Source organism: Ursus arctos, unplaced genomic scaffold (assembly GCF_023065955.2).
Source record: "Ursus arctos isolate Adak ecotype North America unplaced genomic scaffold, UrsArc2.0 scaffold_21, whole genome shotgun sequence".
In the NCBI taxonomy this organism is placed as follows: domain Eukaryota; kingdom Metazoa; phylum Chordata; class Mammalia; order Carnivora; family Ursidae; genus Ursus; species Ursus arctos.
The window spans coordinates 9558291-9666974 of record NW_026622886.1 but is presented as its reverse complement, the minus strand read 5'-3'; the positions used below and the strand labels follow the sequence as shown (position 1 = coordinate 9666974).

Below are 108684 nucleotides of genomic sequence, written 5' to 3'. Positions count from 1 at the left end.
CCAGCTTGTGTTTGTATTTATTTTTATTTTTTTAAAGATTATTTGTTTATTCATTCATTCATGAGAGACAGAGAGAGAGAGGATCAGGCAGAAGCAGGCTCCCCGAAGAGTAGGGAGCCAGATGCGGGACTGGATCCCAGGACGCTGGGAGCATGACCTGAGCTGAAGTCAGACGCTTAACTGACTGAGCCACCCGGGCGCCAGCAACTTGTGTTCTAAAGAATTCTATTCATGGTGAATTTAAAAAATCTGTTCAGAAAGAGTGCCTGCGTGGCTCAGTCGGTTAAGCGCATCTGCCTTTGGCTCAGGTCATGATTCCAGAGTCCTGGGATCAAGCCCCAGGGTTGGGCTCCCTGCTCAATGGGGAGTCTGCTTCTCCCTCTGCCTCTCCCCTCCACTTGTGCTTGCTCTCTCTCTCTCAAGAAAATAAATAAAATCTTTAAAAAAATCTATTCAGAAAACTTTGCATTTTCATGAAATCATAAAACTATCATTACCATTATATTACCAAATCTATGAGTATTTCCCGTTAGGATTTCTGTACTGCTGTCCTTGAAGACTTCACAATCTCAATCTCACATTTTCTTTTAAATCTTTAACATTTAAATACCTAAGCCATATAGGATTTACTTAAATTTTTTTCCTAAATGGCTAATCAGCTGTTCCAATACCATTTATTGGATAACCCATCTTTGCCTGATTTGAAGTATCATATTTTCATATTAAATTTCTCTACATCCCGGTATTTGTTCTTGGATCTTTTCTCCAGTCCTTTGAGAATATAACATTGTCTTAATAACTGTCCTACTCTACTCTCTAGTGAGTTAATCCCTTCTCACTTTAGGTCATTTTGTTGGTTGCATAATATTCCATCACACACAGGTACCATAATTTTTTTAACCAATCCCCTACTACTAAGCATTTAAGTTTCCTATTTTTCCACACCATACAGTGTGTAGTTTTGGATTGGATTAAATGAATCCTCTGCCTCGGTGACTCAAGTTGCGCAAATTATCTGTTTACCCTTTTCTTTGAATTATTAAAAAAATTACAACCAATAACGCTTTACTGGTCTCAGTTATGGGATAATTGGCACTAAACCTGTCCGCTGGTTAAGATTAGCCGGAGGAGGCCTCCAAGCAACAGCAGGGGGCGCAGTTCCCCAGCTTCGCCTCGGCCACATCCGGGTTCCACCACAGGTTCGGGCCGGGAGCAGGCGGAACGTTTCTGTCACACCACCACTTAACCTGCGCGGCGGGGACCATTTAGGCCTCCGCGCACCGCCCTTCACGGGTGCTGCAGTTTACTCGGGGGCAGCGAAAGCGGTCGTGGGGGTTCTCCTTGTGTCTACCATCGTCGTGAGCAGCGCAGCATGGACGTGCTTGCGGAAGAATTCGGGAACCTGACCCCGGAGCAACTGGCTGCGCCCATCCCCACTGTAGAGGTGAGGACGGCGGGCGGGGAGCGGAAGGGGCCGGGAGCGTCGGCAGGAGGCGTTGCCCCGAGAGCTCTCGTGGCGGAGCGGCGGGTGCGGCAGCTCTGCGCATGCTCCGGATGCCGGAGCGGGTCTCTTCCGGTGCGGGCCGCCGCGTGCACGTGGAGGGGTCCATCTCCGAGTAGCGCTCAGCCGGCGGTGTGCGGGCGGAGCAGCCCCGCGCGCTCGCCGCTCAGGGCTGGGGGCCCCTTCCGTGTTCGTGTGTGTCGGGGCGGGATTGGACCTCGCGCCTATCGGGGGGCGCGTAGTGCATCCGCGCGGGATTAGAGAGGACGCTTTCCTGAGGTCCACATTTGCTCGTGGCGGTGGAACCACGTCGTCTGAATCCCGGGCTAGTCATCCTTTTAACCCGGAACTCAAGTTTGGGCTGCAGGAGTATTTTAAAAGCTCTGAAAATTTATTCAATATCTTTTGCATAAAAAAAAGAATAAAATCTGTATTTTGGAGTAGCTCCATACCTTTTATCAGGGAAGTTAGCCCTCCCGTGAGCTCCCTAATGAAGTTCAGCTGTGGACATAATTTTACTTTCTGGAAAGGCACACATAACCCCTCTGGGCCTCAGCCTTGATTGGCATGGAATGGGGGAAGTGGAGAAACTGGCCAGGGAGAGCTTTCAGGTAGAGGAACAGGACACTTGAGCACCCCGGTAGGTAAGACTGTCAGACCGTCTGATGTTTCCCAGGAACTGCAGCCCCGTGGTACTAGAGGGATGAAAAGTAGAGGAAGAAAGAGGAGAAAGGGGTAGGTGAGGGTCCTGACTATGGATGGTTTGGATCTGTAGACCTCCGAAGGAGCGATGAGATGCTATTGAAGGGTTTAAGCAGGAGAGTGACATGATCGGTAAATCTGTTGGATTATAAGAATTTATTTATAATTATTGGCAGATTAGTGAGTTGCATTATGATTAGTCCATCGGATTTAATCCATGAGTGCCGCACACTGATGATTGTCGGGCAATACTGGATTTTTATGTATTTATTTTTTAACTCTTGAAGAGTTAAGAGCCAGCATTTACTGACCACTTGCTATCTGACAGGCTCTGTTTAAGCCTAACATGCGTTGTATTATTTTAATTAATTCTCTGAAATAAGTACTATTTTCATCCCATTTTGCCAACGAAGATTTTTGAGGTCCAGAGAGATTATGTAATTAATCCAGTGTCAGAAAGCTGGTAAGTGGCTGATCTGGATTTTGGACTCTGGCAGTTTTCATCCTTAACTATAGACCAACTGCTTCTTGAAAGACCTGAGGGGATAAGCCGGAAGGATTTATATATCTTGGTTGAGTTTGCATAGTTGTGAAGGAACCAGAACCATAGTCCCAGGCTTCTGAATCAGGAATAGCAATTCCTCTTCCTGGCCTTCTGTGTCCAATCCACCATCACATCTTAGGATCCTGCCTACTAAATACACTCAAATCTGAAATTTCCCACTATTCTCCAAGTTGGAACCGCTGTCCTCTCTTCTAGGCTGCCAACTTGTCTCACTCCCGCTGTTCTCTGCTCTGTAGCCTGCAGAGCCATCAGTAATATTTTACCATCAGTTTAAATACACAAATATGATCGTGTTGCTCTCTTGATTAAAATTCTTCAATCTCTGCCCTGTGCTCTTAGAGCAAAATTTAACATCTTACCCATGTTTATAAGGTTCTCTTCAGTCTGGCCACTATTTACTTTTTCAGCCTATTCGCACCGTTCCCACCTCCTTCCCTATTCTGCCCTCAGATCTTTCTTCTCTACTCACATAGTTCCTTCTGGATTTTTCTCTCATTCCTCTTTGTAGATTTACATATAATAAAATGCACCGATCTGAAGTGTTCAGTTGTATTTGTTTTGACAGTTACGTATACCCAAATAACTACCACCCAATACAAGATCTAGAACATTTCCATCATCCCAGAAATTTCCCTTATGAACCCTTTTGAATTTATTCGATTTCTATTGTCATAGATTACTTTTTCCTGACTGCCTTCTACTTTTTTTAGTAGACTTACTTTTTTTAGAGCAGTTTTAGGGCCACAGCAACATTGAGAGGAAGATACAGATACACCCCCTGCCCCCACCTTTCTTCTTTCTTAAAAAAGGTGTTTTACTTCCCTCCCTGGCCACTCCTTGTCACTCCTCATTGCTGGATCTGCCTTCTGCTGCTCCTCTCTACACGTTGGAGTGTTGGTGAGCTCATTGCATGGAACTCTTCTCCATCCACACTCCTGAGGTGATCTCATCCATTATGTGGCTTTAATTGTCCTCCATCCATGGATCTCTCCCTAATTTATATCTTTAGGCCACTCTCTTCTCAAGTTCCAGACCCCTATTTGTTGTCTCTTTGACATGTCCCCTACTGTCTAATGGATATACCAAGCTGAACATGCTCCCAGCCAAACTCCTGATGACCCCTCCACTCCTTACCTGCTGCTCGGCAGTGTCCCTGCCTCCTTGTCTCCACGAATGGCAACTCTGGGGTGTCGGTCCTGACTCCTCTTCTTCAGAGTCTCTATCTAATCTATGCTCAAGTCCCGTTGGCTTTGATTGTGTCTCCTAACTACAATGTCTCACTATCCGTACTGTTACCATTGGCCTGGAGTATTTCAGTAAACTTCTGAGTCATTTCTCTGCTTCTAACCTTGTCTGTTCTCAACCCAGCAGCTAGAGTGAGCCAGTTAAGATGAGTCATCATCACATCACTCTTTTGCTCAGAACCTTCTGCTGCTTCTTACGTCACTCAGGGTGAAAGTTGGAGTTTTTATAGCTGCTGCCAGGTCCTCTGCGGTCCTTAGGCCCTTACTCAGAAACTATGTATTCTTACTTTAGACTCGTTTCTAACCATTTGTCAGATTTCCCATTAGCAGAGTAGATGCCATACATGAAAAGAGACTGAGCATCTCAGCCGTGTACAACCTCAGGAAGGTATAAAAAGCAGGCCTAAGAACTCGAGCACTGCGTGTGTTTGCAGGTATTTAATAGGAGATAAATACCTCGTATGCCGTCCTCTCGCGGCCGTGAGACGAGCTTTGACCAGACACTAGTTGAGAAAATACGGGAGGGAAAAAACACTTTTTGGGCTAAGAGATCCAGCTTCCCAGGACTCTGACACTAACTTTCCCTGTCTCAGACTGGCAAACCTTGCTTGCTCGGGAGGCGTCATGGCAATAAAATAATGTATGAAAAATGCTTGGAACCTTGAATCATCAAAAGATTAAAGTATATTCTGTTTAAGAACTGGGTGGTATATGTGTGTATATATGTATATTTGTATGCACATACACACATCTATGATTTTCCATAAAAGTGGTTACAATTTTAAAATTGTTCTTTTCATTTTGGTTTATGTTCTTTTGTTTTCTGTGATAAAGTAAGTCATTTTTGGTATATTAAAATAACTTCTTATGAAAATATTGTGGTTGCTGCCACAGATGCTGACACTCCTCTTGTTTTGTTTCACAGGAAAAATGGAGGCTGCTTCCAGCATTTTTGAAGGTAATTGTTTAACATTTAATAATAATTGTTTATTTTTCAAATGAAAAAAGTTGAATTCATTTCTCTTAAAGATTGTTTATTACCACTAATAATTTTTGACTGTGCACAACTATGTAATTTGCTGTATTTTAGAAATACAAGGGATTTTAAGGGAGTTTCCCTGACTATATGTAAGGTGCTGGTTGGGAGAGTGGTCATCTAATTTTAGAGATAGGATGTCGTATACACAGTAGCGAAGTGGGGTTGGCAAGAGAGACACCACAGGTGGTCAGAGAAGGTCTCCCAAACGAGGTGAGACATAAACCCCATCTTAGGAGGACAGGATTTACGTCGGCTGAAAGGTCTAATGCAGGGAGCATGCCATGATAAAAGTCTCCACAGAGTCTGTGAGGAATGGTGGCCAGTCTGTTTGGCTGGAACGGATGAGTGGATAGTCACAGGAACTGCTGAATATTAGGTTAGTGGAGGGCTTCAGTTCACTTTTAAAGAGCTTATACTAAGGGGGCGCCTGGGTAGTGCAGTCGTTAAGCGTCTGCCTTTGGCTCAGGGCGTGATCCCAGCGTTCTAGGATCGAGCCTCACATCAGGTTTCTCTGCTAGGAGCCTGCTTCTTCCTCTCCCACTCCCCCTGCGTGTGTTCCCTCTCTCGCTGGCTGTCTCTAGCTCTGTCAAATAAATAAATAAAATCTTTAAAAAAAAAAAGAGCTTATACTAAGACATAGGGGGTACCACAATGATAGATCACTTGACACCCACTAGGATGTCAGTGATCAAAAAGAACGGTAATAACAAATGTTGATGAGGATGTGGGGAAATTGGAACCCTACTGGTGGGAATGTAAAATATTGCAACTACTATGGACAACGGCCTGGCCATTCCTCAAATGGTTAAACAGAGTTACCGTATGATCCAGCAATTCTACTCCTACTTAAGAGAAATGAAAACTCATGTCCGCACAAAGCTTGTACATACATGTTCATAATAGCCAAAAAGTAGAAACAACCCAAATGGCCATCAGCCGATGGATGGATAAATAAAATATGGTCAGGCCATACAGTGGTGCTGCAGTGGATTATTATTTGGCACAAAGAAGAAATTCAAGTGCTGATACGTAGTACAACGTGGTTGGATGTTGAAAGCAGGCTAAGTGAAAGCTTGGAGACTTGAAGAATAAGTAGAGTCTTATCTGACTTAGTTTTGTGTTATAGGCAGAAGGGAGAGTGCTGGGGAGTGGTTCTGGGGAGGCTGTCAGGGCCAGATTGCTGGCCGGATTTGAAAGCCACATTAAGGACATTGGCTTTTCTTCTAACAGCAATAGGAAGCTGTTAAAGAGCTTTTAAGAAGAGTGACCAAGAATGAAATAAAATGGTAATAAGGTCAAGGGAAGGAATGGGTTTTTTGTTTTTGTTTTTTTAATTATAACTTTTTTTTTTAAGGAAGTATATATAAGCAGAGGAGAAAGGTGATATTTATGATTAAAAGAAAAAGGAGACAACTGATGTCATACAGTCCAAGAAGAGAGTGAGAATTCTTAGAGACCTAAGACTTTGGTCATTATATTTATTCATTCATTCATTCACTCAAACTTGGGATTCTCCTTTACTCAGATCACCTTGAAATATAGTTGTCCAAAAATAAAGGTACAAAGATTTTAGTACATAATTGAAGACAGAAATGCAAAGCTTATAAGGCTGCCAACGCTGTTGGCCAACAGAATCAAGACTCAGTTCTTAGGCTGGGATGACAACAGTGAAGAGGGATGAATGTAAATCCCTGTACTTGGTTTTGTACAAATACCAAATTGGATGTGTTTGACTCAATAGCATTGTTTTGTGAAAATAAACATTACTTTTTGAGTTTTAGTTGATGAGTCAGTAACGTGGCGTTGAATTTTTTTTTTTTTAAGATTTTTATTTATTTATTCGACAGAGCTAGAGACAGCCAGCGAGAGAGGGAACACAAGCAGGGGGAGTGGGAGAGGAAGAAGCAGGCTCATAGCGGAGGAGCCTGATGTGGGGCTCGATCCCAGAACGCCGGGATCACGCCCTGAGCCGAAGGCAGACGCTTAACCGCTGTGCCACCCAGGCGCCCCTGAATTTTTTTTTTTTAATAGTGGTAGTATAATATCCAGAATGAGGGAGGCAGTAGCCCCACTGTGTGCTGGTCAGACTGTTGAGAACCTTGTCAGTGAGTTCAGGGTGCCCACATTAGGAGGAACATTGACCAACTGGAGCATGCCCAGGAGCAGGCCATCTGCTGCTGAAGGAAGGGTCTGGAAGGCATGCGTGTGAGACATAGTTGAATAGGTCATCCTGGACGCAACAACATGAAGGAGAGTTGTAAATTTTATGTTGTAAATAAACAGACTGTCTGAGAGCAGGCCTTTCTCTCTAGAAGGACAGTTAAGTCCAAGGGGTGGAAACTGGAGGAAGGCAGACCTCAGCTCACTATAAAAGGTTGAATTTTATCCCCAATAATTAGGACTGCTTCTAAATGGGATGGTTTTTTTGTAAGCCAGTGAGATCCCAACGAGGAAGTATAATTAAAGCGAAGGATCTGATTATGTGTTAGGAATGTTCTAGCAGTGCTGAACCCATTGTGCTTGAAGATTAATATTGAAAAAAAGAACACATACAGGCCTTTGAAATTCTCAGACTTTGGAGTCCGTGTTACTGTTTCATTGTTTTCTGTAGCACACCGCACTATCTGTGTGGTTGTTTCTGACTTCTGAGATGAAAGGGAAGTCTCTGCTGGCTCGTATCTGCTTTGGGGTCCTGTGAATTCACCTGCCTTTCAATTTCTAATGCAGTGATTTTCAATTTTCTTTTTTTTTTAATAATAATTTCTTATTATATTATGTTAGTCACCATACAGTACATCCCTAGATTTTGATGTAAAGTTCCATGATTCATTACTTGCGTATAACACCCAGTGCACCATGCAATACGTGCCCTCCTTAATACCCATCACCGGCCTATCCCAATCCCCCACCCCCCTCCCCTCTGAAGCCCTCAGTTTGTTTCCCAGAGTCCACAGTCTCTCATGGTTCATTCCCCCTTCTAATTACCCCCCTTTCTTTATCCCTTTCTTCTCCTACCGATCTTCCTACTTCTTATGTTCCATAGATGAAAGAAACCATATGATAATTGTCTTTCTCTGCTTGACTTATTTCGCTTAGCATTATCTCCTCCAGTCCTGTCCATGTTGCTACAAATGTTGTGTAATCGTTCTTTCTGATGGCTGAGTATATTCCATTGTATAAATGGACCACATCTTCTTAATCCAGTCATCTGTTGAAGGGCATCTCGGTTCCTTCCACGCTTTGGCTATTGTGGATTGCTGCTATGAACATTGGGGTGCATATGGCCCTTCTCTTGACTGCATTTGTATCTTTGGGGTAAATACCTAGTAGTGCAATTGCTGGATCATAGGGTAGCTCAATTTTTAGCTTTTTAAGGGACCTCCACACTGTTTTCCAAAGTGGCTGTACCAACTTGCATTCCCACCAACAATGTAGGAGGGATCCCCTTTTTCCACATCCTCTCCAACATTTGTTGTTTCCTGCCTTGTCAATTTTTGCCATTCTAACTGGCGTAGGGTGGTATCTCAGTGTGGTTTTGATTCAAATTTCCCTGATGGCTAATCATTTTGAACATTTTTTCATGTGTCTGTTAGCCATTTGTATGTCTTCATTGGAAAAGTGTCTGTTCATATCTTCTGCCCATTTTTTGATTTGATTATTTGTTTCTTGTGTATTGAGTTTGAGAAGTTCTTTGTAGATCTTGGATACTAATCTTTTATCTGTAGTGTCATTTGCAAATATCTTCTCCCATTCCGTGGGCTGCCTCTTAGTTTTTTTGATGGTTTCCTTGGCTGTGCAGAAGCTTTTTATCTCAATGAAGTGGGATTCCCCGGGGAATTCTACCAAACATTCAAAGAAGAAATAATACATATTCTCCTGAAGCTGTTTCAAAAAATAGAAACAGAAGGAAAACTACCAAACTCATTCTATGAGGCCAGTATTACCTTGATCCCCAAACCAGGCAAAGACCCCATCAAAAAGGAGAATTACAGACCAATATCCCTGGTGAATATGGACGCCAAAATTCTGAACAAGATCCTAGCTAATAGGATCCAACAGTACATTAAAAGCATTATCTATCATGACCGAGTGGGATTCATCCCTGGGATGCAAGGGTGGTTCAACATTCGCAAATCAATTTTCTTAATAAAAATCCTCATTTTTCGAAATTGCCCAGATAGGGAAAGACAGAAAAGAAAACAGGCGTTTTTGAGGGTTGAAGAAACGATGCTCAATTGCTGTATCTTGTTTCTTGGATTTTTTGTAAATTAAAAGTATGCAGAGAAAATCTTGCCTCATTTGTTAGCTTATGGGGAGTCATTAGGTATGTTCAGATACTCCTATCTTGAATTCCAAGGGCCAGATTGATTCTCAAGGAGGAAAATTTGAGGATGTATTAGGATGGAGGAGACGTGAAATGAGGACGCATAAATGTAAAGTTCTACCAAGTGACATTTGTGGATTTTTTTTTCTCACTTTAGTTTTGAGAAAAATCTGAAGATCACCTATGGTTAGAGTCTATGACAGTATGCTGTATTGTTGCTAACCTACTTTCTATTTTTTGTCTGTTTAGGTGAAAGGCCTTGTGAAACAGCATATAGATTCATTCAACTATTTCATTAATGTGGAGGTAAGCAGCAGGGCTTAGAAACAGAGAGAGGGTCGCCTGGTGGGCTCAGTAAGTAGAGCAGGGGACTCGATCTCAGGGTCGTGGGTTCGAGCCCCACCTTGGGTGTGGAGCCTACTTAAAAAAGAAAAAAAAGTGGAGACGAGAATTGGTGGAAGCCAGAGACGTTCCTAATGGTGCTCTTTCCACTGCAGATAAAGAAGATAATGAAAGCCAATGAGAAGGTCACGAGCGATGCCGACCCCATGTGGTACTTGAAGTAAGGAATCAGCTACTCTTGACTTGCTGCTTTGATCACGTCTAACGTTTTTTAAAGTGAATGTGGTTGTTACCAAAACTCTATCAAAATAACTGTCTTTATCTGGTTAATAAGATAAGTACTCAATTTTTAATTGGTAAACTAATTATAACAAGTAGAGTTACGCTTGAAAAGGACTGAACCAGGTTTAAACACTTTTTTAGAACACTTTTAAATTTAGAGAAAAATTACCAAAATAGTACAAAGAGTTCCATATTATCCTTCGCCCAGCCTGTGCTAATATTAACATCTTACGTAACCAAACCACAATTAGCAGACCCAGGCAGTTAGCACTGATACAATACTGGCAACTACTCTGCACGTCTCATTTCAAGCTTTCCCACTCATGTCTTTTTTTCTGGCCCAGGATTCAATCCAGAGCCCAACATGATGATTAGTTCTCATGTCTCTTCAGCCTCTGCCAGCCTGTGACAGTTCCTCAGACTTTCTTGGTCTTTTATCACCTTGACACTTTTGAAGAATTCTGATCTGTTGTTCTGTGGGAGGTCCTGCCATTTGGGTTTGTGTGATGTTTGCTCATGATTCAGTTGGCTTATACATTTTTGGCACAGAAGTAACGTTTGGTGCTATCTTCACTGCATCGTATCAGGGGTAGAGCTGTCAGTATATTCTACTATTGGTGGTTTTAACTTTGTTCTCCCGATTAAGGTGGTATATGCAGGTTTGTCCACTGTAGAATTACGATTTTTCCTTTCGTAATAAGTGTCTTAGGGGGACATCTTTTGATATTATGCAGATAGCTTACCCACTAATTTTAGCATCAAGGACGGTTCTTATAACAATTACTGCTGTGTGTTTACCTCTTGGTGAGGCTTTCTTGCCATTGTTCCTTGTTCATTAATACTGGAATTCTGTTGGAAGGAAGAGCTGCTGCTTCCCTTCATTTATCTCTTTAATTTTCTTTATATTAATATAAACTCACGTATAGCTTACTCTATGGATCATAATCCAGTAGTATCATTTTACTGCTCCAATCATCCCAGCTTTGACCATGGGAGGGTTGACTGCTGTGTCCTTGCAGCACACCCTAGTTAATGTTTAAGCACCACTTCACTTTCTGTCGCCATGAGACGTGGTTGATCTGGTATTTTCCCTGCGCCAGCCTGGAATCACCCATTTCCCTCAAGGAGTCCTAGTCTCCTTTTCTGGACTATTGTGTTTAAAAACCAAGATAGGGATCTAAAGCCTCGGTAGACGGAGCGAGGAAATATGTATGTGTATGTATACTACCAGGCACACATACCTCGATGTTTCCGTATCCTATCCATTTTGATATGAAAAACCAGTATACCGATAGCTCCTATTTCCGTTCAACTCCATGGGACTCATTCTGACTGACCTCTTTCCTTATTTGTAAGTTCTGTCCCTAAAATGAGAAACCTGGCTCTCATTACCCACACTATTTATACCTATTTATTCAGTCCCAGAATATACGTAGTTTCAGAATTGCTAATTGATAACCTCTGTGAGAATAAAATTTACTAATTAGAGTACAATATCTGTATATTGCTTTTTTGTCTTTATCTCTACAGCATCCAAGCAAAATACCGTTTCCAAAGCTACTCAGACTTGTTTGCTTTTCCACCTTCTCATTGCAGTCACATTACTCATTTGTAAGGCTGTGGCGTTTGTGTTCCATTTTGGGTCCCCTTCTGCGTCCTGCTCGATTTTAATTATGCATTTACTTGTTGAGTGTGTGAAACATAATTGTAAGAGTTAGACCTGTAGAAAAAAGTATTTTCAGGAAATTGTCACTCCCGTCCCCGTTCTTTCCATCCTGTTGCCAGACACTCCCGGTAGGTATTCGTTTCTGCGTTCTTCCTATGTTTCTTTTGCCATAATGAGCGCATTATATGCTCATTGTATGCACGGTGGTTCATATACAGTGATTCAGCTTAACAGTTTTTCAACTTTATGATGGCATGAAAACTAGACACATTTGGTAGAAACTGTACTTTGAATTTTGATCTTTTCCCAGGCTAGCGTGCAATGCTCTTGTGCTGGGCAGTGTGGCCACAGCTCCCGGCCAGCCCCACAGTCACGAGGGTCAACAACCGACACACAGTCATTCTGCTTTTCACTTTCTGTCCAGTATTCAATGAATTACATGAGGTACTTAACACTTTATCTTCAGATAGGCTCCGTGTTAAATGATTTTCCCCAAGTATAAGCTAATGTAATTATTCTGAGCACCTTTAAGGTAGGCCAGGCTAAGCTACGATGGTTGGTAGGTTAGGGATGGTAAATGAATTTTTGACTTCATAGTCTTTTCAACTTATGATGGCTTTATTAGGCTGTCACCCCACTGTGAGTCAAGGAAGAGCTATGTTTTTCACCCTTAAAACCTCTTCTTTTTTACATGAATAATAGCTCTTTTCATTAAATATTATCTTTAGAGAGCTGTCTTTCCAGTATTTTTAAAGAGAGATTTATAGTAATTTCTTAAAAAAGACTTAGTAAGTATTTTCCCTCCTTGGTAGAGCTGTTTGTACTATCACATCAAGAGGATCTCAAATTATAATTTTTAATTTGATGTCATTCTTAGCAGGGTAAGTATTTGTCAAAGTATAATCCTTGCATTTGGGAGGAAAATAGCTTGTTTGTTTATATGTTCTTTGAAAAGGTATAATTGGTCATGGAATAATTTGCTTTTCAGGTATCTTAATATCTATGTGGGGCTTCCTGATGTTGAAGAAAGCTTCAATGTAACTAGACCAGTGTCCCCTCATGAGGTAATAATCTACCTTACCAGAATTGGATTTGTTTGCCTTAACTCAAAGAGTTTGCCTTAATATATGCTCTTAAAATGATTTAAAAACAGGGAAAAAGTATCTCCTATGAGACAAAGATAACCAACATAAATTAGCATTTATATAATACCGTATCTGGAAACAATTCAGCACGATTTGTTTGTCATCGGATCCTGGTTAACGTGTGCTGTTGCGTAACTGTGTCCCGTCTGCGTCCCTGCTTCTGCGCTTTTGAGCAGCCCTCCCCTTGCCCCCGCCCCAGCCAGCCACCTGTGCCTACGACCCTGTGCTGTGCATTTGCAGAGGTTACTGACCACATTTTTTGAGGGTCAGCAGGCATTGTGTTAGGGAGAGGAGACCAAGGGCAGGGGCTCGGAGTCTGTTGTAAGAGATGGATGGGAAGAAAATTTGAATACCAGGATTTTAGCAGAGCTGCAGACAAAGGATTGTAGAACAGGCCTGTTTATTGGCTTTTAACACATTCTAGATTCCTCTGGAAATTCTTCCATTTAGTGTCCATAATTTGGAATTGATTTAGGAAAAAAAGTGATTTTTGTAGATTTATGTAGTTTGTGTTAATGTAAAGCTAAAGTGTTGAGCAATTAGGAGAAGTGGCAGAGGAACCTTTACTAAACAATAAGTAAGTTGTTAGAATGTTAGGGTTGTTGTCTGAGCAACGTCAGATGAAGTATAATCATGGAACCAGACACTTCACACAGCTAAATGTTGGTGTTACTTAATCACTGAGCGTCGAGTGTCAATTGAACATTTATTTTGTGCCTCAGCATTGAGAGATACAAAAGCAGTGAGACCCTCTCCTTCCTCAAGGAGTTCATACTCTGTGGAGAGAATAAAATAACAGAGCACGTGGAACCGACAGCAGGGGTTGCACACTGGAATGCCTAGAAGGCGCAGGAAGGGAAGTTGTGTTAAGTAGGAAGTGGTGAGGTTCGGAATGTTGGAAAGCATGTGCACCACTCTAACTTTCCCCACTTCGCATTCCGTTTTGCTGGAGTTTTCCAATTTTTAAGAACTAGGCAGCCAATTAGTAATTTCCAAGTCATTTTTGTGTGTGTGTGTGCTCTAAAGTACTTTTTTTTTAAATTTTAATGTTTTTTTATTATATTATGTTAGTCACCATACAGTACATCCCTGGTTTCTGATGTAAACTTCGATGATTCGTTAGTTGCGTATAACACCCAGTTCACCATGCAACACGTGCCCTCCTTACTGCCCATCACCAGCCTATCCCATTCCCCCACCCCCTCCCCTCTGAAGCCCTCAGTTTGTTAACTTTTGAACTGTATTACCAAGTGTAGAGAGAAGACAAAGTAGGTTGAAGTCGTTTGAGAAGCCTGAGGCCACAGTTGTCATAATTATTCTTCCTGATGTTGGAGAAAACACGTGTGGGTGTTATTGTAGTCAGGGAAAGAGGACATGAAGATTTCTTGGAGGGATTTTGAGCCTTGGAGAGGCGGGGAGAGTGGGAGAGCAGGTGAGTGGGCAGTCAGGGGACCCACGGCAGGAGTGGTGGGGTGCTGGCGTTGCAGACCCCCCCAGCCCAGCCCCACTCCTGTAATGACAGAGAGGCTGAGGGGGACAGAGAGAGCTCGTGGGGTAGTTTGGGGCCAATGGAAAGGGTCCCCGTTTTTACCACACCTGTCAAATTTCATTTCTGTTTGAAGGAGAAGAGTTTGTTGAAATACACAAATGTTTGCCCATCATGGGCATTATATTAGGTTTTTTTTTTTTTTTTTAATAAAAATGAGGTAGTATCTGTATAATACTCTGTACCAGGCACTATTCTAAAAATATATGTTTATACTCTTGAGAATTAAAATTATTCTCATTCCCACTTTACATACGATGAGACCAAGGCGCAGAAGGGTTATTCAGAACTGAAGTGGTAGAGCCAGGATTTGAGCACAGGCAGTAAGGTGCACACTCCGAACCTCCATGCCACGTCACCTTTGGTGTGGCCTAAAGAGGGAGGCTCAGTCTAATTAAATACAAAATAAGCAATTGTCATTCATCATTAATAGAGATACCTAATATTTTAAGATCCCAGGCACTGGGAAAGAAAGAAAAAGTTTAAATCTGCCTTCAGTTCAGTTGAAGGCATAGAGGATTCAGTGCCATGAATTGCCACGGTTGATGTTCAGAGAAACTCTCTTTTTGAGAGTACAAGCAACCTGATGACCATCTAAAAAACAGGGAAGCATCAAGAGTTTCGTGGCTTTGCCGGTCTGATCATGGCTCAGGTAAGGGCATCATTTAGCGAGTCATCACCTCGTCAAACTAAAGCACACACCAGTAGTTTCGTTTCTTTTCTTTTTTTAAAAATTTTATTTATTTGTCAGAAAGAGAGAGAGAGAGCGAGCACATGGCAGAGGGAGAAGCAGGCTCTCCACTGAGCAAGGAGCCCAATGCGGGGCTCGATCCCAGGATTATGGCCTGAGCCGAACGCAACCGCCTAACCCACTGAGCCACCCAGGCATCCCCATACAAGTAGTTTCTAAAGTTCCCCAAATGATGCAGAAATTGTTAATATGATGTGTCGAATGATTTGTGCTATAGGATACTGCTTGTTAAGGAATTTTGTGATAGAGTTAGTTTATTTGTAGAATAAAAGGAAGTATAGTTTAAATTTTTTAGTTTGTGTATGTGTATATTTTAGGTATCATGCTGGTTGTTAACTTTTTGAATAAGGTAACCACATTGAAAACTGGGTCCATGGAAAGTAATCAATGTGGTTACCTTATTCAGGGAATTTCAGGGAATAATCTAATTTGCTTCAAAGATGGGAACAGACTGGTGATGGCATCAGATAGCGAGAAGACTGTCAGTACCAGAGTTACTGTGTCGTTTCTGGGCTGGCGGGGGCAGAGAGGCCGTGGGGGTGTCTGGATCAGTGGCTGGCGTCATTCCCTTCGTGGAGAAGGCAGGCTCATCGCTCCTGATGCTGTTATGGCAGCCCCTGCAGCAGCTCAGTCCGGTGTGGACTATCCTTCTGCTGGAAATGGAGCTCTTGGAGGCTTCAGGACCTTTCTCTCCCAGGGAGGAGGAGCAGTGGCTGTCTGATTGTCTTTCAGTGCCGTCTGCGGGACATGACGTACTCTGCCCCCATCACAGTGGACATCGAATATACCCGAGGCAGCCAGAGGATCATCCGTAACGCCTTACCCATTGGCAGGTGAGGAACGATGTCCGAGTTGGAGCCTGCGTGCTAGTCCTGTGGGGTGACCTTGAGCAAGTGCTACAGTTCCTTTGCCCCATTTCCTCACCTGAAAAATGTGGGGAACAGTGCCTACTTCGTGGAGTCTTCGGGGACCCAGTGAGTCAGCCCAGCAGTGTGCTCGGAGCAGTGGCCCGCGCATGGCTGTGGTGGTGGTGCTTTTTCATTGTGAAACCTTTTCTGTAAAGCTAAGGAGAATGCTTCCGTTTCCTCCTGAAATCCCAGCTGTAGGGAAACATTAGGTAAGATAGCATTTCAGTGAACTCTCCTGGGCTAGTCTTCTTGGTGTATTCATGTGTATTTTAAGTTTGACTTTTCTTGGAAGTTGAACTTTTCCAATATCGCGGTATTAAAGGGAGAAGTTACTTATTTGCCTGGAACGGGTTTGGAAATGATGGATCGCGTCAGCTAGCATTGTCGCAATCTGCTTTTCCTTATTAGGAAAACACACTGGCTCACCTGTAGAAATGGACGAAACCCACAATATTGTGAATCTGATAATGATGTTGGACTTTAAACTTAGTGTGAACAATTCCCACCCAAGTGTTTTTTCCCCCCACTTCTAAAGTGCTAAGAGCTTAATAAATATCCGTTGGTTCAGGAAATATGCACCAGTTGCCTGTCACTTGTCCTGCACTGTGCTGGGTACTTGGCTCAACAGAAGATACTTAGACACAACTCCTGTTGGCTTGTTCATCCCCAGCTGCCGGGGAAGGCAGGCTTACGGATCTCTAGTACCACTTGGTAAGTGCTATGATGGAGAGGTCCAGAGTAACGTGGAAACCCACAGGATTAACAGATCCTTCCCCTATAGTCTCCCAAAGGAGGGGGCCGTGTGTATCGCTCCTGTCCTCACTCTTCAGTCAGGAAAACAAGTTGGGATTTCAGAATATTAATCTTCATTTTAGACCTTCTCTTATTCTCACGTATGGACTACAGTCATGTCCAGTTAAATCTTGGATCATTAATAAATTATTTCCCAGATTGAATATTTGTGAAGGGGGCAGACTGGAGAGGCAGGTGCAAAGCATCCCTAGTACAATTTAGGGTTTACATCCTGGTTAAGAGGAGGCAGGGAAGGGTGTGCATGTACCCAGTGTTTGGTGAATACCTGCTACGTGCCAGACGCTGGGAGAGGTGACTGCATTTACTGCACTCATGCGAGTGACCTTTGTGGGCCAGAGTGCTTATATGTACCAGGACCTGCCACATGATACGCGACCTCGTGTACGCGTTGTGGCGTTTGGGTTTTATTGGTTTGGTTTTGTTTTGTTTTTTCTTTGTTTTTTTGAGTAAAAAATGTTTCATTTTAATCCAAGTAATATTCCTACTTGGTAACAAATCAAAAGTACGTGAGAGCACTTAACACAAAGCAGTAGCCTCCCCCGTTCCTCACCCCGGTCCTGTTCCCATCTCGTGACCGTGTCTCTTATTCTGGTGGTTACTGCATCCGTAACTTTAAATGCTGTGTATATACCTCTGTTTCTTGGTACATCAACTTTAGACACTATTTGTTAAAAACTCAGGATTTCTGCTTTTGTCTGAAAATCTAATGGGAGATGGAGTAGGAGTGCATTCATACATTTTTTAATTAGTATTTTTCACGTGTAGAAGTTTTGCTTAGGTCTTAAAATTGCCGGTAAGTCTTGATAGTCTCTTGTTTCTCACACTGTGTTCATTGTGGTATTTCTGCGTAACGAATGGGAGTCCCTTTGCTGACCTTGGGTGAAGAGTTGCCGTTTCTGACTATTACCAAGTCTGTCCGCGAAGTTGAAGGAAACCAAACATTTGAGTTTTTCTTCTCTGAACCAGAAGAGCAGAATACCTAAGGAAGTGCTCCATTTCACTTGGCTCTTAATGTAACTGGCACTCCTATGCCTTTTCTAAAATGTCCGAGAGGAATGTGGACCCCTTGGTGATGTGTACAGGGCACGGTTCCTCCTCTTTTCACCTCTTTTGCCAGTGACCATCTTTATGTGATCTTTTCTTTTATTTTCAACAGAATGCCTATAATGCTGCGTAGTTCAAACTGTGTTCTTACGGGGAAGACTCCAGCAGAATTTGCCAAGCTGAACGAATGTCCTTTAGATCCAGGTATGTGTGATTCCTTAGATTTCTGCCCCCCACCTCTTCCCCTTTTAGGGCCTTTCTTTTGCTGTTGCTGTTGCTTTAATTCTCAAAAACAATACCAGCCTATCTGCTTTATAATGAACTTGGATTAAACTGTTCACAGAACATGGGGCACCTGGGTGGCGTAGTTCGTTAGGCCTCTGACTCTTGATTTCAGCTCAGGTCGGGATCTCCGGGTCCTGGGATCAAGTCCTGCATGGGGCTCCCTGCTCAGCGGGGAGTCTCCTTCTCCCTCTGCTGTTTCCCCTGCTTGTGCTCTCTCTCTGTCAAATAAAAAAATCTTTAAAAAAAAAGATTCTCTTTCTCTCCGTCCTTCTGCTACCCCCACTCCCACCCTGGCTCACACATGCATGCTCTTTCTCTTAAAAAAAAAAAAATAGGGGCACCTGGGTGGCTCAGTTGTTAAGCGTCTGCCTTCGGCTCAGGTCATGATCCCAGGGTCCTGGGATCGAGCCCTGCATTGGGCTCCCTGCTCCATGGGAAGCCTGCTTCTCCCTCTCCCACTCCCCCTGCTGGTGTTCCATCTCTCACTGCCCCTCTCTGTCAAATAAATAAATAAAATCTTTAAAAATAAATAAAGACATAAAAATAAATAATAAAAATAAATGTTCACAGAACATCCAGAAATTTGGCTCCAACTTTATTCTTTTAGTCTATATTTCTAAAAGATGTACTGTTTTCTCTTTTATTTTGGGTTTAAAACTTTAACATTCCAAGATGTGATTTATTATTATGGTTTGTCAGACTTTTGTCTCTTTGCTCAGTGGTTTCTTTGGTATGCCTGAAAATTCAAGAATAATCATACAGAGTTACTTGTTTAGCTGGTCAGAAAAAACTCAAGTAGCTCACTTCGGGCTGTTTTAAGTACAGTAAAGGGGAAAAACCCAAAAGTCTTTCATTTAAATTCTTAAAGATTATATGTTTGTACCTAGTTCTAGGCAGTTTATTTTGTAGTTTCACGCTTAGCACGTAACAGAAAATTTTCCTTAATTCCTTAATTCACACTTCACATTTAATTTGTAGTTGTTTTCATCTAGTCCTTTAAAGCTGCATTGACATAGAATCACAAGGTTTTGGAAAGAGGTTGACAAAGGGACATGACTTTGTTAGGCTATAACAAAATGTGACACAAGTGAAATGTATTGCTTGTTCTTGGTTATATTCTAAAAGTAGAATGAAGTCTCCCTTTATCTTATTCTGAGTTGTGTGCAAAAGAAGATTATATGGTAATGTTTTATGGGTTTTGTTCAGTATGGAATACTTAGGAAACCTAATCCTGGTCTACCGTTGTCACTGAATTGTTAGAAAACGTAGGGCAATTTTGAGTTTATATTGAAGATTGTTGGTTATTTTATGCTTAAGAAATTTGAAGACTAATTTATTTAACATATTTTTCATTTGCGTCTTGTATATGTCACGTGCTGGTGATAGGTATACTAGTAAGTTCTGTTCCCTGACCTCAAGAAGTTTATTTTCTTGTGGCTCATTTGTATAAAATCATGTGCTGACACTGTCATCAATTCATAAAAAAGTATCAGCAAACCCCTTCTAATTGAGCGTTGGTCGGCACCGTGGAGTAATGGAAGAGGGTTCTCTAAATCAGGAGGTCACTGTCATTACTAAGTCACACTGTCAGAATAGGCAGTGAAACTTTCCTTGCTTCCTTTGGGCAGGTGGCTACTTCATTGTCAAAGGAGTAGAAAAAGTTATTCTTATCCAAGAGCAGCTGTCTAAGAACAGGATCATCGTGGAGGCTGACCGGAAGGGGGCAGTTGGTGCTTCGGTCACCAGGTACGGAAAGCAGGGATGGTGTTAAGAAACATTGATAATTCCATCAATATCAGAGGACTGTCTTTCAATACAGAGATAGCCAGTTATTTCTGACTATCATAAATAGACTACTGATTTATAATTTTTAGCGATGCAAGTGTGAGACATTGGTTGAAAGGCCACTAGTTGTTTTATTCAAGTTGAATTTTGTTGCATTACAGGAAAGTTGAAAAAATTATGAAACCACTCCTTTTTCATGTTTGTTTTTAGGCTTTGACCATTTTGCATGATGTATTCCTACATCAATACGATCAGAGATGATTTTTTACTTAATTTTTAATGAAGTCTGTCATGGACTTAACATCTTATTGTTCGTTTTCTTGACCGGCCTCTTTCACAGTGTACTCATTTTTCTCCCAACAGCATCTCTTGTCTCCTGTAACTTCTTTTCTCTGACTTATTATCATATGTAATTTGGAATCTGTAAATTAATAAGTTCTGGGAATAAAAAAATTGTAGGATAACGAAGGTGTCAGTATGCAGTAGAGTTTGTCTTCTGAGGACCAGTAATACACTGTACAATTCAGACTTCTATTTTTCTTTCTGATGGGCGGGGGAGGCAGCTAACAGTAATGGCCATTCATTGAGCAGTTACCAGGAGCCAGGCAGTGTATCGGGTTCTCTGTGTTACTTGTCCCCCTGGCCCTCCAAGTTAAGTGGTGTTATCTCTGTTTCACTTGACCTTGGTCCTACTGATCGGAAGAGGTGGCCAGCATTTGGACCCAGAGCTAATAATTCTGCGACCCATGTCTTCCTACTGTATGCAACTTTTGGAGCCAGGCAATTGGGATTTGAATCCCAGAGTTGTTGTTCGGTAGTTACGAGGCACTCGGGTGGGCAGTTACACATCTTCTCTAAGCACTGGTTTCCTCATATGTGATTTGCAGACACTACTTCAAAGTAAGCGTAGCACGTAGGAGATCAGAGCTAACGTAAGTAGAGTGTGTAGCGTGGTGTGCCTGGTGCCTAGCGGGTGATCAGTGTGTGTCCCTGTTGTGGCTGATTACGCTTGGAAATGTTTGTCGCTGATGAGATTCCAATAAAAGGAGATTCCTTAGTTTCTTTTGGCCTCACTGTATAGGAAGCATGTAGATATGTTTTACTGAGTTATTAATTTAAACACTCAGAGTGTATAAATTCATTTCTTCATCATTTTTTTCATTATAGTATAGACTCATTTTGAGGTTTTTCTTTTGAAATGTGTAAAATTGATCATGAGTATACCTCACACTGAATCAAAGCAATTCAGGTGGAACCAAAGTGAACTAGGTCAAAATAAATTGGTGTGTGTCACTCATTCACCCACAAAACTTCCACTGTATTCTCAAAGCTAAAGAAACATTTGTAGTGTTTTTAAAGTTTCATGGAAGTGGCAGGGAAGCTAGGAAAGGAGTTGTGCATCTTTAAAAGGCGTCTGTTAGGAAGGACCTTACTGATCATTATTGATTGCCAAATCTTATTGAGTTGCATTTTACTAGCTTGAAACCAAGGGGGGACATAATTTAACCAACTTGCATTTCCTTGTAGCTCCACCCATGAGAAAAAAAGCAGAACCAATATGGCTGTGAAACAGGGACGATTTTATTTGAGGCATAATACTTTGTCAGAAGATATTCCCATTGTCATCATATTTAAGGTAAGGCTGCAGGTACCTACTGAAAATTATAAGAAGCCTTTCTCTGCTTTATTTTCATATGTCATTAGAAATTTGGAGGATAAGGATTTCTAGGAATAGAAAGATTTGTGGCATACATAAGTTGTCAGATATGTGATATATTTTAAATTGAAAGCTACTAAGATCAGGGTTCACGTGTTTTCAAAAATACTATTTCGTAACAGCTACACAATAAAAAATCCCAAGGTACAGAAGGATATATAGTGAGAAGTAAGCCTTCCACTCACTGGGACCTAACTGCGTAGTTATCCGACCCAGGGACACCGCTGCTCCTGGTTTCTCGTGCCTCTTTCTAAGGATAGTTTGTGCCTCTACAAGCACATGAGTCTTTAGCAGGTTTTTGTTCTGTTTTGTGTTTTGCTTACATCCATTGCACATCATTTTGTACTGGGCTTGTTTTCTTTTTTACAACTTCTGTCTTGGAGATCATGTTCTATTGTTAGTTCATACAGAGCTGCCACATTCTGTTTGACAAACTGTTCCATTAGCATAGTTTCCTCAGTCATCCCTCCGTCGGGGGATATACACGTCTCTCGCTGTTACAGAGCTGCTGTATCACGTCACACAGGGGCGAGGGCATTTGTAGGCAAATTAAATTCCTAGGAGGAGAATTTTCCAGGTCAAAGAATATGAACCAAGTTTGTTATTTTTTATGGGCTTCGGGAGTCTGGTGTGTTTCTACACAAACATGAATCTTTAAGACTGATTTTTTTTTGGCTTGCTTGTGAACTGGTGACGTAGAACCCAAAAGACATTTTCCCATAGAAATTATGTTTAAGTGGTTCCGTCATCTGAAGATAATTTCATAGTGGCTCACCTGCCCTGCTCTGAGACTTAAAGTTTACACGTGTTTTATGAACACGTGAATTGTAATATTAGTCATTAAGCAGAATTTTAAAATAGCATTATGTGATACAGTGGATCCTCAGTATTTGCGAATTCTGTGTTTGCCAGTTCTCCTAGTTGCTAAAATTTGTTGGTGACCCCGAGATCATCACCCATGGTGGTTTTGCGGTTATTCACGGACCCGCACAGGCTCAGGGCAGTCAAAAATTTGAGTCCCCAAACTGTGTTCCCAGCTGAGGTCAAAGAAGGCCACACTCTGCCTTCCTGTTTCCTCTCTCGTGCTGTAAGTGGGTGCCCTTTCTGTGATCTGTGTAGGGCCATGTTCTTTCACAGTTTTGTACTTTTTGGTGGGATTTTGCTGTGTAAAACGGCCCCCAAGCCGAGGCTGAAGTGCTGGCTAGTGTTTCTAAGCGCAGGAAGGCAGTGATGTGCCTTATGGGGAAATACGTGTGTCGGATAAGCTCGTTCAGGCAGGAGTTGGACTGCTGTTGGCCGTGCGCTCAGTGCTGATGAGGCAACAAAATACTTCATGCTAGACGTCTTTAGGCAGAAACACACGTAAAACAAGGTTCTGTATGGATGGGTTGAGGGAAAGGTAAGCAGAGGCCCACAGGACAGAACACTTTCCCATGAGCAGCGCTTCCGTGTTCTCCTGTGCAGGGTTTGTGGCAACTAGCTGTGGAGAACACAGCTGAGGATGCCCACACCCGACTGTGTATGGGCCAGAGGGGAATCCTGCCGACGAGACTCGAGAGCTCAGTTTATTTGAGTCAATACTGAAGAGAGTACTTGGGATCATGTTAGAGGTTAACGTTCTTTTCTCATTTAGTTTGACTTCAGACTTAAATATTCTTGCTTAGCCGTGGTTAGGATCATGAAGCATCTGGGGTGGAGGTAACTAAGGTGGTTAGAAAGGGAAGACATCTGGGTATACGCCTCAGAGGAGTAAGAGAGGAGGACTGGAACTTGTCCTGTCGCAGTTGTGACCTGGTGACAGCACAGGAGTCGGGCAGACAGGCCTCTTTGTGCCAGGCTACTGTTGGGGCCAGGAAGGGGGTCCCAGGCTGTTCATAGGTATTGAGTGGATGTTGACCACTCGGGTTCTTTAACTCGGGAAATAACTGCATTCTGAATGCAATTACACGAAGAAGGTTGTCGGAGATTTTTTTTCAAAGATTATTCATTTGAGAGAGCAATGTGGGGGACACGGGCTCGATACCAGGACCCTGAGATCATGACCTGAGCCAACAAAGTCAGATGCTTAGCCAACTGAGCCATGCAGGCATCCCTGTAGGAGATTTTTTCATGTTTAGTGCAACTTAATATACTTTCCAGTTCTCTAAATAAGACGGTGTCGTTTTCTTTTTAGGGTGATGATCATCATAATCGAAGTACCATCTATATCGGCGGGGAGGGGGAGCTGGAGAGAATTCCTAAGTGTACTTTTTATTACCTCTCTTCATGGTTTACATTTTTAAATCACTGAAGTAGTTTTGGCTTTCCTTGTCAGGATCCCACAGGCCCCAGTGTGGTGCCTTGTGTATGTAGTGTTTAGCAGATAAAAGAATTTCATCCGACTGTGTAGAACTACATCTCCAGTAGAGGGCAGTGTGTTCCCATGCGTCCAAAAGACTTTCCTGGCTGTTCTAGAGGCTTAAAGAAGCTTAGGACTGCTTTCATTAGACCAGAAATTATAAGTTAATTATAATGCATCTAGCCTTATATCACTCACGTGGAAAATACATCACTAGACATGTGGACACGCTAAAATCAGAAAACCTTTATTAAATACATTTTTGCCTAGGTAACAATTTTGATAAGACAGTTTCTTCTGTCAAATTTAATATTATGTTGCAAATGTATACATGTGTTTATAGCCAATTTAAATCCTTTATAGAATGGGGCTATAAATTAACAGTATGCACTTTTATGTAACCTATAGTTGAGATTTCAGATTTCTCCTTTTCTGATTATAAAACAGTCCTTGAATTGTACAAATTGGAAAAGCTACTAACAAGTAGAACTACATTTTTGGACCTATTTTTTCCAGACCCTTTTTCCTCTGCTTTGGTAATATACACTTGATTTTACTGTTTTTCCCCCACTGAACAGTGATTTGTGAATAGCTTTCCATATCTGTAAATACGGATCTTCATCATTATTTTTAGCAGGTGTCCTACAGGAATTACCCGTGGGCGGTACAATCTGTTTAACCAGTTTCCTGTAGGGGTCATTTAGGTGTCCTTTTTCCCCCAAGTTTTCACTCTGATACACAACCCTGGGTTGTCTTCTACGTACATATTTGTGCACATTGCTGAGTGTTTTGTGAGACTTAATTCCTGGGAGTGGAATTAAACATTTTTTTAAAAACCTGGGCATGTTGCCAGAATTTTCTTCTGAAACTTAACCATTACATGCTAATCAGCAGCATATAAGGATGAAAACAACTTTTTAAATTTTTTTAGTTTAAACGAAGTACATTGGTCACAGATAGTCCCATTTTATGTTCTCCCACTAGGGGGATGTTTTAATAGCCTGATGGAACCTTGTCTAATAATTTCTATGAAGACTTTTCCATCTGGGGAGCAGCACAGAATATGGGAGATCTTAGCATCAGACAGATCTAGGCCAAATTTCAGCTTCTCCCCTTGTTAGCTGAGTGACCTCAGGCAGATTCCCCAGTCTCCCTGGGTCTCGGATAACTCCCCAGAAAGTGAGAATTTCACCTGAGAGCGTTGTCCTGAAGAGCAAAGGAGGTGGTGTATTTTTTGAAAAGTGGAAGGCCTAGAAAGAAGATATTGTTTCTCTTGCCTTCACTCTGCCTCCACGTTTAATGTCAGGAGCTGGGGAAAATAAACTGGGAGACCAGGAAAGTCACATCATTTCTCTTTTTGTGTTGTGTGGCCCTAACACAGACCTTGACAGTCATTAGGACTTGATGGTTGTTGATTGTAACCAACAATTGGCTAAAAGTGACAGAAGCAGCAGGGTTTCCAGGTTCCATGCTGGGTCTGAATATGACGGCTAAAGCTTTTTAAGACCTAGATCAGCCTTATTTATGGACTTGAATCACTACAAAGGTTCTCCTGCCCATGAATCTTTCCCACTTTACATTTTGTATTCCCAAGTATTCAGCAGATGCTCTGTGATGGCCTCTGTAAGTCTGAAAGTTTTTACAGAAAAGAAGATCAGATTTCAAGGGAGGTGGGCATTGTTTCTTGGAAACGAACTTACATTGAAATTTTTGATCTTTTAAGAGAAAAAATTGCAGAGTTAAAGAGGGCCACGACAGTTCTTTTATCTGCTAAGATTACTTTTAGTAATAATAGATTGATTCCTGTCCAAAGAAAGATTAGAGATTTCTGAATATTAGATATTTTAAGAACTCATTCCCTTTCCGTCCTTCACATAGGATATTTCAGCTATCACCGTCAGTGGGCATGTCCTTCTCTTCTCTCATTAGTATTCTGTCTTTAAAAGTCACACTTGTAGTCACACTTAGTGGGTATCCAAAGAGAAGACTTCATGCTGCTTCTTAAAGAGCGAACGCCCTTATTTTTGTCCTGTCTTAATGCTGATGGCCAGACTGGGTGACCTTCTGCTGAATCGTATTATCTCTGCCGTTTCTTCATGAGGTTATTATGTAGCATTCATTTCTGACTTATTAGTTAGGTGAAATGATTTCAGAGACCTGGAGTACAAAGAGTTCCGTATAAAGCTAGTTTTCAGATGTCTACGTTATGTCTGTAAAGCAAAATGGTTGGGCATTTTGCTGTCATTTCCGTAGCAATATGTCATTTATTTGTAGCTACGACTTCCCAAGGCTAAATAGGCATAAAATCAGTTTGGTCTTTGGAGCTAGAGCGCTTTCGATGATAACCTGACTGAGTTATCACCCTGTAGTTCAGTGACCTGATATGGGAGGAGCTTAGCCCTTGTAGAGCAGAGCTTTGCCACTGATCATTCTTTCTGCGCATATGGTGTCATTTACCATGCACTTGGCATATCTTTGCTTCGTGGCTTAGAAATATTTGGAAGGCCTAAACAGTCTGTTTAGATCCGTGTTAGAACACTTGAAAATTTTATGCAGTTATAAAATTACTGCTCAGATCCAGCCTTGGGACAACTTGAAGCAGCAATCTGTATGTCAAATGAGGAAGGACTTTGTCACTATTATTAAACACCAAATATATGTGGTTTTTTCCACTTGGAGATTGCTGAACTAAAAATTAATTATTAAAATAATCCAGGTGGCTTCAGTTCAGGTTTAGAGGTTAACCTGCCTCAAGAAAGGGGGCTGATCCAGAAAGCTACCGCCCACTCAGCCCTAGGATTCTCCTGCTGTCCCACGAGACCTTCTCCTGCGGTATCTCTTGCATGCTCGGGTCGGCATCTGCCCCATGTAGATCTCTTCTAGTGTTTGCACTTTCCCCTGAGGAGGGAAGTGCATTGCTTACAAAGTTTTATTATCAATGATTTTAGAGAAGGGTGACTGGATTCTACTGCAAATTACTTGCCTTGGTGTTGTTTTTCGTATGTTTTGATTCCGTTGAAACCCATAAAACACTTTTGGGAGATTGACAGGTAAAAGTTAATTTATATTCTCATTAGCTTTTCACGGAGAAATATTCTCTTCTGGGATTTCTGGCTGGCTTCTTGCAGACCAAGGAGAAAATGTAGATGGGCCTACCTACAAGCCATCGCTGTCAGAGTAGGTGCACTCAGTGTGCTTGATTGAAGGGTGATGTAGGGTTTTTTCCCTCATTCGTTTAAAAATTAGAACTGATCATTCTTTAAGGATTGCTCTCTTTTAATCCGTGAAATGCTAAGTGTTTGAATGAACTTAAAATTTTTAATTAATATTTTTAAGTAGTGGAGTTTATGTCTAGTGTTCATTTGAACAAATGCATCCTGTCAAATTAGAGATAAGAAGATGAAAATTAAAGTATAGAAAAGAGATCTGTGTTGTGAGAGCATCTTTATTTGCTCACTAAACACAAACAAGTTTTGAACAAAACAAGTTCTACATTTACAAAGTTTTTTTAAGTTTAAATGGCAAATTTAATTCCAAAAGTTGGTGTGTTAGTTATCTGTGCTGTGTAACGAATTACAGCACAGCTTCTGTTGGTCAGAGATGTGGAGGTTGCTTGGCTGGGTGGTTCTGGCTCCGGGTCTTTGATGAGTCGAGATGTCAGCCAGCCCCGAAGTCACCCGAAGGCTGGACTGGAGCATAGCGAGGTCTGCTTCCATCGCGGCTCCCCCATGATGGCAGTTGGCTCCTCACTACCAGACGTTTCCATAGGCTGCGTGATTGTCTTCAGGACGTGGCCGCTAGCTTCCCGCAGAGGCGCGCTCTGAGAGGGGGAGCAAGCAGGAAGCTGCGGAGCTGTTCATAACCAGGGCTCCACAGTTGTACTCTGTGGCTTGCACCTTTTTTCTGTGGAAGCGAGTCATTAAGTTTCGCCTACACTCTAGAGGGGGAGACTTAGTCTTTACCCTTTGAAGAGAGTGTCGAAGAATTGGTGAATGTTTTTCAAGCCACCATAGTTGGCCTAAAGGGGACATAGCATATATTTAACTTTCTCCCCAAAAGTTTCAAAACTTTTCAGTCAGTTTACATCTGATCCTGAAGTATCCCAGTCAAATTTCTGGATCACAGATTACTCAAATTCAAATGTAGAGTTGTAGAATTTTGCATCCTCTTGTTCACAGAAATGAAGAAACAGAGGTGGACAAGGTGACTTGACAGTAGTGGTTGTGAGGCCTGTCGCTGACCTTGTTTTAGGACAGATACCTCAGATCTCTTGACTTGAAGAGGCGCCCTTTCCGTTGTACTCTGGCTTACGTTCTCGATGTTCCTCCCTGGAGCCGGTTTTCCCTCCCTCTCGCTCGTGTGTGGAGAAGTGGGCACCAGAGCATCGAAGCCTAGCTAGACAGTTATCCCCTGGTTCCGTTTTCTCTGCATAGCTGAAGGAAGAATTTTAACGCAAACATAACTTTTCCCATAACTTCTAAGAAGCAGATTCTTTCTCTGCCAAGAGAGGTTTAGTGAGATTATGCTCTATTTCTTGATATGGCAGAATTCCAGGCAAATGTGTGAAGGAGTGAGCCATAGTGCCATATGGAATCTACAAAGACCTGTGTTGCCGGCTACCACCTTGAAACACTTAAGATAAGTGGGTTTCTTAAACCTCTTAAGTGTGTTTTTAGTTTTTTTAAGAAATCTCTTCTTAAAACATGCATAACGTATAGCTTGGTATCCCTGGAATGGTAAGGTAAAACATCCCTTAGGAAAAATTCTTCTGGCCTAAATGCGAATGAGTTGATGGTTCTCAGAAAAATTAGTCTTGCGACAAAACTGATTGGGGTTCTGTTTATTTCCAGCAATGCATATTTTCTGATTTACCGCTCTTGGGCTGTTTTGTTTTAATTTTTCAGTTTGCTTTCGTAAATGTGACCAGTGTCTTCACTATACCTTCCTACCTCCTTTTTCACGATGACACTCACAGGATATTTAAACATTTTAGAAGATTGCACACATGCAAAAAAGTGCTTGAGAATGTTTGTTTTCCTCTTCCCAATCAAAATTTCTGTTTCAGGTTCTTCTGCAGCTTGGGCTGGGGCTGCCAATGCCAGATGGCACCGTTTCTGAGAAAAGAGCTAGCTTTTGCTTAGAAGTAATACCCACAAACAATGCCAAATTAGCATAAGCAAATGTCAGTGAGTTAACACAAAGCCAACACTCTTTCTATCTTTTCTTTCCTTCCTAGGCCATGGGTGTTGAGAGTGACCAGGAAATTGTACAGATGATTGGAACAGAGGAGCACGTGATGGCTGCATTTGGGCCCAGTTTGGAAGAGTGCCAGAAAGCTCAGATTTTCACACAGATGCAGGTGTGTCTTTTCATGTTGTCCTTTGCTATGAAAGGGAATTGGAGATTTAATGCTGCTCGTGCATAAAGGATCGGATGCAGTGACTTCTTGGGGTGTAGGTGTGGGAGGGTGTTGGGGAGTTGGGAGGGACAGCAGAGAAGCTTCTTTGGCTCATGTTTTAGGAATTGGAGTAAGGAGTTTGCCTTGATAAATTATCGGCCTATGGTGTCTAACTTAGAAGGGGGATATGTGTCCAGGGGGCTTTTGTTCTGATATAATAGCAAGTATTCCTTTTCACTTATTTGCCTGAGTGATATATGCTTTTGTTTTTTGGGGTTTTTAAAAAGATTTATTTATTGGAGTGTACGCTCGTTAGCACACAGTGGGAGGGGCAGAGGGAGAGAGAGAATCGCAAGCAGACTCTGCGCTGAGTGCGGAGCCTGATGTGGGGCTCCCATCTCACGACCCTGAGATCACGACCTCAGTGGAAACCAAAAGTCAGACGCTTAACCTACTGTGCCACCCAATTGCTCCAACATATGTTTTTGAACTACAGCAACTCTAGTGTAGAAGATTTTTTTCCCTGCATTTCTCCTCAATTTCCCTTTTTATTCCCTACTTCCAGTTGCTTTCAGTGTCTAGTTGTATGTAGTCTCAATCCCTTTTTCTGAATTCCCAGTGTCATCAGCAAGAAGAGCCAGGATCAGTAACCCTTTACCAGCACAGAGCCTTCATTGACCTGCTAAAGAACTCCTAGCTGGAACTTGGGGATTTTAGGACAAGATTAGTTCCCTGCCTTTGTATATGTATATATGCTAAACATAATAAAAATAAGAAGTAAGAAATAATAAAAATAACTGTACTTCCCTGCCCTTGTGACAGGAGGCCTTAACAGCCTCACTTCGGATGCTTAGTCCCACATTTGTGAAGTACTTTGCTAAGCACTCCTCGCAGCCATCCTGGGAGGTAGGGATTCTCTGCTGTAGAAGCACTGGACAGTTCTTACTGATCCATATATACATCGTCTTTTCTGTGGGTTCCTTAACGAAGAGATATAAATTCCAGGCTGCTTTTTTCTTGTTACCCAGGATGCTTGTAGAGATAGCATTTTCCCCCTTATATCTGTTAGTGTATGTTCTGAAAATCACACCACTATTGATATTTTCATAGACTGAGCCAGACAGACATTTAAGGTTAATCATCATATGTAAGTGCACATAATTCCAAAGCACAAATGAACAGGGATCATTCTTACCCTGCCTGCTTTTTATGCAGTTAGGTAAGAGTCAGCTCAAGTTCTTAGGCAGGAAGCATCAGGAAAAGTTGTTTGGATTTAGGAGGTTCTATTTCTGGTCTTTATTGAAAATGAAATATTTAGTGAGCTTAATCTTTGTTGCAAACTGGAATTATATTGTCCAAGGGTTCCAAGAACACAAAGAGGAAACGTAAAGAAGTATCCAGGAGTCGGCTCAATTTGGGGAGACACTCTCTCTCCTTTAAACCTGTGTAATGCTCAGGAAGAGCAGTTTACCTTAATGATCCCTCAGTGGATTCAGTGAGGTCCGTTCTTCCTTTTCTAACAAATAGCATCATTGTTGCTCAGATGGCCCTATAACCCTAGTATCATGAAGCTGGGTGAGCAAGGCTAAATAGTGGGTTGGGAAATTATTTATTTCTCCTAAATGGGTACTGACAGGAGATGTTAGCTAACTGAAGGAGAGAAGTTCAGTTCAGAGATGAGGGGAATACGCAAGTGGGAGGTGAGAACATTGACATGGCTCGCACTGTATGCTGGATTAGAGCATGGATTAATAATTTGCGACTAATAGACTGTCGAGGCATGTGCAATCCAGAGTAGTTTGTAAGTGGAACATATGAGTTAGGACAATGTGGATATTGTATGTTTTTCTTCCTTTTTTTTTTTTTTTAAGATTTTATTTATTTATCTATTTGACAGGGAGAGAGCAAATGTGCAAGGGTGGGGGCAGAGGGAGAGGGAGAAGCAGACTCCACAGTGAGTGGGGAGCCCGATGTGGGGCTTGATCCCAGGACCCTGAGATCATGACCTGAGCTGAAGGCAAATGCTTGACCGACTGAGCCACCCGGGCGTCCCTACTGTATGTTTTTCTAAGTGAGCGTGTAGCAAGTGCGCAGTGTCTTATGTAATAGAACTTTAGGCGACATGGCACTCAGTGGGTTGCTTAACACCTGCATTGTGTTTGTGTTTAATGCTTCCCGTTTTATCTCTCCTCCTTTCCTTCTGCCCTCAAAGCCTTTTGCTGGGTCTTGTTTACGGACATTTTCTATCATCCTCGTCAAGGGCTGTGGCATAGAGAGAAGAAATTATTTATTACCTTTTTGGAGGATAGGATGCACGAGGGGTGTCATGTTGACTTGTTCATGCCCAGACTGGGCTCTCACCACAACCCTCACGCTGTGAAACCCTGGTAATATTACTCCAGGGACAACCCGACTTCTTGCTAACTCAGAAGGGATGCTAGGCTCCCCTGTGTTCCTCCATTTTTTCCCTCAAAGTGAAGAATCTTTAGCCTCTTTTCCCAAGGGAACTGAAAGACCAGAATTTCGTGAGGACAGCTCAGTTGAAGGAAGACTGATCTGCCTGTCTCTTGGCTAATCCCACTGACTACAGGCTTGCTTTTATCCGGTACTGGGTCCTACTTACTGCTAGGTCGTGGCAGCAAGGGTTGGCACTGTCTGAGTTTTTCAGACGCCCTAACAGACACCAAACGGAGAGGATCCTAGGTCTGATGTCCCAATCTTACCACGGAGGAGTTCCGTTCCGTTCCTGGCCCAGAACTATTCATCAGGAATCAAAGAAAAAGATGACACAACATCTAGTAGGAGTGCCATACCTGTAAATGGTTGAAGTACGGCGTGGTCTGAAGCAGAGTGACAACACTTAGTTCTTTCTACATAAGGAATTCACATAGCAGAGAAAAAGGAGTGGGGTGAGGAAGTGATACCTGAGCTAGGCTTTAAAGCACAGAGAAGAAATTTCCCAGGCACAGGAATTCCAAGATAAAGAATCAAGAATCGGGGACAGGAATTCCAAGATAAAGAATCAAGAATCCCAAGCCCTTTCTTCTAACTGAAAGCCAGTTAAAAAAAAAAAAAGTGCATTCATTGTTGTTAGAAAATTATCCTCTCTAAAAACTTTTTGTCTTGGAAAAACTTCAACATACTATACAAAGTATAGAGAAGAGTATTATGAACCCTCCTGTGCCCATCACCCAGCTTCAGTAATTACCAACACTGCCATTCTTGTTTCATCTAAATCTCCGCCTACTCCTCACGCCCACTATTTGAGTAGTTTTTAATACTTAATTTTTTAGGTAGAATTTATGTGTGCTGAAGTGTACAAATCTTAATTGCATAGTTTTACATAATTTTGCATGAGATGTAGAATGTTGTTCCATTATCCTGGGAAGTTCCCTCATGTCCCTTGTTAGTCCCTTTTCACCTCCACCCTCTGATTTTCTTCCCTGCTCTTCTGATTTTTCACCACAGGTTAATTCTGCCTGTTTTAGAACTTTATATGGAATTGTGCAGAATATACTCTTTTGTGTCCAGTTTCTTCTGCTGAGCATACCGGCTGGTATTTTATATCATTTGGCCATTATTGCTGAGTAGTATTCCGTTGTACGACTGTCCCACAGTTTCTCTCTTCCTGTTGATGGACATTTGGTTTTTTCACTCTGGGTCTTATGAATAAAGTTGCTATAAACATTTCTGCACAAGTCTTTGCCTGAACAGGTCAGCATGTCTCTTGGATAAATACCTACAAATAGGATTGCTGGATCAAAGAGCAGTTGTGTATGTAACTTTTATAAAGTTGGAACTGCTAAACCTTTTCCCAAAGTAATTGTACCATTTTGCAGTCTGTGTCCGTCCCTGCCCCACCGCCGTGTGTGAGAGTTCTGATTGCTTCATGTCCTCACCAACATTTGCTCTTGTCTTTCTTTTTAATTTTAGTCATTCTACTAGGTGTTGGGTGGTGTCTATACCATTATGGTTTTAATATGCATTTCCCTGATGATTAATGATGTCATACACTTTTCATGGACTTACTACTGATTTTGTGAAGTATCCAAATCTTTTCTTGTTTTCCTCACTGAGTTGTCTTTTTAGTATTGAATTTTGGAGTCCCTTTTTTAAAAAAAGTATCCTGGATATAAATCCCTTGTCAGATTTATTATTGTAACTATTTTCTCTCTGTCCATTGCTTCCCTATTCATTATCGTAACTTTGTTTTTTGATGAGCAGTTTTCATTTTGGTGAAATCTAATTATCAGGAGGTTTTTTGTTTATCTTATGGTTACCTATTTCTGTGTCCTGTGTAAAGAAATGTTGCCTATCCCAAGGGCAAGAATATATTCTCCTATGTTTTTTTCTTTTTCCTTTTTCCTTTTTTAAGATTTTATTTATTTATTCGACAGAGATAGAGACAGCCAGTGAGAGAGGGAACACAAGCAGGGGGAGTGGGAGAGGAAGAAACAGGCTCATAGCGGAAGAGCCTGATGTGGGGCTCGATCCCACAATGCCAGGATCACGCCCTGAGCCAAAGGCAGACGCTTAACCGCTGTGCCACCCAGGCGCCCCTCCTATGTTTTTTTCTAGAAGCTTTTATAGTTTCAGTGTTTAGGTTTATTTCTAAAATCCACTTAAACTAACTTTTTTATTTGGTGTGAGGTAAGGGTCAAAGTTAATTTTTTACTTTGTAGATATTTATATGTAGATATTTCAACATTTGTTGAAAAGGTTTTCCTTTGCCTGTTGAATTGCTTTAGCACTTTTGTCAAAAATCATCTGACCATAAAAGCATGGGTTTATTTCTGGATGTATTTTGTTCCATTGATCTCTTTGTCTGCCCTTATTGCCAATCTCACACTGTCTTGATTACCATAGCTTTCTAATCGAAAGCAGGTAATATAAATCCTCCAACTTTTCTTTTTCAAGAGTGTTTCAGCTATTCCAGGTCTTTGCATTTGCATGTCAATTTTAGAATCAATCAATTTTTGGTTTTTAAAAAACCTGCCAGGGGTATTAATTGCCAGGAATAATTACGATGGGTCTATTGGTTAGTTTGGAAAGAATTTTAACAGTAAGCCATCTTAACACTATTAAAGCTTCCAGTCCATGAAAACAGCATAACCCTTGATTTACTTAGATTGTGTTTTCTCCCAGCGGTGCCCTGCAGCTTTTAGGAGAGAGGTCTTCACATGGTGTGATTCCTTTTTGAGGGGAAAAAAGTACAGCTCCAGAAGATTAACTGTGGACTGTGGTTCTCTCTGGGTGGAGGATTGGTGGCTGCTTCATATACAGAACGTGTGTGTGTATGTCTGTTTGTGTGTATATATGCGTATCTTTTCAGTTGTATATTCTAAATTTCCTACAGTGATCATGTATCAACTGTGTAGTAAGAAAACAAATTATAAAAAGGGAACTGGTTCATCGGACAGCATATAATGCTACTTTGTTATTGATTCAAGACAAATGTTGATTTTTTGACTAAGCCTCATGCAGTATTCTCTATAGCCAGGATCCTCGTCTTTGTGTTTATAAGTGTTTTGTGTGGGTAGGTGTTTAGTAAATTCCCTCTACCGGGTGTCATTCAAACATTATGATCTTCTGTTTTTATAGGCATTAAAATATATAGGGAACAAAGTCAGGAGGCAAAGGATGTGGGGAGGTGGACCAAAGAAGACGAAGATAGAAGAGGCAAGAGAGCTCCTGGCTTCTACCATCCTGACGCACGTGCCGGTGAGCAGTGCTTGTGCAGCTGAGGACTGAGGTCCTCTGGGCCCGTCTGCTAAAGAACTTTGAGTGCAGGTTTACATGACTGAGCATCGAGTTTCGTAAGAAAAAAGAGACTCTAAAAGGACTGGGCTGCCCCATGGAAAGAACCTCCCATTATCAGTAGTTTATCTGTACTTAGGGAATGTTAGCTGTATGCTGTCATTAGCGTCATATTTATAGTCCCGTGGGTCTTGTTTCAGCCTGTAATTACAGTGTCCCATATTCAGACATAAACTCATGCTGCTCCTCGAATTCACGGCTTTGAAGGACAGAGATGGTGTTAGATGTTTTTAAATGAAACAGGCTTACAGTGCCTTGCTCATATACTCTCTTTTAATGTAAAATACCTAACATAAAATTTACCACCTTTAAGTGTACGGTTCTGTGGCCTCGAGTACATTCTCACTGTTGTGCTACCATTACCACCATAGATACTTTTTAAAATACTGGATGGTTCACCCCTTAGACCTTGAATTTTAGCCTTCACATTGTCCAGCTTCCTTTACTTACAGTGAAGATGCTCAGGTCCAGAAAAGCTGGATGCTTTGTTCTTGTCCCCCAGCTGGTCACTGATCAGAGAGAGAGCTAGAATCCATCTTCTGACCCTAGAACATGCTTGATACAGTTGACCCTTGAATAACATGGGTTTGAACTACATGGGTCCACTTAGATGTGTTGTTTCTTTCTTTCAGTAAGTACAGAACAGCACTGTAAATGTATCTTACGATTTTCTTGATAAAATTTTCTTTTTTGTAGCTTACTTTATTATAAGCATAGAGTATATAGTATAGCAATCAAAATATGTGTTCACTGTTGATGTTATCAGTAAGGCTCCTGGTCAACAGTAGACTATTAGTAGTTAAGTAGTAGTTTTGGGGGAGTTAAAAGTTACACACGGATTTTTGAATGTGCAAGGGGTCAGTGGCCCTAACCCGTGTTGTTCAAAGGCCAATTGTATTTACTTTTTATTTATTTATCATTATACAGAGATTGGTCATGTTGGTATGTGGGGTGTGGGCAAGAGTAATCATTCCTCTCTAATATAATGTTATTCTTTCTAAGTGATAGAATTATTTGCTAGACGATCTTGCTAACCAAGCAATCTGGTTTATAATGAGTTACCACGTGTGTTGTTCATGAATAATCTCTAATTCAGGGGTTGCATACTCGACCTTCAGGAGCTGATCATACAGGAAAGTCAAGGGCTCTGTAGAAGGGGAGAGTGACCACCTAACCACAGGAATTTCTTATTTTAAAACACCTTGCTGGCTCAGAAACATACAGATCTCCGATTCTGCCCTTTGGCTGCCATTCATGTGTGTTTTGAGCTAATTCAAAGAATTAGAAAATTCTTAATATGAGAGCTGGGACTCAACAGAATTTTAAACTCCTCTGGATGACTGGAAAGACTGTTTAAAAGTCAAATAGCAACAGTTGAGCATCTCTGGCTCCCCAGTGCATTTCCAAGCAGCCTCTCTGTCCCCAGCAGAGTGTCCTGCCTTCTGCCATGGTGCCTCGGGACCCAGAGAAAGGAAGTGGCAAGTGCGAGTTCACAGACCAGCCCAAGGAGGGTTGGTGGGCACCACCTCTTTGAAGGAGTGGCATGAAATGTACAGGGAAGGAAGGAGTTGATAGTGCCTAATATGCATTGTCTCAGGAATTTTCTCTAACTTCTGAATTACAGGTTAAAGAATTCAATTTCCGAGCAAAGTGTATCTACACTGCAGTGATGGTGCGAAGAGTGATTCTGGCCCAAGGAGATAATAAAGTGGATGACCGGGACTATTACGGTAACAAGCGATTGGAGTTGGCAGGACAGGTGATTTAATTACTCTAAGTCAGCAGGCCTGAGCTGCAAGTGTGGAGTTCAAGGTTTTTCAAAGCATGCACGCTTACTCGGAATCCCAGTATTAAAACAAATAGAAAGGGAGCCTCCCTGCCTGACTGGGGATATAAGGGCTTATTTCTCTGCCTACTTTCTCTTCCCTGGCAGCTCCTCTGTGGCAGTCATGAAAGCTTGATGGCTCTACAGAACCACGTGTAGACTCTTGAGCAGGGCTTCCAGGGTCCCTGGTGACCTTGCACCTGCACCTTTCCAGCCCTGCCTGGTCACTTCCACCTTCCCAGGCACACCGCGATGCTCTTCCATCCTCCTGCCTTTGAGTTATGCCTTCTGCCTCGGTGGCCCCTGCCTCGTCTCCCTCTGCCCTCCCCCTAATGACGAGCTCCCGCCCATTCTTCATTTTTGGAGTCACCCTCTCTGAAACCTGTGAACCCCCAGAGAAGTTAGCTGCTCTGTCTTCCAAATGCCAGTGACACGTGATTCAGAGCTTTACATGCTGAAGTATATGTAATTCTTCCCCTGCAAGCTTCTTTCCCCCTGAGACAGTAAGCTCATCGAGGACAGGAATCACTGATACTCATCTCTCGAGTCCCCACGTAAAGCTATCGGTCACCCAAGGATGTGTCAGTGAGTGACACTCTGTGAGGCACCTGCTCTCAAAAGTGCATTTTGGTAGGAGAGAGAGGCGTTGAACAAGTGAACAGGAAAGAAATGAGGTAATACGAAGCTGTCTTAGGTGTTTAAATAAAACCCCAAACAGGCTAATGTTAGAGAGCTGGGGTGTTGGTGGAGGGAAGGGACGTTACTTTCGTCAGGATGATCAGGAAAGATTTCTTTGAAAAAAGTGATGTATTTTAAGCTGAGCCCTCAGACATTCCCGCTGAGACTTCGGTGAGGAGAAGCCAGACTCGTGCAACCTTGGGAACTGCATTCCAGCAAGAGACCCTTGCGAGTGCGTCATCTCTGTGCAGTTCCGGCCCTGGGGAGCTGGGAGAGGATCACTGGGCTTGACTGCATGAGGTGTGGGGGTGGGGAGGACATTGGAGAACTAGCCTGTGGGCCACGCAAGGGGGTTTGGATTGAGTTTTCCATACTGCGAAAAACTGTTGAAGAGTTTTAACCAGGGATGTGACATGATCTGATTTTCAGTTTAGAACGATCAGATTTGGAGATGAACAGGCCAGGAAATGCGCCAGTTAGGAGGCTGTGGCAGTATTCCAGATGACAGATGATGGTGGCTAGGATAACATACTACCACTAAAATTTAAAAGCTAGGATTTAAAAAACGATAGCAGTTTTAGGTTTTGGAAAAGGGCTAGTGCCTGGACTATTAGAGAAGTTCTGTGTGTTTAACGGTTGGTGCTAGCAGGTGGGTTTTCCGCCACCTTCAGATTGACCTCTGTGCAGGATAGTATGGGTATCCCCACCACCATCAGTCCTCATATTTACGGTTTCTTAATTGGAAAAAAATCGTGCTGTTAGACGAGGCCATTAAAAAAAATGTCGATTGTTTAGAGGAATAAGGAATGGAGTCAGGAGAGGAGAGACTATCCTGTTGCTTAAAAAATTAGAATTAAAAAGAGGGTTCCCATGTGTAAGAAAACATTGCTTTATAAACAATGTAAAGACATAAAAGGCATTGTGTTGGCAAAAATGTGTAAAAACAATAGCTGCTAATTTCACACCCCATGGGACGAGGGAGTATAAATGTGCTTCAGCTTTAGATAACAGAGCTGCATCCACTGGCCAAGTGGGTTCACAGAGCTTTTCCTCAGTCTTTCTGCCACCAGAGGGCTGGCAGGCCAGCCGCCAGTAGAGGTGTTAGCAAAACCTACCGATTTCAGGCTTAATCTTTTCACCTACCTTTTCTTTTTCGGTAATGTGTTCATTATTTGCTGAGCATTACTCTATTCTTTGTCTGCAAATTTTTTGTTTCTAATGCAGCTTGCTTTGTATGGGTGAGATATGGAACGGCACCAAAAATCCGGCACCCTGGAAAGCCAGGGATTTCCACCCTGTGACAAAAGAATGCCGTCTTGACTTCAGAGATTGCCTAATCCCAGCTGTTCTGATAATGTAATTAAGGCTGCCTAATGTCTTTAATTTTGCAACCAGTTTGTGTGAAAAGGAGAATTTGGCACTCTGAAGGCTTAACACTAAATAGCAATCTCAAGACGCCTAATTAGAATTCTCTGACATTAAGCTAATTGGTGAAACTGTATTTCAGCAGCTTAACTTCTTTATTAATTTTTTTCAGCATTTTCATTGCAAATCAATTGATGAGCTGTCCTCATTTTTTTTTCCTTAAATATAATTTGCTCTTTAGTGTTCCTGTCCTAAGCAGGCTGAAAAGGCCTCGTACTAGCAAGGAAAGGTGTTAAATATTATCACCAGCGCTTCATCTCTTTTCATCATTTTACTCTTGACCTAAATAATGTGGCGTATTGTGCAACATGGCCCTGCAGTTTCTCACTGCCCTGCGAACTGGAGAACGTAATTTCTCTTAAACCGAAAATCTGGAGGTGGAGAAATCTAATGAGGCAGTAGTTCTGTTGAGCGTGCCCTTATGTTTTACTTGTTTAGTATGAGAGGCGTTTCCTTGTGTTTGAATCAGGGGGCCACAACAAATTCAGCTGGAATCCAAAAATCTTTGTCATAATTTGAGACACAAAAGTCTAAGTGTAAGGGGCTAATTAAAATCGAGCTGAGCTTTTGTGGTTTAGGTTAAGGGCATTTGCTTCCGTTCAGGACGCTTATTCAAGGCCCTTTTGCCAGTTCGCACAGGAAGTCGCTGCCATGGGCTTCTCCATCCTGCTCACCCCTCTGCACCTGCTTCCATTCCCATGTTCTTTCTTCCCATGAGTGAAACTGCTGGGTCTGAGTGGGAGAAAGGATTAAGCTCTCAGAGGAGGAAGTTTTCTTTTTAGAACACTTCTGCCGTGGCACATTCAAGTCTAAGATCCTGGCTTTCCTGTCTGCAAAATTGATTTTAGTAGAAAAGTGGAGGGACATGTCTAACTTTAAATCACATTCCACTTTGGAAATTCTTACTAAAGTAGTAAGTAGCTCGAGGAAAAGACTCATTTGCTGTCAGTATCTTCTTCCTTATGAGTCCAAAAACGACCTGTGGGTTATAAACATTCAATAATATAGTCAGTATGGAACTTGGACAATCTTTAACTTAGATAGTTTCAATGAGTTTCAGAGTTCCCTTTTAAGTAAATAGTGTATATGTTAGACCCCCGTGATACTACTTTAATGTTTTGTTAGGTAACTTACGTTACAAATATGTCAAGCTTTTTTCTTCCTCTTTTAAAGGGAAAAAAATGCCTACAAAGGAAAAAAAAAAAACAATGCAATTAATTTTACTAAGAAACTTAGGTACTTGTAATACCCATTATATTTGATTATTGAAGAAGCAAGCATGCCTGCTATTTATTTGTAGCGACCCACCTATTTAGTTTCAAGAACTTCTTATAAATGGTGTTCTGATTATCTGTTGCTACGTTGCGTGCTGTCCCCAAACGGTGGCTTAAGACAACCACCATTTCATCATAACAGAGTTTTGTGGGTCAGGAATTCAGGCAGGATTTGGCTGTTTGGTTCTTCGGTTTCACATGGTGTTGCTGGAGGTCAGTTGGTAATGTTCTGCTAACGGGTGTGGGGAGGGCGAGAAGGCTCTTGGCTGGGCCCTGGCCTGTCAGTGCTGTGGCATTGGGGTGGCTCTGGGCTCCGAACGAGTGTCTCCCATGAACGAGACGGAGCCCTGTGGCCTTAATGACCTTGTCTTCCACTTTATTTGTACTGTATTGGAAGAAGCAGTTACAACCTCCACCCAGATTTGGGGCAGTGGGGGGACTTGGGCCACACCTCTCAATGTGTAGTTCGGGGTTCAGCCAGAGATTTGGGTTAAGTTTACACACCTGATTTGGGGGTTTTCTCCCGTAGCTCAAATCTTTTTCATCTGGGTCTTCAATCCAATAAGATTGCGGGTCACTCTCCGGGTTTTAGCTTCTCAACGTAGGTTGGACCCTTCTTACTCCCCGTAATTGGAAAGCCTTACAAACAGAAAATGCTCCCAGTGCCATTCACTTCTGAGAAGTGTCGGCTTTCCCCCAGTTTCTGCCTGCTTTTGGACAATCTTCGGTGACTTCAGATGGTTTTAATATTTTGTCCAGAGTTTATAACTGTTTATCAGCAGGTGAGTCCATCTCATAGGAGCTACTCCACCAATTCCGGAAACAGAACCATCCTTGTTTGTTTTTATGACTTCCTATTCCATCCCGTTGATTGGGCTTCTGTGGTTATACTGTTTCAGATAGTCACCATTTAATATTTATTATGTAATTTTTAACATGAAAATAAAAATTAAAATGGTACATATATATCAGTTATGAAGAGTACAAATAAAAATCAACACCCTCAGAGCCACTCTCAAGTAATTCTTTTTTTTTTTTTTTAAAGATTTTTTATTTATTTATTCGATAGAGATAGAGACAGCCAGCGAGAGAGGGAACACAGGCAGGGGGAGTGGGAGAGGAAGAAGCAGGCTCATAGCGGAGGAGCCTGATGTGGGGCTCGATCCCACAACGCCGGGATCATGCCCTGAGCCGAAGGCAGACGCTTAACCGCTGTGCCACCCAGGCGCCCCTACTCTCAAGTAATTCTTAATAACCAACCATTATTAATACCATTCCATTTACCTGTGTATTTCATCTTTCTTCTGTTCCTCTTTTTCCCCCCATCTTGAATTTTTTGCACTATTTTTATTACATCATTAAAATTTTTAATTTAAAAAATTTTAAATATTTTGTTACAATATGTTTTGCTTATTTTTGAGTTTTGTAAAAATAGATTCATACCATATACATTTTTCTGCAACATTTCTCTTCACTCAGCATTGTTTTTAATATTTCTCTATATCGTTGCATGTCACTGTACTTCCAGTTTTGTATTATATTCCATTGTATATATGTAATATGATATGATATATAAGATATATATTTATGATAAATAACACTTTATTCTACTGATCATTCCTTTGTATGATTTCCCTTTTTAAAAAAATATTAACATTCTTGGGGCGCCTGGGTGGCGCAGTCGTTAAGTGTCTGCCTTCGGCTCAGAGCGTGATCCCGGCATTATGGGATCGAGCCCCACATCAGGCTTCTCTGCTATGAGCCTGCTTCTTCCTCTCCCACTCCCCCTGCTTGTGTTCCCTCTCTCGCTGGCTGTCTCTGTCAACTAAATAAATAAAATCTTTAAAAAAAAAATATTAACATTCTTATTTATATTTTCTGGTGCCCATATAAAGAATTTCTACAAATAGGAATGCCTAGTGCTGGAGTCAAATTAAATCTTCAGTTTAACTGGAGAATGTCAAACTAGTTTCCCAAGTGTTTGCATGTTGTACTGGGTAGGCGTTCCCCATGATCTCTATCCTATGCCTTAATATCAAACTTTATAAACATTTTTGCCTAGTGAGTGTAGAGTGGCATCTCCTTGTGGTTTTGATTTGCATTTTCCTTTTTGATTTAAATAATTTTTTTTTTGTAATTCTGGTTTTTGCTGATGGTATCCTCATGGTGTGTATGTGTGTGTGTATTCCTCTCTCTCGTAAATTTCTTGTAAACCAGGAATTCAGAGGCTAGATCGTATTCAAGATCTTTTTTTTTTTTTTTTTTTTTTTTTGGCTAGAATGCTTCAGGGGTTGCATTGTATAGTTGGCTGTTGGATCCTGTCAGGAAGAATATGACTGCTTGTATCTACACTTCGTGTCATTGGAATTGATCACTGGGTTTAGGTGTTTGGGGCCCTGGGTCATCTGTTGTAAAGTTCCCCATCACGCCTGATGGTTTTATTTAACAGCTGATAATGATCATTCCATTACCCATTGTTTGAGTAGGGCATGCAAAATAGTGATACGCTAATTTACTCTTTCTACTTTTTTTAGCTAGAATTTTCAATAAAGAGTACTTTTCATTATCATCTTTTTGGTTACTCTGAGACATGACATATATGGGAAAGGCAGGGTAAATGCTTGCTAGATTTTTTTTTTTTTTAACTAGTTTACAGAATATTGGTTTAGCTCTCTCGTTTCTTCCACAGATGAAGGGTTTTTTTTTTCCTTCTATCGTCATAAACTTAGGAGTTTTAACATTTTTACTTAAATGTTAGAATTAGCATCTTCATTTTTAAAAAATGCGTCCTAGTTTTTGATTGAGATTTTGATTGAATTTATAGAATAATTTGGGGAGAATTGACATCTAAATAATACCGAGTCTTCTAATCCGTGAACATAGTATCTCTGCTATTGAGATTCTCTTTAATGTCTCTCAGTAATGTTCTTTTTGGGGCATCTGGGTGGCTCAGTCAGTTCAGTGTCTGACTCTTGATTTCGGGTCCAGTCACAATCTCAGGGTTGTGAGATCGAGCCCTGCACTGGGCCCCGAGCTCTGCATGAAGTCTGCTTGAGAGTCTGTCTTTCTCCCTCTCCCTCTCTCCTACCCCCTGCTCGTGCTCTCCCCTACCCCCTGCTCGTGCTCTCCCCCCACTCAAATAAATAAGTAAATCTTTATAAAAAATTTAAATACAAGTTCTTTTTGTATACTAGCCTTGTATCTTGCAGGTTTGCTAAACTCATTGGTTCTAGTAGTTGTTTTGTTTTGTTTTGTTTTTTGTTTTTTAAGACTCTTTGGGATTTCCTATGTGGACATACAGGTTATCTGCAAGTAATGACAGTTTTACTTCTTCCTTTCCAACATTTTTTTTTTCTTGCCCTAGTGCACTGAATTGTGTCCCCAGTACTGTGTTGAATAGAAGTGGTAAGAATGGGCATTCTGTCCTATTCCCCAATTTTATAAAGCAAAGCTTTCAGTTTCCTGCCCTTCCCTGTGGTATCCAGCCCCTGCTATTTACCAGTGCAGGATCCTTGACCCAAGCATGTTTCGTGCTCCTCTTGCAGGGAAAGATGCAGTTTGGCTTCTCTTCCTCTTCCATCTGGCCCTGTACTTTTTCCTGGAATTGGTGGCCAGAGGGTTTGCTGGCCTTCCTCCAGCGGTAGGCTTGCCATTGCTTATTACTAGATGCAAGGCTTATGGTGGGAGCAGGGGGGGCTTTCCTCTCCAGCCTCAGGGACAGAAGGCTTCTATCCCTCTCTCAGTGCAGGTCACCTTTCCCTGGAACTATATTGGCAGGAGGGTTTCCTGACGCTTCTCTAGCAACTTAAAGAGTTTGCTTCATCTGAGCACAAGTCCAGGGAAATAGTCAGGGTTTTGTCGCTTGTTCCAATGCAGGAATCTTTCTCAGGTCTTTTGTTTGACTCCAGTCTTTCGGGAGCACTCTACGGAAAAGAACTTGTAAGTGCAGATCCTCTTGTGTCTGAGGTTCCGAAGGATTCTAAGCTTCCATGGTAGCTCACATTTGGCATTCAGGAAGTCCTTAAAATTTTGTCCAATATCTTCTTCTATGGCAGACGTCATCTCTGTCATGTGTCCTGTCTCTCCGTAGACATCCAGACTATAAACCTTTGTATTTGGTTCCCCTGGGTGCCTTGCAACCTTACCTCTCAGCAGGACTCCAGAAATGTATGATTTTGTAGTTGATTTATCTTTTTTTATTATTAGAGTGGAAGGGATATTGTCTTCTGGCTTTCTGCTTCCTGTTGGATGTGGAATTTGCAAATCTTTCTTAAGCCCTCCACTCCCTCCAGATCCTAGCCTTCCTTCTACCTCTTCTATTCATCTGTTTCATGAAATCAGTCATTAATACTGCTTATAACGTTAGCGTGAGGGCTTAAACACTTTTTTGTTCTAGCATAGGCTGAACTGTCTTGTTTCAGACTTTACTTTGGTCTCTGTTGCCATTACATCATTCCCTGCTTATGTAGACTTGTGCCCAGACCACTGGTCTGAGGACTGGTGTGAGGCCGTGGTCCAGTTTTCACTGGTCTGGAGAAGAATGAGCAAGGATGGATGGTATGAGTTTTATCAAGCGAATTGTATTTACTTTTTTGTGTTTTTCTTCTGAGATTATTTGCTCTGCCATTTTTTTTGATGTTAAAAGGTCCTTTTGAAAAATGAGATGATGTCAGAGTAATTGGTGGGTATTGTATTATAACCTTTTTATTAGGAAAATATTATGCACGGACAGAACAGTACATGAAACAAATTCCAGCTTACCAAATTGTTACAAAGCAAATACCTTTGTAAATAGCACTCAGATCGAGAAATAAATCATTTGAACGCTTTAGAAGAAGTTCCCCCCTGCAACATGCTCCTGCCTGATCAAAATCCTCCCCCAGCCTGATTTTTATGGTATTCATGTCCTTCTTTTCTCTAGAGTTTTGCCATCGAATTTGAGTTCAGTTTTGCTGGTTTGAGCTTTATGTAAATGGAATCATACCATATGTATTCTTTTGTGTGTGGCTTCTTTCACTTGATATTATGCTTTTAAGCTCCAGCCATGATATTGTTCCTTTCATTTCATTTTTGTTCATTTTCATTGCTTTATAGTGTTCCGTTATTTCAGAGTTTGCCATGATTTGTCTAACTAAATATTATTTGTGTGGCTTTTCCTTTAGCTCATACAAAGTATTGCTGCTGTGAACATTTTGTATCTGTAGGGATGCACATTTCTGGAGGGCAGTGATTCTCAAAGTGCCCCTCCCCCACCAGCAGCTCCGGCATCTCCTGGGAACTTGTTAGAAATGCAAATTCTTGGACCTATTGAATTAGAAACTGTAGGGGTGGGGCCAGCAATTTGCGTTTTAACAATCTCTGAGCGTGATTACCATGCAGGCTGAAGTTTGAGAAGCTTCACTGTGGGGATGTACCTAGAGGAGGAACTGCAGGGGCTCAGGGAAGACTAGATGAATGGCAACTGTCCTCCAGGCAGTCGCACCCATTCACATTTTTGCCAGGGATATAGGAGAGGTCCAAATGGCATCACATCTTTGCTGTTGTCAGAGTTTTTTAATGGTAATTCTCCCCCGTCCCCTTTTGGGGGTTTTAATTATCTTTATCTGTAAAATTAAAACTTAGGTCACTGGTCAGTGAAATCTAGAAGTCAGGAAGTGGCTGGTCTAAATTAAATGACTTTGAGTGCAGAAACTGTCATCATTTTTTGCTCTTATTCCCAATACCTCATATAGTGATAAGCACATAGAAAAGTACATATTTATCAAATTGGATTTTAAAATATTTTTTCATTGTTAAGCAGTTACTCCATCTTTTTTGAAAACAGTTTAATGAATACCTAAAGTTTATTAAATGGATTAGTAATGCATTTTGAAAGTTCACCATATACTTTTTTTTTTTTTTTAGCTCTTATCACTTCTTTTTGAAGATTTATTCAAAAAATTCAATTCTGAAATGAAGAAGATCGCTGACCAGGTGATTCCTAAGCAAAGAGCAGCTCAGTTTGATGTTGTGAAGCACATGCGGCAGGACCAGATTACCAATGGCATGGTGAATGCCATTTCTACAGTAAGTCTTCATTCATTCGTGTAGGGTTTTGTGACTTAGTCATACATCTGTTTCGTGGAATGGAAGTGTAAAGGACTTTGCTACTCTAGGTGAAAAAATATATTTAAAGGGTGTTTACAAATCATAAATTTTCTATTTTGAAAGACAGTCTACAGTTTAAATGTTAATCACTAGGAATTTTGTTACTATGTAGCTTTATTGCCAAATTGTAGTCCCTGTTCTGTAAGGCAAAAAGAAAACAGATCCTCTTACATAGAGGAAACATCTTTTAGTTTAACTGGTAATAGCCATTCTTTTAATGGATACTTCTTCCCATTTTTTTCTGTAATAAAACTGACATAGTGCAAGTAGGTTTATTAATGATAACTTTTGTCCCAAACAATACAGAATGTTTCATTTCATTGTAGGTTTATATTCCTCAAAGCGCTATCAGCTGTTCCTCACGTGAATGATGAATTCAGGCCTCGGCAGCTGCTGTGTGTGCAGGGCCCCTGGCTGTTCATAAAGGGTTATCAGATAGGTTTTGGCTCCCTTTCTTAAAGCATCACGACTGTAGGTCTATCTGATGAAGTCTAGTCATGTTTTGTATGCCAGACACAAAATTGGTTTTATAGATGGGATTTCACCCCCACAGAATAGTATGGAATAACACGTTGATTCCCTTAACAATGAAAGAATTAGAGGCAGACTTGCTGCAGTGTGTGTCTTTAGAAACTAGCCAGTGGGTCTGTGCGAACAGCCCCTGCAGTGACAGCTACCTCTAACTGGAGACGAACCGGGGCCTTTGTGTCCATCGAGGCATGTTCGACTCTTGTGGCCCAAATGTGTGTGAAGGTAACCCCTGGATATTTGAAGAGAAGCCTCCAAGGACCACTGAGCACACATCTGGTAGAATGACTTTTCCTCGCTTCCCAGCCCATGATTTTCAGGTCACGATAGCTTGTTAGAGTAGTTCTTTTGCCCCTTCGTGACACTGCCTTTCCTCCTGGAGAAAACTGCTTATTCAAGAAGTCTGTAGTAGACCTTCTTGCAGACGGACCCCACTGTGTCGGCATCCAGGAGAAGATCAGCTTCTAAAATTCTGTTACCGTTAGTAGCGTATTTTCAACAAATACATTTTCTCAGAAGAGCAGGTTTAGACTCCTTGTCTCTTTCTCTTCTCTCCCTTTTGTAAGACTGGCGCAGAAATCTAGAACAAATCTTCTTGTTGGACATCTTGGCTTTCCTCCCCACCTACTTCCTGTTTGCCAGCAGCCGCGGCCTTATTTTAGCTGTGTAGGCTCTTGATTTACCTTCCTCGCCCCTACTCTCTGGGTGACGGTCCGTTTCCTAGGCTTACCCCCGTTCAGAGCAGAAAAGGAGTTAACTGAAAAAGCAGCAGAAGAAGTTAACTCGTGGAATAAATGTGTTTGCTGTGTTCCTTTGCTGTGTAACGGACAGTTTTTTCCTAGAATTTAACTCTCTTCCACGTTATCAAAAACCTCAAGTTTCTGTAGTGTTAGATCTTAAATAACAATGATTAAACTTTAGTTTGTGAGGGAACTCCCCCAGAGTCCCATATTTTAATTCAAGCAGATCACCTTATCTCCTTCTGAAACTCAAGCGGTTTTCCTCCTGTTGGGGTTTTTAGCCTGGGATCCGTGAGTCCTCCCTGGAAGCGGGATGTAAAATTTTGTGTTCATGGGCCTATGTGCATTTTTCCCAAGAGAACAGACATAGCTTTCATCAGAATCACAAAAGAAAAATGAAGACCCATCATTTAGCAGGTGTAATTTTTCTTTTGAATCAGAAAGATTATTGAATCAGTAATTTTTTTGGACATTTTCTACTTCACTTTTCTATGCATACTGTTTTCTACTGTTCATGTTGCCATGAATTGAAGATTTAACCATTCTTAACCTTCATCTTTAAATTTTCAGAGTATTTAATGTGTGTCTTTAATATAGTATATTCAGTGCATAGAAGATAAACTAAATGTTCAAGATGTATTTCCTATGAATCTATTTTAAGATTGACATGATAGCCACAGAGAATATATAATATTTCTTCATTTAAATATATATGTAATTTTTTTTTTAAAGATTTTATTTATTTATTCGACAGAGATAGAGACAGCCAGCGAGAGAGGGAACACAAGCAGGGGGAGTGGGAGAGGAAGAAGCAGGCTCATAGCGGAGGAGCCTGATGTGGGGCTCGATCCCATAACGCCGGGATCACGCCCTGAGCCGAAGGCAGGCGCTTAAACGCTGTGCCACCCAGGCGCCCCAAATATATATGTAATTTTTAACCTTGATTAAGAAGCCTACAGTTTATTCATTATCCCTGATACCTGCTACTGGAATCTTTTTTTTTTTTTTTTTGGTCTTTTTCTATTGGTATATTTTCCTCTAATTAAGACAGATTTTGGAAGACTTCCAAATAATGGCATATTCCAACATGAAATTATCTCTGTGCTTCAAGCTACTTTTACCTTAAAATGTGTGTAGAAATTGCTAGTGTTTTATTAATTAGCTTACTGCTTCCAGTGGAAATCTCTGATAGAACTGGCTTGTTCAGGATATAATTAGTTCTTCAGAAAGTGAACACTGTGATGTGATAAGGTTGATACATCAAAACATTCTCACCTGGTTGCTAGACACAGGTGATGTTCATTAAAAACCTAGAAACCCCCCAGTGAGTGACCTGGCTCAATTTTCATTTTAATTGTGACATTTTGATTTCTGAATATACATCATGGCTCTAATTTCATAAAGAAATAGTCCCTGTGCTGAACTTCTCCGAGTGACTGCAAAGTATCAGGCAACATGTGAGCAGATCAGGGGTGGTCTTATGTTTTGTTTTGTTTTGTTTTGTTTTCCTCCACAGGGAAATTGGTCTCTAAAGAGATTTAAAATGGACCGCCAGGGTGTGACTCAAGTGCTGTCTCGCTTGTCATATATATCTGCACTGGGCATGATGACAAGAATCTCTTCTCAGTTTGAAAAAACAAGAAAAGTGAGTGGTCCTCGTTCCCTGCAGCCATCTCAGTGGGGAATGCTCTGTCCTTCGGACACTCCTGAAGGAGAGGTAAGGTTCCCGAGGAGTCTCTGCTGTGTCAGAGGTAATACCTATTGGTGATGTTCTACTCCTGTCCCCATTCCTCCAGGTCATATCCTTTTTTGGGTCAGCCACTTGTCTGGCAGAGACCTGATTGATGCAGCCCGTCAGGACATCAGTGTCATTGGAAAACCAGTACCGACAGAGGCATTCAAGCTAGTATCTTGTTTACATAGAAATAGGATCCCAGTGTTCTTGCTTGTTTTAGCTTGTCCCCAAGAATCAAGCCATGCGATGAAGAGGGGATAAGAATGTGAGGGAACATCGAGGGGCGCCTGGGTGGCACAGCGGTTAAGCGTCTGCCTTCGGCTCAGGGCGTGATCCCGGCGTTATGGGATCGAGCCCCACGTCAGGCTCCTCCACTGTGAGCCTGCTTCTTCCTCTCCCACTCCCCTGCTTGTGTTCCCTCTCTCGCTGGCTGTCTCTATCTCTGTCAAATAAATAAATAAAATCTTTTAAAAAAAAAAAAAAAAAAAAGAATGTGAGGGAACATCGAGAGACTCCTCACCTTCGTTCACAGGGATCTCTTTTTAAGGAACTCCTTATTTTCCTTAGGTGCACTTAGAGGGCATCAGACTTGGCAGTGGCAGCCAGTGGGGAGCACCAAACCAGGCAGCTGAGGGGGGCTCTGCATCGTGGCCCTCTCTCCTTCACGCTGACCGTTGTTGGTGTCACCTGATTCTGTTCGTTGTAAACTGTAAGCTACTGGAGGAAGGAACCTTGCTGGGTTCCCATTCTGTCACAAGCTGCCAGCACAGAGCCTTGTTCACAGCAGAGGCCCCACAGAGAGCTGCTAAATGAATCAATACGTTTGTTATGACACGGGAAGATGTAAGTTCCAGAGTGTAGAAATTTGTTATGACTCAGGGAGGTGAAAACAGAAGTCCATACAGAGTTTAGATTTTTAGAAAATTATCATTCCACTCCTAATTTATCTTAAACCATATGGGAATTCACACTAGAATTACGCAGCTTGTCACATTTGCATCACTTGTACCCCTTGGGCTTTGGAACACTGAATTTCCCAGAGTCTGTTCCAGCTAACCTCTGTGAAGTCCCTGTTTTGTACATCACAGCACGTGGTTTCAAAGATTCAAAGACAACATACACGTTACATGTCTCAAGTGTTTTGTTTTCTACTTGCTGTGCTATGTCTTTGTTCATATTTTGTCTTAGATTGTTTTTGATTGTATAAAAATTTTAAAATATTTAATTTTTTTCCTTTTGAAGTCATTTCAGATGTACACAAAAGTTGCAAAAATAGTACAATTTCCATAGTCCCTCACCTAGATTCCCCAAACATGAACATCTTACACGAGCATCGCTCAGTTATCAACCTTATGAAATACACATTGATAACAGGATTATAATCTATAGATTATAGGATCTGTACCTTATTCAGATCTTGCCAGTTATCCCACCGACGTGTGTTTTCTGGCCCAGGATTGCACATTGCTTCCAGTCGCGCGTCTCCTTAGTCTCTTAATCGGAGCGGTTCTTCAGTCTTTTCTTTGCCTTTTCTGACCAGGAAGCTTTATAGAGTACTGGGCATTGACTCTCTTGACTCTCTCATTTCCAGCCAGTTGTATATTTTTAGGTACCCACATCTATCAGTGTTTTCCTTTACTGTTTCTATGCAGTGTCCTCTTAATGACCGTGGCGTTCCGTTGTCAGGGAACAACAGCTTATGTAATCAGTTTCTTTTTTGAGGGAACATTCGTGATGCCATCCTTATTTGCCATTTCAAACAGTACTTTGCTGAGCATTTCTGCATTTCTGTGACGAAATCTATGTTTATATCCTTGTTTATTATTTTAAGATAAATTCCTCTGTGTATATGTTTGTAAGTCTTCTGTATGAATCTCCAAAACGTCCCCTACAAGGCTGGACTGCTTTACGTTGCCGCCAGCAGAGCGGTGAGCTTTTTTCAGACAAAACCGTACTTTGTCTTACTAATGGTCATTCTTAGAAATGACTGTCTTTTGTTTTTTAGGCATGTGGGTTGGTGAAAAACTTGGCCCTTATGACACACATCACGACTGACATGGAAGATGGACCCATTGTTAAATTAGCCAGTAACCTGGGGGTAGAAGATGTGAATTTATTGTGTGGGGAAGAGCTCTCTTACCCAAATGTGTTTCTCGTCTTCCTCAATGGTGAGTGTGTTGTGGAGGCCTGTGGAGCGTGATCAGTCTTTGGGTGGGAGGTGGAGGGAAGCCATTATCATCCAGATGTTTAAGGACAAAAAAACTTCAATTCTGGGCCCAGGGGGCCTTAAGTTAAAGGTAGAAAAATGGTGACAGAAACCGTTGTCCCACTGGCCAGGTGCTCAGGGTCTGAGAGGGTCCCGCTGTCAGAGCACAAGGTCACATCGCAGAGGCTGGCTGCCTTCTGCCCTTTCACAGCCGCCCCCTGGTCCAGAGTGGAAAAGGCTCGGCGCCGTACCATTAAGTTCAAGCTACACATGTGAGACATTCTGCAGAAACAGTCAGATGAGCCCTGACAGTGAGTTGGCTTATATTCAGCCACTCGATGATGGATTGTCAACAGCCTGTGGCAAGAGGTCCCTCTCTTTCAGCTCATGCTTCAGAGTCCTCCAGAGCCTCGGCAACGAGCGGCCCTCATCTTTTCTGCTTGTGATCTGGTGATCTGGGTGCCTGTCTCCTCACATGTCCTGCAGGCACTCGTCCTGACCATGTAGCTCCCATGCTCTTCTCCCCTTTCCTCCCGTTCTGGGGGCACAAGTCCTTCCTGGCAAGGGCCAGTGAGCAGCAAAACAGGGCTGTTCCCTGGCCACCTCCTTCTGTATATCCCAGTGGCTAGTGCAGACAGAGCTCTTACTCTCCACTGTCACCCAGGACCCCTCTGAGTCCTCATGCTGACCCTGGGACACAAAGTCCATTTTCTTCATTTCTCAGATGACGATGACAGGAGGAGCAGTTGAAAAATAACCGTTACTGGGCGCTGGGCAGAGCTCTGAGTGCTTTATGGGGGATCGATTCATTTCATCCTCACATCAAGTGAGGAAGTGATCGAGCCAGTGTTCGAACCCGGGAGGGTCTGGACCCCGAGGTCCTTCGCCCAGCATGTGGTAGGGCTGCCCGTAGACTCAGGTCTTCCGGTGCCTTCGGCCGCCCCTCTGTGCTCCTCTCCTGCGGGCTGTGGAGGAACAGAGCTTTTAAGTGACTGCTCAGCGCCGCTTCTCATCTTTATTGGGTGCATATTTTCAACTGAAGAGATCTATTTTTTGTTCCTCTTACAAATATTCTCCTTTCTGCTCAGGTAACATCCTGGGTGTCATTCGAGACCATAAGAAGCTAGTGAATACGTTCCGACTGATGCGAAGAGCAGGATATATCAATGAGTTTGTTTCCATCTCAACGAATCTCACAGATCGATGTGTCTATATTTCCTCTGATGGAGGAAGGCTGTGCAGGTATAAGTTGCTAAAAAGAATTTATATGTTTACTTCTGAAAAGAAATACGCTTGTTTTTGTCTTTGAATCCACTTTCATTGTTTAGAGAACTTTAATTCAGTTAGCAGACACCTCATGAATATGCATCTGGGTGCTGAGAATTCAAAGATTAATGGGAAACAGTTTCTGCCCTCAGAGAGCTCAGTCCATGGGCAAAGGCAGAAATAATTACTAATAACAGCCAACCATGCCAGTAATAATGCTCGCTAGCCGTTATTTTTTTTTTCAGTAGATAAACCATGAGTAAGGCTTTAACTACATTCAACCGTGTAAGGGCAGATTACTATCTTCATTTAACAAATGAGGAATGAGACATAAGTAACAACCCAAAGCTAGATAGTGGTGGGGTCTCTTCTTTACTTGACAGTCCTTACTGTTCATTTGACTCCCAACAGTCATGATTTTACCCACTGTATTCTGTTGCTGTGAGCTGAACTTCACAGGATGAGTGGGATCGTGTCATGTTACTTGGATGAAGGAGGAAAGGAGAGAGGCTGGGCAATGGCAAGAATAAAAAACATGGAGGCACAAGCAAGTCAAGTTAGACCCAGTGGATGGGTGCCTTCTAGTCACTCAGCACACCTTCCGGGCTTATGTGTACAGGTACTGGCCAAGAGAAGGGGGCACAGAGATGAATATGACAGGGTATCTGGTCTTCGGGGAACATCAGGGATGTCAGCTGAGGACGGTACATTGTTTTGTAAGCCTCTGGGTGTTTTACTGTGGTCGTTTGTTGTGGACCTCAGGTAGGGCTAGGGCCCAAGTTAGTGAGCTAGCAATGGTTAGAGTGGTGGGAAGAGCTGGGGCTTAGAAGTCTGCCAGAGCTGAGAGTGGACTGCCCTTGTCTGTCCAGCATCCAGCTTCTCCTTCCGGTTACCCTCCTCACTTTGCTTTGGGAACTGCCCCTCCCCGTTGGCAGTCTTCGTGGGATAATCAGGTGCCCTTTCCTGCTCAGCCAAAGGTCAGACACATGACCCTAGCTAGGCCAGTTACACTCTCTCCTCAGAGAATTTGAATCCCAAATAGAATAACTCAAGGAAGAAGTGGTTGGAACTGATTCATCCTGACAGCAACACATGCAAGAGACTGCCCGTTACCCCTCCCCTTCTGGATCCTTGGGCTCCTTTTCTTTGTGAGGCTGGGCATTTTACCTTTTTTTTTTTTTTTTATTCTTATCCTTCAAGTAAATTCTTATGCTTTCAGTAAATTCCTTTAATTTTTTTTTAAATTTTTAATTAATAAATTCCATTTTTGCTTACATTAGCCAGAATTGGTTTCTGTTCTTTGCAACCAAAGAACCCTAGGTGATAACATACCTCTGTTTGAGTCCTGACTTCCCACTTACCGACTTGTGTGGCTCTGATTTTATTCCTTTGGCTGAAAAAGATGTAAACGATAATAATACCTCCCTAGGGTTGTCCTGAGAACTAACTGATAGAAGGTGTGGTAAGTGCCTCGTAGGTGCCAGGCACGTGTTAGTACTTATTTGAAGCTGTTAACATAATCAATTAGGGGCGGGGAAAACAACATTTTCTTAGGTTACTCTTTTTTGGGATTTTTCTCTTTCATTACATTCAGCATATTATGGAATAGTCTGAAAGAAATGAATTCTTTTTTAGAAGTCGTTTTACAATGGCCTGACATAGATCTGGCAGGACGAACAGGTAGTTTATTGAGTTAAGTAGAAGGGGAATGAGGTAGCGGAGTGTGACCGCTCCCTCTCCTGCGGCTGCATCTGTCCTTGTCCTCACTTGTGAGTCTCTTGGCCCGAACTCCCTGCAGCCCTTGAATGAGGTAGCCGTGCTCTCTGCCTCCCTCCCCAGAAGAAGCCAGGATTTCGAGGTAATGCTGATTTCCATGAAAAGTTCACTCAGTTCATTTTTCAGCAGCTTGTGTTCCCCTTTTGTAATTGCGCAGCTCTTCTTCTTAACTGTTTAAAAGTGCTCATTAGTCCTCAAATAGTTATTTGGACTTTAGGGTAGAGCGCACAAGTGTCTGGTGGTTGCTCGCTCCTCTCTCTAAGAGCTGCTTATCCAAATAGCAACAGCCCTTGACGTTTCGGGGCCGCATGCCATCCTTTGTGTCCGTGTTTCCGCGTGGTGGCGAGGTCCTCAGCGGCAGATCACCGCTGACAGTTACAGGTTAATCTACCAGAGTGGGGAGACCAGAAGCTCTCTACCTTACACCCATTAGCTCGCTCAAAATCACAATGTAAAAAAGCTTTATTCTCTATAAATGCGTAGCTTTAGGTAACCTGCCAGTGTAGCCTAGTGATGTCTGTCCAAAAAGAAGCCACTGTAAGCGGCCGATGTTCATCACACCCTCACTGCAGGACACCATTGTTCTGCTCAGGGGCAGTTCTCGGCCTGCTGGCTTCCTGGGTAGTAGACCACATACCCCTATGTGAAATCCTGCGAAATAGCTTTGGTGTGATGCATTTAGACCGTCCATTTTAAAAAATAAGACACTAAAGATTTTGTTTCTAGATCTTACTGAGTATCATTTTTGTGTGGCCTTTCCATGGAAAACCAGGTATTTCCTAAGATACTTGGAGGAAGCACTGCGTGTGCGTACATGTCCGTGTGCGCACATACACGTGTGTGCTGGCGTGTGTGCGCCTGTGAATGTGTATGAGCGAGAGAGCAGATCGACCCCGATGCGCCCGTATATGCAGAGAGTACCTGGGGTCCTCAGGCAGTCCGGGAATCTGTTTGATCACATCCCAGCTTCCCTCATTTCACTACAGTAAACTTACTTGCTCACTTAATTCTTCTTTTGAACTCCTGTGAATTTGTTATTTTTTTTCATTTCAGACCCTACATAATTGTTAAGAAGCAGAAGCCTGCAGTCACAAATAAACATATGGAAGAGCTGGCCCAGGGGTACAGGTAAGTGGCCAAAGCAAAACTTCTCAGTCTTCTTAGTAGTCACATATATGATTTAATCAGCAATGACATTATTTGATCTGAGCTTTTAAGAAAAGTATATTTTCATTTTTAGTCTCTTAACTGCTCCCTACCAAATGTATCAGCCTATTAAAAACCTGTTCCACTCTTTGTGAACTTGCCTGGACTTGGTAAAATATTTATCAGTTTGTATCATGAGGAGCACAGAGTGTTGGTGTAAATTAGTGCACTGTGAAGTACCGGGATATGTTGATGTGGATGCTGCGTCTCTCATCGTAGTGGCTCTTAAAAGTCATAGAAGTTATTTTCAGAAGTGAGGACCAGATTAAGGTGTCTGGTGGCTCAGTCGGTTAAGCATCTGATTCTTGATTTCAGCTCAGGTCATGATCTCAGGGTCCTGAGATCGAGCCCCACGTTGGTCTCTGTGCTGGACATGGATCCTGCTTAAGATAGAAAGGGGGGGTAATCAGAAGGGGGAATGAAGCATGAGAGACTATGGACTCTGAGAAACAAACTGAGGGCTTCAGAGGGGAGGGGGGTGAGGGAATGGGATAGGCTCGTGATGGGTAGTAAGGAGGGCACGTATTGCATGGTGCACTGGGTGTTATACGCAACTAATGAATCATCGAACTTTGCATGAAGAAAATAAATAAAAAATAAACTAAAACTAAAAAAAAAAAAGAAAAGATACTCTCTCTCCCTCTGCCCCTCCCCATCCCGCCCCGACTCGAGCTTTCTCTCTCTCTCAAGAGAAAGGAGGAGGAGCAGATTGACAAGTCTCATCGATGTTTTTATTTCAGTGATTTACGATCACTCTGTGATGCAAGAATAACATTTTTCAAGCATCCCAATGTATTGATACTTTCTGGGAGAGAAAGATGCTTTGGGTATAAATGAAAGCCAGTATTCTCCATTATCATATGTAAAACATTGCAGTAAAATGCTTATTAGTAATGTACATTTCATCAATTTTTTCCCAGGAATTTTGAAGATTTCTTACATGAGAGTCTGGTTGAATATTTAGATGTGAATGAAGAAAATGACTGTAACATCGCACTCTATGAACATACAATAAATAAGTAAGTAGAATCTATAACAACCATAATTAAAACCTATTCTGATTACAGAAATCACCTTTTCATTTCATCTCTTCTGTTGTGTTGCCTCTTAGTAGGAATTGTTAGAAGTATACTATCCTATAATAAAGCATACCCCATCATTTATCCCAATGTAGGATTGTCACAAAACTGCTAACAATCTTTAGACTTAATTATCTTCTCTATTCACGTTACACTTAATGCATATTTTCTGAAAAGAATTGCTTCTCTGATTCTGATATTGATTACTGTCAAAATTGAACTAACGGATTAGACTACTTAAAAGATGTATTTCTCTCTTCTAGAGAGGACATCTGAATTCTTGTCGATACAGGAATTCCATATATTCTATGTTATAAGGATGTCTCTAAACTTACGTGCAATATAAATAAGAAATGGTAATATGCTTACAGTGTTTCAAAAATAGTAATATTTTTAGAAGCATCTGTTCTATTTGGAATACATTAGAGGACATTTATGTAACTTTCTGATGCGTGTGACTGATGATACTGCTTACCTGAAACTGGAATTTTTGCACTTTTATTGTGAAATAGTTAGGGAGCTTAATACTGCCATCTGGTAACTGTTTAGGTCTTCGATCAAGAAAGCACTTTTCTGTTTCCTGCTACCAGATGAAATGTACTGCTTCATTGTTGTCTTATTATAATTTAGTAAACAATGCTTTTCAGCCAAATTCTTTATTCTTTAAAGGTAGGACTCTCTCAAAGTGCTATTTTTGTACTTCTGATTTGAAGATTGAGTGAATGCGAAAGATACCTCTTAGGTAGTAACGCTGTGAATAGCAGTCCGCCCTTCTTGTTTCTCAGCCAGCATCCTGTTTCAGCCTTGACGCCTCTCCTTGTCTACACCCGCAGCCGATCCCTTAGCCTATCATGTCGACCCTCAGCGTATACCCAGAGTCTGATCTCTTCCCACCACCTCCACCTACCATCCTAGTCCAGGCCACTGCCATTGCTTGCCTGGGGACTTGCAAAAGGCTCCTGACTCTTTTGCCCTTGTTCCCATACAATCTGTTCTTCATAGGTCAAAGTGGTCTTTTCCCTTCTCTTCTCAAAATCCGGTGGCTTTCCCTCTCCCCTGGAAGTCCTTACAGAGGCCTCAAGGTCCTGCACGATCTGCCCACCCCTCCTGGTACCTGCAGCATCGTCTCCTACCCCTCTTCCCTCACTCTCTTTAACCATACTGGCCTCTTCCTCACACCTCAGGCATGCTTCTGTCTCAGCACCTTTACACTGGCTGTTCCCTCGCCTGGGACACTCACATCCTTCCTCACCCACTCTTTCACCTCCTCCAGGTCTTCCTCAGAGGTCACCTTCTCAGTGCCTTTTCCTGATGGCCCCATTTAGAATAGATACCCCTCCTCTGTGCACCCCTCTACACTGCTTTACAATAAAATCTATAAAATGTATTTTATTGATTTATCTGTGTATTATTTATCTCTCCACTAGAAGCTTCACAAAAGCAGGGATTTTTCTCTGTCTTGTTCACTGTAATATAGAAATGCAGCCATTAGTATCAGTACCCAATCACCAAGCTGACCCATATATTAAACTCATTTTTTTTTAAATAGAAAAAATTTGGTATTCTGTAATTCATACTTGTGACATTGTTTTTCAGCGTAGACGTGCATGAAGTAAAAAGAATGAATCCCATTCTTCCCCATCCCACTGAACTCCAGCCTCCAGACATAATCAGTACCAGTGGTTCAATGTGTACTCTTTTAGATTTTTTTTCTAAATGGGTACAATCATACATACATACAAGGCAACATATTTTAATTTTCTTCATTTTTAAACTTGGCATCATTATCAAATTTATCATTCTAGGCATTTTTCTATATTAGTGCATGCTTGTATGTTTATATAAATATATTACTTTAATTTCTTTTTATTACATTGTCTGACTACACATAGTTTATTTCATCTGTTGATCTGTTGATGAATAATTAGGCTGTTTTCCAATTTTTCCGCTGTTACAAAGAACAGGTTACTGAGCCTTAATTTGAGCTCAATTTAAAGCCCTTATACACAATGAATAGAAAGTCTTGTATTTCCTGTTCAGGACAGAAGATTATGGTGGTTATAATTTTGAATAATAGTATCCCTTTTTGTTTTATAAAAATCAAAGTCCAGAGCATTTGGACTTTGAATAATTATTAGATAACGTTGGGGCGCCTGGGTGGCACAGTGGTTAAGCGTCTGCCTTTGGCTCAGGGCGTGATCCTGGCGTTATGGGATCGAGCCCCACATCAGGCTCCTCCGCTATGAGCCTGCTTCTTCCTCTCCCACTCCCCCTGCTTGTGTTCCCTCTCTCGCTGGCTGTCTCTATCTCTGTCAAATAAATAAAATCTTTAAAAAAAAATTATTAGATAACGTATGATCTTATATATATTGTTACAAAAAAAAGAGGAAACTTAGGTCTGTACCTTCTTCATTTTCAGCTTGCTTCAATCTGTATATCTGAAAAAGTAGTTTTTATTTACATGGGGAAATTGGCCCATATTGTCAAATTGGCCAGTATTTAAACCAGTACACTTAAAACTCTGTTTTACTCTAGGACATAAAATGTCACTATAAGCTGTTTCTCTTTAAAAAAACAAACAACAAAGAAACAAAACCTAGGGCCCTTTCCCTCTTTGCTGACAAAGGCCTAACGTGTCTGAGAGAGTTGGGGTTCTGCTAGGACATAAGGTCAAAACTGTGTTCTTCAAACCAAGAACTGTATGGGAAACATCCTCTGTAACCAAACTAGGGACGTAATTCATATGTGTATTGAAGAAAAAAAAAAAACCATGAATAAGTGGGAAATCTTTTGCTATGTGTTTCGCATCTAATTTTCCCCAATGGGTTGGGTTATCTTGGAAATCACTTGTCTTCACAGGTACTGTATGTAACCCATTGAAATGACTGAAGTTATGTCTCACAAGTACTTGAAGGAATAGAGGGTCAGCAGAGTCCACAGACCCTGCATGTAATGTCTCTTACTTCCAGCAAGATCCAGAAACAATCTGGCTGCCCTTTCCCTTTAGAATAACTGAGTTGCAGTATCAGTTAGCCAAAATGGGGATTTTTACAAAAATGCATTACAAAAGCAGCCAAGATTCTAACACTTACTAGATAAAGTCTTACTTTATATCTAGTTTCTACAGCTGAGCTGTCCAAGACAAGTACCATGCAAGCCCATATATCTAAGTTTTCCAGTAGCCAACTGAAAATCGTAAAAAGAACCAAATGAAGTTAATCATAATAATTTTATTTAACCCATTCTATCTTAAATATTGTCATGTCAACATGCAATCAATATAAAAATATGAAGTTTTTTTTTTTCTATACAACTTCAAAGCACATCTCTCTCAGTTTGAAGGCTAAATGTTCATTGGAAATACCTGATCTGATCATAACAGTTACAGTTGAAAAAGTAGATTCACAAGTGTAAGTTGCTACAAGTGTAAAGGTTTTGAATAACTGAACTGAGTTATTTAAATTTGAGTTTTAAAATGTAAAGTAATTAAAATTAAGTAAAATTAAAAATTCAGTTCCTCAAGCATGCTAATCTAGGTGAAAAGTGTTGAACAATCACATTTAGCTGGTGGCTATGGTACTGGTCCCCGTAGGTCTATGGAAGATATTCTTAAATGGGATATATTCTTCTCTAAAATGGGGATGCAACTTCGCCATTGATACAAGTTGGAAAAGTGAGGAAAAGCAGCCCACTCACCCATGTGGATATTTTCGCTACTGCATTTGGATATTGCCCAGTATAGTAAATTCTTTATAAGTATTAGTTATTGTTATTAGTATGTAATAATGTTTTATTTTTTTTTACATGGGCATTCTATACTATCTCCCTTCTCTTGTATTTCTATCAGTAGTGTTTCTATTACTGAAGAAAATAATTTATTTTACTTTATTTAAGTTTTTTTAATCAGTTTTACTAGCATCAAATTTTATTCTTAAGGTTTTATATAAATTACATATATATTTTATATATAAATTTATATAAAATTATATGTATATACATTTATGTTTATATAATGTATGTATTTTATTTATATATAAACGTAAACATTTTATTTAGGTCTTTTGGGGTATTTTTCTTATGACCTTTAAGAGGAATGTGTTCTTGGCGTTGGTGTCTGAGATGTCTGATTCTTATTAACTTGACAGAGATACCACCCACTTGGAGATCGAGCCCTTCACTCTTCTTGGTGTGTGTGCTGGCCTCATCCCATACCCTCATCATAATCAGTCCCCGAGAAACACCTATCAGTGTGCCATGGGGAAACAAGCCATGGGTAAGATTTCCTTCTTGAACTTGGTTCTATAAATATTTGGATAAAAGACTTAATCTTTATTCTTACTTCACTGGTATTAAATGTTTGGCTAAGTCAGCCCTTGCTGGTACCTGAGTGTTACTAACCGCAGAGGGCTTACGGGTGCCATTGCCATGTCTACAGCCTCTACAAGAAGAGAGAAAACCTCTCTGAACTTATTTCTTTGACCAAACTGGGGATATATAATAAATGTCACAGAACGATGAGGGGGTAAGTAGAAAGAGAAAAGCTCTATGAAGTGTAAGTTGTGTGCCAGGAGAAATGGAAGAAAGAGCAGAAAAACACAAGTTTGAGGGAAGAGCGGGAAAGGGAATAGAGCCACAGATGTACAGTGTGTCTTAGAAGGTGTTCCTGATGGTCTGGGTGACGGTCGTTGAACATGTCACATCCTTGCAGTTGTTCCTGTAGCTCCTGAAACGTCACACCAGTTTCCGAATTCCTTTTCCTTCCTTCCTTCTCTTCTAATTTATCTATTATCCGTCCCTAGCACTTGCTGAGTATCACGGATAGACCAGATGGTGAGGCTGGCACCTGAAAACAAAGGGGAGAGAAAGAGCCCTGTCCTCAAGGAGTTCACAGTCTAGTGAGAGAGCCCAACAAGTACAACTGTAGCTGGATGTATTTGGTAAATGCTGTCATGGACCAACAGCTAGAATCTTAGGGAAGGAGAGCAGAGAGGTCACTTGGGGTTAGAGAGTAAGTTGTTTCTGAAGAATACAACTGAATTGAGTCTTGAAAGACCCTGAGTATTTTTCATAGACGTGGAAGTATAAATGAGCATTGCCGGGGGAGCTTGATGCTTTGGTCTGGCTGTTTCACATAATATGGGAATAGTGGATACTGGAGAGGTGCTGCAGATTAAGGAGTTTGGGTTTTATCTTGACGGTGATGCAGAGAGGATACCAGAGCAAAAAAAAAAAAAAAAAAAGTTTTGCTTACAAACTTTTTTTGAAATGTTTTTAAAAATCATTTAAGTCCTAGTAAGTTTAATTTATTTTCATATATGTCTATGATATCAGTATGACTTGTCATTTCTGGTTTAAGGTATGCTACAGGGGGCTTCATGAAAAAACTGAAAGGTTTTTGCATTGCCTTTGGGTAACACCCAGAATGCATTTAGCTTCTCAGTTACCAGCAATCAGCTGCAACTGACCATAGCTTGACAATTAAGGAATCCTACATCTCATCCCAGAATAAAGAGTGTGTATTTCTTTTCGAGTTTTTATATTGCCCTTTCGGTTGGCAAAACATGTTGTCCTGCAACCATTTACCTGAATGATGTAATGCCTGGACGGTTCAGAATAATTCCCAGTGGGAAAATCTAAACAGCGGCTCATCAATTTCGCCTTTCCCATTCATCCTCAGCAGCAGTGTAGGCTGATTTCCCGCGTGTGCTTGTGACTTGCTAACAAGTTGAAATATACAGTACTGAACCCTGTGTGTCATGAAAGGGCTATCACTTCTATTGGGTTTACCAAACCATTTTGTTTCATGATGTGAATCCTGGCTGAAACAATACACCTTTTGTGTAGAACCTTCAGCAGAATTAACGGAAGACTAATCACTTCATCGCTAATGCCACTCTTTGGTTGTGTTTGAAGATGAAAACAGAAAGGGCTACGAATCTGTCTCCACTTGGTGAATCTTTTTTTTTTTAAATAAAGAAGTAACTTGAAGGAAAGAAATATTTTTATTTTTGTAACTCTTCTACCTACCAAAAAAAAAAAAAAAAAAAGAAGCCTTTATTTTGTGGCCATGAGTATCTGAAACGTTTCGTTAGTTACCACACACAGTTAAGCAGGATCAGTGTGTACAGAAAGCCAATTCAGTGTCTGTAGAGTTCTTTTGTAGTTTTCTGTGTGAAGGTTTTTTTTCTCGTTTTGTTTTGAGTGTCATTTGCAATTCATTGTCTGTGTTTTCTGAGGTTGGTGTATTCAGCTGCTCTGACCCTGGGTCCTGCACATTTAGCTCCTTGGATACAATCCTCTGACGTTACTGCTGACGCTAGGAAGACAAAAGCCACTGAATATCTTAAGTAATAAAAAAAAGGCTTTGTTACTGTTTGTTATTATAAAACACCTGACTGGAAAGAAAAGCATCGAGATAAAAGTACATTCAAAGTTGGCACATTACATGACCACGTTTCTCTCTGGACACTCAAATAGCTGCAGAAGTACTGAGCGAGGTCTGTATGAAAAATCACAAAAGGAACAAGGCCGGCAGAGGGAGAAAACCCACAGCAGAAACCCAGGTCTGTAAAGCAGACCTAGCAGTTTGAGTTGGACTTCGCGGAGTCATTTTAATTCCACGCAGTCTTGGCAGCTGGTAACTAAAAGGCACACTACCCCATTTTAAGTAAGTATGAGCCATTGCTAAAGACTCCCTACCTCTCATAGAGTCTCTGTGAACGGTCTCAAGTAATATTTTAGTTGCTGTTCATCCATTAGTCCATGTGGAAAGTGAAAGACAGTAGCCCGGAATTAAATCACTACATTTTCCTGCCACCCTGGAAGATTTGCTGTCTACCTTTCACTGCCAACCGCCCGCCCCCAGTCAAGAGTGACGAAAGGAGAGAGTCATTTTTCTATCACTGCGAAGGAAACCAGGACGAGCGCAAAGCGCAGAGACCGAAAGCCTCGCCTTGTACATAAGAGAGAGCGCACTTCAGTGAACATGAAACACCGCAGAGGTGTTTCTTAAATCTAAGCTTCTTTAAGTTATTAATAAAGTGCAGGTTTCCACCTTCTGTCTTACTGTGCCTACTGAGAAACACCTGAGCTTCCACGGATACGGCTCTGTTGTGACAAGGTTCAGAGCAAGAAGCCAGGTAGACGTGGATGGAAATGGCGAGGTCGCCAGGTCACTCAGCACTGCAAGTGAAAGCTGGGTATTGGAGCTGCACTGTAGGTACTCCCTGGCGCCAGGTGCCAAGTCCACATGAGTCACGCTTTCATATCCTGTCCACTTTATTAGTTGGCAGTCCTCTAGTGAAACATTTTCTCCTGGTTAAAAGGATCTTTCAGTCACTATCAGCTCCGTTAATGAATATGTATCACATGCCTCCCCTAGCCATGGCCTCCTCCCAACCCCCCTTCACCTCCAAATTGCTGGGACTTTTTTTTTCTTTTTTTTTTTAAAAGCTCAGGAGGTAATGCAGCTTCTGTTTTTGTTTTTGTCTTCAGTAGATTCTGTTCCAAAGCAGATAGTTCCTTCTCTTGTATTCCCCACTTTTATAATAGGATGGGATGTCCTAGAAATACCCTAGAAGATTTTGAGATCTTAAAAACATGTAATATACAAAGGTTCTCATAAAATTTTGTTTCACTCTACATCTCCTTCCTTCTATTGTATTCAGCTTTCTGTTGGAATTTTTTTTTTTAGAAGATTTATTCTTTATCCATTTGATAGATACAAACTGAAACTGTCTTGGCCAAATTATCCCTGGCAATTATATTTTAGAATTTCACTGTTGGTTCAAAAAAAAAATTAAAATCATTGTAGCTATTTCAGATATAAGATGATACAACATTTCCTGAGACTGGAAAGTTAATAATGAATATTTATGGAGATAGAATTACACTGTAGTTCAGTTTGTAGGGTGAGAGTTGGAGGCAGAACAGGTGAGAGTGCAGGGTCAAGGGGTGTATGTTTGTTACTACTAATGTTGTTAATTGCATTGTTAGTGAACGTTGCCACTTACTATACAGATGATTTATACACGTTTCTTTTAATCATCATAATAATCCTGTCAGATAGAATGCATACCTTTTTTGTTTCTGTTAAGGAAACTGAATCCCACTTTGGTTGAGTAACTTAAAAAAGGTTACATTCTGTCTTCTGTGCAAAACATAATGTAAGTATCTATAAAACTTATGAAATTCTTCTCAATGGAAACTAACTTCTTTCCTCACTTTTCCCCCTTCCTGTCTATCACAACGTACTAAGTGTCAGTGAGGATGTGGAACAGCTAAAACTCGTGTCCCTTCCCTGCTAGACCGTAGAATATAAGCACTTTGAGGACAGGACTAGGTCTGTGTTATTTATTACTGTATCCTTGGTGCCTAGCAGAGTGCACCTCTGAAGGCTTAGTAAGTACTTAACAAATGTTTCAACAACAAATTAATCTCTGGGCACATTAAAGTTGCTAAGAAATCAGGTGCATATTTTTGAAAAGAATCTTTGAATAGAACTAAGTCGAAGAGCTTATACAGCTTGTTTTTAAGATTTGCTATAAAGCCACTGAAACAAAGACAGTATGATGCTGTTGTAAGGGTGGCTATGTAGATCAGTGGAACAGAATCAAGAATCCAGAAATAGACCCACATTTCCGTGGGCATTAAATTTTCAGTGAGTGTGTCAGACAATTCCAAGGGAAAGGAAAAAATCTTTCAACAAAATAAAATATGTATGTGTATCTTCATAGAAATAAATGAGCATCAACTCCTTCCTCATAACCATACAAAAAGCTAACACAGAATGGATCATAGCTCAGAATGTCAGAGCTAGACCCATAAAATGTGTAGATAGAAATATAGGCAAAAGTCTAAATGACCTTGAATGACCTAAGTGAGATTTCTTAGAACTCAAAAAGCACAGGCTATGAAAAAGGAAAAAAATTAATAACTCAGACTTTTTCAAAGTTAAACTTTTGCCCTTTGAAAGACACTGTTAAGACTATGGAAGGCATTAATCCACAGAATGGGAGCAAGTGTTGGCAATGTATACATCTGATAACAGATGTGTGTCCGGTACATACAAAGAACTCTTCAATGATAAGACTACTCAGTTACAAGATGGTAAAAATGAAAAACAGACACTTCACAAAGTAATAGGAATGACCAGTAAGCTCATGAAACTCTGTTCAATGTTATTAGTCGTTAGGTAAATGTAAATTAGAACAGAGACCCCACCACACGCTCGTTAGAACACCTAAAATGGAAAAGATGGACCTACTGAGCATCAGGAGGTAGAGCAGCTAAAAAGTGCGCCCACCGCTGATACAGACGTGAAAAGGTACAGTACTTTGGAAAATTTCCAAGCAGTTTTTTAGGTTAACCGTACCCTTACCAAACCACCCAGAACTTCCACTCCTGTGTATTTACCCGAGAGAAGTGAACACACAAAGTCTTATGTGTGAATGTTCATAGCAGCTTTATTCACAAGTGCCCCAAACTGGAAACGATTCAAATATCCATCAGCAGGTGAACAGGTAAACGAACTGTGTAAACGTGCAGTACCGTCGTTCTCGGAGACAGCAAAGAATGAACTATGATACAGCCACCTGGATGGATCTCAGAATCGTTATGCTAAATGAAAAAAGCTGCACAAGAGTCCATACTGCAGGATTCCATTTATATAAAATTCTAGAAAATGCAAACTGTAATGATAAACAGAGCTGTGGCTGCCTGGGGTCAGGAACGGAGGGATCTTCTGGGAGTGTCGGAAATGTTCTGGATCTTGATTGTGGTGGTGGTTTTTTACAAAGGCATAAATCTGGCAGAACTCATCAATACGTACGCTTCAAATGGATAAAGTTTATAGTATGTAATAATGTTATTAAATTTAAGAAAAATTGGGCAAAGGAAGACAGAAAAATAGTTAAATGCATAAAACTTCATCTTTTTTCAGTGTACATTTCCTAAGCTATTCCTCGGCTGTATGTATGCTTACTAACCATTTCTCATCCCACCTTAGAATAAAAAACTTCCTCACTGTTTAACCTACATGAACATACCTTGCTATACCATCCTGTGGCTTCTTAAGAAAGTTATGATCAAGAAAATACGATTTTGTAAGATCATGTCCTGGGTAGTGAGGAAATGAGTCTGTAGTTAGAACACTGAAGACTGCAGTTACAGCAAAATTGGACAGTGGAGGGAGAGCCCCGCTTACATGTATTCTCATCATGTTTGTCATTATGTATGTGCAGTGCCCTTTTTCAGGAAGCTGAAAATAGTAAGAAGCATCCTGGCCTGAGCATGTGCTTCACCCAGACTAGTCTTTTAATTTCCGCATGACATTTTCTCAAAAAAAGCTTACTAATTGGCAAAATAGTCATTCAGGATTTTTATAAAAACTATGGGGTGTGATGGCATTTTGAAGTTTTATCATAGAGAAGTCATGGCTTATCAATCATGTTTTCACCAACACACCCATCAGTACTGCTAAAAACGTACATCCGTGTGTACTCCTACGAGTTCTTTAAAAAGTCTTTAAAGGAAATTTCTGATGCGATCATAAGCACCAAACATTCGCTGAGCCATTTTGCTGTTCATCCATTCAGTGGTCAGGTCCGTTGTGATGCCTGAGAATTGCGTTCTGGGCCTGGTAGCACAATTTATAGCGGGATCCAATCGCTTTCACCATTGTTTCGAGGTGCAGCCATGAATGCTTCCCTGCTGCATAATAATGCTCGTCTCAGGTTTCAGAAGCCGTGTTTGGCAGCCTGGTGGGACATTGCCTGAACCCTTGTCTCAAGCTGGGTGAAGTATACAACTGGAGCTGAAATCTCAACATAAATTTTAAATGATTTCATGTAAAAGGACAAACTTATCGTCAGTGAACTTTACCACGATCCAGGCCACAGTGATTTTATTTCCAAAACAGTACATCTATTACCAAGTATCGCCCAATTTATTAGTTGGCACTAAAATAACATAAATTAATTGGCAGTTTATAGTGTAAACTCAAGAAAAAGTTCATGGAGATTCAGATCAGCTGTTGTTTTTCAGCTGAATCTTGATAAATTTCCTGAGATTTAAGTACAGATTTATACTATCATAAAAAGTATAATGCCATTCGGTTTCATCTACTGACCTTTATTGAGTATCAGTAGTGGGCCCGGCGCTGTACGAGGTGTTCATACCTCACAGATTTCGTTATTTCTTTCAGCAGTGATTGTCAGGGAGCACCATATCATGTTTGCTGCCTGAATAGGTTATTTTCATCCCTGAATTGAAATGACCATGGATTTCATGACATGACTACGAGAAAAAGGTGAAGGAAGTAAATACTGAGTTTTGGTTATCGGTTCATCTTAGAGCTTAACTCCATTCAGTGACACTTAGGCATCTTGGGGTGTGTGGGTGGTGAGGATGTGTCACTGTGGAAGCATGTGCAAGAGAAAAAGAGACTGACGGCTACCTTCTTAGCCACTCAAGGGAAAGGAAGAGATACCTGGGCGAAGTTAAGGAGGCGCAGTAGCCCACACATAAGTCTAGTAGTAGGGCAAACATGAGTCCCCATTCTAAGGTCTCTGAGTAGGAGAGTGTACTGTATTCACAAGACCAGGAGAGTGAAACCCTTTTTTGGTGCAAGTCTGTGTACCCCTCTGGGGAAAAGGGAGAAAGGATAACCTTCTGATTTCACTTCCAGTTGGTAGTAACAACCTTCCAAGGTCCAGTCAGTTGGAAAGCCTGATTGCAAAGGACCTAAAAGCCTATACCTGATTGAACAGGACCCTGGATTCCTTAGGGGAAAGGACTGTGCCCTTCCCCATTTTATCTCCGGTTTGGGCACAGAGTAGGTGTTTATTCACTACTTCGTAAATGAAGAGTGAAGCAGATGAGTAAATCCACTCTTCTTTGCTTTCCCTTTCCTCCTTTCCCTTCCTTCCTGTCTTGTCCTTCCTTTTCTCCTGCTTTCTTTTTCATTTAGAACTTTTGTAATGGCTGATTTCTTTTTATGGAATGTATCTGTTTGTCCTACTCCATAAGCTCCTTGCCTGTCAGCACTGGGCATGGTTTCTTTCTTTCTTTCTTTCTTTCTTTCTTTCTTTCTTTCTTTTCTTTCTTTTCTTTCTTTTCTTTCTTTTCTTTCTTTCTTTCTTTCATAATAATATGTTAGTCACCATACAGTACATCCTTAGTTTTTGATGTAGTGTTCCATGATTCATTATTTGTGTATAACACCCAGTGCTCCGTGCAATATGTGCCCTCCTTAATACCCATCACCGGCCTATCCCAATCCCCCACCCCCCTCCCTCTGAAGCCCTCAGATTGTTTCCCAGAATCCATAGTCTCTCATGGTTCATTCCCCCTTCTGTTTACCCCCCCTTCATTCTTCCCTTCCTTCTCCTACTGATCTCCCTGCTATTTCTTATGTTCCATAAATGAGTGAAACCATATGATAATTGTCTTTCTCTGCTTGACTTATTTCACTTAGCATAATCTCCTCCAGTCCTGTCCATGTTGCTGCAAATGTTGGGTAATTGTTCTTTCTGATGACTGAGTAATATTCCATTGTGTATATGGACCACATCTTCTTAATCCAGTCATCTGTTGAAGGGCATCTTGGCTCCTTCCACAGTTTAGCTATTGTGGACAATGCTGCTATGAACATTGGGGTGCATATGGCCCTTCTTTTCACTACGTCTGTATCTTTAGGGTAAATACGCAGTAGTGCAATTGCTGGATCGTAGGGTAGCTCAATTTTTAACTTTTTAAAGGACCTCCACACTATTTTCCAAAGTGGCTGTACCAAGTTGCATTCCCACCAACAGTGTAGGAGGGATCCCCTTTCTCCACATCCTCTCCAACATTTGTTTCTTGACTGGGTGTGGTTTCTAACAACCTTCCCGGAGCAGCTGGAAATGGGTCCGCCACATAGGAGAACTGAGTACAGAATTGTTGGCTTACCTGCGAAATTAACCAGGGACGCTGGTAATTCCTAAAATGGGGTCAATATACATCCAGTAGGTTGAAGTTACTTAGGTTAGAATACCTTGGATGTGATTTTTCTTCTTTGTAGAACTTTTAACATTACCGAGAAAAAATGCTTTTACGTGTTGGTAGGCGTGGTGAGAGTATTGCTTTTGAAATGTTTAACCTGAAGGTTTTCTTCATGTTAATTAGTGAAAATAATGCGGGTTTCTTTTTTTTTTCCCCCATCTCTGTACTCATGGCTACCTAATTATTTGACATAATAGAATGTTGCATTTTGCCTTCTCCAATATCAATGAAGGTACCATTGGATACAACCAGCGGAACAGAATCGACACTCTCATGTATCTGCTGGCATACCCACAAAAACCCATGGTGAAAACAAAGACCATTGAGCTGATAGAATTTGAGAAACTGCCAGCAGGACAGAACGCGACGGTGGCCGTGATGAGTTACAGCGGCTACGATATCGAAGATGCCCTGGTTTTAAACAAGGCCTCCTTGGACAGGGGTAAGAGGGTTTTCAGAGCCTGACGCTGGAGGCGCTCTGTGCAGAATTAGATAGGAGGACAATCAGTTAAAAATCCCCTGCTGTCAAAATGGTAATGTCGGTTTCAAGTGATTTTGAATCTTATAACATACAAACAGGAGGCGGGTAGGTTTCGGTGTTGACTTTTTTAATGAATATTACATGGAGGTAATTTATTAACTGAATTACTAAATGTGGTTTTTTTTCCTTTGTTATTTTACTTTATTGGTGATTTGAGACAGTTCCTCAACAGAAAACATACAAGAGTTTATTTCCTAGCAGGAATTCTCATAAATGAAATATGGCCTTTGAATCTGTCTAGTTATATGTTCAGCAACAAACTGAAAAGGCAGTAGCAGTATTTCTGTGTTAAAGGGGATTTCTTAAAATGGTATGTCTCAACCCTATAGTGTTCATACCTTTTTGTTAGCAAAACGCTAGAAGTTAAAAACACACACACACACACACAAACGCTTAGAGTTTTTACACAACCCTTAGTCCGTTTTTTGACAGTTTACTTTTCCAAGTCACCACTTCATGGTTTGTACCCGTCACCTGACCTGAAGTCTGACTCCTCTCTTCATAATCTGTTTCTCTTTTTCCTCCCTGGCATACCCACTCTGCCTTCCCCTTCACTCTTTGTAGTTGCTAGGCAGCCATAATAGTACTCCTAGACATGTGTCTTTGGCATTAACGTTGGCTGCACTTAATTTATGCCTCTTTTTTTCCTCCAAATGACAACAGCCATGCTTTAAAACTAGATGTTTTCCTTTCTGATTAACTGGTAACGTTTATGTGGAAATCTGAAGACTTTGTGATATCTGTCAGAAACTGCACAACACAATTTAATGATCTGAGTTTACTGTCCTCCAGCTTTTCAGCTATCACCTGTAAATAAAATGTCCATTTACGCTTAGAGGGAAACACTTCTTGATTTCAGGCAGTTCACATCCCCGTTGCACTCCTGCACGTTGCAGTTAATGGCCATTGTACGGAATTTCAAGATCATGTAATGTTTCCGAAGCAGCTGGCTCTCTGAGCGGAGTTTGTTATGGCCGCGCACAATTTACTAGGGGCCACACTAACATCTTCATCTACCGTCCAGATGTAGAAACTGGTTATTTCATCACCTGGTCACCTTTGTATTTTAAAAATTACATTAGAGCACCACGGTTTTATTCAGAAATCTACTTTTTCCTGATTTTTAAGCTCCCACTCTTAGATTTCTTGTAAGAAAGAGTTCTGCCTTTGGTGGAGAATCGTAAGTGAAGGATTTTACAACCATGCATTCATCTCATCAGGAGTAGCTGGCGTTTAATCCCGAGCCACTTTCCTATTGCAGTGAACTCTGACATGGCTCAGTATATCCTGGGGAGATGAGAGAGAAGCCAGCTTAGAATAAGTGCTTGGCCAAAGGAAGAAAAAGGAAAAAAGAAAGAAACGCAGTCTCAGAATCGTGGGAGATGATATTTAGTGCCGAAGGGTTGACAGCTCTTCTGGGCAACTCTACAACTGCTGAGTCTTCTTGTGGGATTCAGTGCTGGAAGTTCTTGCTCCATCTAAAGGTTTCCTTCTGTTCATTTTGCTGATCTTTCATAATGTTTATTTAGCTTGTTAGTTGTTCTCCAGACTTTTCCCTCATCCACTAGATAAATGTGATCTAAAAATAAAATCAGAATAGACTCTGATCTTCAGGGCACAGGCACACGATTTCTCCCCTTAAAATCATTTGATTGCAGCTGCTTCTCATTTACTTCTCTGGAGAAAAGTTAATCTTTTGTTTCCTTGTTTGGGACTTCCTCTGAATGCCAAAACTAGAAAAAGGAACATTTTTCAGAGCAGGTTAGCAGAGGTGATGCACCAGAAGGATGTGTAGGAAGAATCGTGGCTGATCTGTGGATTTGGCGTGTTTTACCTCTGCCACCAACTTGCTGGGTGACCTTGGCCACGCCACTTCCCTGGACCTCATTTTGCAGCACCCGTAGCACTCGTAACACCTGTAGATGGAGGGTAAGCCAGGTGGTGTCTGGGGACCTTTCCAGTTCCCGTGTTCTGTGGCTCTGGGCTCCAAAAGAATCACAGCGACGCTCCGGTTTCTCTCGCCTTCCTCTGGCGCGGCGGGGTATAGTCCGTGCTGACACGTGGTTGTAGAGACGCCAGTGTTTATATGGACAGTGGAGGGGGAGCCCTGAGCCAGTTCTTCAGATGATCAGATCGTTATTCGGCCCATCCCAGATTATCCAAATGTAGAAGGTGTTTGGGGGTGCGGGTGTTCACTAACACCAATCTGTGTTTCTCATAGTCCTGTTGGTGGCTCTGGTTTCATTGTAGGCTTCGGGCGTTGCCTTGTATATAAAAATGCTAAATGCACACTGAAGCGCTATACCAATCAGACCTTTGATAAGGTGATGGGGCCCATGTTGGACGCTGCCACAAGGAAACCCATCTGGAGACACGAAATTCTAGATGCGGATGGTATTTGTTCTCCAGGTAAGAGCCTTTTGTAAGAAAGCATTTATAGATATACTTTTTGAAATATAAAAGTTATTCAGCAGTGTTTCTGAAAATTTGGTGAACAGAGAAGAAAAAAGATAACAACTTACAAAACCATTTTCTAACTCAGTGTGGTCATTTTTTTTTAAGGTGTTTTTTAAATTTTAGCACACAGCAGGGGGAGGGGCAGAGGGAGCGGGAAAGCATGTCCAGCGGACTCCCTACTGAGCACAGACACAGGCTTGATCTCATGACCCTGAGATCATGACCTGAGCCGAAGTCAAGAGTTGAACACTCAACCAACTGAGCCACCCATGCGCCCCAGTGTGCTCCTTTTTGATGAATTTCCCTTCCAGTCTGTTTTTCTGTGTGTACATTTCTATATAGTAGAGATCCATCCTAGCTATAATTTTCTTAAATTTTGAATCACAGAAGAGCAACTTTAAGGAATTGTTTAGAATAAGGCCATGTCCCTACATCTACGCTGGCATGTCATCATTTGTGCATTTAGCTTAGACTGACTTTATTAGAAACTTCTTCCTCTAAAAAGTGTGACTCCATTATAATTACAAACTTGTAATGAATTTTGTTGACGCCGCCCGCAGCATCTTATAGGCCAGTGTAGGAGACTGACATTGACCAAAGGATCGCATGTGAACTATGTCCAATCACAACCAGGTTAAGGAATCCTACAAAGAGCTATGAGGGCATTTGATGGCAGGAGGATCTGACCTCGGCGGGAAGTAGCCTTCCCTAAGGAAGTGAGCTGAGATCTGGAGGATGAGTGGAGTTCACTAGTGAATAGGGGAGGAGAGTGTGTTCTGAGCAGTGGGAAGGGCTTGTGTAACTATTAAGCTGCAGGACTTGATAGTTAAAACTTCCAAAAGGCCGGTGGAATTGTGGCTCATGAGGAGAGTACAGGAGAGGGTGCTAAGCGTGAATCTAGAGAGAGAAAGGGAGGGGCAGGGCCCAGACACAAGGCCTTGCAGCCGTGCTACTATTTTCATTATGATCTTAAAAGCCATGCTACAATCAGATATGCATTTTGATCATTTCAAAATACATAGCCATCCAAGCCTCACTCAAAAGCATTTTGAAGTGATCATTGTGATCACAGTGTGGAGAGAAGAGTAGAAAGGGGCCGAAACAGGGGAGACCAGCAGAGAGCTCTGGCAGCAGAGCCGGTGATGGGAGCTGCCGTGAGGTGGAGAGACGGGCTGTGTCGGGGAGGATGCTGGGAGGGAAAATCCACAGGACTTGTCGGGACGGTGCACAGATGGCGAGTCTGCGTCTGCTGTGGCGGCCATGGCCACGCGGCGCACGGCTTCCTGTCCTCCTTGCTGCATTTGTTTCTTGCAGAATTTCTTTCTCTCTTAACCTGGGTTGTGTGGCTGGGAACATAGTGCTGTGACAGTACTGTAATAGTTGGCCTTTGAGCTTATCAGGAAGAGGTGCAAAGAGAGGTAAGAACAGCAAGAAAATTAAAGAAATGTTTTGATTTCCTCATTGTCCAAGTTAAGTTGGTTGAAATAACTATTAATAAAAGTAAGTGGCCCAGACTTGTTCTAACACTCTAAGAGATCTATGAAATTGCCACTTATTGGGGTACCTGGTGGCTCAGTTGGTTGAGTGTCTGACCCTTGGTTTTGGCTCAGGTCATGATCTCAGGATCATGAGATCGAGCCCCACGTCGGGCTCTGCTCAGCACGGAGTCTGCTCAGGATTCTCTCTTTCCCCCTCTCTGCCCTTTCCCCCATTTGCACATGCGTGTACACTCTCTCTCACTAAAATGAATGAATACAATCTTTTAAAAAAATAAAATTGCCACTTACTGACATGAAGTTTCTATTGTTAGTATGGTCCCCTAAATCATTTCCTGATTTTTTACACGCTGTGTGCTGATCTGATTTTTCACATGGGCTTGCACAATCGTAGACGAGTCCTATTGAACTCTAGCACGCACTGTGTCGGCTGTTTCCTTCCTTGTGTGCATTTCGTGGACCAATCTAATCACCTGGTTGTACGCCCCAATAATGTTCGTATTCCACAGAGACGATAACAACTGGGCTGTAGTTCCCTTCTCTTTTTCTTAGGTGAGAAGGTGGAAAACAAACAAGTGCTCGTGAATAAGTCCATGCCCACAGTAACTCAGATTCCTCTGGAAGGAAGCAACGTGCCGCAGCAGCCCCAGTACAAGGACGTGCCTATCACGTGCGTATTGGTTGTGCCTCGGAAATACATAGGAAGATTCAAAAAAGAGAGAAGGGCTAGGGGAAATTAGAAGTTATGTCTTGGAGGGTTAGAGAGTAGAAATTGCAATTTGGGGTAGTGATAGCTGTCATGTGAAGACAGCATGGCATGGAAGAAAAAACTCGGCTGTGGAATCGTGTAGGCCTTCCAGCCTGGGTCTGAGTTGGGGGTCAGATAGGTAGGGGTTCTAGGTCGAGGGAACAGTGAGGTGAAGGCCCCTTGGGCAGAAGAGCACCTGGGTTTGGAGGACCAGCATACCCTGCTGGGACGAGGTTGTGCAGTACTCGGAAATTCATTCGGTAGAGAGTGATACGATCAGATTTATGCTAAATAAGTAAGTAAGTAAGTAAATAAATAAATAAAACGCACTGGCCACAGTGTGGCATCACCACCATACTGGACAATAGCTGGGTTTTAGTACCAGTTGTATCGTAGGTTACCTTATATGGATGGCGCACTCAAACTCTTGGGCTCAGTTTGTCCATCTGAACAGTGAAAGAGTCATGGTTATTAATCTCCAGATGTCCTCTGGGCTCTCAAATATAGTGAAATACGAGACTTCATGAGATGAGCAGTGGGCCAATGATAGCAGCCGCACTGTGGCATACAAGCAAAACTAAAAGAAGTAACAAGCTACTTAATCTAGCCTGAGAACTGAGTTAATTCAGTTCGTGAGGTGGGCCAGGGTGTGACATAGGAGAGCTGGATTCCTGGACGGTGGAAGGCAAATCATTCAACGCACAGCTGAGGTCTGCTCTGGGCCAGACACCGTGCCGCTTGTACCGGGGACACGGAGCTGAAAGAAACCACAGGCCTTGCCTGCAAGGAGCCACATCTAGTTAGCAAAGGCCTACAAATATACACACACAAAAGTACGGGGAATATCATGATCGTCGTGGCTTAATTGAGAACGTTCCCTGTAACAGTTACTGTTCTGGGCATTTTACAGGTGTTAGCTCATTTGTTCTTACCACCACCCTCTGAACCAGGCTGTCTTAATGGCCTTGTTTGAAAGACATAGAAACAGAGAGGTTAAGTAATTTACCAAGGTCACACAGCTACAAATGGCAGTCAGGATTTGAACTCACGTGGTTTGGCTTCAGAGCTCAACTCCTGCCCACTATGCTAAATGCTGCTTACTGTGGGTGCCATGGATTTGTGGAGTGGGAGCACAGGGGTAAAGTGGGCCCTCCGCTTAGGGGAGGGGTCAGAACCCTTGCACCCAATCCTACAAAACAAAAAGCTGTTTCAGAATGACAAAGGTGGTTATGCTAGCTGGTTTTCTTCCTGTCCTGGAGGAAGAGATCTTTTTTCCTCTTCAAAAGCTTGCCGCTCCTCCTCTTGGGTTCTTCATTTAATCTAGTCTTTTAGGGACGTGACTGTGATTTTCTCTTCTGTCCTTCCATATCTTCAACCAGTTTTCTATCGATCTCCTTCCCTACAGGCTAGAAAGTGTGCTCACATATTTCTTATCTTTAAAAGAAAATGAAACCGTCCTTGGGGCTCTATGATCCTTCCAAGCTGCCAGTCTTGCTCTCCAAGCATCCCGTTTCCTCGTCTGCAATAAGGGAGTAGCCGTGTGTGAATAATATATGTGATGTGGGTTACATCGCCTTACGCCTGCCTCATCATAAGTGTTCAGTAAATGTTAGCCATGTCAGACTAGGACTGTAAAAGGGAAATTGTAACCTTTGAATTTAATGTTGAAAAACAAAAGGCACGTTTCAGAGTCCAGAATGGCAATGTCAAAACATTCTGTGGTTGACATTAAATAAAATATGGCCTATGAGCAATAGGTTCACAAAGGGCAGCTTGAAACTGTTTTGGTGACTTCCTCTTATTATTAGCTACAAAGGGGCAACGGATTCGTACATTGAAAAAGTGATGATCTCTTCAAATGCTGAAGATGCTTTTCTGATCAAAATGCTGCTGAGACAGACCAGGCGTCCAGAGATTGGAGACAAATTCAGCAGCCGTCATGGGCAAAAAGGTAACTTGTGTCGTTCCTCAACTTGTTTATAAAACTGAAAATAGTATTTATTAACCACATACGTGAGAAATGTTGTATGACCTTCCCCTGTTAAGAAAATTTAGTCCGTCGGAAAAATTATTACATTGTTATCAAAATTATGCTTGTTTTATCTCTTAGGTTAACCTGTTTATATTTTAATGGCATTGAAAAAATGTACCGCAGGATTGCCTCTCTTTGCCTTTGTTTCATTCTTTCGCAGCTGCTCCCCAGGTTATGATTATGAGTCCATTCTAGATGAGGTACCTACTGAAGTACAGGTAGCTGTTTGGAAAAGTAAATAGCAACACCTGTTCTTTATGGAAGGTGCGTATTTGCAGTACTGCCTGTTGGGCCGCAGTATCGTGGGATGTCAGCACGAGGAGGTGCCTCCGGGCCCTGTGTGGAGCCGTGAGCCGGTGTGGACCCTGGGTGTCAGGCAGCCAGGCTGAGGTACCCGCTGGCCGGCCGCGGAGTGTGTTTCAGCCCAGGCCTCCTGACGCCGGTGCAGCGCCCTGCCGGCTGCCCAGTGGTCCCTCGCCTGGGTGAGTTTCTCCACCTGATCCCGCCGGCGAGCCCCACTCCTTGCTCGTGGTTGCCGATGAGTTTTTATGCATCCGTGGCTTTGTTTTGTCTTGTTTTTATCTTCAAGAAACAGCACTGTGTCGCTACTGATTAACTCATTTTCAGTAGGGTCCCTTTTAGTGCCTGTCCATCACGTTTCCGAATGGAACGCTAGCCCCAGGGGTTGAACTGTGTCTGTGTCTGCCATTTAACTAGTTTAAGAACAGCAAGAGCAGCTAACACTTTCGTGGCACTTACTGCGTGCCTGGCAGTGTTCTTTGCACTTTCCATATACTGACGCGTTGGCTTCTCACACAGTCCTGGGAGGTCAGGGCTGTTTTCATCTGCATCTTACAGATGAAGAAACAGAGGCACAGTGACATGAGTGGCTTGCCCGGTGTCCCCAGTCGGTGGTAGAACTGGTTTTTGAACCCTAGCAGTCTGGCTCCGTGATCACTGGGTCACAGACGTTGGTTGTCATGTCCTCTGCTCTCCAACTCTGTGTCTCTTCTTTACTCATAAATTCCTAGTGCGATGTCTTCTTGATTTTAATTGATTGGTCTGAAGATAGTTGCCTGTTATGTTCTTGCTGATGTCAATTTTTATTTGGTCTGAGCAAGTATATAAAATACTACTATTTGTTTAGTCAAATGAATAGAGCCGTAGTTGTCCTTCCTTCCATCAATGAAATTGTTCCAGACTAAGATGACTGTTTCATGAAAAACACTTTTAGTTCAGTTGACAGACACAAGATTATTTTAGCCTGTCTGTATCTTATTTTTAAAAAATTGATTTTATTCATGTGAATTTGACACTTCTTCTTCATGCGATTCCCTAAGATGCTAACTCTTGATACCGTTTCAGTGTTTGTAAGAATTTCTTGAGATTCTAATGTTTTCTACTACTTACCAGTGAAAATCAAACTCTCTGTACTGAAACTCTTTCTCCCTCTCTCTGGTCTAAACAGTTTCTGAGATGTACTCCTGAGTCACTCTGGGGTAACCCCATAATCTTGTTCACAGCCTCTACTTTCCTTGAGCTGTTCCCTGCATAAGGGCAAAGCTTGACACTCTTCTTGTAAAATGTTGGCACTGGGTGTGTTACAAGAGTGCACACTCTAAGAGAAGGTCCCCACTCTGAATCCATTTATCAACTTCAGATATCCCAAGTCGTCATTTATTCCCCTGGAGTGTTGTGCGAAGAGTGGAAGGTTGGCAGACATTTCAGTGATTAGGCACTGTGTCCTAACTCCACGAAACTTGAGGACAGGGATCATGTCGTTAAATTTTCGTGAAGCCTGATAGAGCCTTTCTCATGGAGGGTACCTAATAGGTAGTTGATAACGGTTGAAGATATGAATAAATTGAAGGTAGGAAAGTGAGACAGATTGGGTACTCTTGATGGATTGATTTTACTCAGGTTTTCGTTTATACATAATATGTGAGTGTGTATGTGTATAGTGTAGACAAAGCAGTACTTTTGAAAATGAGAAACTCACTTGTTAGTAAGCTGCTGTAAATACAGACTTCTACAGGTACAGGTAAAATGTCAGTGGGTCTTTGTGCTCTGATATTTTTTCAAACTATTAATATGATAGGGATAATGTTCATTGACAGAAGCGTTTCCAGTCTGCAGTGGTCTGAAAGAGCAGATTTTGGAGATCGGTTCAGCCTTCGTGGGGCTTGACTTGTACATCTCTCTGAAACAGAAAGAAGCCCTCCTGGGGTTAGGTGACCTTTCACTTGTAGTGAGGAGTTTATCTCGCTAGTTTTCGTTTCCAGATGGCTTTTAATCCAAGGATGAAAACCTTCTGATTAGCCTTGATTCCCTTGATACCCCCTTCTCTTACAGCTTCATCAGATTTATTGAAAAGATTGGGGGGAAATGGGCAAACAAGTAGTGTAAGTCTTAAGAGAGTGATGGAAGGAATGATGGAGGACCCGTACCTGAACATTATTTTTGTTTCTTTTAAGTATGGTTTTTTTAATTAAATAATAAATGCACATGGTTTAAAAGGTCAAATAGTACAAAAAGGGGGATTTGAACTGAAAAAAATATCAATCCCTGCCTTTTCTCCAGTTCTGCTTCCCAGAAACAATTTCTTCTCATTTTTACCTTCGTATTTCAAAATAATATTTTTAAGCAGCTATATAGTCATTCATCCACTTTAGAGATTACCTGTTGATTTTCTGTTATGCTAGGGGCTGGCACTTCGCTGCCTTCCTTTCTCACTCCCCACCTCCATTCCCTGCACAGATTCATCATAATTTGGGGTTACTTAATTATTTAAATTGCATTATTATGACCACATAAATATTGTTCACCCCAAACCAAGTAGTTGAGTGCATTTTTTCTGTTGTATAACTGTACTTTTTCAGAAGTTAATAATTACCTCGTTTTAAAGATTTGCTTTATTTTCTTATTCCTGTTACCATTCTTCTATACCATCAACAGCCTCTCAACACGATTTCCCACATGATCAGTGGTCTGTTAGGGCCATTCCCTGCCCCCCCCAAAAGACCTCCTCTACAGTGCCCCCATTCTTCCTGCTCCCCACACTGCAGTGGTTTTCCTCTGAGCCCCAGCTTTGCAGCTGGTGTGTTCAGAATGGATCCCCACAGGCCACAGGAGCGCAGGGCAGAGCCTGGCTCAGCAGAGGCCCCAAACAGCCTCATCTCATGGGCTCCAGAGATATTTTTAAGACTTGGTTAGAAAGTACTCTGTATTAGTTTTCTGTAACCAAGTACCACAGACTGAGGGCTTAAACAACAGAAATTAATTTTCTCACAGTTCTGGAGGCTGAAGTCCAAGGTCAAGGTTGTGGCAGGTTTGGCAGAAACCCTCTTTCAGTGGCTTTCAGGCAGCCATGTGGTCCCATGCAGTGTGCCCTCACGCAGTCTTTTCTCTGTGCACCTGTACCCTGATGGCTCTCCCTCTTCTTACAAGGACACCAGCCATATTGGATTAGGGCCCACCCCATGACCTCATTTAGCCTTAATATCCTCTTTAAAGACCCTGTCTCCAAATAGGGTCACATTCTGAGGTCTCCTTGGGGTTAGGACTTCAACATAGGAATCTAGGGGTAGGGGACACATTCCATAAGACACTCTAGCTCTGCTCAGTGGTAGTCATTTATGAAATTCCCATTTGAGCCCCTGTTTCTTGGCTCGTCCCATGTCATCCCCAGTCCCCACCCCTACCACAGTGGAATAGTCTGTTGATTTAATTGCTGAGAAAGGATGCACAAGAGGTACATTTTATAAGATTGTGTGTGTTTGAACATGTTCTATCCTCCTACTTGATTTATCCTCTGGTTGGTTATAGAATTCTAGATTGAAAAATTCTTTTCTCTAAGGATTCTGATGACATTACTGCATTATCATCTAGATTCCATGTTACATTATTCTTACTGATCTGTGTGTGTGTGTGTGTGTGTGTGTGTGTGCGCGCACGCACCGTTTCACTGTCTTTCCCTTCCTCCCTCTCTCACTTCCTCCCCCCCCCCCGAAAGCTTTTACTATCTTCCTTCTCTTCTTGGAATTCTGAATTTTCATTCCTTGACCTAGGAAATCAAGTACAGTCTTATCTGGAAGTTCAAGTTCCTTCCATTTTCGGACATTCTCTTATATTATTTTGTTGATAATTTCCCTTCATCATGTTTCTTGTACCCTCATTGTCCATTTCCTTATCTTCTTGATTTTGTTTATAGGAGATTTGATTTTTATTTTCCAGATTTTTTTTACCCTATTATATTTTAATTTCTAATTAAAAATTTAAATTTAATTTATAGTCTTTTTTTTTTATAGCTGTGAGTGTATATTTTCAGTATTATTTTTAGTTTTAGTTTTTTGGGTTTTTTTTCTTTTCAGCTTTCTTCTATTCCTAATTATCTATATTTCTTGAGAGGTTTCTTCCCCTCCTGTGTGTTTTAGGGTCTGATTGTCATTCTTGGGAGCTTTCCTCTAATACCTGGTATACCCATGAACCCTAAAAAGCAATTGGAAGCTTTATGGCCCAGGAATAGAATTTGTTGACACTGGTGGACATGACTGTAGGGGGATCAGGATGCCAGTCAGTTTCTACATAGTAGGATCTTTCTAACTTCTACTGGAAGTTTGGAGTATTTAGGGGACAGTTTTAAGACTCAGCTGACCTTCAGGGATCCAGATAGGGGCAGGGGGCTGGGCCTACTTTTTAGTGCACAGACTTCATTTAATCCCACGGTATCAGGCTGGCTGCTCATGCCACCATCTGCTGTGCTTGCTTGGGTATTGGGGTCACTGTGGCTCAGTTTCTCAAGTAAGGGTTGGGGAAAAAGTAGTTTCCTGGCTGTACGGGGCGGGGAATAGAAAGTCAGGGCTCAACGATTTCTTTTCTTTTTTTTTTTTTTCTTTGAGAACATAAATAGATCTTTATTTTTTTTTATTATAATAATATTTTTTATTATATTAGTCACCATACAGTACATCCCTGGTTTTTGATGTAAAGTTCGATGATTCATTAGTTGCATATAACACCCAGTGCACCATGCAATATGTGCCCTCCTTAATGCGATTTCTTATTCAGACATTTATTTCTATGGATATTAAGTATCTTCTAAGTGTCTGGTACTATTCCAAGCCCTGGTAATAAGCAGTGAACAAAACAGACAAAATTCCAGTCCATGGGGGACTGACATTCTTGTAGGCAAGAGAGATAATAATACGCTTTGAGATAAAATAAAAGGGGAGAATAGGAAGCATGTGGGGGGAAGGCATGTGGTCAGTAGTTGAAATCTTGGGTACAATGGTGGAGGAACTGCACCTTCTTGAAAAGGTGGCATTGAGAGAAGTAAGGGAGCAGACCCTACCTGGCCAAAGAGCACTGGAGGCAAAAGGAAGGCCTGGGGGCCAGAGGCCCGACCAAGAGTGATGGAGCTGGAGGACCCTCCAGGGGGCTGCAGACCAGGCTGGCTGGAGCAGAGCCAGCAAGCAGTGAGTCGTCAGAGCCACTCTGTGAACTTTGGCTTTTACTCTGAGTAAGATGGACAGCTGCTGGAGGAGTCCGAGCAGATGAGAGAGATGATGCGACTTACTACGGCTACAGTGATGAAAACAGACTGGGGGTCAAGGGAGGGGCATGGTCCCAGCCAGATGCTCTTACCGTAACCCAGGCCGTAGTTGGCGGTGAGTGGGAAAAGCATGATGATGGCGAAATAGTGAGAAGGGATCAATCTGGACAAAGTAGCACCCACTGGGATTGCTGATGGCTTGGGGTGACTGAGCTCTACACCTCATCCCGCTTTTCATCGTACTTTGTCTGTTTCCTGAGCTCGGGGGGGGGTATGGGAGGGCATCAGTGCGCAGCTCCGTGCTTCTCTGCAGGCACTTGGGTTTATCTTCCTCCTTCTGCTAAGCCACTTACTGTTCTTTACTCCTCAGCTTTCCCCTCTGTATCATTATCTCTTGCCTATTCTTTTTCTTATAGGTTTACACCTTAATTTTTTTCAACTCTAGTGTTAGGTTTGGAGAAGGAGTGGAGCTAAACATAGGTGTTTCAGCGGCCATGTTTACTGGAAACCCCTGTGTCTGCTTGACACAAGAGTGCTTAGTGTGCTTGGGGTTTTTTACTGCAATTTGTAGAACTAAAGTCAAAATGATTATTATTTCTAAACGAAAGGTGAGAGGAATATTTAGAGCGCCAAACTTTTGTGTGCTGACCAGAGCTTTGCCTCTAAGGCTTCTTGGTTTCATTGGCTATGTGAATCATTTCTAATATTGAAAACTAACTTTAAAATATTTAAAGCTCACACACTGAGAATTTTGACCTAAATGTAACAATCATCGTAAGTGTAGTCTAGATCCATCTTCCTGGAATAAGGATTCTCTTAGCTTATCTTCAGCAGGTTGCTTTCCACCTTGTGTGTGGCCCGTGAGGGGAGCCCCTGCTGCTTTCCAAGGCAGCCTGCTCTGTGGTGGCACCGTTGTGATGGCTCTGTGGAGCCTGAGCGCACTTCTCTCTAGCATGCACCCGTCGTTCCGCCCTGTCCCAGGCGGGTCCTGAATGGACACCTTACCCTTGTCTTCATGGCTGCCCTCTGTGCAGCATTTAAAGAAGGCCTTCAGGTTGGGAAAAAGTAGAACAAAGAGGTAGACGTCTTGAGCCCTAACCAAGTGAGCTGTTTTATCTCTTTATGCCTTGGTCTCTCGTCTTTGAAATGGGGACAGTTTCCTAGGAGTTGTCACTGGGATTAAAGGAACTGGTATGAGTGAAGCAGTGAACCCCGTGTCTGGTGCACAGCCAGCAGCCGGTAAAGGCAAGCTGCTGCCGTTGTTCCATCCCAGGTCCCTTGGAGACCAGGCAGGAAAGGAAGGCTCGGAGCCTGGGTGAGTTGGAGGCGGGCGGGTCCTGTGAAATGGGTGGGCGAGTCAGCGGGGCTTGTTGACCAACAGGAACAGAGAAGAAGGAGGCCCTGTGCCTGGTTTTAAGCTTGGTAAGGGAGGACAGCAGTCACAGAGCAGCTTTGTCTCATTGAACTTGAGGTGACAGAGGATCATCTCAAGTGTGTATGTCATTAACTCGTTCGTTGATCGAGCTTTCACCGTGTCCCAGGCAGGCACTGTTCTAGACACTGGAAACGCAGTGGTAAATGGGACTGACACGGTCTCTCCTCTCCTGGAATTGGTGTTCTCCTGGGGGAAGAAACAGAAGAAAAGTAAACGAAAATATGAACGTGATCATTTAAGATAGTGTTAAGCACTGTGAATGGAAGATGATGTGAAAGAGTGACTGGTTTGGGGGTGACGGGGTGCGCTTTGAACTGATGACCAGGAACAGTCTCATGGAGGAAGTGACATTGGAAGGATGAGAAGGAGCCAGCCAAGCAGAAGTCTGAAACAATTAAGTCCAGGAGCCCTGAGGCATGAGTGAGCTTGGTATCTTCAAGGGACAGAATAAAGGCCCTTCTGGCTGGTGCAGCCTGGAGTAGCGGAGCGCTCTGGGTGAGAGAAGTGGAAGGGGCACATCACGTAGGAACTTGTTCCTCATATGCTGGGAGCCCGTAGGGCTGTTGGGTGATGAGTCGAAGACAGGCACAAGGAGATCGAACGTCCAGTCTAAGAGAGCCGCCTGGATGCCTGCGGAGAGTGGATTGGAGGTGAGCAAAGAGGGAAGCAGGGCGACTGTTCGGTGGTCCAGGCAGAGCGGATGATGGCGTGTGCTCTGGAGGAGCACTGCAAGAATGGGGGGAAGGGATGCCCTCGAGGTGTGCTCTGGAGGTCCTGCCGTTAGGACTTGCGGGTGGCTGAGGTGTTGGGGAAGGAGGGGCAGGAGCTGAAGGCGAGGGTGAGGCCTGAGCTGCTGCTGCTGCTGTTCATCACGCAGCGGGGGCCTGGGGAGGACATGCTGGGAGGTAGGCAGGGGCAGGGCTTGAGGACTGGGGCCTCCGGTCCGAGGGCCCCTGGGAGACTCCAAGTGAAGATGTTGGGTGGGCACTTGGACATAGAGTCTGGAGCTCCAGGGAGGGGCTGAGGCTGCAGATAAAGTGTGGATGTCATGAGCATCTAACTTACAGCGTTTTTTACCGTCTGCATTATTAATAAGCTGCAAGCATTTTCATTCCATCCTTAACCTTTGCGGTCTAATTGGTATTGTTACTCGTACTCTGTAGAACCAGAACTTTGAGGCTCAGAAAGGTGATGAGTGGCTTGCCCACTACAGCTCAGTGCTGCCAGAGCCAGGATTCGAACCCAGTTTTTTGATCTGAGTGCATTTCCCATTCTGTTAAATCTGGTTAAAGGTGACTCTTGTCTCTTCTGATATCCCATGGTTACTCTGCCCCCAGATTGGCATATTCCGAGGGAATCCCCCTTTGGGAGAAACAATCTTTTCTTGAAACTGAAACCTAATATTTCTTACATCTTTTCAGTATCTCCTCCTTAAGGTGGTCATTTTCTCAAAATTTGCCTTCTTGGATAAGCAGGTTTACACGGCTCTCCTCTGCCACCAGTCTGGAGTAAATACTAATCCCCGCACACTTTGTTCCAGAAATACCTGCCAAACCCCCATATTAACACATACTCCTAACATATAGCTGTGTTTGTCAGGAATCCCTTCCCTTCTAGAATCAACTCATTGCAACAGTCCCCATTCCCTTCCTTAGTCAGTCCTCTGGCCAAGCTTTCATTGCCTTGATTAAAATTCTATCAAGAATTTGAACAGATATTGAAAGGAAGTAAATTGTTGAGCCCTCAACTTTGACCATCCTCCTGATCCCTCTGGCTAGCTGGGATAGTTAGGGCCCTGGGGGACGGTGAGGACAGTGAGCTGGTTTGGAACATTCACGTGCAGCAGACATAGCTGTTGGCATCTTCAAGGAACCATACGACGCAGCCCTTAGTGTGGGGCCCGAAGAGGAACTGCTTCCGGCCTGGGAGAGCTGGATGTTGGCAAGTGGGACGTGAAGGGATGGAGAAGGCAGTCCCCAGCCTCGGCCATGCTCTCTTTGGTTGTCATGCAATGAGCCGACAAAGTTCTCTAGTGCTGGGAGTCTTCAGGGTATGTGGGTCACTCCATGCGCGATTCCTGCAGTGATTTGGTTCTCTTCTGGCCCGGACACTTGCCAGATGAAGATCAGCGTTAGCTGGACTTTGTTTTCACGCTCGGAAGTCAGGATTGTCTGGAAATAGTATTTGGTCCTTCGTAGCGTCACCTGCAAGTGGACACATATGTAGGCTCTGTGAGAAAATGTAAAGATTGTTTTGATTTAATGTATCTTTATGCCCATCTCTTTTTTCCTCTTGCACAGAGAGCATTGTATTTGTTATCTTCGATGTTCAGAAAGCAGTGTGGCCCTGCAGTTTGCCTGTCATCCTTTGCTAGTAGTTTACCTTGACGAAGCTGTTGTGAGCAAGGATTCTTTCGGGGCTTCTTAAAATACCCTCTCCAGCAATTAGAGGGGACTTCAGAATCTAGTTTCACAGAAATGAGTGTCTGTCCTGCTCAAACCTGATCAGCTCAAAGGTGGTGGGTCATGAGTAGCTGAGGGAAACAAACGTGGAGTGGAGGCTCCCCGGCTGCAGTTCTGTGCCGGGTGTCTGTCGTGCCAGCTCAGGAGGCAGATGGAAGAGGACAGAGCGGGTGGTGAACTGGAGCAGGAGCCTAGCGCCAAGTCGTTGGGAGCCCGCATCCGTGCTGGCGACCAGCGGCAGTGAGGTCACTGGTTGGAGAAGGCCCGTTGAAGAGTCAGCAGGTGCTGTTACAACCGTGACAGCCTCGTAAGCAGCATCACCTGCTAGGACCTCGGGAGTGGAGGAGCGCTAAGCAGAGAACCAAGTGTGGAGGAAGAAGGAAATAATTGATGAAGAAGAGGGTATCGCCTCCCGCCTTTGCTCACAGCACGCTTTAGATAAGGGCTTTCCAGTAGTCTTCTAGTGAGAAAGTCACAAAATTTGGAGAAGTACAGCCCTTCTTTGGGTCTTTGTGAGGCCTGGTAGGTATCTCATCCGTAAATGCCACTGAGTCCGCTCCCCCCAAAAGAGCTGGGCCTTGAATCCAGAATCTCTAGAGCGGTTCATCCTTTAGTAGAATGCAAAATACTTCCCTACGCCGGAGTTGTGGAAGTTAGTTGTGTTTGTTTACAAAGGAAGGAAAGTTTGGTTTTGCATGTTTTCATCTCAGCTGGTGAGAAGTATTTAAACCCTGAAGTCTTGTTCTCTTTTCCAAGTGTTTTAGACTTCTAGGTACCTTAGAAGGACTTCTGCGACAGGGGCACAGTGATGCTGCATGGGGGACAATAGAACAGAATGTGGGTGTAGAATGTTCTTTATGTTTTCTCTTCATATTCTTCATCAGTTCATACATGGAGTTGAAGATAGAAAAAGACATTCACATATAATGTGATGGGAGTTGTGTTGGAAACAAGACTTTTTATTAAAATCAAAATTACATATTTAAGTCTCTCGAGCTTTGGTGTAAGTTCTATATGAAGGGAACTTGTCAAAGGCAAACATTTTTATCTTGAGCCTTGCTTTTTCTATGGTTACTTCATTTATGAGGAGGATGAGCAGATTTCCTACTCTTTTTTAAAAAAGAAATTTTTAACAGAAATTATCTGTCGGCCAAAGGAGTTCCCAAAAGTTTCCTTTCAGTGTGCAGACAAACCAAATTATTATATTTCCAGATTTCCTCCTACTTTTGCTGCCATTCACAACGAGGGAGGAAAAAGTGGACTCCTTTGATGTGGGGGGAAAAGAAAGCAATATATCACTTCCCTGAAAGAACATTTCTCAGTCTCTCATGTGAAAAAGGATTAGCACCTCCAACAAAGGTCCTGTAGATCACAGAATCGGGCAGCAATACCAAATAGTACTCCTAAGGAGAGGAAAAACTGTATTTGAGCAAGAGTGTTTGTCCTGGCAAACAGAAGCTTTTTAATAACTGCAAATCTGAGATAAAGGCCTAAGGTCCTCGGAGTCTCCCCGTAAATCCTCAGACAGCCAGTTTAAACAGAGCGAAACCGACTTTTGTTTTAAAATAGAAGTATAGTCTTGTCAAAATACAGCGTTTTCGGGGACTGGCTCTGAGTGTCTGTGGTTCATAAGGATCACATATTTACGGGTGAAATGGTTTGGAAGATTCTTCTCGGACCCTCTCCTGTCAACGGCAGTTGGTTAGGAGGTGGCTTGCTTCTATTTTGCATTAATAAAAGTTATTCCAAAGCAAAACAAGTTGCTGAATTAATGTATTAAGATTTGGGTTGAGTGTTTGTCAGAAGAAAAGAAAACCGACCCTGACTTCCCAGCACATTACCGAATCCTTACACGGTTGTTGTGAAGAGGCTGTGGGAAGTAAAAAAATGCCGATTCTTGTGTGGCAGAAGAGCTGAGAGGAAAGGTCGTTCGTTCAACCAGCTTTGGTTAAAAACGTTGCTTTTTCCAAGTGTTCCTGTATTTCCTTTTTCTGGACTCTGTTTTCTAAAATTGAGAGCATGAAAAGGCTCAGACTGAAAATAATGATCACACTAATAGCACCTTGTACACACGTGGCACTTGAGGCGCCTGCAGTCCGCTCCGCTCGCCTGAAGCTTCAAAGTCTGTGTGTCTTTGGCTCCCTACTTTGCTTGATCCTGCTTGAATGAAAGATCCGAAGTGGGAGGGGAGAAGGGGGCCGATGGAGCCCTGGGGATGGGGGGGGGGGATGCCAAGTGACCTTCAGAATTTTGGTCCAAAAACAAATTCTGGGAACTCTTTAATGTGAGAAATCAGGATTATTTTGTCCACATGGACCCCTTAATTGTAAGGAGATTTTTATTTAATTTACTTTTTTAAGAACAAATTTTGGTCTTCAGTAGCTAGCTAGTAACCCTCTGACCTTTCAGTAAATACCCAACTAAAGCTTTGAAATTAGGGTGTTTAGTGTTTTATGGCCCAGAATAAAAATCTCCAATTCTGTTTCCAAATAGTGTAGCCTCAACACATTTTATTAAGCTCTTGACACATTCAGCCGTGTGTATTTTGTAAAGTTCCTATGGTTATTGTTTTACAATAGCTGCTTCCAGAAGCATTGTAAGGGTTTCAATTAATCAGCCCTTTGTGTGCTTCAGACTATGCAAATTTATCACATCAAACCATTCAACTGCTCATGGGAAAGCCGTGTAAAAACTGTATTGTCTTCTAGCGCCTCCTCTCATTTAGAGTGATGTTTTAATAAGAAAGCTAATCAAGTTTTCTTATGCATTATTTATCTGTTAACATGTAAGGAAGAGCCGAATTAAAATTATGTCAACCGGGATATGGCAAGAGATGTGATAGATGTGGAAGTGATTCAACGGCAAAACAAAGCTCATATGATTCAACAGTTTTTGTCTCCTCCCCTCCCCCTGGGGATTATTTAAGGTGCTGGTGTGAAAAATAAAAGAAGGTTAATTCAATAACTGGAAAGGAGGAAGGGGAAGAAAGGAGGCGCCACCTGTGTTAGCCTTCACGTTTTGATTTAGAGATTTACATTTCTGAATATAGAAAGGCTTATCGAGATGAGTTCATTCAAAGCAAAAACATTTCTTCCTGATACAAACAGCCAAACTAGAAAGCATTCCCGCTGCTTACCCCCACCACTCACCCCTGCTTTCATCACTGAGTCAGCTCTCTGGCCCTAGAAATCTGCAGCACAGGCCCCGTGAGTTGTAAAGTTAGTCGGGGACGCCGTCCCGCTAACGTGAGATGATCTGAACGGCCCGCCCGAGTGAGCTTTTCGGCCCTTCATCCAGTTAGTGCAACTGCCGCTGCTCCTTCTATTCATTAGGCTGGACTCCTCTGCTTTGCTAGTTTGCTTCCTGCTGAGAGTAATTAGGTTTCTTATATAATAATAATTCCTTGTATTTAGATGCCACCTTTCTCTAAGGACCTTAAAGTACCTCTCAGACATTAGCTCATCTGTTCTTCTAACACAATTGCCTCATGAGATAGGTGCTAATTATTCCCATTACAAAGACCAAACAACTAAGGCTCACCAGAAAGTGGTGTCTTCCCCCCCAGAGTAGCAGAATATCACTTGAACAGCAGAGAGTCCTATTAAGGTCACCTGATTCTTTGATGGCCTGCCTTACTTAGATCTGAGAGTCCAGGTGATGAGCCCTTTGCAGAGGGAACCCCACCAACCCATGAACCTCATTAACGCCCGGCATGGCCAAGTGGTCACTCCTTCACTAAACACCAACACTTTTCTTCCACTGACTGATAGAGAAAAATCACAGCAGCATTTCACCCTTCGTTAGTGTAGAGACTGTTCACTGAGCAGGATAAATAGCCTTGTGTCAGAGGTAAGTACCTGCAGAAGATCATTTAGCCTCCATTAGTAGTATTTCAGCAGAACCCACTGCCCAGTCTGCTCTGTCATTTAGAGCATTCGAAGGTGGCACGCTGAATTGTATCAGTGTTTTTGTTTTCGGTATTCAGTCGTTTTAATCAGCACAGGACACTTGTCAAGTGGAGTTGGGTCCGGAGGTTCTCCCTGCCCCACCTGCAGGGCAGTCCTTGTCCCACGGCAGGTGCTTGGTAACTGAAGGAAAGGACTCTCTCTCCTCACCCAGAAAACGAAGAGACCCAGCACAGATCGGCCTCAGAGCACTACACTTAGTCCAGCAGTGGTTATACAGAGAGGGTAGACTTGCTAAGTAAAAATTACAGCAATTAAAAAGTGAAGCAGAGTGTGATACTCAGATGAGACCGGCTATCGACAAAATAGAAAACCCTTCGCTAGTCGGTGCTCAGCACACCGAAGTCCCATCAAAGACAGCTCTTGAATTAAAGATTTCAGTACAGTTTTCTTCTGCCAGTTGCTATTGCTTTTCCTGTCTTGACATGGTACTAGAATGCTTTCGTTTTCCCTTCTTTTTTTTTTAACCTTCTTTTAATTTTTTCTATTTGAATTAAGATAGGTCCATTACACTAAAACTAGTTAAAAAAAAAAAAGCCAAAAGACTTGTGAACAAGTCATTTGCTGTTTATAATCAGAAAGACTTTCTAAGGATGATTCATTAGAATAACTGAACTTTCACTGGGGAAACCTATTCTTAAAATGATTTATATGTTGTTCCGTGAGGCCACGGAAATAGAAATAACAAATTGGCGTAAGATCCTCCAGTGTCTAGAGCGTGACACAGAGAGAACTGTGACAGTGGGTCCCCAGATGTGCCTTTCCTGTGTGGCTTGGCGGTCAGACTTGTGACTTTAGACCCCCTAAATTCTTTGCCTTTACAGTTTGAAATTAATATTGATGTTAATGGGATAATATATTATCTGTTGGGTATCTGTGGAACCATTCTGCTCGTTCCGTGTTCTGGTTTCTCCTTATTACCTATTTTCATTTCTTAAAAGGTCCGTAGTATAGCCTGTGGTCTAATTCCTGGTTGGCCCCTGTGAGTCCGTGACATGTTCTGGGGCCTGTTCAACTGGTGTATTTGCATTTTGCTGCCAGGAGGTTGTGCCATAAACAATGGGGTTGAGACACCAGCATGAGCCAGGGGATGAAATTTTATTTTAAAATCTGAAATGCTGTGTAAGCATTTAAGGTATGAATCGGTAATTGTTTCAATAACAGCTTCCATTAGATATGGTTTATTTGTAGTCCATCCTCTTTTCAAGGATCCAGGGGAGTGTTAACACACTGGAGCGGACTGCATATCATTTACATTTTTAAACCAGCGTTAAGGGAAAGTGACCATAACTTTTGAGAGTTCTAAATCTTGGGAGAGCTTTGACGCCTCTATCCTTAGAGAAAACAGTTTTAATTTTTCATGTGAAAATAAGAAAAGAAACCTTCCTTTGCTTTGATGAAGGACTTGAGTGATTCTGAAACCAAGAAATACCTTTTTAAAAAAGAAAAGTCTGGTCCGAAGACCGAGAGCTCTCGTCTCCCCGCCCCCCCCCATGAATTCTGTAAAATACAAACTTCTAAAAATCATCTGTCTCATTTGAGATTCAAGATCATCAAATTCTGTCTAAATATTTTGTTTTAACTTCTAAGCTCATTATGGTTTCTTTGTGTTAACGTGTATTAGAATCTGTCGGCTATGACTGGTCTCATAAGCACAGCCAGCGGAGCAGAATAAGTTAATTATTTACTTGTGTCACCAGTGCTCTTCATCTAATGAAATGCACAGCTGTGTTAGATCTGCCGTTGGATGTGTGGCTTCCATTGTTCCGCGAGTCAGCAGAGGGTAGAAGCCCCAGTGATGGAGAGCCCTCAGTTCTTTCTGCTGTTCTGGCTTTCTGTGTCGATTTCATGGATCTTTTATCATTCACTTTCACACAAAACAAACAACACAGGGCTGTCTGCTATGGGAACCATCTTGGCATATAAAAGGGTTTTCAGAGCCTAAAGTAATTTTAAGTTAGCTAAGATTTAATTTTTGGCTTACAGGTGCCCTTGGTTCGGATGTGGCCAAAGCAGTTCCTATAATGGAATGAAAAATTCCCAAAGTTACTTGTCTGTATTTTTAAATGCAGTGTCAAAAAGGGGCCGGTAGAATTACTTCCCAAAAAGGAAACCGTACTACAGTTTTAATCAGATTTCAAGCAAAGTTATTAGAGATTCAGATTTCAGGGGAAGGAGCATTGCTTTCATTCTAATAGCCAAGTGAAGTTGGCCTGATTAAATGTGTCAACGAAAACTAAAAATACAAGATGCAAATCCCCTCTCTCCTTCCCCTCCCCCCATGGCACTGTTCCCTGCCCCCCCCCCCCGGAGCTTCTGTACCCCCTGCTCCTCACTCCCACCTTCTCGAGTTGGAGGGCGGACGCCGGCTTCCCCCTGTGAACCGCTGCTGAAGGGTGCCGAGGTCTTCCTTTGGTTTTGTTTTTAAGGGATCTAGCCAAACCCTCCACCTCCTCCCCAGCCAAAGTGACATCCTGTCCAGAGCACGTCCCAGGACCGGCCTCTGCAGGAATTGCCATTTTTAACATTTTGTTCACTGCTACACAATGTCGTTGTCGGTGCACCTAGATTTACAATTTGATCTCTTTCAGAGAAGATTTCCCAGTAGCCCGAGTGTTTGTCAGATAATTTCAGTGTGGACAAGATGGATTTTGGGAGGGAAGAAAGAAAGGGTCACACACTCGGCTTGATTTAAATTCTCAGACATTGTAGTTGAATTTGAAATAAACTGAACTGAGTGAGTTTCTGTGCTTCATGTGGGAAAGCATACGTGCTTCATAATAAACAGTACAATCTCAACCAAAAGCCAATTAAAGTACCTCCGTGCGCTAGAATTCCACACCACAGACCTAATCACCGTATCACTGGCAGCCACTGGAAATAAGAGTATTAATAACCGATACTGAAATAAGCAAGGGGCTTTCTTTTTCTTTAGACTGTAGCTCTTGGCGATTATAACACATCACAAAAATTTTATTTTAAAATAGTTTGAGTGATTATGTAGAAATCAAGCTGAGGAAACATTTCTGGGAGAGCAGTTTCTTCTCAGTAGATACAGACGGTTGATAACTTTATATTCAAGGGAAAAAGAATTTTATCTTAGTAGATATAAAAGGATGTTATTTCTTTGTCCAATGCCACTGTACGTTAGTTTTCCAATTTTAAATTATGTAGATTGGGGTTAACAGTCTAAATTATGCCCCATCCCTCCTACCAAGAAAAAGAAATCAGAGGAATGAAAACCAGTTTAAGCAACAAAATCCCCTACAGGTTGTAGTAATATGAAGGGAGTTAGAAAATACAGTTAATTTAAGAGACAGTAGCGTACCTAGAGCTGGTAGGTTTTTGTTTTGTTCAGTTTCCATTCTTAGACTTCTGCTTCTAATTCTAGTCTTTTTTCCCGAGAATAATTTGGCATTTAATTTTCTTCAACTTTACAACTTCACTCAAAGATCACTTTTCTAACGTGCCGTCAGCTATGAGAATTAGAATTCCGTAGGGCAGTTTATGCTCAGCCAGGGAAGCCCTGGCAAAAGCTGGCCAGGCGGCCAGTGCTCTGGTCGCCCTGGTAGCACACCAGCCACACACGAAGAGTTGTCGTCACACTTGTTTCAAACCGCAATGAAAACACACCTGTCATTCAGGTGGTTCTGTGTTTGATTGATAGAGGAGTCCGAGCCCCGGCGAGGAGCAAAACTGCCGCGGACTGGAAGCTTCAGGGCCGGTGGTGGGGCCGAGGCCCAGCGAAGGCGCTGCTCGTGGGTCTCCGTGGCAGGAGAGGTTGGGCGAGCAGCCTGACGGCACCGTCGTGCATCATGCCAGCAGCCCGGTCCGCAGGCTGCCGTGCGTCTCTGCAAGGACAGCCGTTTTCAGATGGTTTCTCTAGCAGGATTGTTGGAAATTGCTTTTGTTACTACTGTTGGTAGAGACCATGGAGAGAGAAAGAGAGAGCAGGGGGCAGATTCCAACTGAGTCCTGTAGTCTTCCTTTCTGCCGACATGCTGTACACGGTGTAAGGTCTTCTCTCCCTTAGGTGTTTGTGGCTTGATCGTCCCTCAGGAAGACATGCCATTTTGTGATTCTGGCATCTGTCCCGACATCATCATGAACCCGCACGGCTTCCCATCGCGAATGACGGTCAGTACGTTTTTCAGAGGTACTGCTTGTAAGGAAGAAAGCGGGCAGTGTTGGCCATGGGACCCTGAAACTTATTTTTAGAAAGGGCCCTTTGACCCTCTTGCCACACGAATAGGTTCCCGCCCCCGACAGTGCAAGGTTGCTGTTCTGTACAGAGGGAGTGCAGAGAGGGTGTGCCCTTCCCTTTGAGAGCAGTCTTCTGAGGGAGGAACGTACCCTCAGCAAAAAGAACCTCTTTTATTGACCCCCATGTTTCTCCCTTCCCATGGTTCTCGTTTGGCACCCTGGCTGCACGGCTTAACAGCTGTACGACTGGGGAAAGCTGCTCAACCGGTCTGTGCTTGAGTTCCCTCAGGGGCACAGCACGGGGAATAATAGTGCCTGTCCCATGGGGCTTTGGGGGCACGAACGTGGATCCCACACGTCAAGCTTTTCCAAGGGCCACACACAGTAAGAGAGCAATAAATATTTGCTGCTATTAATGTATCACTCTTATTAATAGTAGTGATGTCAGTCTTTGAGGGGAGTAGGCTGTGGCTAAGTAAACAGACTTCCTGGGGCTCACTTGGGTGGTTCCATCCCACAGGTGGGGAAGCTGATTGAGCTGCTGGCCGGCAAGGCCGGCGTGTTGGATGGCAGATTCCACTACGGCACCGCGTTTGGAGGCAGCAAAGTGAAGGATGTGTGTGAAGACCTCGTTCGCCATGGTTATAACTACCTGGGGAAAGACTATGTTACATCTGGCATCACAGGGTAAGTACGTTGGTAGACATTTTAAAGAAAAAGTATGATTTTAAGGCATACCTTAAGATGAGCTTTTCTCCTGTAAGAAAGTGGACGCAAGAAAATCTAACTTTGGAGGTGTTGGCTGGTGCGGCCATGCTGGTAATCATGTTGCCGTACGTAAGTGTGTCGAGTCAACACCTGCTCACAGTTGTATGTCAGTTACATCTCAGTAAAACCGGGGGGGGGGGGAAGGAAATGCAAACTCACAAAACTGATAAATTAAGAAGTGGTGTTTTACTGGTGAGCGTATCATTTAAAAAGGAGAAAAGTCGATTTACCAAAATAGGATTTCTATACAACTTGAATCGTATATAATGCAAAATCCCATAACCACTGAACTTTCTCTGTTTAAGAGAATGAATATCGGATAATTCATGCTCTGACAGCCTGAGGCCTGACGTTTGCGTGTTCATTCACTAAGTATGTAACGGCAAACAAAATAGACAGGGTCCCTGAGCTGTGCAGCTGACCAATGAGGTTTGTTACTAGGCTTACTAAAAAATGAGACAAAAAGTAACTTCTCAGCAGGGCCTACCCTGACTCCTTAATTTGAAACCGCAACTCCGTATTGCCCATTTCCTACCTTATTTTTCTCTGTAGCATTCATCCTTATCAAATACCCCATGTAATAATACTGTCTAATACTGTTATCTGTCTCCTCCGTGAGAGCAGTACTCGTCTGTTTCATTTCCAGTTTCTGCACACAGCAGGCGCTCCATAAATACTGATTCAGTAAAGGAATGGGAACAAATCAGTACAAACAGCTGTCACGGAAACGAAGGCAGAGAGTGGGTTAGGACGCCTCTGTGAGGTGGTGGGTGTGTTTCAGCAGAGATGGGAAGGGTGAGAAGAGCAGACCATTTGAAGACCGTTTGATGGAGAGGTGGGGCTGCGTTTGACACCTTCCCAGGGACAGACCTCAGTTCACCTGAGGTGAGACTGCAGAAGGAAACAACGTTCTCACAGACAGTGCTGGCTCCTCCTATGAACCTGGGGGAAGCAGAGATCCCTGAAATTCTTGTAGATGACAGGCTTTGGAAACTTGATTCACACATGGTTTTAAAGGATCAAATCAGTTGCTTAAGTTAAGACACACATTGTATTTTGTGCCAGATAAAAGTCTGGGTGGGATGTGGCGTTTCTACTGTTTTCTGAGGCTTTGCTTATATTGAAGCGGTACTGGGCGTGCACTTGTGTGTAAGGACCCAGGGCTTGATTTGGTGCTGCACATAGACTATCCTGATGGGATTTAAATGGTCAGAATTGGTGTTTGTTAAAAATATTGAGTGCTTCTAAAATGACCTATACAAACTATGATAACGTAGATTTCCTTAGGTATATCATGCCTGAGATGTTCTAGAAAATCACATTACAGGAAAAGAGTAATAGTCTATTTCAAAAGCGATTCACTGAAGTAACTGAGGTCCACTTCAAAAATTGCGGTTGTCGTGGTGAAACTGATGGTCTCGGTCTTTGCTCCTCATCCAGAAATAATGCAGAAGTTGACCAGAAAATGTGCAGAACCAATGAATGAATTTGGTTGGCCTTCTGAACATGATTTCACTGAAAGATTTGAATGGGTTATTAATGCTCTGCTTCCCGTAGATAGCTTTAGTTTCTGTCTACACCACCTTCCCCTATGCCCCAGCTAGTGTTTTCATGTCTTTGCCAGTTATCTGAGTGGCAGAGTTTGAGAAACACAAGTTGAACTTGTCAGCTGAAAGTTCCCCAGAGGGCTTGCAAGCACATTCACCCACCAGCTTCACCCCTTGCCAGATTCTTGAGTATAACTAGGAGGGGAAATCGCACGCGGCTCTCTTCAGTGGATGATGGAATGGCATTAGGTGGCAGAGTTGCCTAGACTCTACCATGAGCAGCCATACTGAGAAGGATTGGAATCCTCGATGATCAGAGCTGGAAAGAACCTTGGTCTGACCCCCTTGTTGTACAACTAGGAAAACTGGGATAAAGAGGTCAAGTAATGACTGTGTGACAGAGGTGGGACAAGAGCCGTGTCACCCGACACACTGTCGATTGTGCCTTGCACTCCACTCTGTGTCTTCCCCGAATCTGGCTGTCCTTAAGCCGGCACAGTGGCTTGAAGGCTGCAAGCGCCTGTGTGGGTGGTGGTAGAAGATAAGGCAGGCAAGCAGGGGCCGAGTGCTTCCGTGTGCCCCTGCCGTGTTGCTCGCTGCCTTTGCTCCTTGCACTCCTGCTTCGTGGTCCAAAAGCACTGCGTGTGAGCCCGGCCATCGTGGCAGGGAGGGCCCTGGATTCCCTGCACCACTCACCAGCTCTGATTAACCTCTCGGACCCTCTGTACCTATTCCTTCCTCTTAAAAAATTAGGACAGTGTCTCCCTCTCTGGATGGGGTGTGGATTAAATGGCACATGGCAGATTCTCCCTTACTTTTGAGGAAGTTCCAGGGCAGGAAAAATTTTTTAGAGGCATTAATCCCCTGCCTGCTATTGCTCCAAACTAAAGGAGAAAGTTTTTTCTGTCAAAGCACTGAAATGTTCACTGTCTTTTACAAGTCTTACTACAGTTTTTCTAAGGATTCATTGAGTCAGTGATGGTTTAACAAACCTTTGCGGAGCCCCAGTCATGTGCCAGGCAGGGTCACCAGTGCCAGAGCCACAGTGACAGAGGAGGCAGAGTGCTTATCCCAAGGAGTTTGCTTCTGGTGGGAAGACGGGCAGTAATCAGGGAAATAGTGAATGTGTATTTTAATATCAAGTGGTGGCAAGTGCTCTAAAGAAAATAAAACCTAGGTAAGAGTTGAGAGAGAGTGGGGGCTCGGTGATGGTGGGGTGAGAGGAGGACTCCTATAGATAAGGTGATGAGGGAAAGGGAGGTCTCTGAGGAGGTGAAATGTTCGACAGCCGTGTGAATACCTGGTGGAAGAATGTCTTAGAAACAAGAAGTGCAAAGGCCCTGAGGCAGACTTGCTACATTCGAGGAGCCACCAAGAGGCTGGAGTTACTGGAGTAGAATGAGCAGTGGGGAAAGGGAACAGGACGTGAGTCGGAGGTGGGCAAGAACCAGACTATGTGAGACGTTTATGGCTGTGATACAAAATTTGGATGACACAGATTCTGAATGTGGTAGAAAGCCACTGGGAATTTAGAACAGAAGAATAATCTGCGATTTACATTTGAGAAGGAATCGCTCTGATTTGTCCTGCGAAAACAGATTGTTGAGGGCTAGAAGCGGAAGCAGGGAGAGCAGCCAGACGAGCGTCTGCAGGAGTCTAGGCGAGAAAGGGTGGCAGCCTGACTAGGGCACGAGCAGTGAAGGACGGACCGTTCTGTACTTACGTTCTCACCACCTGTTCACGTTTTCATTTCTTAAGTAAACAGTGTGTCTTCTAACATGTCGGTGGTGTTTTTATATTTTCAGATCTTGCCTTTTCATTCAGTGCAGACTGAAAATCCTCCTCTCTCACTCATTCATCAGCCCCTTCTGAAACAAGCAAACAAGGCCCTGCCAGTGAGGGGTCCTGAGGCTGTCTTGTTAGCCCAAACCTGGTTCTTAGCCCAAAACTTTGACCTTTCTTCCAGCGAGCCCTTGGAAGCATACATCTATTTTGGCCCAGTGTACTATCAGAAACTGAAGCACATGGTGCTGGACAAGATGCACGCCCGGGCCCGGGGACCACGAGCTGTCCTGACCAGGTAAGAGGGGAGCATTTACAGAAAGAATTTCTGATGCGGTCGAGCCTACCTTGCACTCCCCAGATACAGCAACAGGTAGACTCAGTGAAGTTTCTGTTTCCCCGAGAGGTCAAAATTTGGAGTGTTAGGCATCAACAGAAATCCTGTATGTCTGGTTAGCAGGAAACAATAGCAACCAATTAAAAATCATCCCAGAGGCACAGGAGCGACCCATTCCAGGTCTTGCCAGTAGTTGCCTACCATGGCCCTTGACTGTGTACCCGTTTGCAAATATGGTCTTATTCAAAAAGCTTCATGTGTAAGAATGTAGACACACTTACATACCCACCACATGCACATACATGGATACACCTGCGTGCTCCCATGCACACACAGAAGACACATACGTACATTATTTGGGAGCCCAAGCCACGGCTGTCGTTTTTTAAACCTTCTGTTACTGGAGCAGAAGGCGCCTGTACTCGCATGCTCGTTTGAATAAGCTCCGGGAGGTCCACACGGGCCCTGTTCGCCAGTGTATCCTCAGCTCCAAGCACAGTGTCCGCATGTTGATGAATGCGTGGGTATCGTCGTTGGAAAGGGAATGACAGATGCTAAGTTTCACGTGTTCTTAGTCCTGTGTTCTCCAGTTGGAGAAGCATAGTTCAGGGCAGTGGCTCTCAAGCCCGAGCACTTTTGCCTCCCAGGGGACATTTGACAATGTCCAAACATGTCTTAGGGTGTCGCAGCTGGGGATGTGGGGAGGGAGCTACTGGCATCTGGTGGGTAGAGGCTAGGAATGCTGCCGGAGACCCTCCAGGGCACCGGGCAGCCCCCACCATAGAGAATTCCCCAGCTCCGTAGGGGTTTCCTGCCGAGTTGAGGAACCGTGGGCCAGGAGAGGGAGCACGGGCCTTGAAGCCAGGTAGACGTGGATGTGAACTCACCTCCACCTTGTAGCTTTACCCTGAGCCTTGGACAGATCACTCAGCTACTCGCAGCTTCGGTTTTTCTTAGACATGAAGTGGCCACAATGATGCCCACCTCACAGCATGCTGGGAATGTCTGATGTTCAAGTGTAGAACGTGTGTAGTGCCGATCCATGGGGAACGCTCCAGAAATAGCCCGTTCCCTGCCTGCTTCCGCTGATCCGGGCTCGGACGTTCCAGTGCAGGGGAAGGGTGGGGGAGGGAGCAGCGAGTGTCTGAGTTAACTTTTGTAAACCAAGGGAGAGGTGGGGATGATTCAGTCTCATGACCACTTAAAACTGAGCAGATGCTCGTGCCTATTGGAACGATAGACATACGTGTGCTCCAAATTGCAGAAGAGGGAGGAGAAGTCAAGATTCTTGAGGCACCGGCGAGCCCAGCTGTGAGACACTACTTGGGTTAGGTGTAATCTCTCCCCTGAGCACTGTCCCCTCCAAAACTTCTGTCTCAGTTAGAACAACCAAAAACCATTCCAGAAGAACAAGTGTCAAAACAGTTCTTTCCTATTTTGAACTTTGTTGTATAAAAAAAAGTTACTACTTTTGTGCATTCCGTGGGAAGACTGCGGGAGTGCATTTGTCCATAGTCCGTTATCTCAGTTGGTTTAAATCCAAGTTTTGGGTTCTGCCCACATGTGATGTGGCCACCTTCACTTGTCCAGTGGCTGCTGATCGATTCCTCCTGCCCCAGGGGTTCCGTCAGCAGATAAAGACAGATGTTGTGCTCAGTTACCAAGTTTCCACTACAGTGTGTTCGTTTCGACTATTGGTTCAGTTTTTCATATGTAGATTGTCTTTGAACAAATAATCTCCAACTTCAGTCGTGTTCCCAGTATAACTTGTAGCAACAACAAAAGGTAAAAGTTCAGCATGGGTTGGCGTATGCTTGTTTACCGTTTTAACTCTTTGGAAAGTTGGCAGCAACGATAAAGAATAAAAGATGCTCTGGAGTAAAGCGAGCGTGAGGTTTGTGGTCCACTCCTGCGCAAGGAGTGTCGCTCCAAAATCAGCCAGCCGGGGAGCTCGCTTGCTTTCTTCTCTCTTCTTTTTCAGTAGCTTGTGTCGTCACACCTGGGTGGGGTTCCCTGTGCTGTTTCAGTATCCCCTGATTGTACCTGCATCTCTGAGCCCCGGATTCTTACCCTCTTCAAGTATCCCCGAGCACGGCAGACACATAAGCCGCAGGGAGTCCATTCAGGGGACGCGAAGATCCCAGCTTAAGTGTCCCCTCTGAGGAGGAATGGAGCATCGTCATGCAGGAAGGACGGACCTGGAGGGGACACACACAACTTTCCTGGTCTCCGAGGACCCTCCCCTCTGGCTCAGGCACTCTGTCCTTCCAGATGGTTCCTGATCTGTTCCAAATTTTATAAAAATCCTTTTGCTTCTTTCCATGTTTGCTTCTTAGTAACACGGAGCCCTGACAATAACCACTGGGGGACCCAGGTTTCTTCCACTCTCTGTTCTGCTTAGTTGTTCAGTGTTAAACAACAGAACTAAAACATCTCTGAAAAGAGTCAAAAGCCATTCTTCCCTGACTTGAGGGCTGTGCTATCCTAATAATAATGATACCGTGGTGGTAGTAGTAATGCTGGCACTGCTATTTTATATGATTCTATATTGATTCGTTATGACATCAGATGACATTATTTAATTATTTATTATTACAACTTAATAACAATAGCAACCACTAGTATTACATCTCCGCTCACTTAAGGCTCTTGGGGAACCTTAAATTTTACATTTTGCACGTGCGGCTGAGGGGCAGGCTGGGCAGCCGGCTCCAGGTCCCTGTGCAGTAACTGATTTGGATGCAGGTGAGCCCTACTCCGAAGCCCTGTGCTCTTAGCCAGCACGCGATGCTGCCCCTTTGTTGGTTTAATCTAATCATGACACATTTATCTGATTTGTTTCAAAGACAGCCCACTGAAGGTCGATCTCGTGATGGCGGTTTGCGTCTTGGAGAAATGGAACGTGACTGTTTAATCGGTTATGGAGCCAGTATGCTTTTACTAGAGAGACTAATGATTTCAAGTGATGCCTTTGAGGTTGATGTCTGTGGGCAGTGTGGACTTCTGGGGTATTCTGGCTGGTAAGTGGATACCATATGTCTCTCATACACACACCTTGCCTCTTAAATCACAGTTCAAGAAGTGACCCTGGATCATACCCACATACTCTCCAACCTTCCCGTCCATGCATTCCTAGAATTGGGGGTTTTATATGTACCTGTTTAGTTTGCCTACCTAATGTTCTGTTTTCTACACCACTAGAGTTTAAATACCCAAGGAGCATGGACTTTGTCTTCTTTTTAATATTATCTTGATTTATATCATTATTCATCTGTAAAAATGCCTAGCAGATTCATTGTTAGGTATGAGAAGTATAGCATTTTGTAACTAGAAACTTTTTAGAGAACATTGTGTTGAATGCCCTTATTTAGCCTCAAACCCAAAGAGCCTGGTATGTTGCCCCATGTCATATAGCAAGTTGGTGAGAGAGCCGGGGTCAGGACCTGGTACCCTGATACGCTGGTACCCTGACCCCTTGTCTGTACTCTGTCTGCATAGCAAGCTGCTTTACACTTGGACTGTGAGTTCCATCATGGCAGAGATGAGGTCTGTCTCAGTAATTCACTCAACAAACAATTCATGAGAATCTGCTAAGTGCCAGACACTGTTCTAGGACCCAGAATACAGTGGTGAATAAGAAGATAGATGAATGGCTGCTCACAGGGATCGTCTCTTCTAGTTCATTCCAACTACATTCTGTCTTGTTTACCCCCTGCTTCTCCAGTGTGGGACCTGGTAGAGGCTTAGTAAAAAATAATTGCTGGATGACACTGACCCTGCGTATGGAGGATTGCAAGTAGGTAAATTATGTAAATCAGAAAGCTGATAATGTCTGCAGAGTTCAGTGCACAAAGGCCAGCTTAAAGGGCGAAGCTACATGTTTGTTGGCTTTGCTTGTGTAGGTGGTAAGCGTTCCACTCTGCCACCAAGGGACGTCTCCTCTGTTTGAGGTTAGTCACATTCCAGCGCCCTGACTTGCCCTGGAAGCAGGAGGGCGTGTAGCTGGCCAGTCTTCACATATTTTCTATCAGAGACGAGGTCTAACGTGGGTGTTGCAGGGACAGGAAACAGCCTGAACTCCCTGGTCACCCTCACGTGCGCTCCCAGAGCCCCTTTCCCAGGGAGGCACCATCCCCTGGAGGATAGAATTAGGCCAGATGAGCCACCCTTGCCAGAGTTGAGGGCTACCTGGGCCACATTTTCCCCCACTGAGTCTCTCCTCAAAGCCTCCTTCCAGGGAGGTTCCTGGCTTCCTGCCATTATAAGCCTCCAGTTTCTTGGTTGAATAAAGCAAATCAAGAGTCAGAGTGAGTGGGCATCTTAGAATAGAGTATATCCCTTGCTTGGTAAATGACAAAACCTTTGAGCCAATTATTGTATGGGTTCTGGTGTGGAAGAGTTGATGAGACTTGTCGGTGAAGAAATCATTTCGTTTAAAAACGAACACAGGAGGTGGCCATTTGCAGCTCATTCCTTTCATAAGGTTGCGGAGATGGGTGACGTGATTCTAAGCCTAAGCCTGGCTCTTTCTTATATCAGTGACTGGGGTGGGGGTTTCAATTCTGAGATGTCTATTCGCCTTTTGAAATGCATATCGAATTTGCCTTTTATTGTCCTGGCTGTGTCACAACAGCCACGCAACTGTAAGAGGAAGGTGCCTGGGACCAGTTCCACTGTGCTCACATCTTCAAATTTGGCCCAAGGATTTTTAAGTCATTCACTTTGAAAAGACGGTACAGAAGAGTCGTTTTATTAAAAATAGAGATCATGAAACTTCAAAATGGATTTCCTTTTCTTCTCTGTCCTCCCAGCATTTTCTCCTATGCCCCCCACCCAAAAGGGAGAGAAAAAGAGAGAAAGCAGTAGACCAGATTCACTCACGTACTTTGAAAACCTTCCCCTCTCTTTCACTGACTATTCAGGGAAACTAAGGAAAGCAGTAATTGATCTCAATATTATCCTGTTAAATTCTTAGCTTCTTTCCTGCTTTGTTTCTGTGTCATTTAGAGATCGTGTGATGGCAGAGCCTGATGTGGAAGCTCGTGTGTTCCGTGTGTGTTGTATTTGAAATCCTTTGAAAGAGGGCTAAATCAGGTTACACGGTTTAAGGGTCTTTACTGTAATTAAACAGACCTGGATATACTGTGTGTCTGATTTTGAGTGGCCTGCTTGTACCCTTGTTGCCAACAGAAAAAAATCCTAATCCAGTCTGGACGTCTAGCAGCCTCCTCACGTGCAGCTCTGTGGCAGAGGAGCATAACGATGCCGTCGTTTTCCATCATTACCTGGGCGTGTGTGCGGGGCCGTGCAGAGGGAGCACGGGCGTGTGTGGCAGGAAGTCGCTCTTTAATGAACAGCACAATGGAGGCTGCGTAATTAGAGCAGTTCGGAACCTTGAAACTGGCCTTTTGTCAGTGACTTGCACATTAGTAAGGCATTGCTATGGGGATGTTTACAGCAAGACTGTTGTTCTGCAGAAGACATGAAGGGCATAAGTCACAAAAGAGAGGTCCGGAAGGAACACTACAGAGAAAAGAAAATCCTTATTAAGATAATTAGCTCATCAAGGACATTTTACTGGACAGTCAGTGTCTCATGTGAAGCCGCAGCCGCCTCCTTTTGATGCCTTTGCCCTAAAAAGTCAGTTTATTTTATTGTTGTTGGGTCATGTTTCTTCCTTTTGAAATTGTTCAAACACAGGGTAAGGTAACTCAATAGCTTGCAATTTATGTGTGTATATACGTGTATATATATTTATACGTGTGCGTGTATGTATGTAGAATAATGCAGTGGGACGTTGTAAGTGGTGGAGAAATGTTTAATAATGGAGAAGGTTAGTGGGCTTTCTGGATTATGAACCAGCATGTATGGGAATTTTAAATAAGCTTGGACTGAAGTCACAGAGTAACATAGACAGAATCAGCAAGAAGTTACTGCCACTAAAACCATTTCTCCAATTTAATTAAAGCATGAAAATGATTCCTGAATAAATTAGGTCAACCAAGCACATTAAAAACATAGTTCTTAAATGATAATACATTAAAGAGGTCTGCAGGTACAGTCTTTTAGGAAGAAGTCCGTCACTGTGTTGATATGACTGTTGATGGGATCGGGCACTCCCCGTGTGTCCTCAGTCCCTGCAGTCAGCCCCCGTGGGGACCATGCTGCTCACACAGGTCCTGGCTCGTCTTTTCCTCTTTCCCTTCTCAGGAGGTTCACATCTATAGTGTCACCCATCACCACGCTCAAATTCTTTGTGCTTTTCTTTTCTAAAATAATAAAAGCCTGATTTTGCTGATTTCAAAAATGATCCCTGCACTTTATAAAGTATTCAAAGTTACAAAAAGAAAAAAGAAAAATATAAATTATCACATTAATTCTCATCACCCAGAGGTGACTGCTATTCACATTTTAGTGACTCTTTTTGAGACATCTCTGTTGCCAATAGTTATGTAACACCCCCCCACCCCCCCCACGCCGGTTGTTTGTTTGTTTTTTTTAATGATGAACCCTTTGAGATTCTGATAATAGCAGCAAAATGCAAATACATACTCACCAAAAAAAAATCTTGTTACCTATGACTTTGGGGGCTTCATATATTTACTGAAACCCATCCGAGGACCGAAACCAGGTTGTTGAGAGAACTTTTTTCACTCCACAGAATGTCCCAGACACCTTTATATTTCAATAAATATGGGTCTACATCACCACGTTGAATGGCTGCACAGCATTCTTCTGTGTAAATGTCTCATAATCACAGAAGCAGTTCCCTCCCGGATCTCCGAGCAGGCCCCTGCTTTGTGCTGTTATAAACAGTGTGAACATTCTCCTACACTCATCTTGGCCACTTCTGAGATTAGTCAGATACTACACACATTTACGTTGTTACACGTACTGCCTTACTGCCCCCCACGGTGGCCTTCCCCTCCGCTTCCCAGTCAGCGCGGAATCTTCTAAGCTTCGGTTGGTGTTCCTCTTGCGCTTGTTACTCCTCCATTGACTAGGAGGACCTTGTTTCCACCCAAGTCTCAGCTGCCCCAGACTCTTGAGGTGTAGGGTGAGTTCTTATTTGGGTCTGAAACCTGAGAGGATAGTTCGCTTTCTGCCCAGGGACTCTTTATTGGTTGTAGCCATTGACTAAGACCTAGGTTTAGTTCACTGGCTCTCTCTGAAGGAAGAGGAAGGAAGATCCTTATCGGAATAGCAGGCGTATTGTTAGGAGCACGGGCTCTTGTAGAGATTCAGTGAAAATGTATGCATGGGGAGAGCAGGTCCTAAGTGCACTAGCTTCTCCTGCAAGTAGAAACCGCCAAGCATGTAGAGCCCGGGAAAAATAAACAGCATTTGACTGGCCACCACATCCTCTCTGAAAGTCCTGTGTTCCCCGTCACACTTCAGGTGTCTCAGTGACAGAGCAAGTTGTACTTGTTGAGTGTCTTACCGTGAAGAGTATAGTATAATAGATTTCTATCCAATACATAGAGATTGAATCAATTTTAAAAGTTTTCAACATTGAAAAGTCTAAATCTGAGCAACTTGGAGATGGCTCAGATTTCTGGGCCTCACTCAGAACAAGTAGTAAATGGGAGATGTTTTGCATTTTAAAGAGAAAGATCTAGAAAAGGGTAGTAACCGATTAAAATTGCATGCTTTTAAACCTGCAGGAGTGATAGTTGTTTTGCTTTTGTTTTGTCTCCTTGGATGCTGCTTTTTGTGGGGGGGGGGGGGCACATAAGTACCTATTTGATAGTGGGACTGAACCCTGACGAATAGAATGGATCGGATGGATGGTAGAATCCACGTGCAGGCCTTGGTTTCCGAGCCACCGTCCCTCTAACACGTGCCGACTTGGGTTTCAGGTGCCATTACTGCAAGTCGTCCTGTCACGTGTCCTCCCTCCGCATCCCGTACGCCTGCAAGCTGCTCTTCCAGGAGCTGCAGTCGATGAACATCATCCCCCGCTTGAAACTGTCCAAATACAATGAGTAAGGGCGGGACAGGCCATTATTTAAAGAGAACCGCCGGCAGGTCCAAGGCAGTGGAAAGCGGAGGGGATTGAGGACCACATCTGCTCCTGCAAAGAATTCCTTTGAATGTCCCCGCTCAAGAAAGGAAGACGGAGAGGCTTTCTTGCCCTGCGGACCGACGACACAGCCTTGATCCGTGAGCCTTGGGCGTGGGAGACATGCCACCCACGCAGACCATGATGCCGTCTCTCTTTCCTGGACTGAATGCGAGTCACAAATGGACATGACCTGAAAGATAAATAAACTTTTATTTATGTTCTGGTATCTTGAAATCTACTCATGAGAAAGACCTTTCTCCTTTAAAAGAATATTTGGGGTTAAATTCCCCATGATGCCTTCCCAGCTAACAAAACTCAAAGACTCTTACGACACCTGAAGGGTATGAAGAGTGTCTTTGAATGTTGGCGTGGCCTTTGTCGAGGTAGCTGAGAGGAGCGGTGTGTGAAGGGAGAGAGCTGTGGGACGCTGAGAGCAGCGGATAAAGGGGCGGCTTTCTTACCTGGTACTGTGAAATACAATGAATAAATTCCTACCATCTTATTAGTAAGTTTACCAAGGATGTCCCCTTGTCTTACGGACTTGATTGCTACTCTTTTGAACCTCCACAGACAAGGCGATAATATTTGTTGAACATCTGAAAATAATTCCATGGGTGCTTTGTGATTTTTTTTTTGTCCCTTCCATTCCTGCCAGGATGTTAGCTCTGCATTTTCTTTTTAATCTGACAACGTTCTTCACTTTTATTTCTAATTTGTTCTTAATTGTTCTACCCTGAAGGCAGAGAACGATTTGTATTAAGGATTGTCTATGAAATAAGTCAGAAAAGCTTTGAGTAATGGTCAAGGCTCCATTTCCAGCATGTCACATTGAACGTGTTTCACAGAACATCAGTAGGGATTATACACCAACAGGAAGCAAGTTCCAGTATCAAATAAGGTGTAGAAACCAGATGTAACCAAGTTAAACGTACCAGGAACTTTTCAAAGCCTTTCTTTACCAAGCTCCTATACTGGGACTCTCCAAAAGAGGGATGTTCCAGGAGCCAGGCTAGTCATTGACTTAGGAACCCAGCCTCAACCTCGTTTCGTTGACTTCACAATAAAAAGCTCTAATTCAAGTGTAAAAGTCCTACAGACTTAACAGGAAAAGCAGAGAGAATGAGGGACATACTGCAGGTGAACAGGCCTTCCTCAGC

General features: G+C 42.6%; 1 protein-coding gene across 1 annotated transcript; it reads left to right on the top strand.

The window, feature by feature from the left end:
- The first annotated feature begins 1184 nt into the window (after positions 1–1184).
- On the top strand, positions 1185–108041 carry POLR3B (RNA polymerase III subunit B). Its single transcript, XM_026499750.4, has 28 exons — positions 1185–1444; positions 4938–4970; positions 9625–9681; positions 9873–9937; positions 12654–12729; positions 15840–15940; positions 17985–18076; positions 19786–19903; positions 21470–21578; positions 29234–29356; positions 34997–35116; positions 36837–36971; positions 46319–46480; positions 49346–49546; positions 51570–51732; positions 52859–53012; positions 55866–55940; positions 56939–57037; positions 61243–61370; positions 70371–70580; positions 72930–73088; positions 75185–75302; positions 77189–77331; positions 94859–94962; positions 95549–95715; positions 99310–99423; positions 102309–102482; positions 107322–108041. Exons 1-28 carry the CDS (start codon positions 1373–1375, stop codon positions 107449–107451), a joined length of 3402 nt encoding a protein of 1133 aa, XP_026355535.1. The 5' UTR covers positions 1185–1372; the 3' UTR covers positions 107452–108041.
- Positions 108042–108684: the final 643 nt, after the last annotated feature.

Excerpts from the sequence above, each read along its gene's own strand:
- POLR3B (XM_026499750.4), top strand. The coding sequence starts at position 1,373 with ATGGACGTGCTTGCGGAAGAATTCGGGAACCTGACCCCGGAGCAACTG. Across the intron at positions 49,547-51,569 it reads CGGACACTCCTGAAGGAGAG|GCATGTGGGTTGGTGAAAAA; the intron begins GTAAGGTTCCCG and ends TTTGTTTTTTAG. Across the intron at positions 73,089-75,184 it reads GGATGGTATTTGTTCTCCAG|GTGAGAAGGTGGAAAACAAA; the intron begins GTAAGAGCCTTT and ends TCTTTTTCTTAG.